General features: G+C 43.3%; 8 protein-coding genes and 1 long non-coding RNA gene across 15 annotated transcripts; 3 read left to right on the top strand and 6 right to left on the bottom strand.

The window, feature by feature from the left end:
* Nucleotides 1-2,561: 2,561 nt before the first annotated feature.
* On the bottom strand, nucleotides 2,562-9,403 carry pde6gb (phosphodiesterase 6G, cGMP-specific, rod, gamma, paralog b). Its single transcript, XM_019268971.2, has 5 exons — nucleotides 9,353-9,403; nucleotides 5,731-6,356; nucleotides 4,321-4,530; nucleotides 4,202-4,242; nucleotides 2,562-4,107 (listed from the first exon to the last, which is right to left on the bottom strand). Exons 3-5 carry the CDS (start codon nucleotides 4,461-4,463, stop codon nucleotides 4,031-4,033), a joined length of 261 nt encoding a protein of 86 aa, XP_019124516.1. The 5' UTR covers nucleotides 4,464-4,530; nucleotides 5,731-6,356; nucleotides 9,353-9,403; the 3' UTR covers nucleotides 2,562-4,030.
* oxld1 (oxidoreductase-like domain containing 1) lies at nucleotides 8,691-11,767 on the bottom strand. The gene is made up of 2 exons (XM_027277155.1): nucleotides 11,567-11,767; nucleotides 8,691-9,854 (listed from the first exon to the last, which is right to left on the bottom strand). Exons 1-2 carry the CDS (start codon nucleotides 11,606-11,608, stop codon nucleotides 9,459-9,461), a joined length of 438 nt encoding a protein of 145 aa, XP_027132956.1. The 5' UTR covers nucleotides 11,609-11,767; the 3' UTR covers nucleotides 8,691-9,458.
* Nucleotides 11,768-16,062: 4,295 nt separating this feature from the next.
* Nucleotides 16,063-18,896, top strand: LOC109140858 (uncharacterized). Its single transcript, XR_002042577.2, has 3 exons — nucleotides 16,063-16,174; nucleotides 18,405-18,591; nucleotides 18,693-18,896. It is a non-coding gene; the product is annotated as an uncharacterized LOC109140858 (long non-coding RNA).
* A 2,101-nt stretch (nucleotides 18,897-20,997) lies between these two features.
* Nucleotides 20,998-29,210, bottom strand: gprc5c (G protein-coupled receptor, class C, group 5, member C). Of its 3 annotated transcripts, XM_010742380.3 has the most exons (5): nucleotides 28,955-29,210; nucleotides 26,039-27,077; nucleotides 24,140-24,240; nucleotides 23,641-23,772; nucleotides 20,998-22,494 (listed from the first exon to the last, which is right to left on the bottom strand). In XM_010742380.3, exons 2-5 carry the CDS (start codon nucleotides 27,024-27,026, stop codon nucleotides 22,462-22,464), a joined length of 1,254 nt encoding a protein of 417 aa, XP_010740682.2. In that variant the 5' UTR covers nucleotides 27,027-27,077; nucleotides 28,955-29,210; the 3' UTR covers nucleotides 20,998-22,461. The 3 variants fall into 3 exon arrangements, with proteins under 3 accessions (XP_010740682.2, XP_027132957.1, XP_019124518.1); XM_027277156.1 differs by lacking the exon at nucleotides 28,955-29,210 and having other exon boundaries at nucleotides 26,039-27,239; XM_019268973.2 differs by lacking the exons at nucleotides 23,641-23,772; nucleotides 28,955-29,210 and having other exon boundaries at nucleotides 26,039-27,240.
* A 2,958-nt stretch (nucleotides 29,211-32,168) lies between these two features.
* On the bottom strand, nucleotides 32,169-41,241 carry gpr142 (G protein-coupled receptor 142). 2 transcript variants are annotated; one of them, XM_019269016.2, is made up of 3 exons: nucleotides 41,027-41,241; nucleotides 36,937-37,091; nucleotides 32,169-35,675 (listed from the first exon to the last, which is right to left on the bottom strand). In XM_019269016.2, exons 2-3 carry the CDS (start codon nucleotides 37,073-37,075, stop codon nucleotides 34,717-34,719), a joined length of 1,098 nt encoding a protein of 365 aa, XP_019124561.1. In that variant the 5' UTR covers nucleotides 37,076-37,091; nucleotides 41,027-41,241; the 3' UTR covers nucleotides 32,169-34,716. The 2 variants fall into 2 exon arrangements, with proteins under 2 accessions (XP_019124561.1, XP_027132887.1); XM_027277086.1 differs by having other exon boundaries at nucleotides 36,937-37,104.
* A 5,405-nt stretch (nucleotides 41,242-46,646) lies between these two features.
* btbd17a (BTB (POZ) domain containing 17a) lies at nucleotides 46,647-50,940 on the top strand. The gene is made up of 3 exons (XM_010742389.3): nucleotides 46,647-46,982; nucleotides 48,241-48,538; nucleotides 49,288-50,940. Exons 1-3 carry the CDS (start codon nucleotides 46,820-46,822, stop codon nucleotides 50,360-50,362), a joined length of 1,536 nt encoding a protein of 511 aa, XP_010740691.2. The 5' UTR covers nucleotides 46,647-46,819; the 3' UTR covers nucleotides 50,363-50,940.
* Nucleotides 50,941-51,507: 567 nt separating this feature from the next.
* On the top strand, nucleotides 51,508-75,959 carry map2k6 (mitogen-activated protein kinase kinase 6). 4 transcript variants are annotated; one of them, XM_019269020.2, is made up of 12 exons: nucleotides 51,508-51,612; nucleotides 61,019-61,082; nucleotides 61,905-61,953; nucleotides 62,427-62,540; nucleotides 62,792-62,911; nucleotides 63,324-63,440; nucleotides 63,568-63,619; nucleotides 64,062-64,189; nucleotides 64,522-64,599; nucleotides 66,733-66,872; nucleotides 68,643-68,688; nucleotides 68,882-75,959. In XM_019269020.2, exons 4-12 carry the CDS (start codon nucleotides 62,502-62,504, stop codon nucleotides 68,957-68,959), a joined length of 798 nt encoding a protein of 265 aa, XP_019124565.1. In that variant the 5' UTR covers nucleotides 51,508-51,612; nucleotides 61,019-61,082; nucleotides 61,905-61,953; nucleotides 62,427-62,501; the 3' UTR covers nucleotides 68,960-75,959. The 4 variants fall into 4 exon arrangements, with proteins under 4 accessions (XP_019124565.1, XP_019124562.1, XP_027132888.1 ...); XM_019269017.2 differs by having other exon boundaries at nucleotides 51,549-51,913; XM_027277087.1 differs by lacking the exon at nucleotides 51,508-51,612 and adding an exon at nucleotides 51,930-52,082.
* Nucleotides 75,960-112,364: 36,405 nt separating this feature from the next.
* Nucleotides 112,365-117,113, bottom strand: kcnj2a (potassium inwardly rectifying channel subfamily J member 2a). The gene is made up of 2 exons (XM_010742377.3): nucleotides 116,918-117,113; nucleotides 112,365-114,942 (listed from the first exon to the last, which is right to left on the bottom strand). The coding sequence occupies exon 2, from the start codon at nucleotides 114,696-114,698 to the stop codon at nucleotides 113,415-113,417; it is 1,284 nt and encodes a 427-aa protein (XP_010740679.1). The 5' UTR covers nucleotides 114,699-114,942; nucleotides 116,918-117,113; the 3' UTR covers nucleotides 112,365-113,414.
* Nucleotides 117,114-120,171: 3,058 nt separating this feature from the next.
* kcnj16a (potassium inwardly rectifying channel subfamily J member 16a) lies at nucleotides 120,172-127,400 on the bottom strand. The gene is made up of 2 exons (XM_010742376.3): nucleotides 127,283-127,400; nucleotides 120,172-122,066 (listed from the first exon to the last, which is right to left on the bottom strand). The coding sequence occupies exon 2, from the start codon at nucleotides 122,054-122,056 to the stop codon at nucleotides 120,785-120,787; it is 1,272 nt and encodes a 423-aa protein (XP_010740678.2). The 5' UTR covers nucleotides 122,057-122,066; nucleotides 127,283-127,400; the 3' UTR covers nucleotides 120,172-120,784.
* Between the last annotated feature and the right edge of the window lie 15,202 nt (nucleotides 127,401-142,602).

Here is a 142,602-nt window from a genome sequence, read left to right on the forward strand (position 1 = left end):
GAACAACCGCGTGGATGCTAGTCTGAAGAAGATTCGGGAGTGCTGGAACTTCCAGAGCTCCCAGAGGACATCGTGACACCTGTGGAATCAGCCGCACCTTCCTCCCCTGCTGACGTCAGGTGTCATTGTGATGACAGACTTCTCTACCACACCTGTAACTGAGTTACCACACCATCCATAAACCGATGCATGTTCCATTGTCCCCGGATCGTATGAGAAGAAGATGAAAACTATCACCCAGTTGAGTCCGCCAACACCACCGAGTCACTGATGAGCCAGCTCTCAGTGACAGAAGTGAGCCAACTGAACCTGCAGAACTGTTCTATGTGAAGATCGCGGCGGCGGTGGTAGACCAGTGCCTGAAGAAGGCACCGGTTTCAGTGTCTTATGATGAAAAGAAGAAGATCATTTTAACTCTGAACGACATGGCTGTGCACAAGGCGTGTAGACTTTAATCTATCCGCCAGCAGACACCAGGTAGAGAAGACAGCCAGAGCCGTGCACAAGGATCTGTGTGCAGCCATGAAATCCAGCAAAAGCGGGGTGGCACTCTGCCTGCTGTCAGAGGACTCACGTGTTTACGAGTGTGTTATCGGATCTGCAAAGACAGCTGGTAAAGCCCAAAAAGACCGGCATTAAGAGGTTCTTCACCTCACTTTTCAACACAGTGACCAAGCCATTCAAACACTAAAAAAACAGTTGCAAGTCCGCCTTTGTGTTCAACACTTTGGCTCCTGTAACTGTAAGGTCACAGTGTTGCTGTGGTTTTCTCCGAGTGCTTCGGTTTCTCCACTAAAAAAAAACCCCATCAAACCTCCATCTAACCCTAACCCTAACCCTAACCCATCAAAATAACGTGACATCATGATGTTGCTGTGGTTTTCTCCGAGTGCTTCGGTTTCTCCACTAAAAAAAAAAACCATCAAAGTAACATCAAAACAACCAACCTGGACATGACTCACAACAACAGGCCCCAAAGATCTGCAGACTCTTTAGTGTTCACTGTGCCTTCCCAGCGATGAGGTCAGGGTTCAGTTCTGGACCTTGTCCTCTTTGCTGTGAAGAGTTACGCGTTCACGTGTGTTGCTTTGGTTTTCCTCCGAGTGGCTTCGGTTTCCACTTTTGAATTCTACATTCAAAGAAAAAAAGAGGGCACCACCAAAACAAGTTGAGCCACACTGTACTACCTGCCTCACGTAGTGAGTGAGTGTTCAACCCAGCATATGATGCAGTCTACGGGTCCCATTAGGTCTGCACAGGTTAGGTTATAAATCCTAAAAAAAATAAACAAACAAACAAAAAAATACATTTCTGTTATAAAATCTTTTTTCGTAGTATTTGCAGCACAGAAGTAGGTGACTCCAAATAGGGCAGTAACCACCGATGGTATGAAAGAGACAGAGGTGATCTCTGATCTCTCGCTCAGTTGGTAGAGCATCGCCCCATGTACGAAGGCTCAGTCCTTGCCGCAGCAGCCCAGGGTTTGAATCCGACCCGCGGCCCTTTGCTGCATGTCATTCCCGTCTCTCTCTCTCCCCCCTCTATCTCACTCATCTCAGCTGCACTCTCATCTAGCTCATAGCGACTACATCAAACATCATATGTTTTAGACAGTGTGGCCTTAGTTAAATGACAGCAGTGAAGATCTTTGTGACTCGTAGTGCGAGCAGTATGGAGGAAGATGGACCAGCCGCAGACATTCATCCCAAACATCATCTGCAAGTTCACATTGGAAATCATTCTCCCATAGTGTCTAACAGTACGAAGTGAGCTGGGTTTCTCACATTTTAAAGATTAAACATAAAGTAAGTGATAATCAACAGTGAAAATAAAGTTTTGTTTGTTTTGTTTGCAAAATGAAATTTCAAAACACTAAACAGTGAACTCTTCAGTTATCACTGAAAATATGTTGACCTTAAAAATCTCAATATGCCGACAGCATGAAATGACAGCATAATAAATAACTGGGTCGTTCATTCCACTCACAGAAAACACTGCTGTGACTTTATCTCTTCATAAAAAGTGGCAATAAAGGAGGGTATTGATATTTTATTTTCAGAACAAATGATTGAAAGGAGACAATCAATAATGGTACACAGTGAAAGAATGTAGGCTAAAGTCTAATATGCAGTCGTACATACTCCTCCTGCCTGGTCTTTATGATTTGATTTGGGTGAATGAATCGCCTCAGCCTCTCAGCTGTAATCAGGTTCAGTTCCAAGTCTTGACCCTGCTGCTGTGAGGACGACACATGTGAGTCTGAGTGTGTTGGTTTTCTTCAGCTCTCTCTCAATAAATAAAAAAACAAAAGCAAAAAAAACAAAACATTTCTGCAGGTGCACTGTAACCATCATAATAAAGGTTCTACCTGTCTTGTAATCAGAGGGACAGTTACAAATAACAGCCAGTAGGTGTCGCACTGTGTCACCCCCCTGGCTTCATCAGGCCGTGACTGTCAGCACAGGAGCTCATCTTTATTTCTGGTGTGATGCTGTGATATATTTAAACAGTGTGTATATATTGTATATGCAGTTTCCATTTATTTGACTTCAAGACTGAAAAAAGATGGAAAGAATTTAATGAAATGTCACTGATAGATATCAAACCACAGACTCACAATCAAAGGAGCATTATGGATGAGCATAAACAATTCTCCGTTTGTATTTTCCTCTTTTTATGTTTTATTTTTTCAAAGCTCCATCCATTACACATCTCTTCAGATCTGGGTGTGTGTGTCCCGCTCATCCTCTGCCATCCCTTCCATCATTGTAAACAAGAAAAACCCACCAACTCTTCCATCTCCAGTTTTTATATCATCAGGGAAATGTTATCAACTCATTTGTTATTATCTTGTTGATTAGAATAATAAAGTCAAGATTACACACAAGACATGACAGGCTAAATGCATCTACGGGTGCACATGCATTGATCCCAGGTAGACTTTACTGTCTAGACATGAACACAGTGACAAATCAGTGATGACGACGACGGACGATGAGGAACAACGTCCTAATCTACAAGATAACAACAAAAGAGAGCTAAAAAACAGATAGAAACACACAGGTCGTGTGAAAGTGTGAGAAATAAACAAACATAAAATACAAATTTCCATATAAATTCATATCATACAAGGGAGATGTACACACGAGAAGAGATATGACACTAATGTGAACAGAGCTGTAGCTCTTCGGCTAAGATGAGTTGTCAGCTTGGGCAAACGATGAACTATGAACACTAACACTGCCAAATCACACACTGCAAGGAAGGAATCTGCTTTCCTGGACGTTTTTTTTTTTCTCTGCTGAGTTGGTTTTCTTTCCTGACAACACTTCCCAACATGCATCAGGCTTCCACATGTTATGACTGTAGGAAATTTGGGTGCAGTTAAAGGTTGGTTCAAACAGAGGGAAAAGAGGGACGTCTGATGACAACTGATTAAATGTTATCCAACTGAAAGGTTACGCTCAGCAATGGCAAGCTGCTGTCCTGTCTCTACAGAATTCAGGTTTTGTGTTTTATGTTTGGCCGTTGATGGAAAAGCCTGCGTGATGGCGAAAGAGGCGCCGATGCACGTGAAGCCGCTTCACGGGTTTGTCACTTAAACTCAATTTGAGGCTGCCTTGCTTGCGTAAGTTTCAGGTTTTTGTCCGTGAGAAGAAAAGAAGAGGAAAGGAGGAAAGAAAAAGTAGGACAGCAAGAGAAGAGTAACTTATATATAATATATATATGTAACGTATATGTAATAACAGTGCAGAGCTAGTGAAGATGTGAGACTCCTAAACACAGCAGCTGTTTGTGTGACCTGCAGACTCAGAAGAAGAAGTCCAGTGAAAGAGGGCAGAAAGTTTTGTTTTGTTTTTTTTTTTGTAGATTTTTTTCTGTTTCCATTTTTTTTTTTTGTTACAGGTTGTTCTGGTTTGTTTGGAATAGTTCCATTTAAAGCTAGGACATGGAGCCTGAGGCAGATGGTTTGAAGTGCATGGACGGGTCCTGTAATCCTCAGAGGATTGCAGGAAGATGCATGGAAGGCTCAGATGATGCCGTACTGGGCCAGCTCGTGCAGCTCCAGGTGATTGAAGGCCTCCCAGGGGCAAATGACAGTGATGTCTGCAACAGAAACGCAGCAGTGTGAGGTTATCCAGGCTGACGCAGACGATAGAAACTGATTGGAAACCTGTTTTAAACTTTAAGGTGTACTCACCTGTGCCTAAGCCCTCCATACCAGGGATGTCATCACCAAAGCTGCAAAGAAAAAGAAATTACAAACCAGAATCTGGCATCATTTCTAAACCTCTGACGATGTTCGTCAGTCATGCATACCCCTGGATTCCCTTCTTCGGGGGCTTGCTCTTGAACTGACGGGTCTGCCTCTGCTTGAACTTGGGTGGTCCCTTGCGTGGGGTGGCGGGGCCTCCGCTTACGCGGGTGGCCGACTTGATCTCAGCTTTGGGCTCAAGATTCATTTTGAGCAGTTAGTGTACCTTTCGGCTTTCGAGACACCTCTGTGACGTGGAGTCGACGTGATGAAACCTTAGAAAGGAGAATAATAGAGGGAATGAGCAACTTTCACCTGTCTGGTCTGTGCAGATCTGTTTCAAACAAGACGCTCCATTTCATGTCACCTCTGTCTGACATTACAGGCTTTAATCCTCTTATCGATCTGCCTGGATTTACACTCATATTTCCAAGCAACTGAATGTCTGAGATGTGAGTGTGTTCTGTGAGGATGACCCAATTTTCCCATAATCCCTGGCTCAAGTTAATAAGCCCCCCCTCACACCCTCCCGTCTCTATTCCGTCCACATGTAATCTCGTTAGAGCAAGGACAACACAGCAGACATGCTGAGCACGCACTGAGGGTCTAAATGATCAATCCGCTCACTGTGTCCTGACGACAATGACACTGAGCAAGTCTTTAATGTGGTTATGGTGCTTTAATAATAACTGAGACAACACAGACTGGATTCATGCGAAGGATAACGTACGTTTACTCTGTACACTCGACATATAATGAGAAAATGTCGTCTGCAAACACGTATTCACACTGAGAACATCTTTTAAGGTCCAGTGTGTCAAAGTTATCTACAGAATATATTTCTCTAGTGTATAATCACCCAGTGAACTTTTTATATGTACAGACACGTCAGGACTTCTTTGACAGAGGTGACTGCTCCTGTGAAGCTCAGGAATATATTTCTCTATATTAAAAATTCAAAGTGCAAAGAACCAATCCTTAATGTTTTTCAGTTAAATATGAAAAGCTGACATCAAATTTGTAAATCTTTAAATCAAATATTTGAACCCAGGAACGTTTTCATACAGCTGCTCGTGTTTAGAGAACACAATATTAACAACAATAATAATTCCTATTTGTGGATTTTTGCTTCCTTTGTTACATAAAAAAACAACACCTCAAAATCTCAGCGTAAAGGAATAAGAAAGAAATATTATTTTGATCTCATAAACTCATGAACACTTCAAACGGCTCTAATCCTTTAGAAAGCTGGAGTTAATATAAAAAAAGTTAGTACGTGTCTTCACTGTGCCATAGTTTGAAGCCCAAACTATTTAAATCATCAGATCATTTAAGCTCAAAAAATAAAATCCACTGACTTCCAAGCAGCTCCAGAAGAGTTAATCACCTTTCACATTGTTTGCTATATAAAAAATCAATCATTCCAGTGAAAGCATTGTTTATGGTGGTGTGGTGATGATGGTGTGTCTACTCACCGGCTGTTTAGGTGAAGGACAGCCAGACGAGCGGGTGTGAGTGTCGCCCCGGTCTGTCTAACGGATGAGTGGACTTCTATGCTGGGCTTGCTGTGAGGGCCAGTCGGGGCTTAGGGCCCCTCTTATATGCCCTCCAGAAGATTACCAACGCCCCGCCTCCCTGTCAGCGGCACATCAACAAAACATATGATGCACTCATGTTGACGTGATGTCATTATGTAGTTTTACATTTGTAGTTTTCAGCATCAATTCTGGATCAACAGGTCAACAGATGACACATTTCCTCCAACAGGACAGTTCAAAGTTCTTTGTGTTATGCATTAAAAACAACAAAAGAAGATAACTGTGACCTTGTTTGCTTGATCTCGGCCTGCTGTGATGTTTGTCTGCAGGAAATTCAGAAAACACGAAGCAGTGCACGAGATAATACAGTCATTTAATACAGTTACTTAATATGTTGATGCAGATTATTGATGCAGCAGGAAGCTTCGATAAGGCCTAGCAGCTCCTTCTTTGTTATGCAATCGTCTCACCATCTGCCTCGGGCAAAAGCTTCAATCCTCCATCCTGTAAGAGAGAGAGCGACGAGCCTCAACACCTAAACATCAACCACCACACTGCTACGCCTGTAAAGAGACAGAATACAAAAAACATGTTCAATGTTACTGCAAACAGAGAAACTAAATCTGCTGTAAGTCCTACATTTCCCATAATGCAGAGCAGAGACACTGGGACAATGATAATCATAATGGATAAGCAACCTCCATGACCCTGAAGTGAAGCCTACACAGGAAGTGCCACAACCTGCAGTTCCTCTAACGTCCACCTGAGGCTGGCTCCAGAAGTGAGTCAGTCTCCATAAGTCCCCATGTTCAAATGTCCAACAGCAGAAATAAACATGTTTACAGCCTGGTACAGCACCATTCAGCTTCAGGTCATGAACCAGAGCCACCACACTGAGCTCTTCATCATGGATACGCCGTCCATAATTTATATTGTCAGTGAGTGAAACTAATTGGACGGATCATTTCTATAGGAAAATAAAATAAAAGAATAAAAAATAAATAAATAAATTGTTGATGTTATTGTACTGACCTTTAATTCACTCAAATTAAACCTTTTTATTAGATTTTTCCCCAATTATTGTTCATAGATTGATAAATATTGTGTGATGGGGGCACAAACCTTCGTGCTCCTCATGTGACCTTTAAGTGTGATCTCAGTAGAGCGCCACCCAAATAACTTTGACATTTCAGTGCATGTTAGAGTGAAGGCTGTAACTTACTAAGAACGTTAAACACTCAGTATGAATAATAAAATATAAAGTGGTCCCAGTTGCTCGTGCAGTGGGAGGAGCTAATGGTTTGACGTCACAGCCCCTAACTCTCAGCAGGAGGGCGCACGTGCCGGCTCTTCGTCCACTATTAATGATGACAAAGGTTTCAAATCTGTGGCTGAGCTATGTGATATCTGCATCATCTAAAAGTACAACATTAACCATTAAACACACCATGAACTAATTAGTATGCAGACTGCCAATTAAATAAAACATCATTAAGTCTAATCTGACTTCAGGTATGAATTCTACCTTATATCTCCATCAAACTTCCCCAGTTGGTTATTTACTGTACATTAAGACAATTACTCTTTGTACTGCTGAATTTCTGAAATGTAAATATGCAAATGAGGGACTGTCTAAGTAAAAATAACAGAAATGTGAACTTTGGATAAATCCAGGGAATAAAAAATTATTTTCTCCATGTTTTTATGAATCAAATGTTTTATAAATGAGATTCTGAATGACGCTCTCTGTACAAACCTTCAGAATATAATATAATATAATAAAATAAAAACTGACAGATATCAAAGTTTACAGTTTAAATATGTAAATTTAAATATATATTTTGATGAACTCTGCAAACACAAACAGACAAAGTGAAGAATTCTGTTTCTCACGTCAGTTACCTGAGCAGGTGACCCTGTCTGTGATTGACTCGTCATGTGATCAGATATAGTTTGCCATGAAACACTGCCAGGATCCAAAGTGGCACATTGCAGCGATGGCACCGGCACTAATCTGTCTGCAGTTTTTTCCACCACGTCAGAGTCAGTGTGTTCAGGTTATGATCAGTTTGTAATCCTCTGAATAACCCAGGTCAAAGAATAACTGCAGCCTGCAGCTCGCTGCCATCGCTGTAATCAGACTATAGTGCTGACTCAGTCAGGGAGATCAGGGTCAGCGTCACTTCAGAGAGTGGCCGGCCTGTACGTCAGCTGACTGACAGACGTCACTCTCACATCTGAAGATGCTCGGCTTCTTTTCCTGACATGATGCATCAGGTCATTAGCTCTGGTCCTCAAGGAGCCTCCAAAAACTCGTTAAAGTCGACTGAGCTTCAGTTTGATGAATTAGAAACGTTTATATGCTGAACTTGTTTACACACATTACTCTGGTTAGAAGTTACATTACTATTCGAGGTAACCGGTCCTTGAATTTACTGAACTATGATGTTTTCTTTTAAATGTATGGACTGACAGTCACACACAGACACACACACTCCTGTGTGTTTACAGTCACACAGACACACACACTCCTGTGTGTTTACAGTCACACACAGACACACACACTCCTGTGTGTTTACAGTCACACAGTCACACACACTCCTGTGTGTTTACAGTCACACACAGACACACACACGCCTGTCTGAACACTGAGTGCTGGATAAATCCACACAGTGATGAAATGAACAAGTTAAGAGGATCAGTCAAAATATTTTATCCTTATCACAGCACACACAGACACACACACACACACACACACACACACACACACATACTTGTATGTCTATCTAGCGCCCTCTAGCGTTCTGTCCTCGTACCGAAGAAAAAACTGTTTGTCTTACAAAGATCATTTATTTAACAAACAAGCCTTAAAAACAAGTTTTAAATACATAATTTAAATAAATCCTTAAATATCACGAAGAGTAAAAATATATTTTTAAACACTTCAAACTGATAAATGTGCAAAAATGCTTCACGACTCAAAGAAAAGTGACAATAAACTGATGAATTATATGAATTAATTATTCATGAATTACTGAATCAGGTGGTAAAAAAAAAAAAAAAAAAATCAAGAAAATAAAAGTGCTATTAAATCATATGGATCTGTGACGACGTTTCAAGTTAAAACTTAAAGAGAAAGTTCAGGGTAAGAATTAAAATGTGTGCTACAGCTCACATCTTCCCGTCAGACAGGAAACTGATGCGTGTATGTCGACCTGTGCTCTCTCCACAGAGCGGCTGCAGATCACGGCCAGAAACTCTGAGGTGAAATGATTAAGTCTGGAATCACAGGTCGATATAAATGCTTCAGTTTCACGTCATGTTGTCACACGGCAAAGTGAAGCAGTGGTCTGACATCCACAGTACATCACTTAGCTCCATGCTGGTTCTCCTGTCTGCTTCTCTAACCATGGAGACTTCAAATAACCTGAACTATCCCTTTAAATAACACTAACTGACGTGTGATTCCTCCAGTATTTGACATATTATGTTATGAAAGTTTGGGAACGTCAGACATGAACAGTGAGAACAACAGGTGGACTCCTACAGCTCGCTTTACCTTTCTTCAGTTTTCTGAAACGTCCTGCAGGAGGAGGATGCCTCAGTGAGTGCAGCGTGTTCAGTGCTCACACTCTGAGGTTGAAGTTACAGGCCGTGAGAATCAGTCACGTCTTTTTCAGGAGTCGGATCTCCATCTTCAGGTAGGTCTTCAGGTTCTCGTCCAGGACGTTCTCCTCGATGGCGGCGAGCGCCCGGTCGCCTCCGTCGTGGTAGTACGCCAGCAGCTGCTCGGCGTGTTCGATCCACACGCAGTTATGACAGCCGCTCATGCAGCAGTGGGTGGGAGCAGATGGTGGACCCTGGTCAGGAGACCAGGCGGAGGTTCTGTGGCTGGGTTCTGGTTCAGTGCACTCAGAGGGGTCCGTTAGCGCGGCAGGGGGAGGCGAGTCTGGTCCTGTGGCGAGGCAGCGAGCAGAGCCGACGTGTGGACGTCTGCACCACGACTGCAGAGGGACGTGACGGAGCGGATGTCTCGTGTGGAGCAGGGAGAGGACGCACAGCTGGAACAGAAAAAGAAACATGATCAATAATCAAACTTTTTATCAAGTGACTGTTCTGGAGTTTCCTCTCCTGAGGTTAACGAGGTCCCGTGTGGGTCTTGAGGTCCCGTGTGGGCCTCGAGGTCCCGTGTGGGCCTTGAGGTCCTCAGCAGTATTAGTTGTTTGTCTTTGGTTGGGAACAGTAGGTGCCAGTCTATCTCAACACTGTGGTGTCCAGGGTCACAGAGACCTGTTGCTGCCTTCATAGACATAATAGATAGCTTGTTGTTGACGGTCCAATCTGCGTAAACAGACATCTGTGTCTCCAGACTAGAACATGCTGACAATAACACCTCCACGGGTTTGACTAATTCTGGGCGTGTAGTATTTGTGGTGTTATCTTCAAGGATTCAAGGAGTTTTATTGTCATTACAGCACATGTAAAAACATGGGATGAAACGAAATTGGTTTCCCCTGGTCCTGGAGCAGCCCGATATCAAATATAAGATATAAAAAAAAATATATATATATAGAATATAAAATATAAAAAGTAAAGGCAAATTTAAATTTAAAAAAAGTATATACAATAAATAGAAAAACAACAACAGTATAACACCATGGTGAGGTAGTGAGATGTGCAAGTGTCCAGGTTGTGCAAACAACTGCATTGTGCAAGTAATTGCAGTGCAAAGTATTTTTGTATTATTGTCTGTGCATCTGTGGTGGGGGGTCCAGATGGGGGATGGGGGGTGGGGGTGGAGGTGGGGTTGGGGATGGGGGGCAGGGGCTACAGGGGTCCTCCAGAGTTCAACAGTCTCACAGCTTCTGGGAAGAAGCTGTTCCTCAGTCTGGTGGTCCTGCTCTTAATGCTCCGCAGCCTCCTGCCCGAGGGTAGAGGGGCAAACAGAGCGTGTGCGGGGTGAGCGGGGTCCTTCATGATGCAGGAGGACCCTGTTCCTGCATCTGGGGGTGTAAATGTCCGTGGTGGTGGGTAGGCTGCGTCCCACAGTCCTCTGTGCAGCTTTAACCACCCTCTGCAGAGCCTTCTTCTCCGCCACACGGTGATGCAGGAGCACATGACGCTTTCCACCACACATCTGTAGAAGGAGGTCCGGACTGAGCTCCCCAGTCCAATCTTGGGGTTTAAAGTCGATCCACCAGGATGTGAGACCGACTCAGGCACTTCTGATGAACTTTGAGAGTGTCTCTAATTCTCCTTGGCCAAGCGTCAATAAATAATACAGCATCAGACATCAGAGGCTCCTGAACACTCTCTGAACTCCTGACCTCACCTTTGACCTTTGACCTCAGCAACTGGAAACACTGCAGAGCTTCAACATGAGACGAGTCACTTCCTAAAACCTCCCCAGCTCATTTATCATTTTATATTAATTTATCTGACCTGTTTTATTCTTTCTCATGTGAATCAGTTTGTTTGACGCTCTTTAAATTAAATTATCATAAACTTTAAAGTAAATAAAATAATTTATGGTTATTATTAAACGTGTTTCATAAGTCAACACGTGTGTGTGTGCGTGTGTGTGTGTGTGTGTGTGTGTGTGTGTGTGTGTGTGTCCTGACCTTCAGCTGCTGTCAAACAGTGACCACAGCACGGTGTGTGTCTGTGAGTGAGACAGGTTGTGTCAGTCACACCTGTCACACCTGTCTCACCTGCTCAGGTGTAAAATCACTTAGCTTAGCTTAGCTTAGCTTAGCTTAGCTTAGCCACCAACCTTCGGTGCAGCCCGCGCCGCGTTCACAGCCAAACCCAGCATGGTGCGAGCAGAGCCGGGCTGTGTTCACGCGTCTGCCCGCTTCATCTCTCGGGTGTAGTTTAAAGAAAGAGTCTCCTTCCTCAGCTCCACCTGTCTCACAGCTCCACCTGTCTCACAGCTCCACCTGTCTCACAGCTCAACGTCTTCCTCAACTTCGACCTTCCGAGCGTGGTTGTAAACAAAAACGTTGATTGGCCCCGACAAACCGCAAAGTGACCAATCACAACAGCGCCCCTCTAAAGTTTGGACCAATAGAAAGCGGGGAATGGTTTCTGGGCGGGCTCTCAAAAAAAAAAGAGGGGGGCTGCAATTCCGAAGTGTGTCCAGCAGGTGTCGGTGTTTCACCTGGATACAAACCTCAGAGAGTAAAACTAAATAAATAAACATCTCTGTCAGAATATTCACACATAAACAATGTATTATCTGTCAATTTAAAATGATGCATCGTTTTTATTGGACTCCCTCCAGATAATTTAGATTAGGACTATTATCCACATCTGCAAGAATCTATATGAAGCAAAGTGTATAGTGGAGAGTGGAAAGTTTTCAGTTAATTGTGTAAAAATATATAGCTGTGCTTCTTCTTGTTTTTGTGTGTATTTTATTTTGTGATTGTTACTTTAATCTTTCTATCTGTTAACAGAATATTGCATTAATGCAGGGCTTGTTTTATTTATTTCTCGTATTGACTTTCCCTCGAATCATTTTCTGTGTCCATTTTTTGTTTTGGTTATCTTACATCATGTCTTCATCATTGTACTTAGGGTAGCTGTAAAAAGTTGTACATGAAGGAGCACAGGGGTGGATGTTGGTAACCAGAAAAGGATCAGCACAGTTGGTGGTGTTTTTTTTTTTTTATTGTTGAATAATGAAAATGAAAATAAAAACTGTTCATCTCAAAAAAGAATGTATTATCTGTCAGGAGTCAGCAGAGGTCACTGTAACTGAGGGTTCATGTTTATTTCGTGTTGTTGCCATGCAGCACTCTGCAGCTAATTACACCGAGGTGAAAGACTGTGCAGGGCCGTGTCATCAGATGCTGTCACCGAGCAACACAGTTTCCCTTTCAGATGCACAGATCAGCAGCGTGATGCTGAATTTTCATTAAAATTAATTGTTACAACTTTTAAGATTTGCATCTGTTGGTGATGCCATGTCTCAGGACAGAGGCGTGGACCTGAATCTGATGAATTCAGACTTCAGACAGAATCCAAAAAGATTTGTAACTTGGTTCTGACTTGAACACCAATGACTCCCCCTGACTTCATTTGGACTTTGGCCACTCGTTGCAGCAGCCAGACGCACTTTGTAAGCAAGCAAGAGGTGAAAGTGTGTTTGGCACTGTCGAGCAGCAGACAGACAAGAGACGATCCAGCGGATGATCACATTTGATACAGGCTCTGCTGTGGTCAACAAAAAGCTAAATATTCAACTTAGAAATGACAAAATACTGTATATACTCTTGGTGTATGATGACTTGTTTAGGACTCTAAACACAAAGCTTAGGACTTGGCCTTGAGAAGATTTGATTTCTCCTCTGGCAGGAGAACTTATGTTTCATACACCTGTATTTAAGCTGGAGTCATATTTTCAGTCAGTTACTTAATGTAAGCAGAAACCATTATTATAGACTCTCCTTAAGGCACTTCCGCGACCTATTTTTGAGAAGTCACGTGTCATTGCACTGAATTCTGAAGGAGCATTACGTCGATGAAGCAGATTTGGTGAGTGACACGGCTCCTTCGTGCTCATGAGTGAAATTAAAGCCTCTTTTGATGTCGTTTTTCTTTGTGTGAGGGTGGTTCAATGATTCTGTACCATGCCCTGCCAATTTCTTAACTATCTGACCCATTCACTGATGCGTGAGGAGGTGTGTGTGTGTGTGTGCGTGTGTTTAGTCTATAGAAGAGAAGGAGTCTGAGGTCCCCACAGACTTCAGTGTTTGCAAGCCACATCCATGGTAACGCGGCGTGGAAACACAGCAGCTGCTCGGCCTGGCATGAGATACCAGGTGTGTGGTGGGGCATGTTATCTCACCAGGGGCCCTGATCACAATGACACACTTTATTCCAAGGAGAGGCTCTCTGCCTCGGTCACAGTCATGCTTCATAAAAAAAACTCAGGCCTTTATTCAAACACACACTTGAAAGGCAGATTCTGTCATTCCAAAAGAAGAGACGGATCGCAAACAGCCCATAGACGGTAGCTGTGTACACAGACAGCAGAATGGACACAAGCTGGAGTATTAATAGCCTCAATGATCCCGTCTTTGTCTCATGACAATGAACTTATGATTATCATAATAGAGGTTTCTGTTGTCATGAGGCGTGTCTCATGGCTCATATTTCAATCCAAATGCAGAACAGAACAGATCTGACGTTGTTCACCATAATGTGGATATAATAAAGCTGCATGGGTGGATCAGTCTCATCAAACTGAACCTAACCAGCTGATGTTGTAATAGAGTGCACAGTGGTGTCGTCGTGTCATCTGAAGTGAGCAGAAAAAGATGCAAAGTCATATTTTCATTCTTCAGTTTGATGCTGTGAACGATCAAGCTGAATCAAAGCATGAAAACTGAGGCTATGCAACCAAAACGACGAGCTCAAAGAGGCTAAAACGCCCTGAAGAGCTGAGGGGAGCTGCAGAGGAGTTGAGGGATAATTCTCTCACATGTAGCCACTGTTATAACAATAAATAAGTATTTTTACACTGCGGTATTCCTGCGTTCACTTATTGTAAGTTCCATGACTGACTGCACGTCGACTTATTATCTTATGATGAGGATACACAAACACAATCACAGCCAACAATACGACATAAAATGTTTATTTCACAAAGAGGTTGCATTCATCTGTGACGTGATATTATATAGGTCATGGTTAAGAGCGTTTGGTGTCAGCTTGTGTAAGTCAGCTCAGAGAATTTCTTAAGTATGTCAGGTATGTGAGCACCCAGGAGGCTGAGGGGTCCGTTTTCTCTGAGACTGCCACTAGGATTTCCTCACAAACAGTCCCCTCGCCGCCTCGCTGCAGATTAAGTTTCTCTCAACACCTTTTCTCTTGGAAATCCTGGAGCCCTGCTTTACCTCCGGCAGGCATTTCCTGAGGTGCCCTGTGCTTGCAAAGATAGATTAAGTCAAACACATGACAAATACATAGAACAAAGAAGCTTGAGGGAAAGAGGCGGTTTCTGTTGATACAATTTGAAACTTTCTGAACATTTCACATGACCCATTGGTTCCCAAAGTACAGCCCGAAGACTCCCATGTTTTTTAAAAGAATTCCCAGAGGACTTGTAAGGATGAGATCATCATATCAGCATTGTTTTACAATGTGAAAGTTGGCACAAAGAGAGCATAAAGATGCCAAGTTTAACTGTAATTTTATGGCATACTGTGTGCAGTTGTGCAGCATTTCATGAAGTCAGAAACAAAGGTACTTTCCTAAATTTTACTGCTCCAAAAATCTCAAACTTCAGCTCAATGTTACATCTCTCATTAACAACAAGACGTCTGTCATGTGTGGCTCTGGGACCGATCCACACTGAAATGTTTGGAGGGAATCTTAATATTAAGAAGAAGCTCATATCAACTTAAACAACACACAGATCTGCTGTCGCTGCAGGCCTGAGGATTAGCGTCATCACTTATAAACTTTGTGCGCTCAAAAAGGCCTGGAAGTATTTCTAACAACTTGTTGCACATTCTACAGCACCGTGTTGTCCCACTATATATGGGAAAGATTTCCCAGGAATGCAACACATGGAAAAAAGTATTTTAGAAATGCGTTGAACTGGTTTGTGACCTCGAATCAGAAACAAAAGGTCAGATGTGGCCCCCCTGGAAGCTGCAGCTGAGGGTTGCTCAGAGTTTAGGTTATCTGGGTTCATGTGATGTACCTCTGATACAGTAGTGGTCCCTATGAAGAAGCATTTTCCAGCTTCAGCTGTGTCAACACTCTGGGCAAACAGCTTCAAGTCCTTCGAAACAGGGAGAAGTGGTAACAAGGTCTTTCTGTTCCACTGCTGAAAAGCGGCTCTGATAACCAAGTATCTTTTCTATTTGTGGATGTGCAAGGATGAGCTCAAAATCTGACAGCCTGTGTTAAAAAGGTAGCAGGGAGGTGTTTTGGTGCTCAGGTGTCCTTCTTCAAGGTCCTTCTGGCTGACTCACAGCACCAGCTTTGTCCTGAGCGCACAAAGACCACACTGTTCATTTACCCGAAGTGGACAGCAGCCGCTACAGCCACTGCCCCAAAATGACAAGTCAATGACACACCTCTGATGGTGACCTGTCACAGTTGGCAGAAACATGTTTGTGTCTGCGTGAAGAGGCTGAAACAGGAAGACTGCACGACAAAGCTCAGCTGGAAATTCTCGTTTGTTTTTCTGCCTTTTGGGTTCATCACACTCAGAACAGCGTTTACATCATTATTTACACTGGGGCTTTTATTGGTGTTAATACCTCAGTGGGAACTGAAACTAGTTGCTTCACTCTTTTAAAGTGTGATCAGCAGATGCCTTTGCAGTCCAGACACCTGTCCTATGAACATCAGTTTGCTGCAGGTGAGTGTAATGTAGCAATCCCACCATTATTCCATGTCATGCTTTAAAACACAGAGTTCTGTTTGGACCTGGTCTCTCTCTTTGGATCTGACGTGGTCATCTGTGATGCCACAGCTTTCTGTGTCTCTGCTTGTGTTTGTGAGGTCTGGCTCTCTTCTCTTTGCACACCTGTCTGCTATCAAGTCATCACACCTGTCTACAAAAGCTGTGGACAAACTGCCCAGCCCTCCGGGATCATCATCGTGTTCAGGCGTGTTCATGTTAGTGAACATGAACTGGACGGATCTCGCCTAAAGACTTTCCATTGCATTATTCTGCCTCAGACGTCTGAGACTGTATAAAACAGATCCACTCCCTCAAAGCTCTCTCCACCAGACAGCCTCAGACTTTCTCTCCTTTCTCCGTCACCTGGCTGCCACTCCTTCTCTGCTCACCTGTCTGCATATTTGTTTAAATTTGAATAAACTGTGAATTCACGCCACACAGGTTAGATTTATTCTCAGTCTTAGACCTTCATAATAAAACAAAGCCTTTTCCCTCAGAGGACGTGCCGGTAACGAGGCAAACAAGGGAGTCATTAGAGGAAGAGTCTAATTAAGCTGTTCCAGGTAAAAGGACTGCAGCTGTGGGGGAGCGGTGCTCTTGAATCCGCTCAACGAGCGGTTTGAAAATACACACTGTCACCAGAAAGTGCCACAGCGAAATGAATTTGTATTTGATTTGACTGATGATGCTGGACATTTGGTTACACGGTGCAGATTTGCATTACACGATGCAACAAAACAGACTTCATGAGCACTCCACACGGAAAACTACTAGTGTTAACCTATAACTCATCCCTGTGCCTATGATATAAGAGTTGAGGCTCTGCTGACCCCTCTAGTCTTTGAACCAAACTGCTCAGTGAATCCACTCTTTGTTTACTGGAGTATAGTTCAGGTCACGCTGGTAAATCATTCTTTAGTTTTCTGGTGAGGTCACATGAAGGTCTGCGATGGTTGGGTAACTGCGGATCAAGGGGCTTGAATGCATATCTGTGCTGTAAGTAAAGGTGCGCTGACCAATCAGTGGCCCCGGATATTAACACCTCAGTCACTAAACACCTTCACTGCTCGAACCTGTGGCTCCGTGCAGCAGTAGCAGGACAGCTAACGAACAACAGATGTAGTTTACTCTCTGGAATCATAAACATGTTTTTAACGTGCATCATAAGATGGGCAAAGAGAGGCAGAAAAGAAAGTGCAGGCTGTAAATGCGTACCTTGGCTCCTGATGTGAACTCACTGATGGCTGCAGTTTGTTGAGGCGTGCTGACCGGAGGAGGGGTGGCGGGTGTTATTCTGGAGAGACAGAGGTGCTTTGACTCGGCCTGTTAAGTGCCAGAGCTCTGGGCTCGGGTTTGGCTGCCAACTATGCCGGGCTGAGTTTATCAGTCAGGGACTTAGTGAGGTAAACAAAAGGCAAAGCAAAATGCAGTCATGGAAAATAACAAGGCAAAGTGCTCTAATTCAGTACAAGGTTTGACGTAGCTGTACTTTATCTGAGTATTTCCATTTTAAAGCTGCACGTTATATTATAGCTAGAAGATATATGTTTATATTAAAGGTCCAGTGTGCCACATTTAGTGTTTGGCAGCCTCCAAAGTTTCTACTTCAGTGTGAGGACAGAGTCAGGCGAGGGACGCAACTTTATAGATTAAATCAGTGGTTTCAAAACTTTGCAACTTTAGCAGCTTGTAAATGTCCACACGCCGTCATCGCTGACGAGATTACATAAGTCTGCATGATCTACATCTGTGTGACAGCTAAGCCTGAGGAAGAGCACACACTGCTGCTGAAAGCTCCAGAAATAAGGGATTTATCTTAAGTCTGGACCCGCAGGATGAAAACCACCACACTGTATTCTCATCAATAACAACTCACATATATACGTGCAGTACATTTTTTATAATCAGTAGTTTTATTTCTTTTACTTCACATTTCAGATGACACTAATGCATGTTCACTAAAAGCTGATTTAACACAGGTCTGGAATACATGAAAACATCTTCCACTGTACATGCATCCAAACAAACTGGACATCATGTCCTCTGTGTCAATTAAGAATATCAAAGCTTCTCTTGTCATCAGGTTCAGATAGTTCACCCTCGTGTATTCACAAGCTTGATCGTACACTTTGTGTGTGTGTGTGTGTGTTGTTGCTGTGATTGGACGATCCTCTCTGTGTCTCAGATACCGGTGATATCAGCAGGATGCAGGCGCCGGCTTCTAGCACCAATTAGCTCACAGTAAGATGTGCGACGCACTCCTGACGCGGCTGTTCCAGGAAGCCGCCGTGCTTTCCATATTCCCCTGGACACGCAACCTCATCGTCCATGAATGTATGAAGCACAGTGCTAAAGGTTCTGCAAACATAAAGGTGTCTTAAATGTTTTCACAAAGCATTTCTCTCTTATTATCGATGTATTATCCTTAGATAAGCAGTTATTGCAGCTTTTCATAAATGTTTCCTTGTAAAAGGATGTGTGTGCGTGGAAGATCCAGTGATGCTGCAGGCTGATGGAGGACAGCCAGGAATGAATCACATCACCCTCATAAGTGCAACCTTTCTCTGAATATTGCCAATAAATAGCAATAATCAGTACTGATTGACACCTTTATATATTCAAGTTTAATAAATACACATCAGAACATTAAAAATTGTCCAAATGTTTTCCACAGGTGAGCTGACAATCCAACAAAAATGAAAATAATTCCTTTTATGGTGCAAAAAACATCCAGCGTGACAAAAGTTTGGTATATTTAAACTTTCAGTGCTGTCATAGAGTCATCCACACAGAATCTATGGCTCTATAAAACAATATGGAATCAATAGTGATCTGAAGCAGGTCTGAAATAAAGAGCTGCACGTCCTGTTTCGACCCTGAAAACCTTCCGTCATATGTTAGTCCTGGTCCTGCACCCTCTGTATAATAAACCGAGGTCGGAGCTTTTGTAAATAGGCATTATCACAGACATCAGAGGTGAAAAAGACAAAGCATATTGTTGCATATTCTCTTTATTTTCCCACGTGTCTTATCTGGCCTGCTGCAGAATCATCCCGCAGAATTTATGCCGCTCCTTCTATCATGTGTAAGTGAGAGAACCACTGATACATGTGATAGCAGGGCCCGCCGAGCCTAAAATAGAGCTGGGACGTGGCCTTGTGTCACCTCCTCAGGAGACTTGGAGGTTATCAGGCCACAACAGTTGGATGGCTTATAAATCACAGCCCAGCCTCTTAGCCACAGTGTCACCACAGCAGCAAGCAGCCTGAGCCAGCTCAGTAACGACACATGAAATATGAGCACAGGGGAGTGTGTGTGTGTGTGTGTGTGTGTGTGTGTGTGTGTGTGTGTCAGAAGATTACATAAGGTCTTGAGGCACCTGATGTTGTAACAGCAGGGAATCGTGCTAACTTTGAAAAATGATGCTTCTGACTGGGTCAAATAATATGAAATAAAACATTTCACAAATTATGACTTTAAAAAAAAGAATGTCATCTGGTGCAGGCTGTGCTCCGTCCAGGTCTTTGTGGCTCTGAGGAGGTTTCTCATCCTCTCTGACCTGCATCCTAAACACATTGAAGCTTGGGCTGAAACTCTTACAACACTTTATTACTTATGCACACCAACAATCTAACGGCACCGTCACGTACACAGAAGCAGCTGTTGACTTATGAGCATACGTCATAAATGTTCATTTAAAGTCTGATGGCTCCTGTGGTGTGTGACATACACCGACTATTGCTCTCTTCCAAAGGGTTAAATAAAAACGAGCTCTCTCCAACACAGGTTGACTCTATATCACAGCAGACTTTAGTTTCTTCCGTCCGTACACAGAGTTCAGAGTTATGTGCTGGAACTATTCCTCACCAAACAACAGTTGGACAGTCAATGTGGCAACAAGAGAATTACAGCACGCGATCTCAACATGATTTAGTGAGCGCTATAGATGTGGGAAGGTGTTTTTTATTTATTTTGTCTTTATGCTGAGATAAAAACCTCCTGGATCCAGCTCTAAACTCAGACATGAGAAGGGTTTAAAGAATGAGATCAAAGTGCATTTTCCAAAATGTTGAACCACAAAAAAACACCGAAATGGAGGTCATGTAATGTTTTTATCACATGAGAACACGTCTCTGGTGTTTTCATGTGAACACACAGCTGCTGTCTGTCAGCGTCTGCCTCTGAGCGGCTGTGAGTTACAGCCCTGGACTCCACGAGCTGACGCTTCGATAGCTGAGATGACACTGATGGCGGAGTCCGCAGAGTAAACAGACACTTTGTGAGAAGGTTTGATGGTGAGAACCTGGACACGTGTTTCTCCTGAGTGTAGACGGGGCCCTGCATCAATCATCATCAGGATGTTCAGTGATTTAAATATAGCATGCTGCAGTGTTTTCCTCTATCCAGAGATACTGAAGATGATTCCACATTGCTGGGAAGAGATAATTGAAACCGTGATCAATTATTTCCGTCTCCTCTGACGACCTTGGTGAATTCAGCCATTGGCCGGATCAATAAATCTGTTGATGAACCCATGATTGAATTTGTGTGCCTGCACAGGACGTCGAAGTTTGAATCAGACAGCAGCGCGTCCTGCAAGAACTCCAGCCACGTGTGTGTGTGTGTGTGTGTGTGTGTGTGTGTGTGTGTGTGTGTGTGTGTGTGTGTGTCTGTGTGTGTGTGTGTGTGTGTGTGTGTGTGGAATAAATCATTTGCATCTTTCACTAAACTCCACCTCACATGAATGTCATATTCTGATTAGAAAAAAAAAACATTCATCACGTCGCAAGTGAATATTTATTTGCTGTTAAGACAAATCACACATTCCACTGTGATCTGAGAAATCCACATGTCAATACATTAAAATAATGATGAACAGCTGAAGTCTGTGTGAGAGACAGACAACATATCTTCTCTTGAAGGGTTTCGTTCATTTGTCTTTCGAAAAGTTGAAACGTTTTGTCAAAGGTTATAAAGATTGTTCACGTGTTCAGATGTTACTCAGATTTAGAGTTGAAGGTTAATCAAGAAATACTGCCAAACATTCTTATCTTTGGTTTGGACTGCGGTGTCGGCACTGTCGCCTCACGGCAAGAAGGTTCTGAGTTTCCTCCCACAGTCCAAAGACATGCAGGTTATCTTAAACTGCCCATAGGTGTGAATGTGTCTGTCTCTATGTGTCATGTGACTGACTGAACAGAGTTTCCTCCTGTGCCTTCATGGATGGAAGATTTGGACTGACAGAACAAGCGAGCTTTGAAAACTCTGAGAGTTTACAGACCTGATGAATCAGATCAATCTACAGTTAGATGCAGCCACATTCAGGTTCCTATAGATTTATTATTTATGATGCAGTGCAGGATCATTTGAGAGCCATAGATCAATGTCACTATACATTCAGACAACACATTATAAACACAGCATTTGATTATTTTGTTAACATTCAACAACTACAACTCCCATGAGGCTTTGCTGTTATTCAGAGAGAAGTCGCCTCGCGTCCTGTTTTTGTTTCAGAAAGAACGATGAAAGAAACCTTTCAGCAGAAATCCATGAAGCAGTGAAAGGAGATAATCACAGGCGTGTGTCGCCTCTATGATAATGATTCATGATTGTTTGATGCGTAATTAGATAAAATAATTAAATAGCACACAGGAGTGCTAATAGTATTAAATATACACAGTCATACTTCCATGCAGTGCAGATTGGTTGACACATTAACAACATATTTACATGAATTCATCACCAGTAGCTCGTGGTTATTAACAATATTCACAATCCAGGCACAAAAATATATATTGTCTATAATTACTATAATTAAACTCGCCTTCATACCAAACTGAGTCATGTTCCATTAAGGTTTGTTTATGGTTTGTGTGGGGATGGGTTCCATACTAGGCCAAAGATGTTTTGTTTCGTTTAGTTTTTCCGTGTCAGCAGCGTCGCTCTTCATCGTTTGGGTCCACAGTCCACGCTCAGTGAATGGCAACCCAAAAAGTCTTTGTTCTGCAGCAAAGCCGCGGCTTCATCCCCTCGCTTTGACTTCCAAATGAAGCTCTATGCTGTCTGAAACCCGGCGGCACGTGGGGAATCAATCAAAAGAAGGTTTAGCTGTTTTCCATCAGCTGTCACAGCTGAAGGTTCCTCTTAGAACCAGCTTCAGGAACCGCAGACAACAGCAAACAGTCAGCAAGTGCAAATGAAAAGACATGAACTGAAGTTATAGTGACTGAGGGTTGTGTTCACCACTGGGACGTCCTGTGCAGACCGTTCCCCTGCAGAAGAAGACATGGTAGAGATGTTCATCAAGCAGAAAGTTAACGAGACTTTAAATGAAACTGAAAACCGGCCTGAAAAGTGGCTCTGAGAAGTTTTCGTGGAGGACAGCAGCTGTGTGCAGCTTTGCATCGCAGCTTTACTCTGCATTTTATTTGAGTTTCTGAATTATCAGAGCAAATTTACTTAGACATTTCCCTAATGGAACAAAAAAAGGTCTTTAGTATCTATCCTATTTTTGCATAAAAATATCTTACAGCAATTATTTGCATTTGCCTCTTACCTTTGGCCAGTATGATGCTTCAAAATGTCTAAAATCTTTTACTATAAATGAATTAAATGTAATTTATATGGCGCCAAATCATAACAGGAGTTACACCTTCCATACAGAGCAGGTGTAGATCATACTCTTCATCATATTTAGAGAGAGAAAAAGGATATTTACTTTGCATTTTATTTGAGTTTCTGAATTCTCGGAGCAAAGTTTGCAGAAATGTAAAGTCTATAATATTTATCATAATTTTTGTTTAAAGATCCACCACTGTAAATATTAGTCTTTAAAGGACGTGACACTGACACGTCAGGCGGCTGCACGATGACTCAAATGTCTGATATTAAACTTACAGCTCATTAAAAAGCAAATTAGTCTAGTTGGAGTTTACTGTAACTGCTGTGAATCTAAACTGAGCTGCCATCTTCACTGAGTTAAGAGAGCTGTAAAACTTTCCAAAGCCACTTTTAGAGTTTAACACTCAGAGATAAAGTTCTAGAAGATACATTTTCAGTACAGCAAAAGAAATGTAGAAAAAGACGATAAGGCCAAAAGGAGTCAGAACAAATCAAATCAGTACGTTATTTTTTGCACCTCAGTCAGAGAAAGAATGCACTGAGTCCAGCCGGCATATTGAACAGACAAAGTGAAAGACACGAGGCCTTGAAAGAGTGAGCTCCACAAGGTAAGAAAAAAAACTCCAGACAAAGAAGTGATTCATAGTCAACCTGTAGAAGAAGTTGCTATGGATACAGCAGGCGCTGAGAGGTGGACATGCACAGAATAGAAAAGCATCTGGAGGTAAGCGAGTGACAGGAGGACACGGGTGGAGCGAAGGAGGAAGGAGGCGTCGGGGGTTCAGGGTGCGACCTACGCTATTTCCGTTTGTCTGTGTGTAAGGAGTGTTCCCGATCCGCGGGTGTGTCGACGGGGTGCTGCTCTCGCTGCTGGCTGCAGAGTTGGCGGACGCTCTGGGAATGACCATGTCACAGGCGTCCAGATGGGGCTGCGTGAAGTCACAACACGGGCCATGACAAAAACATCCGGGTCAGGGTCAGGGTCAGGGTCAGGGTCGGGGTCGGGGTCAGGGTCAGGGTCGGGGTCGGGGTCAGGGTCAGGGTCAGGGTCAGGCAGAGTCACTGTCCTAAAAATAAAGTCTGATTGATGGATGTATGTAACAGGTCATAATATTAATCTGGTCCATTTTTCAGACTTCAAAGATTCTTCATTTCAACAGTAATTTGCCTGTCACAGGTTATACTACTATCTGTGTGTGTGTGTGTGTGTGTGAAAGTATGTTCTTTATTTGCTTCAACCATTTATGCCATATTCAGATCTGTGTTCAAGTAAACATCGTGTGTGTCTATACTCACGTTTCCCACAGCTTTGGTGATGAGAGCCAGCTCGGTGGGCTGGTAGACTGAACTACGCAGCTGCCCGGTGTAGCCGCTGTACGGAGACACCGGTTTGGATGCTATAATGGACAGACAGAGACAGCAAATGTAATTATTTTGTCTGCGTGATATCTCCAGGCCTTTTAAGTGCTATCAGCAACCATCTCTTAAGTCTTTATACTGCCAATCACTCGCAGATACAAGACCATCAGGCTATCTGTCCTTCATCCTGTCCGAGATGGACGTCAGAGATGACTTTGTCACTCTTTGTGACACAACAAATATTTTCCCCCGGATGAGACTGTCGCCACACCTCAGTTGCCATGGAGACAGTGCAAACAGGCATGATGTGGCGGGAATCAAGACTCAGCGTGGGAGTGATTACGTGCGATACAGTGGTTAGAGATGCAGTTGGATGCTAGACACTCATTAACAGGAATGAGTCAGAGGACGTGTTACCTCTGAATACCTGAGTGCTACTCTGGGAACGAGTGCATACGTTCTGGTCCTGACAATTATTGACCTTTTTAGTCAGAGCTAACATTTCACGAAAAGGAGTTAGCTCACGTGGGCGTTAACCGGGGAGTTACTGATTAGGGATGAAGTCAAAAGTTGCCGCTCTGTGTCATGAATCACACAACAGCTGTGCAGACACTGTTTAACATTTATCAAGGTTTGAAAAATAGACTAATCTTTCTGAAATTAAAAAAGAGTTGAAGAGTTTAAGGAAGAAAACAAGCAGTGCTTGTGGGATGTACTGAGCTGTCCTTATTTAAAGTGTGGCCAGTGAAGAGGGAGCGTATTAGTTTCAGTCAGGTGTGAAAAACAAACATATCGTAGCTCAAACTTTAGGAAGTTCTTTTGTTTTTCAGGTGAGGAGGAAGGAGAAAGAGGAAAGTCTCATTTGATACTAAAACTCTTTAGATAACGGACAGCTGTATTTATGTCAAATGAGTTGTAGAGAAAACGGTTCTGACCCAGCCACACACCTTTTATTAGTTATCGATATCAATCATCCCTGATGATAAGCAGGGAGCTGTGAGGCGACTTTGGGACTTACTGTTCTGATCTTGGTTGCTCTCTCTTTTTTTTTTTTACTGCAACATCAGATCCTGTTCAGCTCGGGATTTAAACAGCAGCATATCAAATTCTGTGGGATCATCACGCAAATGCACAACAACCTTTTTGAGGACATTTTAGCAGGGTAATCAGTCTGTCCTGATGTTTTTGTGGACTCGAAAGCTTCATCCCTCCAAGGTCATTCTGTATATTCTGATGATACAAACAGTCAGTGATGGGACAGAATGTACGATTCAGTGTTCCCAGCCATTCACTCCACAAACTGTGGGTCAGTAAAATATGATGCAAGCCCCGGCAGACATTGTAATGAATTTCTGGTTTGACTGTGTTTGATATGTACAGGGAGGTTACTGTGTGACTAATGCAAAGTGTGTGTACTGTGTACTTAAGTGCTTAAACTCACCTTACCTCACAAATGTACTGAAACTAACCAAATATGTCAGTTAGGCAAATATTTGACTTAGATGGAAGAGGAGGGAGTGAAACAGTTTCTTGCTCAGGTTCAGTCGTGTAACACTTTAAAAAATGGAAAACATGTTGGTGTGCTTGGTGCGAACTTTAAAAATCAAATGCAGCCCAAAATGCTTTTTCAGAGATACAGTTGTAATGATCGTTAAATTCGGACGATGGATTTGGGTTTTATTGACAGACCGCAGTGAAATACACTCAAAGATATATCAAAGTCAACAGAAAAGTTATGTATCCAACTTGAGAGTTTTAGGTTAATATAAAATAAATAAACAACATTTGATATCGACAGTTCTCGGAGAAGCTCTGGGATTTCAACCGGCTATATACCTTGGTTTGCCTCGTCCATAGAGAAAGCCTTATTTTCCATGAACATGTTCTGGGTGGTGTGCTCCTTCAGGATCGTCTCGTAGCCGACTCCTCGGTTCGGGTACAGTTCTTCCCCGAAGACTTCCTGGCTTTCTTCGTCACCGGTCAAACAGCAGGTTTGGGGAATGATGTAGAGGATGACGAATGCCCACGCATTCGCCACCAAGGCAATGGCCAGGGTGGGGTCATCCCACGTGGGACCTCCGGTCCTCGGATTCCCGTAGACGTACATGACGATCCACGCCACCCAAATACACACAGAGAGAAAGCTGGTTACGAGGACACAGGCGCCGTCCTTCTTCCACTCGTTGTATTTGCCCGCCATGATAGCCAGACTTGCCACAAACACGGCCAGGATCAAGGTCATCACATAGATCAGCGCCATGACGAAGTCCTTATTGGCGATGTTGCAGGGTACAGCCGTGGCTCTGCCAGTTGCAGTTGTGTTACTAAGTGGCCCGAGTGGGTAGCGTGCCACTGTGATGATCAGCCACTCTGTGTTGATGACCACCTCCACCAGCCATAGTCCAAGTGCCCCCAGACATATGACCCAAGCCTGGGGACTGCTGTTCTGCCTGGCAAGGATGTTCAGCCTCACGCACTGCATCAGAAGGCAAGCGAAGCAGCCACCAAAGAACACCCCGAAGAGGAACCTCCGCGAAGCACAAGTGGAGAAGTCCTTTCCAACGATGAAGGCAAAGGTCAGGCAAAAGAGGCCGGCTGTGAAGATCAGGAAGAAGGTGTTGACCGCCACGGCACTCTTGCGGTTCTTGCTCCGCATGAAGGGCAAGCTGGCCAGCAGTGAGATGAAAAGCACAATGGAGAAGACGATTCCAGCTGCTGCGAAGGCCTCCAGCACAATGCCCCACACGGCATTCATGTCACACAGATTGTAATAGAGCGAGTCCACGTTAGGGCCGCAACCCCGAGGGGTGAAGTTGGTAGCCATGGCTACTGAGAGAGAGAGTTCAGTTTGGATGAGTTTCTCCGGGATTCTGATCTGTTCAGGGAGGAAAACAGGGAGTCTGAGAAAAGTGGGATGTGGACAGATCTTAACAAAGACTCAAACACGTCACCAAAACTGGAGTGGAAAACTGTAGTCTCCACCCAATCAAGCAAATACAGCATTAGCATGAGTCAATATACACACAGCAACACATGGGATTCTAAACAAAAGCTGTGTAATGATGTTTACACGGAGAACACGTGACATAACTGTCAGAAAGCTGAATCCAAGACCACAACAGTCACAGAGGAATGTCGACGTTAATCATTAACGGTATCTGTCGACAAATATTGTTTCTGTACATTTTCACCTGAATCAATAAGGTGAAAGTTCTGTGAGCAGAACTGTAGCTTCAACATTTCCAATCTGAATAAAACAGAGTCACCAGTCAGTGTTTTATACTGAACAGCATGAAATGTGTGAATCAACATCTCCACGGCCTCAGTCTTGTCTTTCTGCTGTGTCTGGCTGGTTCTTTTTGTCCCCATCAGATCCGGTTACACTGAACCGAGGACAGACTCTGAGGCTCACCGGTAGGAGTGTGGTGGCGGACATTCAGTCTTTCTAACTCCTGTGACTCAATCACAACAAAGATCTCTCCGCAACAAAGAAATCAGCCTCCTCTGTCTTTATTTACTCAGTACTGTCAGTCACTTCCCTCACATGACGGTGCAACCTCTGATCAAACACGCAGTCTTCAAGGTGTTACAGTGTTTCAGGGCCTGGCAAATTAAGAACCTCTCACTCTTCAAACATCAATGTCATTTTCATCTCAGCTCAAGGACCAGCTGTGAAACACACGGCTAGTTTTCATTCCAAATGAAGGAACAAGGCTTTTCACAAATATCTCACATACTCGAGCACTCAGCACGCACACGTTAGACCTCAAACTGAAGACTTACTTTGATTCCTTCAAACAAAACGATAAAATAACAATGAAACTCTCAATTCTGCAGCAGGAGACCTGAGACTACTCTGCCAGGTTCCTTCTTGACCTTGGAAGCAGTTTAACACGTCCATTTAGTAACTTATCTGGACATTTTAATCATATCACATGCTCTTCATCAGCAGGATAGTGATTCTCTTCACATGTAATTGTAAAAAAACCTTTCCGGCCGTTTGAATCTTTTGAGTTTTGACACTTTACATTAATAAAGATAAAACAGGACCAGTTCAAGAGAACAGCTCAGAGTGAGTCTGGGCTGAGTCCTCAGCTCGACTCGAGTCACTCGTCGATGCTCTTGTTGGAGACAATCGTGTCTATGTTTGGAGTGACTGCACCGCCGTGGCAGGATCAGGCGTGTGGATGCTTTCACCAGCTAAAAGATTTGTTTGTTCACAGAGCTCTGACAAAAACTGAACAAATACTCAACACCATGACAACTGTGTAGATCTCCATCTGCTGATGAAGAGCATGTGATGTGATCAGCGATCAAACAGACTTTCTGATGAGCTTCAGTGACAGAAATCAGCTGTTTTGGGGGGGGGACAGAATCATCATGTCCCCTAGATTAATATGTATTAACATGTATTTAATCAATCTACTCCAAACTAACACAGGTAAAACATGATGAGTCTTCCATGTGAGCACAACATGACATATATCATGTATGTCAAATCATCAACTCATCTATAATCTGTGTTTTATGATTAAACAAAGCAGATGTAGACTGCAGCTGGGGATGCTTTTATTTTGAAATAAAGCTGCATGTTCAGAGTCCTGATTATCCCCAAGAAGAGTCTCAGTTAGCTCTGCTGCTTTAAAGCACAACATGTAGTCTGTACACACTGACACACATTACAGTGAAATGAAATGTTACAACATGTTAAAGCTGCTGATCACCTCCAGGCTGTAAAGACTGTGAACCTACCTGGATGCTGTCTGTAGACTCTTCTTCACCTGCTTCAACAAACAAACAAACAAACGGCAGATTGTCGGTGAAAATCCTCCGAAAGTGAAAAAAAAGAGAAGTCACGAAAATAAAAAATAAAAAAAGTTTCTACTCTACGTCCAGATCTGACAGAAACTCCTCAGACTGATCTCAGACCAGCTCACCGCAGATTTACTGTAGAAACGAAAGTTTGAGACACGACCCGACTGCGACTGATGCTCCCTCTCTCTCTCTCTCTCTCTCACACACACACACACACACACACACACACACACACACACACACACGCACACACACACACATTTACACACGTGAATATATACACAGTGTATTTTATATCTTAATATTAGTTTTAATCTAAATAATTGTTTGTACTTTTTTTTTATCTTTGTTTACATTTATGATAAACAGACTGTGTGTGTGTGTGTGTGTGTGTGTGTGTGTGTGTGTGTGGGGACATCTGCTGGTGGTTCAGCCACATGAAGGTGGCAGTACTCTGAATACTCTGTGTTGTACTTCAGTGTACTTGAGTATCCTCTTTATACTTCTTCACTACAAGTATCAAATGTTTACTTCAGTTACTGCAGTGATCCTTTATTTTAATAAAAGTACCACACTGTGAAAAACACTCCTGGTCAGAACACACTCGTGTTTCTTTGGACATGAATGTACACACATGTTTATGAAGGTACCACCCTGAACACATCAACACGTCCATCTGCAGACAGAAGGGGGCGCTGCTTCTTCAGCAGAGCAGCTTGATGTTAATGATAGTTTGTTTACAGCAACAACATTTATATGATATTTTCTATTTATTTAGTCTTTCTATCACAGTAAACATTAATAATCTCCTCATGTTGTGGATCTGACAATGTCACTTTAAACTTTGGGAAACATTTGGAGCAAACAGACTAAAAAATTGATCAGCACATAAATGTAACATACCTGACATGAACAGGAGAGGGGATCATCAGCACTGTGTTGTTATTGAATACACAAAAAGATCAATATTTCAGAGTATGCTGCAGTTCACTTTAATGTCATCCTTTTACAGACTCAAAAATACTTGAAAAGCAAATTTGCACTGTGTACACCTGTTTAAATATGTCATTTTTATAGACCTGTTCATACTGTAAATTCTGTCAATTAAAAATTCTACCATACTGCTTTATTTATATTTATATTTATATCATACTGCCATACTTATATTTATATTGATAATTCTGCTTATACGGTTTATACTATTTATATCTCCAGACTTTTCTATTCTCTGATGTCTTTTAGCTTGTATATATTATATATATTTTTTTATTTTATTTTATTTTATTTTATTTTATTTTATTTTATTTTATTTTATTTCATATTTTTATTTTATATATATTTTTACATCTTCACTTATATTTTGTATTTTATATTTCATGTTTAGTGCTGTTTGGACAGAGAGAAACGCAATTTCAATTCTCTGTATGTCTTGTACATATTGCAGTATTGATATTTGAACTTGAACTTGAAACCTGGAGTTCTGCACCTGAAGTGGCTTTTATCATGCTCTGTGATGTAAACTTTTTATCATACTTTATTTATTATATTAACAGTCACCTGTGACCTCTTCTTCTTTTCAGGGTCTGTCACAGAACCTGCATAATACAAAATACTGACTTCAGGTCTGTCATCGTAACGTGGACTTGTCTGTCTGTCTGTCTATGTTTCTATGTGCTGACAGTGTTTTGTCTCAAGGCAGATTAGAGCCTTTATTTTGAAGAGTTCAGAGAAGACATGATTGATGGAGCACACCTGACAATCACATGAGCGAGGGGGCGCTGAAGAGCACGTCCATCAGTGAAATCAGTAAGAAGTCTGCCTGCCTCGGCTGCTGCAGAACATTTTTCATCCTGTAACTCTGCAGAGCAGAAACAGTTTTCATGCTTTGGGATCATCTGACTGACTGACCTCTGTTTTCCACCTGACACACAGTGTCTCCCAGGCTGTTCTTCTCTGTGATCACACAGTAAAATAAACTGCACCAGTCCCGTCTTAAACATTTATTTCCTCTCCGTATAAAATTCTCTTCAGCACCTCAGACATCATTCTGCATTTCAATTCTACCAACAGAAAACTGAGAAATATTGTAAACGATGCACATGAACACTTGAACAGCAGCAGGCCAGCATGCGGGAGGCCATGCCCTTCAACGTTTACGACGTCACTGAAGCAGTGAAACATCACCGACCGTGCATGCAAAGTGACAGCAGCGGATTCCTGTCAGGCTGTTCACTATCAAAGTCAAACACAGAGTTAGTGCACAGACACATTTTTGCATTTTTCTTTACACAATAACAAAAGTGCAAACAGCTACTGCAGAAAATAGCAAAATCAAAAATGCACGGGTTGTTCAGAACAATCATCAGAGCTTTCTTTAATATACACGCTCCATGTGAAATGTTTCTGTTCTCTGAGCACAGTTTGAACCTCCATCACCTCCTCTCACTGAACAGATCCACAATCTTTCTCTAACATGAAGCATATCGAAACATCTAACCACACGTAGGACATGAACTCTGCTCTCTGGTGTCAAAGTTGTGTAATATATGTACTGTGTGTGATTCTGAGAAACAGCAGAGGTCAAAACTTTTCCAAAGTCTTCCTCAGCAGGTAAAGTTGCTCAATCATAGATGTTTGAGCGTCCTGATTTCTACAAGCTCCAGAAAGTTCAGGCGAAGAAAAGAAGCAATCAGACGCTGTCAGAGATTTATAATGAACGGTCATGAGCTTATTTTAATGTTACTGAAAAGGTATTTTAAACACGGCTGAGTCAATACTGACGTATTACCTTCATCTTCATCTGTGGCTCCATATTATTGTTTATAATATTGCACAGTGTTTTTTACAAAATTGATTGTTTATGTTCGGTCTGAGCTGCCAAGCTGAAGAACGTGGTGCCTCTTCCTGTTCTGCTGCTGACTGGAAACATAAGCAAAGCAAATATATATGGAAATAGAAACATCTGAGCCAACGACTGATGGAAAGATGATTTTCAGTTTCATGTTTTAAGTTCTTCCTTTTCTATTAGACAGTTGTGTCTGAGCGTCAGCAGAGTGTTAGTGTTTGTACCAATGAGAAGAAGAGGAGGTTTTAAGGCATGGGGCTAGTGACAGGAAGCAGAGCCAGTGTTGTGCCAGAACTGGAGCTGGGTAAGTGGGCAGTGTACCCGGGCTCAGCAGCCTCTATGGATATAAGGGCAGAGGAGAAGAGGCCAAAGACGTTGATGAAGAAAATCAAGAGACAAGAGAGACAAGGCTGGTTCTGACTTTTAGTCGTTGGCGAGAGCTTGGTGAAGGACAGACCGCGATGTTTGAAGTGCTTCCTTTGCTTTAGACAGTTGCCTCTGATGGGAGACACGTGTCACTGTCTGTGGAGCTTTGTCTTTTCAGTTGATGCCTTCTGGCAGGGCTGAATAGGAGCAGTGTCGGGGGACAGAACCAGGTGTTTGAACAGGCACAGAGGACAGGTGGCAGGCTCGTGGGGTTTACGAGCTCCTCACCCCCTCCAGCTCCCACGTCCTCACCCTTCTCCTCCCTAACAGCTCCGATAGAGGCATTCAACTTTAATCAAAGCATGCTCGGACATTTAAGCATCATATTACTGTCCTAACTGTTGATTCAGTCATCTCCTCGACCCCCACTGTCTTAACCAGTGTAAGGTCGTCGCCTCTACACGCTCCCTCGCTCTCCCCTGTGTTCCTGTCAGGCAGCAGGAGGCTTCTTCAAAGAACTGGTTGGTATCTACATCTGCGTACGGACTCTCAGAACTCAGTGTGGGACGACCGCGGGGCGACGTGAGCCGGCTGACACGGGGACACCCAGGGGAACTAACACTGTGTCTCTTACTGTTACAGTAAACACAATGAGGACTGTGGAGGGATGAGAGCGGGCAGGTGGTGTGCGTCGGAAACTTTAGACCTAGATGGGTGGTCAGAGGAGTAAACAGAAGACTGAGCTCAACTTTGTATATGCTGTACTTAAAACTAAAAAGATTTATGACTGAAGAAGTTACAAAGAGTTGTTTGCATGACTTTCATTGCAGATATTAAAGCTACATGAATCTTGTTTTACCATTGTGGGCAGAGGAAGCAGAAAACAAGATCATGCAAAGACAGAAATGACGTTTGACCAGCTTAAAGGACAGTGAAGTAAACTGCTGCCAACCAGAACCTGACGTCGAGCTGCTCGGTGAAATAAAAGGCTGAAAGACAGACGCCGAGCTGGGCTGACTGCTGCTGGTTGATGTTTTACAGTTTAACGTTGCTTCAGTGAAACTAATAAAACTTTAATGTAAAGCTTGAATGTTTCCACAGCTACGGAGCCTGGGATGCACATTTTCATGTTTCTGTAGAATCAGACCAGGGGTGTCACGATACACTGATTAACTGTGAGAGTTTAAAAAATCAAATATTGATTCTGACTTCTTCCCACCTCCAAGTGTAATTCATTTGCCAAAAGCTGAAAAACACACAATGAAAGTCAAGAATGAATTTGACTGATTGCATTTTTTATTCATTTATCATAAATTCTTTTGGCCATGATAATCGTGCAGTGAAAATCTGATATCGTGACACCCCCGTAAATCAGATCATTCTTGTTTCAGAGACTCTGTGACTCCAAAAAAAAACAAAAAAACACAAACTGACAAATCCAGTAATTTACAACAGCTGTTCATACCTCACTGTGATATACATATCCATATACATAAATACAGTCTGTATACTTGTTAGACATCACCATCCTTACGCTGGATTTAAAAGTGCCTGCCGAGGCATTTCGCTCAAAACTTCAAATCACAGATTCAAAAATGATCTTTTAGAAGTTTAAGCGCAGACACTGACAGTGGATGGAAATGTACTAGCTGACATGACTGATCTGTGTGTGTGTGTGTGTGTGTGCGAGTGTTCGCACATGCATGAGAGTGTGTGTGAGCGTGTTTGTGCAGACCATCAGGCTAATCTGTGGTTTGTTTAGCCAGAGCTGAGGCCATGTTAGTGAGGGGCTGTTTGAAGAGCAGGGTCTTCACTCCTTAAACAGCGAGCTTTCATTTCAGGCTCCATCCAGTTGCGTTTCATGAAAAATAAACACTCGCCTTAGCAGCTGTGGGTTTTGTACCTGCAGAGACGGAGTACCATTTCTTTGCTCAGCGGGGCGGATTGTGTTTTGGATGTTCAGCATCTTTACACAATCGCAGAAATAGCAACTAATTCATATTAAAACTCATTTCTTCTTCTTTGCTGCCTCCAGAGTGGATGTCATAGGAGGGTGATTAAACCAGACTGAAGCAGACTGAATGCCACTTGACGTGATAGTCTGGACTGTGAATCTGACTACAGGAAACAAACTTTACTTCTCTTCCTCTTTTCTTTTAATATAAAAAAATATTTTGCCACTTTACGACCATGTATGGAAAAGAAAAAACTTTTTTAAAAAACCTACTTTTATTTTTTCGAATTCCTCTGAAGAAAAATAAATAGACGCTTATCTGATTTACAGGGGCAAACAACACCCGGTGACTTATTCTAATACATAAAAACATACTTCTTCTTGTGAGTTCATTTCAGGCCCTTTGAGAAAGCTCCAGGGCTGACTGGCAGCTGTCCACGGTCGTAGCTGGAACGCAGTGCGCGTCCCTGGGGTCGGGAGTGTTCGGGACCGTGGGATGATGGGTGTTTTGGATTAAGAGGAAGGGGCACGGGGTCATGAGGGCTTTTTGGCCCTGTGAGGTGTCAGGGGGGTGGAGTCGCGCTGTGAGCGCTTGTTGTTCCCACTGTACAGAGAAGAGATGGAGGCGTTGGTTGGGGCCTGCTGTTGCGGCAGAGCGCGTCGAGGATACAGCGCCCCGCCCCTGAGCAGCACGACGTCCCGCACGGCGTTGCGGAAAGGCTTACTGACGAAGCAGTAAAGGAAGAAGTTCACGGCCGTGTTGAGCATGGCCAGCATGTTGGACAGGTCGTAGGCCAGGTGGACGCGCCAGTCTCTGTGAACTGAGGACACATACAGGTGGTAGATGACCACGATAGTCCTGGGAGCCCACAGCACCGAGAACACGGAGGTGATGGCCAGCAGCATGGCCGTGGTTTTCCCAAGGCGGCGTGGAGGCGCAGACTTGGGCCCGCTCTCCTCTTCGCATTGCTGCTGCCTCTGCCTCACCCTCAGCGTGTGGATTATCAAAGAGTTCAGCACTAAGAAGATGCTGCAGGGCAAGAAATAGATGATAGTTACATGAGTCCATATGAGGACGGTGTCCAACGACGTGGGCGGGTCGCTGTTCCTCCACATGTCGGACCACCAGAAGAACGGGACGCCCGATGCAAAGGATAGCGACAGGACCACCATGATGATCTTCCTGGCCCGAGCCGGGTAGCTGATCTGTCGGTGGAGCAGGGGGTGGCACAGCGCCACATAGCGGTCCACGGTGAGAGGCACGGTGGACCAGATGGAGGCGTGGTTGGCGGCGAACTCGGCAGCGCTGACGGAGCTCAGAAGGAGCACAGGGACGTCACGGTGAAAGACTGCCGTCTCCAACAGGAAGCCGACAAAGATGATGAAGAGCTGGGAGAGAATATCGGAACCCGTCACTGCTAATAAGTAGTAGTACAGAGCTTTTTTGGTGCGGGATGCCAATCTGGACAAAGCCACGGCAGTGAGGATGTTCACTGACAGGAAGAAAAAGAAGAGGAACGTTAGATCTGCTGTTCAAGAACAAGACAATAGTATAATAAACCAATCATTAAAATATATGTTACACATCATGTTGAAGAGAAATCAGAGGGGCAAAACAAATCCTGAAAAGTCGGATCGAGGTGGTTGTGTGAACATCTTAAAGATTGTGGTTCAGCTTCAGGGTTCCTTTCTGCATCTCCCGTACAGTATCTGCGATCTGTTTCTGTTTTAACATCTTGTTTTAACAGCAGGATATTTTCACTGTAGTTATTTGGATAACCAGTCTTAAGACCCCGCCATGCACTCAGCTGTTGACTTTGGCTCACTGGTCTTTATATTTACGTCCCTTTGGGGACAATTACATGAAGCATCTGGATGCTGTGGTGACACGTCCGCTTGTTTTGAACAGGATCAATGCCGGAATGACCGCTATCGACTTGTAGACGAAGCACAGTAATGAAAACAATACCGAGGTGTCCATCAAAGTGACATCCGGCTGACGGATCGACAGATGCATAAAGACTCAGACAGATAATGGAATTATTTTAACCTGTGAAAAGAGCCATCAGTGCTCAGTCATGTGCTAAAACAATGCGCTGTCTTTAAGACAGTGGCTCTCAACCTTTTGGCTGCCTCGAATACGCGACCCAAAGGCCTCAGTGACCCCCCTCGAGTCTGCTCAGAGATTACTGTAATATAACACAAACTGTTAGAGAGAGACTGCTGCTTTGCTCACAGACAGAACGACGACTACTTGACTTACATCCTTATGGTCTGTAATGTTTGGAGTCCCCTGAGTTAGCTGCTTCCTGTCACACAATGTTTTATTTGAATTTGGCGACTCCAGGAAATGATCTTGTGTTCCCCTCGGGGGTCCAAACCCCTCAGGTTGAGAAACACTGCCTTAGACCTCGAATGCTGTAATGTACCTCAAACCCACCGCTGCATTGATTTCTCTGTCCTGTTCTTTTTTCTGTTATAAATAGATATCAAAGGCTGCGCTCAGTTTACACGCTGACCGTGATTGAGTGCAGATGCGACTAATAAAATCACGTAGAGCATCAGTTAATATTCTGCCGGTTCACCCACAGTACAGTATATATTCTGCACGATGAAATTCAGTCTGTTGTCTGTGGATCAGGCTGACGTTCTCGTTTTAGAAATCTCAAAACTTTGGCATGTAAAACCAAAAACTACCCCGGTGAGCTGATACCCTGCACACAGTTCTCACTACACGGCATCATGACGGTGTACCTGGTACTCCCACACAGAGCAGAATGCTGTAGTAGATGACAGGGATGAAGCCCAGGACACATTTGGACCTTTGCAGCTCCTCCGGTTTCAGGCCCAGCTCCCGGTGGCCGGACGCTGTCACATTGGGCCAGTCGATCATGACCTTGGCGCTTCCCCTGGAAAATAAAACTGAGATGGAGAAATGTTTCTTGGACTTTCTTTCCTCTTGTTTGAGAAAAACTAGAGTTTCAAGAAATGATTAGCGCCACCTAGCAGTGAGAGTGGGACCTCGCCTCGAGCAGGCACAAAGAAGAAAATTCAAATTATAGATGTGCAAGTGGAAATCTGTTAAAATAACAATTTCCTGTATAAACTTGTTATGTAAGCTGTTTTTTCTCTCTTCAAACATTTTTCTGTTATTCTGTCTTGTGGTTCCCTCCCTCTCCTTACTGGAACAGGTTGACCTTACACTACGATAACGTCCAAACCTGTGTAAACCGGTGCTTCTCCTGGACACTGATGCATGGTAGTTTCTGATAAATAGTCTGTTCACGTGTAAACGTTTGTCTTTTCACTCTGCAGACCGCTGACTGTCTTTGCAAAGAATAAAAGCAGAAGAAATAAAACTGTTCAAAGGCAGAAACATCTCAAGTCAGCATGACTTTCAGTTTCACACAGGACACAAACAGCAGTTTGGATTAAAATCCTGCGTTTATTTCAGCCGATCGCTCTTTACACTACGTCACCTGACTTCAACGACACATCAGAACATAACATTGAACGAGCACGTCCAGAAGAGACACTAGAGCCGTACCGAGTCGACCGACCAAGCTTCAACACGGCTCAACATGATTATACACTCATCACAACACATGACCTTTAAAATGAGGTTTCATTCATATAAATAAAATATTTTTAGAATACTTTGGTTTACATAGCCGTGTTCAGGAAGTAATTCACTATCATATTAGTGATTTTATCAATCAATCAATCAATCAATCAATTATCAAAAACTCACTATTATACGGACGATGAGCTGATTTATGTTTCTGCATCTTGAATTTTTACACTGAGCGAGGTAAGGTCCGGCCTGTTTGCTGTTTTTCAGAGATAAACAGTGGAAACAAAAAGTCAGTTAATGAGTTTGGACTCATTAAAGTGCAGGTCCACAACAACAGATGGGCTGAAAGCGATGACCCCGTCACCCTCCACCCTCCACCCTCCCCTGAGTCATTACCATCCCGTCTCCCCATCTAACCTTTTCACCTGGGAGTCATCCATCCTGTTTTTCTCCGTCTGTCTCTCTTCTGCCTGCTCTCCTAATTTACTTCACTCATCCATGAAGCCATATTTGGACTGCGTTATCTCTCAGGCTTTCAGTGACAAACCATTTGTGGACGCTCAACCAACATAAACATCATCATGAAGCCACGATCACCCACTCGGTGAAACTAGCCTCATGATGTGAGTTACTTAGTTTAGTTGCTGCCATTGTAAAGGCTATTTAAGTGCCAAAACCCTGCGTGTGCATTATACGAGTGGCACATTTTATGGCCTGTAGCAGGATTGCAATCATAAAATTGACTGGCATGAAATATGTTGCTGCTTTAATTCACCTCTATATGCATTTTAAACTAGCAGGAAAGCAAGGATTGAAAAACAATAATCGAGATCATGTTTAGGCGAGGGTCAGTGTGTAGAAACTGTCTCAAGCTGGAATGAAATTTTCCAGCATTTGATGAGCAGACAGCTGCATGAAAACTGTAATTTGTGTTTTGTAATGACGAGGAAGTTACGTGAGATGAGTAAGACGATGCATCGTGGCCGACAGACTGTGATATTTGTCACTGGAGACGACCACGTGTGACCCACAACGTCTAAAATTGGCTCCCTGGTTGACGACACCAGTCAAAGGCACCTGAAGGTCTTCACGTGTTCTGTCACCAGGTGAGATATCAGAAACTTTGCAGCCATGTCGGATCACCGTGTCCGTTCAAACACGAAGGTAAAATGTGAAAAAAAAAAAGCTCAGCAGCGTGTAGAAGAGATTATCAAGTGCTGTCTATCTGTGTGAAAGGAAGGAGGTGTGTGCTGGCATTAACATTTAACCTCACATGAGGTCAGGACAGAACGATGCTGTTATAAGTGTCGCGTCCCTGAATTAATGTGTAGAGCTGATGAGACGTGTCGTGATAAGAAGTCTAACGTTACATGCTCCCAGACACAAAGACTCAAATCCATAAATTAAACGACACTCCCAGACTTCTGCAATAAATGTGAGTCCAAAGTTTGCAGCATGACGGGATTTACTCTGTTTATTAAAGAAACCTTCTTATGTTTCACGCTTTGTTTTGTAACAGCATCCCACGTGCAGAGATAGGATGTCCTATCCAGTATTAATAGGCACTCAACTCCCATAGGAGGCGCAGATATACGTTCATCTGAACAGTGACCTCAGAGAAGAACACACCTCCTTACCTCTGCCTGAATGATGACATATAACGGCATGTTAGACTGTCAGAAATGTCTCAAAAACATGAAGACTTCAAACTGATTCTTTTGTCTGAAGAAAGTCGAAAACTAGCAAATATTTACAAGTCTGAAACTGACTTCAACAATTAACTGATGATCAAAAATGACCCTGATCTTCTTTTATTTTCTACCACGTTACGTTAACAGCTTGTACAAGAACCGCTGCAGCAATGAACTGATCTTTGCAACATGAGAAATGCATTAAAAACTGAAGCCAGCAAACATTTCCTTCAAACACCAGCACTGCATCCACTCACTCTAAAAACAGACTAAAATCACCTGTGACACGACAGCCTCGCTCAGACACCTGATCCGTGTCCCTGCGAGCGCCGTCCCAGGACCAGCAGTGAGAAAGATGATCGTTATGAATGAGAAGGTTGTGAGGGAGCCAGCAAGACACGGCACGAGGGAACAGTTAATTATACTGACCAATCGATATCCCTGCAGCCACTTCTTCTTTTACGCCGGCCGAGGTCCTCTTTAATCCTGAAAGCTGCAAATGAAATCGTCTCCTCTATTTGCTCCTCATCACAAATTTCCTGTGCGGACTAATCACCACACTCCCTCGGGTGCTACAGATTCTTGGTGGGAATGGAGACGTTCTCATTTCAGAGGTGTTTTATTAAATCCACTCTCAGGCTCTTACTGGCTCCCTACACAAGGGAAATGACGAACACTGACGACAGAAAAGGCCGATCATACTGCTCCTGTCAAGTGTCAACACAAGAGTCCCCTCTGAAATAACATCGACGTTAACCAGGACGGATCACCGACTAGTCAGTGAAGATCAGAGGCGAGGCATGTTTCTGATTAAGACTCTATTTTGGATGGACCCGGGGTCGAGATGCAGCTGAGGCTGTAGGATGTGGCTCTGCAGGGGGGGCTCAGTGCCCAGGAAGCTGAACTGAACTTTATCTGTGCTCCACTGAGTCCTCTTAATTATTCATCAAGAGATGGAGCACCTGAAACAACAGCGCTGGGAAATAAAGGGACCTGCCTGCATAAGAGTACAGCAAACATATCACTGTTTCACATGAGGGCAGCGAGGATGCATTTCATGAGAAAAGTGAGAGCCATCTCAGGTTTTATCCCAGACGCAGGAGATGCTTGATCTATCTATTCGATGGCTGACAGGCCAACACAAGAATCTGGCTTGAAATAAACGTCCTCGTCATGAAGATCGTGAGCTGCTGCTGTTCAAAGTTCATCCATGAGGCTGAGCTGACCTGTGGTCAGTGCTGTTAGGAAGACAGAATCCAGAAGTCCAGCACTGATTCCATGTTACCATGACGAATGTCTTTTTCTCAGAAGATTTATGGGATGAAATAACAAGAAGACACTTGGAGTGAATTCTGTTCATATGAAAGTTCAAGACAATGTAAATTATGAAACAACTGAACTGAGACAATCCAGACTCGCTGCTTCCCGAAATAACTTTCATAATAAGACTGTACCTTGCACCATCTGAGGTCAGTGATGTATAACAGTGCTGATTGCACAAGAAACAGAAACATTTCATCCTTTAAACAGTGGAGAGAGTTTTCTTTGGCATGCTCAGTCTCACTGTCTGCAGTCTTACCTTCACATCAGTGACTCTTCACCTGGTTACAACCAGCCGCCCCCCGCGGAGGATCCTACAGAATCCCCGACATCGCCGCTGGACACCCGCTGAGGAGACGTGGAGGAGGACGGATAAGAAGAGAAGAAGGAGGAGAAGGAGGAGGAAGAGGAGGAGAAGTAGAGTTCAGGCAGCCGGTACATCACTGCGACGAGCGAGCAGAGGGAGAGAGGAGAAATGAGGCAGAGGGGAGTGAAAATGTGGGAAGGGTGAGGGAGGGGAGAGAGGAGGGAGGGATGGATCTGAGGATAGAAAGAGGTGGATGAGGGAGGAAACAGATGAAAATAAACACAAAGAGATGGGAAAAGAGAGAAAAACAGGAAGTACTGATGGAAAACTACAACAAGTCTGACAGGAAAGAAAAAGACTGTGACAATAAAAAGAGACAATACGTCAAAATTAATACTGTGAAATCAACAAATGTGAAGTAAACTGCTGGGGAGTGTCAGTGTTTGTACCACAGGTGTTTTGGACCACCAAGAGGAAGGAGAAGAAGAAGAAGAAGACGCGGGGGAATGCTGATGGTTAGTGGAGCTGGTGTCGTGCCAGAACCGGAGCTGGGCGAGCGGGCAAGGCAACCCGGCTCAGCAGCCTCTACGGACACAATGGCAGAGGAGAAGAGACCGAAGAGGACGCTGACAGAGGAAGCTAAGAAGAGAAAAGTCAATTTTTACGACATATGCAGCAGCCCAGCTCATTTTACAGCTCCCGTTTGTCTTTAGTTTGTCCTTCATGCTCAGACTGTGAGACGAGGTGGATGTAATCAGTAACTAATGGCAGTAATTCAGTCTGCAAAAAAGTGCTGCCCATCCCGAGAGCCATGCCGCTAAAAGTCTACTGTAAAAAGTCTGTGTGCAGACTAAAAACTGAATAAATAAATGATGTGAATGCACAGAGAAAACGTGATAACAACACAAAGGAGACAAATCAGACTGAAGATCCAGTTACAGACGGAAAAGAAAAGAAAACTTCAGAATCAGAAATACTTTAATAATCCCAGGAGGAAACTATTTAATAATACACTGAGTAAAATTTCTTGATGCACAAACCAAGATAGAAAATACAACAACTAGCAGATTATATACATGTGTAACACATTTCAAAATAAAGTTACCTTGGTGGGACCAACTTTCAGTCCCCAGAGAAACACACAGTGAAAACAGGCCTAACGGCACCCAGCAGCAGCAGCAGCTTCATAATTTCATGTATGAATTCTTAACTGTGCTTGAAACTAACTCAATTACAAGCGAGGAAATAAGATCAGTGCATCTGGGAGCAGAGTTGTTTTGTTCGAGATAAATGTGCCCTTGATTTAGCTAAACCCTTCAGAGCACGTCTCATGCCTGCACACTGTTGACGATAGCAGAGCTCCAAAGCAAACAGCATGAAAGCAGCAGATCTGAAGAACGAATTCATCCGTCAGTTCAGTCTGTTGACAAACCGTTTGCAAACCTGAAGCCTACGTGAGGTTGCTCCGACTCCGTTTGGCTTCCTCCACCGTGCAGCTGCATATCATTTGATGTGTTTATTTGACATGCAGCATTATGCCTCTGACATTACACTGCTACAGGGGTCACTCAAGCAGATAATGAACCTCTGCAGTCAGCCATCGTGCACGTACATGACTTGTTCCTGATCAGAGCTGTTAGACCGGAGGCAGAGGAGGTTCAAGCTGGATCTGAGGGGCTAAGCTCGATGTTTTCTGTGATCACCACGGTCAACAGAAATCAAATCTGCCTTTTATTGACACAAATCACCTTCGAACACTGATGCAGTAACTTTGCTTTAAGTCAGTTTTTAACAGCTCTGTCCTGCAGCACTGAATCAATCAGCTTTGGCATCACTTTTCTTTAACTACTTAGCACTGACATGCACGTCAGCCGGAAACATTAAAAAACGGAGTCAGGCGATGAATTTTCAGCCAAGTCACAGAATTGATTTTGTTAGTGTTAGCGAGCCGCAGCTAATAGATTCTGCCAGAAACAACTGTTATTCCAGCCGCTGAAATCAGGAGTCATTAAATAAAAATGAGAAGACTGCTTTCATCTGCTTCTGTACAACGTCAAGAGCCTCTGTTTGAAAGATGACTGCACTGATGCACAGGTGAGCCCTCACAACGTGGACATGAAACTTTCAAACAGAGAAGGCAGAAACACACTCACACACCAACGATTTCAGGATTTTGGTGAAACTGGATCAGATTTTATGGAGAAAACGTTTTCTGGTTTTCCGTCTGAGGCCTCGAACTCTCTGTTTGATGACGGACAGAAAGCTTTACTTGTGCAAAGTGTAGCAAAGGAGCTTTGGACCGCCAGAAAGATCCGGGTGAGGAGCAGCCAGCGTGTCGTCCAGAACCAGAGCTGGGCTCAGCAGTGTCTGTGGACATGGTGGAGGCGAAGAGACCCAAGAGGACGACGGAAGAAACGAAAGAAGAGAAAAAAAAGTTGTCAACATGTAAAAATCTTTTACCTGAAATGATTTATGAGTTTCTCGAATGGTGAATGGAAGTTGCAGCCATCAGATAGATAAAGTGGAAATGGAAAAAACATTTTGTTTCTATACTTGACTAGATCCACTCAGCTGCTTCACGCCTCTCGTTACATAACTGTGGATTTACATCCAGAGGTTTTATTCAAATATATAGAGAGCATCTCTGGAGAAGATGAATTAATCATGGATCCAATTTCACGCCTGCACAATCTATTGGCAACTCAGACTTATAGTCAATTTCTCTCTGCCTATACTCGGCTCATCTACCGGTGAATAACAAATCTTCCTGTGCAGCTCGAGTCGAGCCGGATGAGGGGAAAAATGAAGAGTTAATGGAGCTGCAGTGAGATAAAGTGATGCTGAGGCAGGTCACCTCAGCCTGGACGCCTGCCACGACCTCAGCTCTCAAAACTGTCGCTCTGCAGCTTTGAAGCAATCAGAGTCTGAGGCTGTAACACGAGCAGCTCTCCAGACAAACATCTTATCTGCTGAGACACACGCTCGTCATGACTTCATGCTCGCTCTGCATGTGTTTGATTAATACTTCACTCTGATGCTTGTTTGTATTTTCTGTATTCTTTGGCCAGAGTTGAAGCTTTTTATTGCACTGATTCTGATGCACACGGCAATTAACTTCAAATTTAATCAAACACACTGATCAGCTGCTGCTCTCACGGTAACTCTGCGTGACCATGAAATATCTGGAGGTTATCTCGTTGACTGATATCACATTTCTTCGTTATTTGTTCAGATCATACCAAAGCGGTGACTCTATCCTGGATCATTCACTTCAATTAAGACCTGTCTTTGCCTTTTTTTAGTAAAACAAACACAAACGCTTGTGTAATCGTGCTCTACTAAAGAACGAATGCTTCATGTGATTATGGAGCGTTTAAACACAATCAGGACACATTAACAAGACGACTGAGTGCAAACTACAGGAGGAGACGTGAACGCACAAAACAGGATTTGTGTAATTATGGCGGGTCTCTAAAATATTGAGAATATACTATTTGCTGATGGAGGAGCCGGTGTCGTGCCAGAACAGGAGCTGGGCAAGCGGACAATGTAAGTGGTGGCAGTTGTGTAACACTGTGTGTAACTGGGGGTGCTAAATCTCAGACTTTTTCTTCTTTGCAACAGTTCGGTTCACACACTGATTCAGGTTTAAGTTCATGGTTGATGAAATACAAAAACAGGCTGTGTGTGTTTCCTCTTCGACATAAAGAGCTTGTTTGTGGAAAAAAGAAGTGAAGGTGTAGAAAGTGTTGATGTTCTTTTCAGAAATCAGATGAATGAATAACTAAAAATCACAAAAACGTGGAACAGCTTGGCACATTTCAAACATTTTGAACATTTCTCTGAGAGGGTTTTTCGATCGTACTGAAGCTTGTTTTTCTAAATACACAGTGACTCCGTGTCAGCAGGATGCTGCAGACTTTATTCATTACAGCTGACAGCTTCAGAGTCCAGCATCATTTCTCTCCACCTGAAAGAAACAACAGTTGTTTCATTTTATTTACAAAGCCAATAAACTACCATTTTATTTATCATCGCTTTTAAGACGTAGAAATGTGGGATGATGACCTGGACATCACTTTGGAGGATGGAGGAACTGATTTTTTGATGTTTTAGATGTGTTATATAAAGAATCTTTCTTATTATCTCTCTTATTATAGAAGTGATCTTGATTATATATTTGCATTGCATCACTGTGAATGAGAACTTTGGATTTGAATTTTGAAACTCTATTTTTTGTAGCATTACTCTGCTTTCATGTCTTTTAGTTACATATTCCTGTGCACAAAATGCAGTTTGTCTGCTCTCTAGTGGACACAGCATGTAAATACAGTTTGTGGTATCTTCTGCACTCGATGGTCGATGGAGAACACGGTGACTTTGACTGCAGCCTGTCTCTGTAGCTCATGGCCTGGTTTGCCTAGGGCAAAGACTTGAGATGGTTAAACACACACAGGTATGAACACATCCAATAAAAACCACATGTCAGAATATTAAAGGGGAGTTCACCAGAATTACAAAAATATGTTTTCTAACCTTGATTTAATGGTAAAATAATAAAAACATAAAAATTATATGACACACATTGAGACTGCTGCAGCACAGGGCGTCCAGCTCATCAGGGTTGCCAAATTTTAAGTTTTCCGTTTGCAGCCGTGGAGGGAGTGTTTGAAATTCTCTGATTTCATAAAGGATAAAGCTTCCTTTATCCACTGGGTACGGGGCAAGGGTGGAGGGGGGTTCTTCCAGTGCACCAGGACGACGTGCCTCGCTGGCAATGTGTGGAAAGACGCCAGTTTGGTGAAGTGGGATGGCAGTGAGTGGGCGGTGGGCAGGACACCAAACCGGGAGGATTCTGGCAGATGTGACGGGTCAAATACAGACTTCTTCCAGAACTGAGTCCAGAACACGCGAGTGAGGTTAGGTTAGCGGGTCACTCGTGACACTAGGTGTGTGTCCATGTTTTGAGAGCCTAACACACCATAAACACCTTTTACAGGCATTTTCCTCTGGAGAAAGTAGTTCCAATGCACATAAAATTAAAGCTTTTTTGATTTAATACTCAAGGAGAAAATCGGGGTGAATCGACCAACTCATGCTGCCCCAAAGTAAATTTGAAGCCATGGTTTTGTGACCTGCTGGTAAACACCTTCAGACTGGAAGAACTCGTCCTGACTCTGACACATGTGATCACAGGCCGGGGTCAACAACACTGACACCGTGAACATGACGCAGGTCGGTGTGGAGTCATTCTCATGACTGTCCTCGTGAACAGAGCTTTAATTTGGGTTTGTGGTTTCAGTCCAAATGATTGAACGAGAATTATCGATCCCATAACTCTCCCACCCTGATGAAGCGTGCTGTGGCCTGAAGCTGTGGATAAACTGCTCGTGTTGCTGTGTCACGCACACGCTGTGAACTGGGTGAACACACTGACACACTTAAACTAAATTCTTAATATTGGTGGTTCATTACTGAGCTTCAGTCAAAAAGTTACAATGAAGACTCACCTGCAGATCAAATGACAGCATCCAACTCTGAACACAGCAGCTGTTCCTCAGTCTGCCACTCCACAGCTGTCTGAGAGTCCCGCGGCCTCCCCGATCGAATCAATGTCGTGCACAAAGCGTTGACAGCCAAGGACAGGAAAGTCAGAATCAAAGTGGTAGTCATGGAAACAACCCAGGTCTGTTTCCACCCACAAATCGATGAGGTTCTGTGTGTGTGTGTGTGTGTGTGGGCCGGATGTGGCGAGGAGAACCCCTGTCCCACATTCAGACACGGACGCCCCCGCTCGCCCTCCACAGACGCGGTGAGGACAGACGGAGGAAGATGGTGAAACGAGTCCAGATCCAGGCTGGGATGCTGTTTTTGGCTCTGGGTGTGCACCTGGGGGCAGCTGCCGCAGGTGAGTTCAGTAAGTTCAGCTGCAGGCTGATGGATGTTGTTGTTGTTGTGTTGAATAATGTGTAGTCTGATCTGGTTATAATCTCTGCTTTGTTTGCTCGCTGTGTAAGCCGGAGGCAAGACTGTAAATGAGTGTTTGTTGTGGGTTTAAATGAATAATAGTAATTACGGCTCATTCAGGAGTGAATTTAAAGGGTTCAAATTACAAAAACATAACACACTGCTGTGTAGAGCTTTCACTGGAAAAACTCTGATAAAGAAATCAGAATAAGGGGCCGTATGAAAGAGACGTATAAAGAGAAAAAGGAGAAAAAAGTTGTGATATTTCGGGTCTGTTGTAGATGATGTGAAGTTCCAGCTATAAGCAACTTATTAAGGACTGTACACAAATTATTAGGGAGGCAGAAAAGTATTTTTCTTTTGCATGAAGAGAGAGAGGGGAGTGAAGTGTCTCAATTACGCCTCCACTTGCAGTTTAGCTGATATTAAATCATCCAGGTGTAGTTTGACATACGCAGAGGACTCCTCCTTATGCCGATGGCGCCCGGGGCTACATTGCAATAATATAATGGTTTAATTTCGGGTGCAGATATGACTTGTGCTGGTGAATTATAACGATGGGGAGAGGACAAACATTCAGCCCCCCCTCCCCTCACAAATCATTTTCAGACAGTCCCTAATAAAGTGCTTTTTGGTGAAATTGAAAAAACTACAACTTCATCCTCCACGTGCAACAACTTTTTCCTCTTTATTTGTCGAGTGAACCGACTTTTATCACCTTCCTTCCTTCCTCTGTGATTTAGATGAAAACAAACGAGCTCTCTGACTGATTCATTACTGCTCACTACTCTGACAGTTTTTCTGTCTTTAGTCCAGACTGTGATTTAAAGGGAACATCGGAGCTTGTGTTCTGTTTTTATCAGGGGAGAGGAAGGAAGTACCAACTACTTATCATGAATCAGAAAGAGGAACCACTCTGTGCTAATATGAATCCAGGCTCAGTAGCGTAAGTCTGCAGGGGATAGGAGGGTGGAGGAGGGGTGGTGTGCTACAACCGCCTCAGCTGAGACAAAGCTTTAATTAAACGTGACCCACTATCCCTCATCATCCAGACAGTGAGTGCAGCTGGGTTGATCAATGGCATGGATTGGGATGATACTGCCCCACTATCTGCCCCAATGCATGACCACGTCTGTCAGGAAGCCGACCTTTGGCCTTCCTTTGTATTGCTTCCTAATCTGACAACTCTACTCCACCAGGCATGCTCAGAGTTGACGGGGCCCAGGATGGAGGTGGTAGTGGTGGTGCGGACACCATCAGCCACTCCCTGACCCTGGTGCAGCGCCTGGAGGCCCTGCTGGTTCAGGGTAACGGCAGTGACGTGTCGCTCAGGGTGGAGACGCCCAACGCTGATGAGGTGAAGGTGATCCAGGCTCACTCTCTGGTGCTCTCCCTGCAGAGCCCCGTGTTCGAGGAGGCGCTGCTGAACCGCAACGGCAGCACGTTGGTCCTGAAGGAGAGCTCCGACTGTGCTGCCGCGTTTGACAAGTTCATCAGGTGAGACCGGAGAAGACTCTGCTTCCACCTCAGTGTGAGGCAGATCCCGTCACGCCCTCTAGAGGGATGAATTCTGCAACTGCAGCCCTCGGATCTGAGACAAACAATCAATGATGAGTTGAACATAAAACAAACTGATCAATTAGTGAACTGCTGGGTTGCTCATTTGCAGCTCCTGTGGTGCAGCAGCGAGACTCTGCGGAGCCTACGCTGCAGCAGAGATCAATGACAAAATCTATTTTCATCTCAGATGTAAATGAGGTTGATCAAAACCTGAAACACAGACGAATGTAAACTGACCTCACAGAGACAGTGACGACTCTTTAAAGCTGCACTAATCAGGATTTTCACATTAACAATGAGTGGAATCTAAAGAAGTCCTTACAAACTCACAGAGGATCATCGTCCAACTCTACAAACTTTTCTTTTTGCCTCTTTGAGTTCGTAATAAACACACGTACACGACCTGTGACCTGCACGACACTAAGCTTGGACAAAGTTAGCGACTAGCTGCTGAACATAGTGAAGTATTTATCAGATGGTTCCCTCAGGAGTTGGTGGAGACTAAAACAGAGCAAAGACTTCATGTTAGCCCGTAACCTTACTGTGATGTTCTTTTGCCCCCAAGTGTTGGAAAATAAGTTAAAATATTAAAATATAAAATATGTCTTGATGTGAAAAACATTTATGGGCAGTAGAGAGAAGGTCCATGCTGTGCTTTCAAACTTCTGCTTCCTCTCTCTGAGCAGGTATCTGTACTGTGGAGAGATTTCTCTGCGTCTGGACCAGGCCACACCTTTACACAAGCTGGCCACTAAATATCAAGTGACGGTTCTCCAGCAGGGCATCACCCGGTACATGACCCAGAATCTGGCCCGGGACTCCTCCTCGGGCCACGTGGCGGGCTGGTACGAGTACGCCCTGCAGGCCGGGGACGTGACCCTGAGGGACAGCTGTCTGCAGTACATGGCCTGGAACCTGTCGTCGGTGCTGCAGAGCGGAGAGTGGGCGACCATCAGCAGCCAGCTGCTCATGGCGCTGCTGCAGCGCTCAGACCTCATCCTGCAGAGCGAGATGGAGCTCTTCGCAGCGCTGGAGGCCTGGATTATTCAGAACGAGCCGGACGGTCTGACAGCAGAGAACGCTTTGAGAGCTGTGCGTTATGCCATGATGCCACCGCGGGAGCTCTTCCGCCTGCAGACCCAGTCGTCAGTCCTGGCTCAGTATCAGGAGTCAGTGCGTGACCTGCTGTACATGTCCTACCAGTTCCACGCTGCACCGCCGCTGCAAATGGCCAAATACTTTGACGTCAACTGCAGCCTCTTCGTGCCCAGGAACTACCTGTCACCATTGTGGGGGTCGCCCTGGATCATCAGCAACCCATCACGAGACGACCGCAGCACCAGCTTCCAGACCCAGCTGGGGCCCAGCGGCCATGACGCCAGCAAGCGGGTGACTTGGAACGCTCTGTTCTCTCCACGGTGGTTACCCCTCAGCATGAGGTCCATGTACACGGAGTCGGGCGCCATGCAGCCAACACGTGTAGAAGGAGGGCGCCCTCGGATCATCATCACGCCGGCCACGTCCAGCACTGATTTCGCCGGGGTGAACTTCCAGAAGACGGTGCTTGTGATGGCTCAGCGGCAGGGGAAGGTGGTGGTGAAACACGTCTACAACTTCCATCAGAGCACGGAGGAAAACGGGGATTTCTTGGTCGAAGCAGATTTATACCGCCGGACGTCTGAGTACCTCACTGACAGCTCCCTCTTCCTCCATATTGTGGTGAAGCCGCTGTACCAAACCCTCATAACCACCAAGAACTGATCCTGTCACGTCACGTCACCACAAAGTCCAGCCCACTGAAGCGACATCACGAGGATGTGGATCTGAACTCTGAAACATCCCATGAAAATGTGGATTAATCCGCAGCTTAAAATAGTCCCCAACAGATGCACAAACAAATGTTTCCTTTTGTTTGAGTAACGTCTGATAAAAAATAACTGAACTTATTTTAAATAATAAAACTATGTATTTGTATTCGTGAAGTTTAAAGATTTACACCGACTGAAACACATTTCTGTTTTTCTGTTGTCTTGTCCTTTGTATGTTTGATGTTCTGTTCCTGAAACATTTTTCTTTGTGTTGTTTTTAGATTTTGGTATTAAAGCTCATTTACACTTCAGACTTCGTCTATGTTACATGTAACTGTTGTTTCAGCAGCTTTTTAACGACGTGTTGTTAAATGAAATATAGATTAAAATGTTGAAATGTCTCCAACCTTCAGACATTTTTGACCTTCTGACCTTCCCGGACACTAAATGTTTTACTTTTACTTTAGTCGTCATGTAACAATATATAACAAACTCTTCACGCTGCAGTAGATGTCATTAGTTTATTAATGATTGAAGTCATTACCTGTTGCACTAATTAATGTTTTCTCATAATAAAGATTTTTTACTAAAGTTGATTGTTTGTTTTGTAGAAAAAATATAATTTATGAATAATTTAGTGTTTTTTTTCTGCACATAAATGTAAAAAAAACGTCAATTTGTCATTAATAAATTAATGTAAAACTGTATAACTAATATAAACTATATAACTATAAGCTCTGTTTAACTTTAGTTTCAGTTTCTTTTAGATTTAACATAAAAAACACATGATGCATAATTAAGATTAAAATATCAGCATATAAAGTAATTAAAGTTTACACATGAATCAGTTATAATATTCTAATAATATATTAAATCCTTTGATATTTAAAGCATCTTTAGCTCATGAAACGGTTTTACTTTTAATTAATGAAATGTGTGTAATCTGCGATAATGAGCTTTGTTTATATTGTTTTTAATTTGCATAAATATTGCATAATAAATGAGCAGTGTAAAGTACCGTATTCCCTCTGAAAGCGTGAAGTGACATGTATTAAAGTACCTCAAACTTGCGTAATACTCGAGTACTGAGACGTGACTACACCTCCCAGGATCCTCTGCGCTCCAAGCAGGAAGAACGTTCTCTCGCAGGGGCTCACACTGATCCAAGTTAGGAGCTTTCAGCTGCCAGCCTTGGCCCATCATGTAAGTGCTGCGGAGAATTCTTTGCAGTGCATTTTGCAGAAATTCGCTCTTTTCCCGACGCCTGCGGGATTCGTGCAATCACACCGCGGCGGTTTGCGCGGACACGCACGCACCGGACGCAAAAAGGCTCCAAGTGCATGAAGATCGAGGCTCGTATTTTTTGCATCTTTTGTTGCAAAGCGAGCCGCTCGAAGCTCCTGAGAGAGGGCGATGGAGGGAGGGAGTGAGAGAGAAGGCAAAGTCTTTTGTGCTTCCCCTCCCCCTCATCAAAGCAAAGGGGAAATGTCTCAGCCAAAGGGAGGTAAGAATATCACCGATCCGTGCACAACCACCGACGTGCAATCACTGCTGCACGCCGTGCAACATGCACGGCTGCAGCCTGAGCACGGCCGGTGCATTTTAAAGTTGGATGGTTATGAAGGGTCAGTTGCATTTCCTGTTTGAAGATCTTCCCCTTTGCACAGTTCCTGGTAAGACGGCGCGTTATGCACTCACTCATATTGACGCTATTAGCGGCGCAGGCGCCTTTAACAGTCACGAGATAGACGAGGACGCTGCAACTCTGTACAATAAAGTCTGCACGGCGCGTGCACGGCGCGTGCACGGTGCTCTCAAAGGTAAATAATGAAAGCCATGTCGCGTGCGCGGCTCCCCATATTATTTTTTTAATTTGAAGGTGTAACCTGCAGCTGTCAGGGTTATTGGAAAGCAGAGTTCTGCTCATGAGCTAAGAATAGATTTTTAGTTGTGAGCATTTAAGTGGTGGTGAGTTCAGGAACAGGCTCCTGAACGTCTCATTCTGTCAGCTGCTGCTGGACATGTGTCAAACCCCTGGGTGACTGTGTGCACTGATGTTCAGCTGTTTTTTTCCTCAGCATGCATTTAAAAGCTACATGTCACACTTTGACCCCGACTTGAAGCAGCAGCACCAACACCACCTCCTCCTCCACCCGTCCTGCAGGCTCTTTAAGTTCATCTGCAGCTTTGCAGAGGAAAAAACTAAACAGCTGCAGTGAAAGCAGCTTTTTTTTTTTTCTTCCTCCCCTTACTGTGTTTTCCAAGAAGTCCAAAGTGAGGCTGGATCATTGCACAACATGCACACACACACACACACACACACACACACACACACACACTCATTTTCATCATTTGGACATGAATGAGTGTTTGGGACTTTCCTGACGTCTCTTTCTGTTTCATTCATCGACGTCGTGCGTCAGGAAGTGACCCACACACACACACACACACACACTCATAGTGCTCAGAGGAGCCATCGATTAATCGATCGGTCGATTACTCACTCCGAGTTTTTCCTCTAAACTTTTTGTAGTTTTAACAAACGAGAACAAAATGGCAGCCGGCTCCAGGCCGCAGAGTGACTCTGCTGTGAAAACACGATGCTGGAGCACGCAGCATTGATCGATCGATGATCTGCAACTGATCGAAGCGTCGATGAAGTCAAACGCTCTCTGTGTTCCAGCTTGCTGCTCGTGTTGATTGTTAATTAGATCGTTTTCTTTTTAAGACCGTTGGTCGAACAACAGTCGAACAGTCGTCAGGTTTTCGCAGCCGTGCGATGAATCGATGAGGTGAAAACAGTTTGGAAGTCATTTAAGTAAAACAGCAGAATCAGGTTTGTTACTGCAGCTTGTGCCGTGTGCCGACGTGCTGCTGCTTTCAGTTTTATGTCATGCATCGTAAATCAGTGTTTCAGTTTTGTGATGGACGTTTTTTCTTTGTTGTCTGACTGAAATATTTTGAACACAGTTAGAATTATTGGCTTGGTTAGCTCGAGCTGTGATTCAGGCTGATAACAGTCGATTGTGATTTGTTGTCGACTCGACCACGTTGATGTTCTTGAGGTTCTCTCGTGGTGCCTTCACTGCTCTGCGGAGCGTTTTAGTGTCTTTCAGCTCATAGTTTTTGTTTCAGCGTCCTCGGCTGACACAGTTAGCGACCAGCCGGAGCAGAAAGTGAAACAGTGAACAGCTAAAGAGACAGATATGTTTCTCAGGAGTTGCTGCTGCTGCTCAGCGTCTGTTTAACACATAATATGTCAGTGCTGTTCCTACAGCGTGCTGCACTGCCCCCAAGTGACGAAAAAAACAACAGCAAAGATACATTTAAAGAAAGTATCTGTGCAAAACAAATGAAAATGTAAATGTGTTCTGACCTCTTTAATATTCCATTCTGTGTAAACACAAGCAGCTAAAAAGAGTTTGGCCTCAATAAAATAATCTGTAATGAAATCTGATCGAAGAATAATTAAACATCGTTAGAAACCCGACTCGTCATTCGACACCAACTCACTCGACAGTTTTTGATATCACATTTTGTTTGGTACCAAATAAAACCAGGCAGACTGTTTGTGTGAACTGTTTGCAACACAACACGGTTTGTGACTGACGACTACTGAAGGAGAAGAAATGTGCAGATGAAATGAGCATCACGTCCCGGTTTTATTTAAATCACACCAGGCTGAGCCACTGCTTTCCTTCTGTCCTCATATCATTTTACACAGATGCATGTGTGTCATCATTGTGCTACGTGCTGCGCTCGGTGTTGTAGCGTGCTCGGCCGATGGCACTTTGACAGCAGCCCTCCGAGCTCGGGCCCCCCCCCCTGCAGCCTCGGCCCCTGCACAGACGTCCTGTTTGTCATGCAAATGGAGGCTGCGTTTTTCAGCTGCACAGATACTAAATTTGCTGTTTCGACGGGCCAATTGTTGGTCCGGTTCCAGGCCTATAGTGTCTCTTTTTTTTTTTTGCTGCAATAACAGTAGAATTGTTCACGGCATTGTTCAGATGATCCACTAACTGTACTTCTCTTTTCAGAGGGTGGAGGGTGGGGGGGTTGACTGAGTAAGCATGCATGCATTCTGACTGCAACAACTTCTCTGATGGCAAGAATTAGCAACAATATTTAGGACATTTGAAATAATTCCTGTTCCTGTGTGCAGGCAGCATAGTATCCTGATGCTAATAATAAAATAATAAGTCACTTATTTGAGGTCGATCTAAAGATTGAAGCTCACTGTGCAGGGAAACATCGTTCATCATTCACTGACACACATTGCTCGTCATTGCCAAACATTTGGCTCCATGCTCGGGTGGTGCTTTAGGAAAGTGGCTGCACTGGCAGCTCTTCTCTCTGGATTCCATTTTTCAAACTGTTCTAAATTTCATGGCAGCAATCAGAAGCGGCTCCTCGCGCTGACATTACACAACAGTCAGCAGTTTTTACACCTGTTTGCTTTTTTTTTTTTTTTTTCTGCTCGTGTTGAATAAAACAACTCATCACCGGCTCCAATTAGCGCCTCAGCAGTGATTGGAAAGAAAAAGAATTTCAGCAAATTGGTATCTGATGTTTGGTAATGGGTGTGTGGAAGATTTTAGGTCCTGTATGTGACAGAGCTGCAACTAAAGAAGATTTGCATAACTGATGAACGTCTTGGCACATTTTTGATTAATTATTTAAATTGCAAAAAGTCAGAAAATGAAGAAAAGACCCCAAAGTTGAGTTTGATTTGTCCAATCAGCTGTCAGAAACATTGATAAACATTATTAAATCAAATCAGAAACATAACTGTGGTTTGTCTGCACGACATGCACGGAGCCTCGTGGTCTCATATGTGAGTTTACGTCTGTTCTCAGATCAGTTACAGGCTGTCAGTGACTCAGTGTTTTGCAGTTGGAGGCCTCTCTTTGGAGGATCCTGTAATAAATGAACCTTGTGCATTACAGCCTGTCTGTTCATGCTGTGGTATTCAGGCTGGAGCCGCGTTGAAAGGCTTTTGTGAATGTTTACTACGTCTGATAGAGTCGGTCGGTTGGATGTTGCAACTTTTGCAGAGAAGTGACAGAAAATGTTGCCTGGTCGTAAACGATAGTTTGCCTCTTCTTGATTTTCATGTTTTTGTTGGCAGACACGCTTTAAACTTCACATTAACGTGTTTCCATCAGCGGAAACAAAATGTTTTTCTGCTTTCTTGAGTTTTTTTTTTTTAACTTGTAACTTTTTTCTGAATAAGTTGTGACGTAGCTAACCCTGATCAGCTGGCTTTTAATGACGTCATCTTGTCGGGAGAATTGGCGCCACCTACAGTTTACCTCATGAAACAAGTCCTAATAATCACGTAATGTTGGTCGGTTTTATTTATGTAGTACCAAATTCTAACTGAAGTTATCCCGTGACACTGAACTGTTTAGAATATTATGTCTCAGCGATTCCAACCATGAGCAAGGACTTGGCGATGCTGGCAGGAAACCCTGGGTTAACATTTGGATCGTGTGTGTTCGGGTTGTTTTAGATTTTCGCTGGCACGTCTTTGGTCTGCTGCTTCGACTCAACCCGTCAGAGTACGGCACGAAATGACCTGGACTAAACTGACCGATGCAAGAAGAGCCTGTAAAGATCTGTTATCTTGTTCTGAGGCGACCTGAGGCCGACGTTCTCCGCTTTCTGCGAGTATCACTCCATTTGAGTTCACAGGAAGTGTAGCGTGAGCCGGTGATGACATGCTTCCCAAAGGAGCTTCCAACAGCTGTAACCTAAAGGAGCTGCCGTCTTTGGAAGTGTAGAGTATCTCACAACCTGCCAGAGCGGTCGGAGGGGGCCAAGCAGCCCGAGGAGTCCGGCTGGAGTTATTTTCAAATCTCTCTCTGCTTCCAGCCCTCGTCTCCTCCTCTCCTCTCCTCTCCTCTCCTCTCCTCTCCTCTCTCTCCCGTCCTTCCTTGTGACACATGTTTGTGGTTCGCTGCCTCCCACCGTCTGTGATTGATCTGTCTTCCTCTGGCTCTGTGGAATTCCATTGAGGAACTCTTGGGATTGTTGGAATTCCAGTCAGAGTGCATGTGTGGGTGAGCAGCAGCTCGCCGCCTATCCCCGTGATCAGGGGGCTCATTCCCACGCCGGCCGGCCGTCACCTGCCCTCCCACGCCGAGGCTTCCTGCATGCACGCTGTCTCCGTCTCCACCCTGCAAACCTTCCTGTCAGCATTTTTTTTTTTCCCCTTTCGCTGCTCACGAACGGACGGACACGCGTGCATGACGAGGCTGATCGCATGCTCCTGTCGGGTGTGGCAGAAACTGGGAGCACAGACACCCATCTCCTGTGGCCTCACTCTGGCATCTCGCTGCATACTTGAGCTCATGTGCTGCAAATCACCGGGAATGATATGTACTGCTGCTTTTAATTAACCCACACTGCCCGCCACAGTATGCAGGCTGGATGCTGAGCTCAGCAAGAATAAAGGAAGGAATTGTGTATTTGAGTTATGCAACATGCGCCACATCAGACTGCTCACCATGTTTCCTGGTCAGCTTGGTGGAAGGTAACTAAGTACTTACTGAAAGTACAGCACGAGTACTCGAGTACTTCTGATGCTCACATGAAGATGATGCACAGCTCACACCATGACAGACTGAATCTGCACTTCTCTTCATAAGATTTCCAAACCTGTTTATCATTTCGTCTCGTAACTCATCGTGGATGTTTGCACATGCTGCGTGCAGGCTGATATTGAAACAAAATCCGTTAAATATAATTATATCATCTGTTATTTTGTAGTATTTTAATAGTGAATGTTTATGTGCCACAGTTTATCTGAGAAGCAGTGAGCTCCAACATTTAACAGTCTGCAGGATTTAGTGCCACCAAGTGGGGCAGTTCCTGCTTTCCAAGCTGAAAGCAGGAACTACAGTGGCCGTGGAAAGTGTGACACAGTCTTCAGTCTTCAGTCTTCAGCCGGTGTTTAATTCTGAGCTGCTGTAGAAACATGCTGCTGGTTTCTACAGAAGCAGATGGTCGCCCTCCATGATCCGGTTCTGCTCGAGGTTTCTGCGTCCTAAGAGGAAGTCGCCACATGTTTGCTCATGGTGGGAACTGTCGAGTCTTTCATATTATTCTAAAGAGCATAGACCTGTGACACAACATATGCCGTAATAATTCATATTATCAGCTGTTTATACAGTAATGAAAGTAGAAACTTTTCATACTAATTCATTTTGGATCGTTTCGTTCTAATTGAGCATTGTTTATTAGTTTTCTTGTTACTGCTGAGCTGCAGCTAACGATCATTTTCATTATGAACGGCTCCAAATCCTGAACACGTTCAGTTTACTGTCAGACTTAGTTGTTATTAATAATAATAATAATAATGATCTAATGAAGCTTGAACTGATGAATCGATGATGAAAATCACAGCTGCTGAATATTTTCCCATCGTTGCTTTTGTATCACGACACAAAGCACAGCACATGCTTCTTCCTGCCAGCCTCTGTGGATTACATAATCCAGCGGCCCTCCGACCCCCCTCCACCTCCTCTTCCACCTCCTCCTCCTCCTCCTCCTCCTCCTCCTCCTCCTCCTTCTTTCTTACACCTCTCTTTACTCCTCTCGTCTCTCCTCGGTCAGCAGCAGCAGCAGCAGCAGGTTTTGGAGCGGTGCAGACACTGTTGGTTCAGACGTGTCATGCAGCGCTGGGCGACATGTCACTTTGATTTGCATGCGTGGCTCCTGGATGGCGTGCACCACCTCACCGTGCACGACACCAGCACCTTATGACTTACTGCACTTTACATGCACAGTGTTCCTGACGATGTGTCGTCTGTGTGTATTAAGTAAAATGCTTTGTGCATGAGGAGCTCGCTGCGTCTCATGGTGTCTCCTGATCAGTGAAGGAGAATGGATGCTGTCGCTTCATTGTCATCTCACAGTGAAGCTTTTGTTCTGATGTGGTTTGAGGTCAATCATCTGACAGAGTTCTGGTTAATGCACATGAAAGTATTTATTGATCCTTTGTCCTCAGATGGAACCTCGTACGTACTTCTGCTGAAGAGTTTTGTGGCTTTTTTCAATCGTGCAGTTTGGATTGTGGATTGTGGATCACATTTTATGCTGGTTGATGCCACACTGACCTGTGATCAGGTGAACCGTGTCTCTGTCATTCGTGGAAAACCTCCTCCTCCCTGCAGCCGAACATCAACACGTCAGCTAACAGACTGAGCTAACATGAGCTAACAGCAGCTACAGCTGTCAGCAGTTTACTTCACTGTCCATCATAAACTCTGTAAATCACAGAGAGTTGAGGCGGAGCAGCCGGAGGACATCAGAGGGAAAACCAGAAAACATTTCCTCCATAAAATATGATCCAGTTTCACCAGAATCAGTGAAATAGTTGCTGCTGTGTGACTTAGTGCCGTGAAGCGTTACGTACTTCTCCCGACCCGGAGCCCAAAGTTACATAGAGTGAGAACAGACGTACGAATGACAGAGACACCGTTCAGCTGATCACAGGTCAGTGTGGATCAGCAGGAGGTCACAGAGAAAGAGACTAAATGTTGCTTTAACTTTGTGGCATATTTAACATTTGCAGATGCATTTAAAAGTCTCCATCAGCCAATCAGCTTCTCTGTCACAGAAACTCTGTCTCGTGTTAAGGTAGCGCGCTGTGCAGACGTGCTGCAGGTGTTCTCTAGTTTTCAGTGTGTGTTGTTATGGACCTGCTCGCAGAGTGCTGGTTTCCAGTTACTATTGTTGTCTGTGTAAATGCATGTAGGAGGGGCTCGCACTGACATTTTAGTGCAACAAAGCTGCTTTGGAAAGCCGAGACCAGGAGGCAGGCAGCAAGAGGCCCGCCGGTGGAGGGCCGCATAGCACAGCAGTGTCACACCCTGCACTGTTTGAACAAACCAGGACACACTGGACTGTGTGTGTGTGTGTGTGTGTGTGTGTGTATGTGTGTTTGAGTCATGTGCCTTCAGGACAGTTTTTCGATCTTTTACACGGCTCCATGTGTTTGTGTTTTCTCACGAGGAAGCGATGTGAGAAATTCCAGTTATTCCTCTGGCGCCGCTCCACGTCTGAAGAGACACACCTTCAGTTCTGCTTTTAATAGCATGTCGTGACGTCACAGGGCATGTGCAGTGGGGTGACTTTAAATATTACCTTTTAAACGTCACACACACACACACACACACACACACACACACACACACACCATGCAGAGGAAAAATAAACAATGCATCAGAGGCAGATCCAACATGGCTGCTTCTCCTACCAGCGTCCAGGTTTACTTGCACAACCTGTGACCAGATTGAGCTGGTCTGAGGAGGTCTGAGCCTGATCCCACCCTCAGAGACCCGTGACGCCTCGTTAACAAGGCACCACATTCAGTGCTGCACCTCCAGATGGAGCGAGCACACCTGGGCTGCCAGACCTCCTCCTCCTCCTCTTCCTCCTCTTCCTCTTCCTCTTCTTCTTCTTGCTCTCGGCGCCTGTTTCATTCAGTTAGGATCTGGAGTCACTTACTGCATCCAACCGTAAGTGTCAAATCTCAGATGGAGCTGCTGCTGCTGCTGCTGCTGCTGCGGTTGCTATATCAACAGGAAATGTAAAAAGCAGCTGTAGACTGGATGTGATACATTTGAAGGACTCTGTAGTCGCTCTTTGTTTAGACTGATGGCCGCAGGAAGTTTGAGTCATTTTGCATCAGTGGGAGTGTTGAAGTGCCCCGCGGCTGTTCTCTGGTCAGTGTTTGGGAGAAACACAGCTGAATGTTGGTGCTCAGGTTTACAGACTGCACACTGCTGCTGAATGGAGAGACGGTAAAAGGATGAAGTCTGAGCAGCTGAGTCACACTGAGGGTTAAAGCAGAGCTGAGATTATTCATCTGCAACACGCTGGAGGAAGTTTTTCATGTTCCAGCCGTGCAGTCGAGCTGGTTTGATGGTTTAGAGGATCCACGTGTCGTAAATCTCAGACCCTGACCCTGATCAGTTTTAGAGCTGCAGTAAATGAATCGATTAGCCAACAGAAAACAAACTAGTCACAATTTGAATTATAAAAATAATCTGCTACTGTAATCATTCTATCATTGTACAATATGTTTGTGTTGATTTGTTCTGTACACGTGACATCCATTGCACGTCTGTCCGTCCTGGGAGAGGGATCCCTCCTCTGTGGCTCTTCCTGAGGTTTCTTCCACCTTTTTTCCCTGTTTTTGGTTTTTGTGGGCAAGTTTTTCCTCACTGGAACCGAGGGTCTAAGGACAGAGGGTGTCACTCCCTGTACAGATTGTAAAGCCTCAGAGGAAAATGGACTTTGTGACTTTGGGCTGTACAAATAAAATCTGATCTGATTTGATTTGAATCTGAATTTCAGTTTGGTTTGAAGAGACTCTGGAGACGTGATGAGCATTTTTCTCTCCCTGTGATGAAACGATGAATCAATGACAAAGAAAATCTGAAAAAGTTTTTTTTTTTTCACCACATTCATGCAAATATGAACAAATCTGATTCCAAACTTGACCAGAGACGTTAAAACAGCTGACTCCTATATTTAAACGACGTTCAGCCTCGGAGGTTTTCCCTCCGTGCTCATGATGTTCTGTGTTCTGTGTTTCCAGGTAAGAAGAAGCCGGTGCTCAAGCTCTCCAAGGAGGTGTTTGAGCAGCCTCCTCCCGCCGCAGTGTAAGTTCACCATCACAAAGGTTTCTGATTGATCGTCACATCCGTCTTTTTATTTCAAACCAAGTCAATGATGCTGATGTCAACATTCAGATGTAGAGCACAGTCATGTTTCATGTTTCATGTTTCATGTTTGTGGGATGGAGAATTCAGCTCGTGTTCAACTTGAATGTGAGTCTGTTACTTGCAGCTTCAAACTAAAAGAATAATCTGTGTGTTCGGTTCTCGACTGTGAAACTGCAGCAGAGAAACTAAATGTTCTTAAAGTGAATCATCTTCATTGACAAACCTGCAGCAGCAGCAGAAGAGGCGTTTTGGTTTGAGGCCAACGTCAGACTTTAAACTATCACACACACACACACACACACACACACACACACACACACACACACTGTAAATCTGTCTTTGCTTGTATTCACCATTATGCTTTAATTTAGATTTTTTTACTTTTTTTATTTTTTTACTTGGTCATTTTGTTTTTTTTTCACATTTTAACGATTGTTTATTTAATTTATTTTCTTGATTTTATTTCTTTTGAAATCACTTTGTAACTTGGACTCGAGGTCCGCTGACGATGCTCATAAAGAGGAGCTGCTGATGAAGGCCATGAGATGTGCTCGAAAGCTCCAGAAAATACTAGAAAGACCTTTAGAGTCTATCTGAAGGTCTTTCTAGTATTTTCTGTATTTTTATTTATTTGTATTTAATATAAACATGAAACAAGTTTAAATAGATAAAATGAAGTTGTAATGTTTGTATTTATTTTCTGTGTGTGTGTGTGTGTGTGTGTGTGTGTGTGTGTGTGTGTGTGTGTGTGTGTGTCAGACCCCCCAGAGATTTGGATTCGAAAGCTTGTGTAACCATCGGAGAAAAGGTAATTTTCTTCCTCATGTTTACTTTCATCTTTCCTCGAATCCCATTCAAGCTTTCTGTTTCTTCTTCTCTCACTTCGGACTCTTACGTAACTCCTCGCTCTCCTCGCTGTGTATTTTTGGTCGAGTTCAGTCCTCGCTCTCTCTCAGCACAGAGGCCGGCTTCATAAAGAACGCCCCGCTGAACATTACAGCCGAATTGAACACTTCTGATTGTGGGGAGACTGGAATGCTTTTTATTGCCCATCAGGCAGGAAAAATATTTATTTTAAACTCATCAAATAAGTGGAATTTTCCGTTGGCAGAGGTTTCTGATTTTTCTCTGCTCGAGTTGGCCCAAAGTCAAAGTGAAGATTTTTATTTATTTTTGCTTGAATCCTGCAGAAAAGTTTTCTGTCCGTGACGTGGTGTTTCCGTGTTCTGTAGTCGAGTCCTCACAGCTCCGTCCATGTTTGACCTCATCTCGTTTTTTCAGAATTTCGAGGTGAAGGCCGATGACCTGGAGCAGATCTGCGAGCTCGGCCGAGGAGCGTACGGCGTGGTGGACAAGATGAGGCACGTGCCCAGCGGCCTGATCATGGCTGTGAAGGTGAGTGCACGGCATCGTCTCCAAGCACGCAGATCATTTTGAAAATTAATATTTTGGCGTCTCGTCGACACTAAAGCTGACACGTCTGAAAACTGTTCATCACGTTGAGTTATGACCACCAGAGAAGAAAAAGCTCACTGCACATGCTCACACTCTTCTCTGCGTTATTGCGATATTTTGTAAAACTAAGTTTGTGTCGAAAAACTTCCTGAAGATGATCACATGTTCTCTTTCCCGCCGTGCTCCCTCAGCGGATTCGTGCCACAGTGAACACTCAGGAGCAGAAGAGGCTGCTCATGGACCTGGACATCTCCATGAGGACGGTGGACTGTTTCTACACCGTCACCTTCTACGGAGCGTTGTTCAGAGAGGTAACACGCTGATGTGCAGACGCGATGCAATGATAGTTCTCTAAAGTGTGTCAGATTCAGGAGGCTGTTTGCAGAGTATGACAGAAAATCTAATATTAAAAACTCTGTTTTCATTGGTGTGTCTAAATAAGTTTTATTTTTCCTGCACTGCAGTTAGTTTTTCATATCTGTCAGTATTAATGCTGCTTCTCAGCTGATGTCTGACAGCGTTTCATCATTATTGACATTAAAGTCAGACAGCTCTGAAGATTTTCGGATGCAGATCACTTCCTGCAGATTTCAGGATTTCCTCGCCGTGACTAAGCGCGCTGGCTTCCCGTCCGTCTGGAACGCGTCCTGGTGCTTTTTTTTTTCGTTTGTTTGTTGCCATTTCTTCCTGATCTCTTTCCAAACTCCACTTGTCTGTTGCCAGGGCGACGTCTGGATCTGCATGGAGCTGATGGACACCTCCCTCGACAAGTTCTACAAGCAGGTGATCGAGAAAGGCATGAGCATCCCCGAGGACATCCTGGGAAAGATCGCCGTCTCAGTGGGTTCACACACAGAAACACTTGATGTGAACGATTAAAAATGACAGACTTCCTGTGATGTTGGCTTAACGACAGATCTCTGTTATGTAACTCTCATTTGCTTATTAATGGGCTTTGTTATTACAGATAGTAAAAGCTTTGGAGCATCTGCACAGCAATCTGCAAGTCATACACAGAGGTAAGAGCCCATTAAACCTCTCAGAGACAGTGTCAATATCCACTTCTGTGATGCATCATCACTCGGCTGCTCGGAGCTGCTCCTTCCTCCATTCTTCCTCTTTCTTTCATCCTCCTCCTCCATCCAGCTCCACTTAAAGGAGCACGCCACTGTTTGAGCTCATTAACTTGGAGTCACAAACGCTGCCGTGTTTCATAAATCTGAATGTCCGAGCGCTCAGACGGCCACGGGTCTGTGTGGCGTGAGTCATAATCTGTGACGTCAAGTCTGCGTCTATTTCTGTCAAAGTGACGTTTTCAGGTGTTTTATCACTGTGTTTGTGTTCACGGGTGACTAACAGCAGAGTGTTGCATCAGTGGAGACAGAATAACATATATGAGAATCCTCTTATATTTGGTCTCTGACCTTAAGAGTCTGCCGTGTCGTCTCTGTCCCGCCGTAGATGTGAAGCCCTCCAACGTGCTGATCAACACTCAGGGCCAGGTCAAGATGTGCGACTTTGGCATCAGCGGCTACCTGGTCGACTCTGTGGCTAAGACCATGGACGCCGGCTGCAAACCTTACATGGCGGTGAGTGTGTGTGGCGTTATTGTTGTTTGTGTGTGAGGTGTGAAACGCCGTCACGGATCTACAACCAGAGACGATCTGTTTCACTTCATAAAGATGTTTGCTCTGAATAATCAGTCTCAGCTCGGAGCAGCAGTCCGATTCACACATCATCTTCTAAACAGTACTTTTTATGACGCGGCCTCGGCTCGTCAGTGTTTGGGTGAGCAGGGTCGTCTCTTGTTATCATCCACACTGGCTTTTAGGGTGTGTGTGTGTGTGTGTGTGTGTGTACAAGAAGTTTAGGATGACCGATGACCGCCATTAGTGACATCATGTGACCTTCTGTCCCGCAGCCGGAGAGGATCAACCCCGAGACGAACCAGAAAGGCTACAACGTGAAATCTGACATCTGGAGTTTAGGAATCACGATGGTAAATGAATCTCTTCATCTCACTTTTCATTGTTCATCACTGCAGAGAAACAAACGTATGAAGGTTGGGAATGATTCATCATGAAAAAAGGAACCTGGGGCGCTCTCAGAGCAGTGTCTAGACGTCTCATTATGAGTTGTTCATAGCTTTCTGATTTCCAGCTCAGTCCAGAGAATATTTTGGCTTCAGGGATTCAGAAATCTACGACAGTCTCCCGTCACCTGAACCCGGCTCGTCCTTTGACCTCAGACGAGTCTAATCTGGATGCTAATCAGAGCGCTGAACGTTCAGCGTGTAGAAGAGAGGGGCTTTGAAAGACAGAGGTTAAAGAAGAGTTCAGCTTCTTCTGAGAAACTGTTTTATTATAAATTCTGAGTGGAGAGACGGCGCCTCTTTAAAACTGGACGAGCAATCAGTGAGCTGAGAGCTGAACATCCGCTCAGAGCCGCTGACACAATGAGTACTGAGATAAAGTCTGAGAACGTGTGAATAATTAGTGAGTGGGTTTACATGCCGACTCGTTACTCTGGTTATGAGCAGGTTTACTGTGTATACATGTAAATATATACACAGTATTACAGTCCTTATAGAACAGCTTTAGGCTGTGCTCTTTGTAATGAGTAAGCACCTGTTGGAGAAACCTCAGGCAGAATGGTGGACGGACATCTGCATATTAATGAAAACTATAAATGTTAATGAAAACATAACAAAGTTAGTAACTGCTGGATTTGCTTCAGTCACGAGCCAAAGAACAACAGTGATCCTCAGATTCACGAGACATTCACTGGTTGCACGCTGGCTTTGATTGAAGTCGAATGCCCGGTCATGTAACGAACAGCGAGCCGGTCGTTACTGAGAAATAAAACCCAACCTCGCTTCACCTTCACCACGACTGAATTTATTACAGTGTCCAACTCATTACACAGCTGATCATTATTTTGTGACAAGTTATTGATTTAAAAATGATTTTATTGTGTCTGAGTCTATATGAAGAACTGCATCCATAGCAACGGTCTGTTATCGTCCGGTCTGTTATCGTCTGGTCTGTTATCGTCAGGTCTGTTATCGTCAGGTCTGTTGTTGTCAGGTCTGTTGTTGTCTGGTCTGTTATTGTCTGGTCTGTTATTGTCTGGTCTGTTATTGTCTGGTCTGTTATTGTCTGGTCTGTTATTGTCTGGTCTGTTATTGTCTGGTCTGTTGTTGTCCGGTCTGTTGTCGTCCGGTCTGTTGTTGTCCGGTCTGTTGTTGTCCGGTCTGTTGTTGTCCGGTCTGTTGTTGTCCGGTCTGTTATTGTCCGGTCTGTTGTTGTCCGGTCTGTTGTTGTCCGGTCTGTTATTGTCCGGTCTGTTATTGTCCGGTCTGTTATTGTCAGGTCTGTTATTGTCAGGTCTGTTATCGTCCGGTCTGTTATCGTCCGGTCTGTTATTGTCCGGTCTGTTATCGTCCGGTCTGTTATTGTCCGGTCTGTTGTTGTCCGGTCTGTTGTTGTCCGGTCTGTTGTTGTCCGGTCTGTTATTGTCCGGTCTGTTATTGTCCGGTCTGTTATTGTCCGGTCTGTTATTGTCCGGTCTGTTATTGTCCGGTCTGTTATTGTCAGGTCTGTTATCGTCTGGTCTGTTATCGTCCGGTCTGTTGTTGTCCGGTCTGTTGTTGTCCGGTCTGTTATTGTCAGGTCTGTTGTTGTCCGGTCTGTTGTTGTCAGGTCTGTTATTGTCCGGTCTGTTATCGTCCGGTCTGTTATCGTCCGGTCTGTTATCGTCAGGTCTGTTATTGTCTGGTCTGTTGTTGTCTGGTCTGTTATCGTCCGGTCTGTTATTGTCTGGTCTGTTGTTGTCTGGTCTGTTGTTGTCCGGTCTGTTATTGTCTGGTCTGTTACACAGAAATAACAGACAGAAAACAATAATTCATTCATGTATTTTAAACAGTCAGTTCAGCATTGACTGTTTTCAGTCCTCAGCAGTCAGTCTGTGGTGATCGGATGGAGAAACTAGATCCAGAGTTCATGCAGCCCTGAAGCACAGCGGGTTGTAAGTCTGCACAGAAGTGATGAAGAAGCAGACGCCCTCTGCTCGTACACTTCATATTCTCAGCGAGTGACCTCCTTTTTTTTTTTCCCCTCTCCCCGTGGGTCAGATCGAGCTCGCCATCCTGCGCTTCCCGTACGACTCGTGGGGCACGCCCTTCCAGCAGCTGAAGCAGGTGGTGGAAGAACCTTCGCCCCAGCTTCCTGCGGACCAGTTCTCCCCTGAGTTTGTGGACTTCACCTCTCTGTGGTACGTTTGTGTCCCGGTTCTTTTACTCCACGCGGTGACCCACTGAAGGCTGATCTGTTCGGGCCTTCAGTGGGTCAGCAGAGTCGCTGTACGCTTGGACAAGTTTAAATCCACTTCTTAGATAACTGTAAATAACTTTGTGAATATCATTTATGTGAAACGAAAGTGACTTTAAGTTGAAAATTAAGTTAGAATAAACTGTATTTAGGAAATAATAGCATCTCTAAGTACTACAGTCAAATACACTTCATTGTGTTTTAGTACATGTGTAGTAGCCCTTATGATATTAGTACATCATTGTACTTTTTGTGGCCTAATTGTAGCGATTAAAGGTCCAGTGTGTCAGATTTTAATATTAATAACTATGTTTTCATTTCTGTTTAATAATCTGACAATAAGAATCTTTATGTTTTTGTTACTTTAGAATGAGACTTTTATATTTACAGACATCAACTAAACTGTCAGATGCTGCAGACTGCTCCTTTTTAAATGTCTGTCGATCAAATCATAATCTGTCTTATTCCTTCAGCTCAGCTCGCAGTACGTGACCTCGTTCACACTCACACTGGATCAGATCGCTGTGTGACGTCTGTCCAAGAATCATTTGAGACACAAAGCATCTTTCCTGTGATAAAGGCCGCTCAGATTTCACTCAGATCCTCATAAAGTGTCAGGAAGACGGCAGCTCTCAGCACGCACAGACATACAGGAGATGTAACGTGCTCACTGTTATCGTCCTAAGTGAACAGTTGATCGCTCGTCGTCTGTTGGTGTGTTTTGATCCAGATTCCTGAGACTGAGAGTTCCTTTGTATCAGATTTCATTTCCTGGTGCTGCTTTTTGTTTTCCACTGACCTGACATTCACTTCCACACATTCAGTCTTCGTCTCGTGGTAGATTTAACGTCCCGTCAGCTCGGTTAAATAAATGTTGGTCGACATTGTTGTGAGCTACACGTCACATCGACATATCTGATCACATCTGGAGGACAGAAGAGTCCATATATCTGTATCAGCCGATATGATGTTAAAGAATATTTCACTTCATTATTATTTAATAAAGTTTGTTTAAAAAAGTCCCAATATACAATATGACAGCACAATATAAGACTCAGAATCAGTGAGTGAATCTGTGTCTGTCTAAAGATCGTGTAATGTTGGAGTACTCGAGGTCCATGTTGGTCTCACGTGTTTTGACGGTCTCGTACTCAGTCATGTCTGTCTCAGACACAGAGGACGAACCGGCCCGTGCGTTGTCTGATGTATATGTTGACATCGTTACTGTGACTGCGTTCACCTGGCTGAGGTCTGGACTCAAGGTCAAAGCCTCAAAGAAACATTACGAAGCATGACCAATGTGATAGCTGGATATTTACTATCAGGAGTGGCATTTGTGCGTAGAGTGTCAAATTTCTGGAACTTCAGCTTGTGTTCTGCAGAAAAATGTTTCAGCATTTTACTGGAAATGATTATTGTTAGTTTTCCAGCCGCGTCATTATTCTGCAGTGTGAGGATTAAACAGGTTCTTGGTTTCCGTCCCTGGTGGTTTCATTTGTAAGAAAAATGATTTATTAGATCTGCTGAGAACAAAAATGAGTAACTGCACAGATTGGACGGTAGATAAACACACACACACACACACACACACACACACACACACACACACACATATGATGTGAATGTTTTATTCACATGAATGCTTCTCTGACTCACATTCATGTCTGGCTGTTCTGTGGGATCACTCACACTTTGTTGCTTTTTGCTTCTGCAGCTTAAAGAAAGTTTCCAAAGAGCGGCCGACTTACACTGAACTCATGGTGAGTGTCGCATTTCTTCAAATCTTCCTCTTGTTGTTAGAACAAAACCTGCCTGTGCCTTGTAATGCTCTCAGTGAGACACTGGGGGGCGTACTAAGACCGTTGTTTGAACGTCCTGTGATGCTTCAGCTGTCATATTCCACATTATGTTCTCACTGCACTCTGACTAAACGAATGTCGTTCTCCTCCTCAGCAACATCCCTTCTTCACCTCCCATGAGGCCAAAGAAACCGACGTGGCTAGCTTCGTGAAGGTCATCCTGGGGGACTGAGTCGCCGCACAGGAGGGAGGGAAGCTCTGTTAAAAAAAAAGAAAAGAAAAGAAAAAAAAGAAATACAACAAACAAACAAACAAAAAAAGCACCAATCGCAGCCCCTCATCCCTGCAGGACTCCCCCCTGCCTCGCCGTACTCTCACCCTGCCTCCAGAGTCCAGAGGAGAAGCTGAGAGGCGGAACCGGACCTGCATGTCCTCTGTACGTTACCGGACATGTGAGAGGTGCTGGTGGTGGTCTGGGGGTGCGCCTCACACATAATCTGGAATAATTTAAGATGTCGTGTATGCAAAAAACAAAAACAAACAAAAAAAAAAAACCTCCCTTTGGTTGGACCTGTGCACCGCCTACTTCTCAAACATTAGTCAGCAGGTCGAGCGCGTGTGCAGCCGAAGCGTCATAATGGTGAATTTTTTTTTTTTCTCTTTTTGCTGAAAGAAGTGAGAAGAGGTTCAGATTATATAAAAAAAAGATGAATGCTATAATGCTATCCATGTATAATCTAAATGTTTGTATACTCAAAGCAAGTGTTGCATCGGTTTATTCATTGACTGCATGTACAGAATATATCTCTGGACGTGACGAGTCTGATAGTTGAAGACCTGCAGATGTACACTTCAAGGCCTAACCCTCCTAGAGGTCAGAAATAGGTACTGCACTTCAACTGCTTTCCCTTGATTACAGCAGAGGTCTACTACATGTGTGTGTTTTGTTTTTTTGGGCTCTGGCTGCCTGTGAGTGTGTTAAGTGTGTTTGTATGTGTGTGAGCTGATGCATGATATGTGTGTGTGTGTGTGTGTGTGTGTTTGTAGGGCTGCACAATTTTGGATGAATTTTTGCGCTCAGAGTTTTGTCGCGATTCTTGTGAGTGAAATGTTTCCTCTGCAGCCTCGTCGTGCCTGCGAGAGCTCGTCCGTTATAGTGATGAATTATTTATGTCTTCTGTGGCCAGGCGGCGGCGGCGTTTTCGGGGCCTTGGTAGCGTTTTATTTTCTCGATGCAGTATGTATTTCGTCCAAACACTGCTTGCACAGCACATGCATGTTTTCATTGTGTTTCAACCTGAATCAGTTCCTGTCTAAAGAACTTGTGGCTTCTTTTTCAAATGTTTGTGAAGTTTCATTTCCTCGGGGCTGACTTCTTATTTATTTGCTTCTGTTTGTCCGTGGTTGTTTCTCTCGCTGTGTTGCGGCCCGATCAGACGGTTCAGGAGCAGAACTTTTCATCGGAATCACAACAACGCCTCTCGGTGGTTTGTGGCTTTTCCGTTAATTTTTGTTTCAGATAGTAAACTTTGGTTAGATGAATTAATTCCTCTGTTCTAACAATAATAAAGACGTGTCTGTCAGGAGCTTTGTTTTATGTGAACCATGTTCACAGAGGCCAAGTCTTCAACCGTGGCAGCTCGGTGCCCCTGTAGCATCATTTCTCATGCATGTTTGAAGTCAGGTGACGCAGTGTAAGGAGCGAGGAAGTCCACATATGAAGGAAGACTGGTCAGACAAACCCACTTTCACTCTGGAGACCACTGTTTGTATCTTGTTGGCTTCTTTGTAGCTTAGATTACTTTAACCCAAATCCACGACCTTTGCATAAACCTAACCAAGTGGGTTTGTGTCTACAGCTCACCAAACTGCGAGTTTAACTTTATTCAGTTCCATCTTTACGAGCTCTGCACGTGCTGAACTGATGCTAGCGGGGTCAAAGACGCCATATTTGTTGACTTGGGAGTGACGTGTTGTCAGACGAGGGAACGATTGAAACAGTTCGTACGACATGTCAACCATCGACGTCTGAAAGCAAAGCGGCCGCACATCCGCAAATTTCAATCTGATCAAACATGCAGCCCTACTCGACACACACACACACACACACACACACACACACACACACACACATTAAGTGAGTGTGTGTTGACATTGTGGTCAGTTGTGGGAGAAGATTGCCCATATTCTCCTTGTTGTCTGTACTGAGCCAATCACAACCCTCTCCACTCCATGTTCACCATGAAAAGAACTGGATATTATTATTTCTATTATTATTGATAATATTATATGAATTATGTTATTATTTAGATCCAGGTTTTGTTCCCCAGACATATTTACTGCAGTTTTTTCTTATTTATTCTAACTGCTGTTTTCCCTCTGAAGACTTGACCGACCGACTCGAGACCTTTCTTGTGTTTGTTTCTGTCGCGTTCTCCTGCTTTTGAACGGTGACTTGCAGCCTTCTATGTGCCTCTCTATAGCAAGGAAAATATTGTGTTGTACTAAGGATGAAGCAGGGATCTCTGCCTCTCCCGTCAGATCAGCTTCCTCCCTCTTCACACTCGTTTGTTTCTCGTGGTGGATGGAGCTGCAGACTGTCAGTGTTTGTATTCTACATCTTTGTTCTCGCCTTCTTGGCTTTTTTTCCCTCACGGTGATTTCTGATTGGCAGAGAGTGTCCGGCCGCCTACGCCGAGCTCAGCTGACGTCTTTTAGTTGTTATGCAAGTACTACTCTAATGACAAAATGGGAAACTTGAAATACTGCATGTGGCAGGATGGCAGGGTGTCGTCACGGTTGGAGAACATTTGCATCATCTTCTCGCCTGTAGATGTTTGGTTGCTGCTCACTTGATGTTTTTTGTGTTTTGTCTTCAGTCCGTTCTCGTTGCGTTCTCGTCGCTTTAGCTGTGCAGAAGTTGTTTGATTGTTGCTTAAAGGCTCAATCTGTGATATCGAAGAATCTGCTGAAGCTCCTGAATGACTCCTATTTAACTTTTTACCGCCCACTGGACGCTACCACTATGTAGAACTTTGACAGCACTAATAATTGAGAATGAGATGAATATGAGCATGTAAAATAAGCTGTCTGTATGAATAGATGAGCTGAAACATGGTGTAACAAATCCTTTATGTTCAGATTCATCACAATGGTTTGTGTCGTTTTATCACGGCAGCCTAAAGTTGCATTAAAAACACTAAAGAGCAGCAACATTTGCAGCTGCGTTAACCGATTTTTAGGTTTGTTTTGGCCACATGGGGGCAGCAGAACACGCTCTGAACACGTCACCGACATATTATGAAGTGTCGTGTTTGCCTGTTTACACGTGCAGAGCGTGAGCGTTGATTCTGGATCATGTTTCGATGAGTATGAATCCAATATTTACCAGTTTTTCATCAGTTCGGTGCTGAGCAGGTCATGCACAGTTGGTATATCAGGCAAATAGACCCAGGCTTCCCATCAGGAGACTTTCAAAGATACTATATCCAAATAAAAATGCTGCACATAGTGAATGGTTGTAGGTTATCGTAGACAGAGGGGCTCTCCATCAGTCAGTCAGAGCTGAACGAGCCTCTTGGAAGAAAGGCGAGACTTAAAGAAACTAAGCAAGTCCAGTTGCCCACGATAACCTTCAATGGGAACTATGACCTGCATGAGAATGTTCACAGTAAACAGAGTTAAACATAAACTGTTCACAGATTGGGCCTTTAACAAACTGCAGGCTGTACTCTCCAAGGTTCAGGACACTCATTAACATTTGTTTTTCTTAAAGTCCAGTACAGACTGCTCTGTCCTTTAATCGCATTCACTGGGGAGTTTCCTGACTGGCAACTTTCCTGTCACCCTTCACACCATAATCTTCTCCCTGCTGGGCTCAGGTCCCACAGCCTTCAGCTTTGCTGTCTCTCAAGTGTTCCTAACAGACACGGGTCGGACTCATGAAGCTTCACCTCTCGTTATCTGCAGCACTAAACTGTCACCTCCGTTAGTTCGTCCCATCACGGTCACTGAAGATGACGCGCATGTTTACCCGCTCCGCTCATCTCTTTTAGCCTTTTGTGCAACTCTTCCTTTGTGAGGTGAGGAAAAAAACTGTTTGCCTGACACCATAATGACAGTAAGGGCTCATTCATTAGTACATTTTTGTGCTGGAGAGACAGAATGGATGGAGATTTATTCTTGAGAAACTCTAATTGCCCTTAGTGTTTAATTGCATGATGAAATTAGACAAATTCAAGTCACACTTTTCCTCAGCAGAGTGAAAAGGCTGTTTGGTGCAGCGTGGCCTGTCTCAGGTCCGTCCCGACCCGTCGTGTTGGGTTTCTTTTTTCTGGAAAAGAGCCTGATGAGTCCCCGAGTGTCTCATGATGAGTGTCAGCACGTCAGAGTCCTCTTTGTTCGTCACATAATCAACATCTTTTTGACAAATTTAGCGAATGTGACCAAAGAGCCGGAAAGGCGAGGGCTCACATGGAGCCAGGCTCGAGAAGGGGGACAGATCGCAGCCCTCCTGCTGCTCGTCCATACGCTCTGTGGGAAATAATGGGACGCTCCCCTTTCATTCATCCTCACGTGCATGATCAGTGTGTGTAGTATTCGTTGGTCTTTTAAGTGCCTGATGATGCATTTGTGTGGTGAACACGTAAACACTGTTTTTGTCCTTCAGGTCCTCTCGGGGACACACTGCATGTTGCTGTGATGTTTTGCACTGTTACTGAGGAGCCATAGCACATAGTCACATTGTCGGTGTGTTACTGTAAGAAAACCCATTTTTACCATGAGCGGTTGCGGTCTACGTGGACACTGTTTCAGCTGCAGCGAGGTGTTTCTGGCTTCTTTGGGAGAGCTTGGAATTATGGGGTTCTGAGTTGTTTTTAAATGAAATCTCAACACTGTAAATTCTCAGATAGTAGCTAAAAATATTTTTATTTGTTATTTTAAAGATATTTAAATTCTTTTGTTTAGCCTCTTAGCTTCTCACTTCAGCTTTTATTGTGAAACATTTGCTGGAAGTTCTGCCTCATAGGATTTGCATACATTTATGTCCAGCAGCTCTCCGTCTTCTTGCTGGCACGTTTCTCGGCCTCTCGGCATGTCAGCGCCACCAACTGCTGCTCAGTGAAATATTGTGAAACCTTCGGGGTCTGTTGTGTCGCCCTGTTTTTACGCACACGTGTACTCATGCATGTACACAAGATACAAACAGAACATGAACCCAGTTTGTAAAAAAATACTGCTCGACAGTGCCACAAGTGGACAAAAAGTCAACAGGATACCTTTAACCTGAAAGTGTTGATTCATTTCTGAACACTACACAAAAAGATGATAGAAAACATTTTTTAAAGATATTATTTTGGGCTTTATTTGACAGAGACAGGAATGTGGGATTGAGGCGGGGAATGACATGCGGGTCGGATTCGAACCCTGGGCCGACTGAGCTAAACGACACACCTATAAAACATTTTTTAAAATAATATTTTTGCTTTGATATTTAATTTACTCTCTTTAATTTAATATGCAGCCTTTTGAAGTACATTCATTTACTAATCAGAATAATTCAGTTAATTTACTAACTCCTGGTTTGGCAATGCAACCTTTTTGTAGAAACTCAAGTGATTAAAATTAATTAATCTTAATTTTGAGTGCAGTTTGCTGGACAGTATTCTCCCGCAATGCAATACACAGAGGAGATAAAGAAAAATGAAAAGCAGCTTCAAAAGAACAAAGAAATAAAATATGAACTGTATGAACCTTTGGAGAAGTGCATTATTATTATTATTATTATTATTATTATTATTATTATTATTATCTATTTATCTATAAGAACTGCAGACAAGTATATGACCAAAACATGCATGTAGATTATATTTTTATGGTAGTCTGTACAACCTGACACATGACTGCTGCGCTCTGGCTATTATTTGAGAATTTACAGTATCCACCTATTAAAAATGATCTTATGTTTGTGTTCAGTCTAAATCTTTGATTTAAATCTGCTCAGAACCTTCGAACTCCTCGCTGCTCCTCAGCAGACAGCACTTACACTTGTGCTCACTCATTTTTCAATAGGCTGTAATAAGAAAAGAGTCGAGTCCAATCACTCATCACATGGTATTTTCCCGTGTGTGTGTGTGTGTGTGTGTGTGTGTGTGTGTGTGTGTGTGTGTGTGTGATCCCGCTTGTCTGGAGTCACATCGCTCGCGCAGAAAAAGCGGTCATCATCCTGCATCGAGTTTTCTTTTTGTCTCCTACATGTCAGGCTTTGTGTTTTCTGTGTGAGCGCTCATAACGTCTGCCTGCGGGATGTGGGAATTCCCGTCCGAGTTTATTTCTGGCTCGTGTTCACCTGCTGAGTAAACCTCTGTCTGTGGGGGTTAACATGGGCAGGACGTCCGAATGGAAACTGTCCTTAGCGGACGATTATTGTCACATCCCATCACGAGTCCCCTCTTAACCTCTGAGTTTATTTGAGCACCCAACAACAGGCACGTATTTCTGGATGATGCGTCTGTAACATCCAGTAGGCGAGCGGCGCTTACTGGAACAAGACGCTTCTTTTATTTTTGTGTTGGAAGCTCGTACACAGATTTGAATCAGAGGAAATTTCCTCACCTTCTTCCTCATCCTTAAAAAATGTGTCAGCAGATGAATCAAAACCATCAAACAGCCCGTGCATAACGCTTCCGGCCCTTTACAGATTGTATCAAGTGTAAATCTGTTTGTGGGTGAGCCGTGCTGAGGTTTCTTGAACGCTTCGTTTTTTTTTCACCATCCATCGCACAACACTTCTTCTTCTGCCTCGAGCGTTCTCGAGGCCGAATACTACGACATGACTTGTGAACCGTGGAGCTTTGTGTCTCTCTGTTGCAGGTGGTAAACTGCTGGTACACACAGCTGTATGTGGTGTTGTGTTCTTTTATTCGGGGTCGGGGTTTGTGTCAGGGCAGCGCCGGGCTGTTTCTTTTCAGTAGAATACCCAGAGATGCTACTGTACGTGGACGAGGGTCTTTCGTTGCTGTTGGGTGGGTTCGGGGAGGGTTACGACGGCTACATCTCCTTGCCCCATGGGAAGTGAAGTTCTCAGTATATTTACACATCTCTAAAGCCTCTGCTAAAGACTGATGACTGTTCATTTAGAGCTCAATGAATTTCTATAAATATTTTAGATTGCTCAAACTGATTATGTGCAATTGTAATGATGGAAATTCAATAAAAAAGAGGTATTTTTACACAATAAGCTCAGTGTCTGCTCTGTTCTGAAGGCTTCAGTGCGTTAAACCAACTGAGACGATAGGTGACGGGTACGGAGATGAGTCGATGATGACACAAAGACAAAAGGTCACCGAGGTCCTCAGGACACGTGTTCCAGATATTTCACTCAACAAGTGAAACTTTTGATGACCAGAGTCCTTCAGGTTCATTCTGCGGAGACCTTGAATATTTTACAAATGTTATCACCGTCCAAACCAATTGGGACAGTCGCCGAGATATTTCTGTCTTGAAGTGATTGATCTGACTAACCGAATCTTTACTTCACATTCAGATGGTTGTATTTTAATCTAAAGCAGGTCCTAGTAACACGCCACTGAAGGTCTCTTGAAATGAGTCACCCAAAACAAATTTCTGTGATAAATTAAATTTAGTTTGAAGCTCGTCGTCTTTTGATCTGCAGATCACCGAGCCACTACTTCCTTTCTAAGCACTGATTTAGGTCGACAGAGGTCGAAATATCAAAGTTCAAGTCGGAATAAATTTAGCTGAAAATGTGAAACAAGCGTTGTAACATCTAAAAAAAAAAAAAAAAACCCCAACAATTTATCAATTTAACCTAATTTTAACTTCGACATGATTTAGAAACGCATATCGCCAAATCAGCCGCTCGGCTCTTTCTTTTTCTTTGTGTTTGTGTTTTTATCGCCCTCGTGGCCTCAGTCAAAGCGGTGTGCCTCAGGGCTGGGAACTGGACCCGTTGAACTTCCACACGCGTACAGTACGAGGATATGCATGTGTGTAAAAAAAAAAAAAAAAAAAAAAAAGCCAAAGAAAATCAAAACACAGAATCTCCTGCACACAAAGCAAGATGAGAGAGCGAGCGGCTAAGAGGGAAACAAAGCCGTGATTGGACGAGCGAGCGAGGAGGCCCACGACAAAACAAACTCCAGCTCCTGGTTTCTCACCACCTGCTCAGATACAGTGTTTTGACGCACGTCCCCCGACTGAAGTCAAGACTCAGACTGGGGGATATTTTTAGCTCAATTCTGTACCACACAATGTCTTCCTTCCTTTCCCGACCATCTCTCAGACCGCACAGAGCAAAGTTCATCCTACAGTTTGGAAAAGCCCCCGTCCTGCTTTCTTAGAAAGTGGAATAAAGTCCTGCAGCGTGACACATTTCTGTTTATTATTTATGAGGACTGCAGGATTATCGACCGGCCTGCTTCACACCCCGTGAAACCTCAGGCCACGTTCTGTAAATCATGCCACCTCTCAAGGCTGAGGTCAGGGTCCGGGAGATGCCCGACACTATCCGGTGTCACTGGAATGTTGTTCTGTTTATTTTTAACAACACTACGACGGCTTTGCTTTTTCATGCTCCTTTTCTCCCCGATCCTCCAACGTCATCCGAGTTTCCTCTTTCACCGTCAGAGCCGGGACACAACAACACTTTGATTCATGTATTAAAGTTCACAGATAAAACTGAAGTCGTCTCTGAAACATAAACGCTCCATGAACCAAACTTACAGCTGATTATTGTTCTTGAATCATCAGTGAAGTTTGCATGATGTGAAATGATGACATATAAATATAATATAAATAAATAAAAATTATAAATTGATGTTGGTGGCAGCGAATTAGCAATTTAACAACCAAACAAATAAAAATCTCATTAAATCTAATTAAATATGCAAATGCACATTTTAAGAAAATGCAGAAAACAGTTTTCTATCAAAATAAATGATATATCAGCAGGTTTGCCATTTTAAGAACATCATGTGATTTTTGCTCCACACTAATCACATTTAGCCGTCCTCTAAGAACAAAGGTTTAATTCTATTTGTCAACATTAAAGGGTTTTTTCTTTATTAAATAAATCCGATTACATCGTCACATAACAGATGGACACCATAAATATAAATATAATCGTAGGTTGTCAGGAAACAGACAGAGTCAAAGCGTATTAAAGGCCAAATTGAATTTGATATGTTTTTTAAAGGTCTTGATGAAAAATGAATTTCCAGGCATTAAAAAATTATTTAAGTAAAAAACTTTCAATCACAGATGAAACAAAAAAGACATTTACAGATATTTTATTTATTATTATCTTTAATCTTTAAGTTAAAGTGTCCTGATCTGTCCTCTACTCCACTAATAAACATGAATTAACATCAGAGAATATTTGATCTGCGTTCGTTACGTTGTTGTTATGAAGACTCAGGTTCATATTTGATGACTTTGATTTTCATTCCTCTGTTTCTGATGTTTGGATCACAGGTCGGGCTTTCATGAACAAACAGCAGCCACACCAGTAAATATTTACTGTGGGATGTGTGGCTTTCCTGCTGCTGTGACTTCCTTTTTAAGCTTCACCCTGGAGGTGAAAACACACTCGGACTGTTCACGTTCACACACGGCGTCCATGTCACAGCGAGCGAGCCCAGCGGGAGATCCCCCGCTGCACGCCTGCCATGTTGCTGCTGCGTGCCCTGGTTTGAATTTCAGAATATAAGCGACTGGCTTCGCGTACTGACAGCTGATGATCTCATGGAAACTCTTCTGAGCGGCGCACTTAAAAACTGGAGAATGATTTATAATGAATTGCAGCCCTTAGTTTTTTTTTTTTTTCATGGTGGGATGTGAGGTTTGGGTTCTGCGCTGGACTCGGGGCACTCTGTTCATTTATAACCAGAAGCAGCCTGTTCCATCCTGCCATGTCCAGCAGGAGAGTTTCTTTTTATGCTGGGGAAAGAGCCTGCAGACATGTGGGGCCTTAATGCATATTTAACCTCACAGCTTCGAACTGTACATATCATCCAACAAAGCCTCACTTGACCCGCTCTTTCTTCTCTGAGAGTGCAGCAGAAGAAAAGCCTCTCTGGCTTTGAAACTGAGTGATACGACGGACAAGTGGATATTTTCATCCTGTTAAAAGACAAAAAACTCTGCACGAAAGTCTCTGATCCCTCCGTCCTCTTTAATCCCCTCAGACTGCTAATACATCAGCAAAGCCAAAAAGTCCACACAACAATAAAAGGCTTTGTGAGGAGGAGAGTTGCTACCAAAAAAAAGGGGGGGAAGAGCTGTACTTATTTGGGCAAAAGAGGGGAGGGGACTGGGCCGGCGTGGTGGTGGTGGTGGTGGTGGTGGTGGTGGTTGCTTGTGCACCTGCGTTAGAGTAGCTCCTTGGGAAAAGGGAAGAAAACAGGATCTGAAACTCAAACAACATCCTGTGAACCTCCCCCTCGTCCTCCCCTCCTCCCCCATCCCAGAAGTGTTTATGCTGTTTTCCTGCTCCTCTCTGTAGAAAGTGGGAAAGAGATGAATCAGTCCGACTGAGGCTGGAGTAAGGATGGAGTCTGAGGCGAGGAGGAGGGTGGGGGTGCTTCCTTCTCGCTGGCTCTTGCTATCATCTACAGACAAGTCATCAGCGGCTGACACACACTGATTTCCCATTCATTCATCTGTTTGAATTCAGATAGGCGCCCTGGGAACAAAGGCTTGATCAGATCCTGTTTGGATGAATGAAAACACGTCTTCTCTCTTCTTTAATCTTAAACACGACTGCTGACTGTGACTAATGTCCTCGCAGTTGTAATGATCCCTTTTGGGAAGTTTTGAAAGAGAGGGAGTTCCCTTGAATAAAACGTGGTGTTGAAACCGGCTACAGTAGCGTACATGTTTCCTGGTACTGTTTCTGCCTTTATTCCTTCCTCTGTGGATTATTTCAGCACACACGGGGAGAGCACACCTAAAAGCTTATCACCTAAAGCTTATCGCTTATAGAATATCATTTTTATTAACTTTTCTTACATCATTAGACCATAATGCAACTCATCAACCAGTGAGAACAGATAACAGAACAAATAATATAAATAAAATAAATGAAGCACACCTTTAAAAATAGGGCTGATCATGATCGTTGAAATATTTCATCTTTATACACGTTAAAAAATGAGACCACATTTTATTCACTAATAATTATTTGTCTAACAATTAGAGACTGTATGGAAGTTATTGTGGTGGAGAGACATGAAGCAGAGGTGCTGTGAATGTAACTGTATGAAGAAAATATCTTTTTATTTTACTTTATGAATATTGATGCTCCTTCACTCTCATGCACTGTTCACGTTGCTCAACCACGTCTCTCTCTCTCTCTCTCTCTCCGATCATCGGACACAAACCAAATAAAACTTCTCAGTGTTTCTGTTTCACACTGAGACGGTGAGTCAGACACAGACGTACGGAGGCTCTGAATAACTCAGGTAACATATTTTCACTTCCATTCGCCGAGCCGCCCCATGGAGCCTCCACATCCCAGAACTCAACGTCTGACGTTATCGATTCTGCTCCAGCTGCTCTCTGTTTTTGAACTAACTGAACTTTCTTATATTCTGTGACGCTCGTATCTGTTCTTATTATCGTCCCTGAGTATGTGGATGAGGGACAGGTGGCAGCTGTAAAACCTGTTGGGTTCTGCTAAACATGCAGAGATTTAACTTTACTGTAGGTAATTGTTTAGAATTTGAATGTGACTGTTGGATTCAATCGTCAGTCCGTCTTAATATATCTGTCTTCATGATCCATTTTGTTTTACAGTAAGAAAATCAGGGAAATGAAATAACCCGTCTTTGCTCCAGCAGCTCTCTCTCTACATAATAATTTTCATACAGTCCCTTAATTTCAAGCTGTGTCTGACTCTCCAAACAAAGATGATTTGCACATCCAGAAATCTCATAACTGCTGATTTAGATTTAGACAATCTACAATATTTTTGGGGAAAAAAGACAAAAACAGCAAAGTTGTAAAATAAGTTGCTCGTCCCCGGGGAGGCAGCTTGCATAAGATGTTGTACTGCTGTAGTCTGACCGCACGCATTGGAGTGAACGTGGAGCATTGCTGACCACAAAGGAAGTGGCTGCCAAAGAGGAAGTGAACATGTCCCGTTTGTGTGTGTGCAGCCAAGGGGAAGAAGAAGTGTTAAAGTTATTATCCGTGTGGGAGCGGTGCGTTCAGGGGGCATCCTGTGCACAACAAATGCTTCCTGCTCCTGCCTCCAACGACACAAAACAACCACAGAGGGAGGGCAGGGAGAGTGGAGAGGGGCATGGAGGGAAACTCTGCAACCTCCTGACATGTGAACCTGCCCACAACCAAACACAGGTGGAAACTATGCAGCGTCCTCGGGAAAGTACAGTTACTCCCCGAAACGCTGCCTCTCCATCTATACTGTGAGCTCCTATAGAGGTCCTCGAACTGCACAGTGGAAAATTCATGTTTCTGATTTTAGCAGCCACATTCCTGCACACACACACACACACACACACACACACACACACACACACGCAATGGGGCCCCTCCTGACATGCAGCGTGGATAGCTTATTAAACTCACGAGAACATCAGATTACTGCACATTATGAAATTATTGAATAAAATCTGTGATGCAACAGGGCAGCCGGACTTTCAAAGCCTGATCCTGGCTCATCGCCTGTCGTACCTGAGCCTCCACGTCCCGACACTGATCTGATGAGGTTTATCAAAATCGAAATAATAAGTGCAGCTTGTGGACGAACAAACCTCTGTGCACCTCTCCAGTTCCTACCTCAGGACTTTGTGCTTATCAAGATTTTGAAACCCGTGTGTGAGAATATGTCTGAATATTTAAATGTCAGTTTCATTAGATTGAGTCTGCCATGTTTCTACAGTAGCCCAGAACAGACAAACCAAATGTTGGTTCTCAATGTTGCTTTTTGCATTTTTACACACTTGGACGGAGCGAGAGAGCGAACCATGCCACCGAGTCTACACACTGCACCTTTAACAGTCATAAATTAAAGAAATGCATCAGAACTGCAATAAAATCTATTAAAATAGAAAACATTTGTTACATTTGTTAAATGTCACTTGATGTGTTCACTGTGTGGCAGTAGAGATGATCCGACACCGTGAAACGATGATGTCATGCTGGACTTACTTCCTGTTGCGAAACCTGTGCAGTTTTGGGAAGATTGGACAGAATTACAAAAACTTCCTGTTCCTCTGCAAAACCTCTCGGCCACGCCACGGACACGAAAGGTCAGGATGAGAACGAGGCGTCATCCGGAGGTCCACCTCATAATTTAGGAGGAATTGCCAAAAACGACGACTAAACTAAGACTCAGATCCTGGCCACCACTGACGTGAGCTGCTCTTCACAAGCTTTCTCTTTAAAAACACGATTTATTTTGACGACTAATTTGGTTGGCGTTGGTCGCTGCTGGCGCTCTGATCAAATGAAAACAGACAAAAATAAATGAGGTAGTGAGATGTCCCACATTCAGTGAAGTAATCTTCAATCAAAGGCGCCGACGAGCAGCAGGAATTTAATTTGTATCTGAAGAGTTCTGCTCCAGTTTTATTCTCATGAAAAACGTTGTTTCCATTTTCTGGAACAGGAAGTAGTTTAAGCACCATTACGGATAACAAGGGGGATTCAAAGAAGAAATGTTTGTTCATCATGAAATCCAACCAGAACTCACAGGAAAGCAGCAGCTGACAAGACAAAACCTTTTCTGTGTAACAAGGAAATAACCTTTAAAACTGCCGAGCACCTCAGTGAATGAAGAATTATCCAGAAAATGTGTTAATGCGACTCTTTCCTGCTTTCCTGTCATCACCAGGTACCGAATTCATGTAATAAAACAATGAAGGAAACGCTGACTCACAGGATGGAGAGACAGTAGCAGTTAAATATTTCTGGATGTTAAATATTGTTTCACAGTTTGCTCTCCCTCCTGGGTCGAAGTAGATTCTTGTAGAACCCAACGACTAAAACCTGGACGTCTCCGAGACGTCGCCTGCAGGTTTCTGCAGAGCCGCTGTGAAGATCAGTGAGGCGGGCTGAACGACCACCTGTCAGTCAAAGCGTCCACGCTCTTAATCCTGCATAACTTTAAGCCTTAATATAACCTGAACAGGTGAGTTGTATATAAATTCACCCTCAGTACAGTTGTCATGAACGGGGAAATTAGCTACAGAGACCAAAACTGTTTTTTGTACCAGGCTGTAAACATGTTTATTTCTGCTGTGAAACATGGGGACTTATGGAGACTGACTCACTTCTGGAGCCAGCCTCAAGTGGACGTTAGAGGAACTGCAGTTTGTGGCTTCACTTCGTTGCCATGGACGTCGTCTTTATCTGCCACATCAGTCTTTCTCCGGCTCCTCAGGGTCCACAGGACACATTATAAAACCGTTTACATAGTCTGAGTAATGAGTCAATGAATCTTTGAGCAGCATCATAACTTCCAGTACAAATTTCTCTGGTAAAAGTTTGAAGAGTGGCCCGGGTTTGTGCCACCACAGCTATTTGATTCATAAACCCGTCTAAGCTGCTCTAATCCGGGGTGTCTGCTCAGACGTGCGCAGGCCTGCCTGTCCGGTCCAAAGTGTACATAGGTGCCCCTGCTGTGCCTACGTGATGTGCCCCGGTGCCAAACATGTGCCCCACCCCCACCAGAGACCCCATCCCTTGACACCACCCTCTTCTGTCTTTTGTTTAGGGCGAGTGGCACTGACAGGTTCAGCTGTTATTAAGCATCTCACCTCTGGCACAGCCCACATGGCATGCCCTAAACAGAGAGAGAGGGGAGGGCACACACAGCACATACCAGGCTGACCCTCTGTTATTCCCTCCTCCTCGCTGTCATCAATCATTTGTTGTCGTGCGATAAATAGCATCCAGTTTGTAGCTGGATGCTGCAGCTGTCTGAAATCGCGGAGGGGGCAACGTGAACTCTGGGTACACATGCACTTCACTTTCCTCTCACTGGTTCCTGATAAATAAAGAATCCTGATACTGGACCATTGTACGTTTCAGAAAATATTTTGGTTCTCTGCATTGACAGTATCTCATGCACTCACTCAGATATCACTGCAGAGAGAGAGGACGTATCTGTGCACAGTGAACATACATGTGTGCAGCCTGCAGCATCTGGACGATCAAAGAGTTTAATGTTCACATTTTATTTTTAGTGCTCGCTCTGTTATCGTTTCCTGAGGCTGCTCAGATATGAATAAAAACTAATAATATATTTACTCCATAATTATTTCAGATTTTCTATCTCAGATCTGTATGGCGACAGTTAGATTCAGTGAAATCATTTCAGCACTTTTACAAACAAAAATCACTTTTTTTCTGGTTCCAGCTTCTCCATGTTTCTACATTTATTGCTTCAGTTATGATAGTCAGTTGTATATTATTAGATTTTAAGTATTTTGTCACATTTATAGCTTAAAAAAATAAAAAATCAGAGTGTCTGAGAAAATTACTGGCAGATTGTAACAATCTGTACAAAGTGCCTGAGTAAAGCTAAGCTCCACCACTCTCCTGCTGTATTCCCCGTAACATAAAACAAACGCACCCCTAAACCTGGAGACAGGTTAGCCGTTAGCATTGTGATCTGCATGGAGGATCTGATCAGGTTTGGATATTCTGTGTGTGTGTGTGTGTGTGTGTGTGCTTTCACACTTTTTAATTGTGCCGTTGTTAATTGACTTGTTGATGATTGACACTTTGATTCTGATCTGTGCTGCAGTGTTTGCTTGTCTTGATGTGGTCACATTGTTCATGGTGTGTCTGTCTGCAGTTTATGATCTGTTCATAATGACAGAAGCTGATGATGCTTCCAATAATATTTCTTACAGACTGAAAACAGTCACATGTCGGCTGTCAGGAGTTTTCAGTGACACTGTTTGTCTTTAGTCTGACGTGTGAGCTCGTTTTCTAATGGTTATGTTTCACAAAGTCTGATTCATATTGTGAATAGCACGCTGATAATAGAAGCAGCCCGAGCTGAGAGTGATGAACGTCAGCTCTGCACATACGTTCCACGCGTGTTTCCCGCCTGTACTGTCTGTGAATATCACAGATATGTTAATGCTGCTTTAATACTGTATAGCTGGTAAACAGTCTCCACCAATGTCGACCTTCACACACTCCATTCAAGTGTGACCAACCTGATACTGACGTGCAAAGAAGCCGCCGTGCTGAGCGTTTGAAGGTTCAGGGCCGCTGCTGCAGGAACTAAGGATTAACTTCAAGTATTCAGCACGATGCTGCCCGGCCTTGTTTTGGACAAGAAACTCTACCCGGTAACAACAAGGCGCTCAAAGTGACCCTGTGGAGGTCACACTGACTGACTTGGGGCGTGAAGTGGGTCAACGGCCTCAAGGAAGCTCCTCAGGCTTTAAAGTGTAAACGGCATATGGACCTTAAAGAGCGGTCGCGTGCCCACAACCCCGACACGTTTCTGTACAGGCTGCTGCTTCATATAGAAGCATGACGGCACCCGGCCAACTTTAGTTTGTTTCATCATAACAGATATAGTGTGCATGCCGAGAAAAGGAAGAAAAGGTTTAGATAGAAAAATAAAAATTAGTATTAATATAAAATTTCAAAATAATATTTTGTCTGATAGTAATTTCTTTCCTGAATCCATAAAACGTCTGCAGCTCTCCTCGCTCAGTGTTACTCACCACAAAGCATCATCTGTGTCCTTCAGGTCATAGACCTTAAATTAAAGAAATGGATGCAGTCTCCATGACGTCACCTGCAGGTTTCTGTCCTGCCATGCCGCCTCCCGGCTAATTTAAAACTGGAGCGTGGGTGGAGCTGAGTGACACCTGTAACACCACCCACCTGTCAATCAAAGCATCCACCCTCTTAATTCTGCAGAACTTTAAGCCTTAATATAATCTGAACAGGTGACTGGAGCCAGCCTCAGGTGGACATTTGAGGAACTGCAGTTTGTTGTCCATGTTTACTAGCTTCGGTCTTCTTCGTGGCCGTTGTTGGGTGGAATACATAAAACTGGAAGAGCTTCTTGTGCGTGCACGACACTGACCAAACAGGAACTTGTTGCTCATCAGTGCTTCTGTTGCTCCAAACCTCTGTGTGAATGTACTGAGAACATGTTTTTACATTATTCTGAATGTCAGAAATTTGAACATTGTAAACCTTAAAGTGAAACACTGTCCGTGTGTTCATCTCATACCTGTTTTGAAATTTAAAGTCTAATTGACCTTCCAGTCAGGCGGCTGAGGAGTGCTTCAGTTTACTGTGAAGTGATCCGAACGGGAATGTTTTGAGTGGACGAGGAGGGGACAGCGGAGCGGAGACGTTTGTCCCCTCGTGGTTGCATTGTATTGTATCGTGTGTCTCCTGCCCTCCTTTCTTTCCACTCACTCTTCCTCTGTGTAACTCGAGATCACACAACACGAGTGACAGCGGCTCGGAGTAAAACTGAAACATCACAGAAGTATTTCTTTTTTTTTTTTTTTACTCCCTGAGTTTTTCCCTCTGTGAGTCCGGCCCGATCATGTTCCTTCATTTCAGTCAGTTTCCCCTTGTTAAACAGAAAATAGAAGCGCAGGGGTTAAATTTAGATTTACTGAATATCTACTTGGAGACCATGCCCTCCTGCATCTGCTCGGGTCAGTGCATCTGTCCTTTCTGTATTTGTGTCCCTGCAACAGCAGCAGGGAGGGATGAGTTGATCTTGATTGATGGATTAAATCCACCATTAAAGACCGCTGCTTTAAACCGCGGTGTCATCGCACCGTGACGTTCAAATAACTGCAAACATCGGCAGAGGATTAAAGACGTGGTCGTCAGTAGATGAAGGAAAAGCTGTCGATGAGACGTGGAGTCATAAATATGAAACAGAAAGGTGCTGAACATTCATAAAGTTTCACAATCCTGCGGAGCAACAGGCTTCTGTTGACATCTGAAGGCAAAGTGTCATCACTGATTCCAAGAATCATTCAAAGTTATTTCAAGAAAAAAAATGCAGAATATTTCTGAAGATTTTTTGCTGTTTTATATGTTTAAATGAAACATCAGCACCATGTAACATCTGAACTTCTCCAGTCACATGAAACCTGTATTTGGTCCTTTAGATCTACACTCGGCTCTAGTTTAACTTCTTACTTCTTCAGTGTTTGCAGCTGCAGATGCTGCAACCATCTGCCACTGATGTGGTTTGTCTGTTTGACTGGCCATGCTGGTGATCAGTGAGTTTCCTGAATGTCGTGTACTGCTAATGAGGAAGACAGAAGAAAAATTAGTGAGTTGCTGTCAGAGCTTAACAGATTTTGCCAACACGGATGTGAAACTCTGATTAAAGACAGCAGTCTGATCCTGAGCCGTCTCTCGTCTCTGCCACAGTGGGACTCCTGTGTGATCCTGACACAGCAGTGACTCAGCATCCTTTTGTTCGAGCCTGGATACAGCGCACAGTTTAAGCTGCTGGTCATAATCACTTCTGTGACTGACATGACATTTACTGCCCACTGATCAATCTGACCTTCCCCTAATAATCACCAACGGCAGAGTGAGAGTGGAAAAATATGATCCCTGCTGATTCATCATCATCATCATAAGTTATTACAGACATGGAAAACTGCAACCAGAGGTGCAAATACTCGATTATTCCCCTCTGGGATTTATAATGGCCATCAGAGCTTTTAATAGGTGAAGTGGGAAACACAAAACAGAGTAACCCAAGCCCGAGTATCCGCGGCACGCGCTGTTTACTCGGAGCTCAAGACGGGAGAGTTTTTAAAGAAACTATATTTGAATCGACCCGTGGACAGGACGCTGACATCCAATATTTACCTGTCACAAAGCGGGGACAGCTGCCCGTCCTCAAACTGTGAGCAGAGGTCAGGACGGAGTGTCTGCGCTTAGAGGCTGCAGAGAACCGACACTGTCTGCTGTCGCAACCGTGGGTTCATTTGGTTAAACCGAGATTGAGTAAGAAAACGGTTTCAACAGAGTTTACTGCAACTCGTGTTTGAGGGAAAATTACCATAGAGGAAGACGATCGTGTCTCCTGAAGAGTCCAACACAGGCACCAGCCGAGACCTGCTGGGAAATGAAACACTGACACTGACAAAGAAGAAGATAGAAATAATTATGAAAATGATCAAACTGACGACTAGAACAATAAATAAAATAATTAACAGTAAACTGCAGTTTGTCCTGTTTTGTACTGTGCATAGCTGGCAGACATAATTAGACATCTTCTTAAAGAGTTCAAGAACACGAACAACAACAAGTCCAGGTCGATACAAAATTATGGGAGTCCATTTCTAAGCAACCAGAACTGTAGAAATGTTAAAATAGGACGACAGGTTGCAATGATAAGTTCAAAAATTAAAATGAATTACATTTTTCACGTTAAAATTTCTTTGTCTAACCTTTTAAAGGAGAATTTAAGAACTTATTTCCAGTAAAGAAGGAGGCCTCTGTGTGCAACGAGAGACAAAGGAGTCAGTTAACGAGCAGTCGATTACTGAAGAGTGATATATCTGCACCCTGAACGTCCGACCTTGTTAATTTTATGCGCTCGTCAACTATTAAATTAACTGCATGTCTGACAATCAGTTATTTTGAGTCAAATGTCAGAATTATTGTTCATTTTCTCTTTTGACAGTAACATGAATCTCTACAGAACAAGACTAGTTTTGGTTTCTGTTCCATTTCATCAAAACAGTATAAGAAAAAACAGAAAACACGTTAAAACAAACCAAATCTTTTTTAATATATGAATATATATGAGGGGACTGTGCGTCAACATGAAACAAAACTGACCTGAGTTCAGACCAACTCAGTGAACTCTGAGCCGAGTCTCAGGCCTAGACACAAAATCCACAGCTTATATGTTTCTGTCCTATCCATCAACCCGACGCCGTCGATGAACTTCATTGCACTCGGCGTGTCATATGGAGACCTTGTGATGCAGCTCTGCATGGCCGCACTGTGATAAACTGTGAGAGAGCTGACGTAGGCCGGTGTCCGGCCTGAGCCGAGCAGCCAAACAGCTCCTCCACCAAGTCACACCGACTCCCACAGCAGCTGGTTCCACCTATTGTTCCTCACTCCCGGAGAAAGCGTCACAAGGCGCACAGCGACACCTCTCAAGGGTGTCCCCAGAGCGACCCAGCGCACCTCTTTCACACAATTCATCTCAATCTGTCACGAAAATGGATGCCGAGCGCGTAATGGAGAGGTCAAAGCCGAGAGGCCCCGAGAAACGGAGCTCTTTGAGCTGAAAGCTGGAGGAAAAGTTAGTTTGATTTAATGGTTCGTTTCCAGTCACACCGTCCGATCAGCAGAAAATAAAAGGATCATGAATGCACAGCATTGTTCAGACACTGTCGTCCTGCAAAGTTAAAAATGGAGTCAGCACAAATCCCTGAAACTTTTTTAATCCGTGGACATGTTGCATTCATTTACTTTGTTCATACCAGGTGAAAAACATGAGGACTCGTAACCCGGGAACAAAAGTTTAGAAGGATTTAAAAGTTTTAGTGTTTGTTCAAATGTTATCATGCAGATAGTTGAATCATCCGCTCATGAAGTTAGTTTTTTTAATAAATCGTATGACGATAGTTGTTGTGAGGCGTACATGAGAAAAGACGTATTTGTAATTAATCCAGAACCTTTTTAAAAACATTTCTTCTGTTCTAGGTGTGTGGTTCCCACTCAGAGTAATTGTTGCATCTCTCTTGTATTTTGAGATTAATGTATTATAAACGTGCAATAAAAGTTAAAGATTAATAAAATTTTTGATATCGTTGTCATAATTTTAAAAAGAAATCTGACTTCAGATGAGACTGGAAAAATCATTTCTTTCTTATTTACATAACTTAGATAACTTATTTATATTTCATTCCGTTGCATGTCCTCATTTATTTAGTTTCCTCCGTCACGTCACGTATTTCCTTGATAACATCACACTTACAAACATTTATAGCAAATAACACACACACACACAACAGATGCACGCTGGCAGTATCTGTTTCCTTCCTCTGACATATTTAAGCCAGCAGATATTTTTGTGCCTCCGTGTCTTTACCTTGAAAATGTGACGACACGGCTCAAACTGTTGCAGCATCAGGACTTGAAAAATGATTCTTTTTAAAAATGAGAGAATATTTCTGTTTTTTAGACATGAATGAGTTCACACACTTTCCACTGAGTGGATTTTCTCGTAATATTTCTCCGACATTTACCCTCTAATATAAAGTCTGACTCTTTTATTTACGTTTGCAGCCACAGCCGACAGTATTGGACTACATGCCCTTTAAACAGGAACTCTGAAATCATTGGAGGTCCAGCTTGTATAACATCCGCACCGCAGATCTGGACTACTGTTGACGGACACATTCAGATGAATATATTTATCCCTAAGCCACAGCACAGGGGTGTGTCAGACCAGCACCAGCAGTGGTGAAATGTGTGTGTGTGTGTGTGTGTGTGTGTGTGCTGTCGTGTCAACTGTGAGTGCAGGAATGTGAGTTGGACAGGTGTAGAGAGCCTTTACTACTGCAAGGCAAGACAGAGGATCACGAGTTGGTCTGAAGGCTGCGAGCTGATTAACAATCAGGAGAAAAACAGTGACCTGGAGCTGCCCTGTTCGACCTCGGCAGTCTGGATGTTGCCACTGTTTTTACTGTGTGTTTTTCTTGGGGGACGCTATTACAGGAAATTTGCGGGAGGATCTGAATTCGGCCCTTCCTTCTATCTTTTTCCTGAAGTTAGGAAGTCCCTTTGTATATTTAGATCACAGCTGTCCACCATGGAAACATTCAAGGCCCCTGAATGGCTCATGGAAGTTGGGAGCGACCAAAGTAAAATAAATTCAGGCAGAAGCAAACATTGTTTTTGGAGAGGCGGTGATTCTCAGGCCGACACTGATGATGCAAATAAGAGAGAACACAAAAAGAAAATGAAAGTCTGATTAGTTTTACTTGCTAAATGAAACTGATATGAAAGGTTTCGATGCTTTCTGAAAAGTGTTGAAGTTTTCTTGTAAATCTTTCTGCAGGAAATGAAAAGTTCTGTCGGTGGTTTGGATACAAATACCTGACACGACAATGTAATGAGTTTCTTTGGGATTGTTGATTGGACAAGACGAATGTAGGCCCATTGCTTTCAGCTCTAAGAACTTCTAACACTGACCATTAATCCAGAAGTAATCAGTAGTTGCGGGTTGCATGGGATCCCTCTCCAACATCAGAGAAGCGTGAACTTAACCAAAGACATTCCCCAGATTTCATCTCTTCTAGTGACTGGTGTCTAAAATGTGTTGATGGTGAATTAATGATAATGTGATATACATAATTGTGATATTATTAATGTCCGCTCCAAGTTTTTGTTTGTGGTTCCCATCTCAGTTGTAATGAGATCTGCACCCTGTGTTTTTTTTATTATGATCACAGGCTCCATAAACATACAAAATAAACCTTGTGGTGAGATTGTTCTGTTCTGCTGTTTCCAAGGGCAGGAATGATTTTCTTAACATGCATGTTCATCGAGCTGTAAAAACGAGTTAAGTGTGTAGTTTACAATAGAGAAAATCATTAATAATGGTGAGAAACAACAATATAAGTTTATTCATAGCAGTTCTAACAGAGTTCTATGAACAGATGAATCAAAGCAACAATGAGACACTGAACAAATGCAGGAAGATAATAACTGTAGAAACCATAAATTCAGTTTAGTGGCTGTGATGCAAATGTCGGGTATACTTTGACAAAAAAAGAAACAGAAAGAAAAAGTGAACGATCATTAATAATAATTACTTTTTAATCTCTGATGGACCATCAACTCCTCCTGGTCACTTCCAGAGCCTCCCGTCCTGGGATTTCCCACACTTCTTCCACACTACCCTGACCTCGGTAACGCGCACGTTCCCCGAAACCAGCTGTCATGTTCCTCGTGTAAAAAACAGCTGTGTGTGTATGTGTGTGTGTGTGTATGTGTGTGTGTGTGTGTGTGTGTGTTGGAGGGGAAAAAGGGTGTGACGGACAAGACACAATGACTTTTGGAGGGCTGACGTCCGTTTTTAGACTCCACTGACCCGTTTCCAGTGTCATCCAAAGATTCCAGAGAAGTGTTGTGACCGCTGCCGCTGTAGGAAGGGCAAGCCAACTGCACTGCAACTTGAAACTCCATCAAAGTGCCTCTCGAAATAAAGTTTTCCTCCCGTAATAGAGGTGTTTTTATGTAAAGGTTAGTGAGGATAGATGCCCCCCTGTTTTCCTGTAATTGTCCCAGTCATGCTCCTGTTACCATGACTGAGCAGAAATCCAGACTGTGATGTGATTTACAGCACACAGCTGACCCGTGCTTATAGTGATGATCCTGCAGAGTATTTTCATTTGTACAAATCCCCCTAAAGAAACTTCATGAGCCCCTGCAGGAGCGGTGCTCGGACCACAGTTTAAATTCCAAGTTACCCAATATGTTCTGGCCCAGAAAGACTCTTACCATCATTACAAGCATTCAAATGTTATTAAATATCCAGTATTTGTATAAAAGGCACCATGAAAAGTATTATTTTTGCAACCCAATCACCAGGCAAGATTGTCAGTATTGGACAATTCTGCAAAACCCCAAACTCTGTGCATGCCATACCAGAGTATAACTAAGAAAAGATCTTGTTAATAGTAAATAAAGTGTGGTTTAAATATGCTTGAGGTTATGCGACTCAAACATGGTCAAGGTTGGGTAAAGATCATGAACATGGTCAACAGTACTTGCAGGTCTGTGACTGGAAGACGTCCAGACCTCCCCACATGCCGACCCTTTAACTTGACACTACATCTGGCATTGAACGTGAATGAAAAAAATCATATCACGATCTCGTAATCACAATCTAAGATGTGATCTTTTTTTCCTCAGTTTTGAAATGCCATGACTAAACTGGTCTAACTACATCACTCTACTGGTTTGTTAATGTAGCACAGATCAATGAGATGTTCGGAGACAGAAGTAATCTATGATTTGCCTGAACAGCGACGCCATTCATGACAAAGTCTCAGTATGAACATGAAGTGTTCATGACTGTGCAGAATCGTCTGATATGGACCTGATGAATCCTGTGCTTTTTGTGTCACCGTGGAAGAAAAACACATCTGCTGCAGACCCAAACAAATGCCGAATCCTGAAGAACCTTTTAGGCATGTGTACCCTGTGAGCAAACTTTATTAAATGAGTGCATGCCATCTGGGAACACTGTATCCTGTTCTCACAACACATCTTTGTGTTCTTTTTAAATCAACGGAAAGTTGTATGGCACCACTGCCCCGGGTTCTCGTCTGTCTCCCAACAGTCAGTCTTGATTTCTTTTAACCGTGTAGCCTAAACCCAACCAGACATTGATCACGGGGGCGATCAGGAAACACTTGTTGCTCAGGAATGAGGACTTGTTGGACATTTCTCCATGCAAATATGGACCACTGGACAGTAGCAATCCTTCTCGACAGTGCTGAGCTCTGAGGAAACCAAGAGAACCAAAGAGAAAGGTCATATTAGTCGTCAAACCAATGGTATACAGCTTCTCTGCTGGGATATAAACTGCTCCACAAAACATGTGAAATAGGAGTCGATAGCAGAAATATCCATCGATTAACTTGTCTTATTATCCAGCTGGAGACCAAGAAGGAGCTTCCAACACTGCCTATTTTACGGAGGAAGTGTGGCCACTTTGTTAGAAAGCTGATTTTGTGCCGCAGCTTGAGGAAATAACAAGTTTGTATTGTCATGAAGATCCAAAGCAGCGCATTGAGAACCATCCTGATGGTTGGCGGTGCAGACAAAGCTCGTCTTTGACTTCGTTTGGGACGCTCACGATCACAGAAAACATCCCAGATCAGATCGGGGAGGTCGAAACAGATGAAGCGTCACAGGGTCAAAGGTCAGCTGTGCAAGTTCAATACCTCCGTTTGTTTGTTTGACGAGACTTTCTGCTCAAGTCCTCTCAGCAGGATCCCTGTATCTGCTTACACTGCAGGTCTAGCTGGTCCCCAGCTCCTCTCCATCCTTCACCTGATCGTAGGAAAACCACTGAAGCGTTTGACAGAGCGAGCTGGTTTACATATAATCCACTTTAGTGTAACAGAATAGCAACCGCAGAACCACAAAGCACGGCACTTTGTAGATGGATAACCTACGTCGACAAAGTAATGCTGAGTTTGTAAAAAAGGATTTCAGTGTGTCAGAGCTGCATGTTGTTTATTATCCAGAGCAGAAATTATTAATGGGATATTTTCATTCAGCATATTTGTCTTTTTATTTCAACATCTCAGGAGTTAAATTACTTTGCTGTAGTTGGACTGCTTCGTGTTCCCACATGGTAATTACTGATGTTCCTGTGGTCAGCACAATAATCCAAACTAAACTAGTTAAAGTTAAATGCATCAATTAACAGCTGAAGACAATCCCCAACACACAATGTAGAAAAACAATTCAAGAAACTAAAGTCAGTTAAAGTGAAGTGCTGAAAGTACGTTTGCATTTTGAAGCGCCACCTTCTAATCAGGTCCCCCTCATGAAACGGTTGTAACAGACTTTATTAGTCTTTAATAAACAGAGTCTGGACTAAAATCCATTTATTAATCACTTTTATTAATTAGGAATTGTTATTATGCTGTAAATAACACCTTTAGAGCTGCAATGATTAGTCAAATTATCGATAAGTTGTAAACTATTAAATGAATCATTTTCTTTCCAAGTTCAGCTTCTAAATCTTGAATATTTTCTGGTCGTCGTGACAGTAAACTGAATATCTTTGGGTTGTGGACAAAAGATATTTAAACATGTCACAATGGGTTTTGGCAAACGATGAACTTTCATTTTCTGACGTCTTATAGACAAACAAGAAAAAGACAAAAAGAAAAAATAACATTAGTCGATAATGTTACCTGCATAAAAAGTCCATTATAAATGAGGATATAATAAGAAATGGGCTTCCTGAAGTTTAACGTCATCATTGCACATTTATATGCACATTTTAAATCTTCCAGTTCACCAAAGCTGCGTATCCCATATTGTGCCAGCTTGCACTTGTCACTCTGGCTGTGCCTCGAGGCAGTGTCAGTGTCAATGAAGAACTCTCACGTTTCAGATAAGTACAGGCCAGAGAAGCAGTTGTGAGGTAGGATTTCCCATCAAAAAAAAAAAGAAGGAAAGGGAAGATGGGAGCCTTTTAGGCTGAAAGCTTGACCCTGCTTCCGATGTCAGCGCTGCGGATCACATGTGGACACGCTTCGGAAGGTTTGTGGGACACTCGACGGAGCTGATGGACACGGGTGACGAGTCAAACCACGAGACTGCCAGCGGAAGAATAAATGAACGCAGTGAAGTTAATGCACTTTCAGTTTAATGTCTCTTTAACTTTCACTGAAGTGACACTTTGTGATAGAGCGCTCCTTTTCAGAGATATTCAGGTTATAAGTGCCTCCACAGATACTGCCACATTATCCAGGCTGAGCAGCTATATTATGTAGGAACTGTGTTTATTTATGAATAAATATCAGATAACAGCTGGTATTAGGAGATACTTGATCCTCTATTAGTGCAAAGTACTTTGATTTCCATGTTTCTTCTTCTCCATTGTACTCTTACAGTGATAACTTGCCAGTCAAGCAACTCTTCCGCTTTTGAGTGACTCAGCAACATGTAAATTGATCCACAGCTACAGAACTCTTGCTGAACAGGGTGGTTGTTTTGGGCCGTCATCCAGCCCCTCGTGGGGTATTTCCTCTTTTAGTTCATTACAGATTTGTGTCAGCACATGACGAGCCGCGCTGCCGAGTGCAGGAGGTCCCAGAAAAAAGAAAAAAGAAAATAGATTTCGCATCAGTGTTGTGTTTAAAGATCCACAACTTAAGCAGAGCATGTGGTTCTGAAGTATGTATCCCAGGTCACCCACTGATCTCAGGAACGAGTGGAAAAGTACAACCGGCTCAGGTCAAACTGGCTGACGGAGGCCTGCTGGTTGATTTCCATAAACATGCTGAAATAGCTGCCTGACACCAGAGGAACAATGACAGATCTCCAAAATAGTTTCTCCCATGTGGCACACAGTGACCAAGGAAAAGTATTTCCATAAAAATATCTATCACGTATCTCAGAAGAGAAACCACTTTCAGTGAAATCTGTCCGAGATCAAGCTTCCCACCACAAACATCTCTTCTGTGTAAATGGTTGGCATATGTTTTACAATGTTAGGTGCATGAGTTAGTCAGGGAACACTGGTTGTAGAAAACATCATGAATCGAGCTATGAAATGTGACGTATTCATGCAAAATCATATTAACATTTACGATGTGGTTAGTGTCCTGTGGAGAGTTTTGTTTGTATCATTTGTGAAACTTTTTTTAATGCTGATTCAATAAAGATGAAACCTGAATTACTGACACCGTCTTGTGATGTAGCTCCTTTACTTTTTTTTAAAGGTTCAGTCAGTATGGGAGGGACCGCTGGCCGAGGGACGGCCTGCAGCGTGATGAAGGAAAAGTGGAACTTTATGTATCGACACATCAGGAAACTTGTGCAGACTGAACGTGCAAGTGATATTTTCATCTGAGGTAAAGATTTAATGTCAGTCAGTCTACCTCTTTATTATTTTATTCAGACATTCATGGTTCCCAGAGGACGCATCCAAATATCGTTTGTGATCCCTGACTTGTCTAGCAGTTGAAGTTTTGAATACATTATCTTAAGAGTATTAAATTTGGTACAGACATTTGTGTTCCCTGTAGGACGGATTGTAATTCTGGTGATCCTTTAATGTTCCATCAGTGTTTCCAACACGTAAAACTAATGCTGCGCTTCGTGCTATGTTAATGTTGGCATGGTAACTCCTCGTCTGATCGTGTGCTGATGTAAAGCTCCTTTGTCCTGCGGTGTAGCTCTGGTATAGTTTTCACAATGAGGAAACACGTTTGCATTGTCAGACGCCTGTTTCACAACATTTCACCAACACGACGCCAGGCTGCTCATTGTTCGCTGTTTCACAGATTATGTAATCCGCGGGCGTACATAGCATCGACTGTCTCGGATCATGTGTCGCTCAGAGTGTGTGAAAGACACTTGGGAGGAGACTGAGCTGAAGAAACAAACGGCTCTATTGATGACAGAAGAAGAGGAGCTCTTTCCTCTCCTGCTAATCTCAGGATGCATCTCAGGCGTCTCCTAATACCTGCCATCCTGATTAGATGTGGAAAAAAAGATCTGTGCCATCCTTCCTCTTCTAATTGCATCATCTGGATTGATCGTTTTCAGATTAAATTAGATACTTTTTAAATAGATACTCGGACTTCAACTGTCAGTGAAATTCAAGAAAGCTGAGGCAGAAAATTGTGATTTAAAGTGTAAGAAAGTCTGCTACCATAGCACACTGATGTCAACATGAACAACCTGATGTGCCTCCCACTCACATACAGAGTTAAGAGCAGGGTGTTTACTATAGTTCAGCCCTCCGGGACTTGGATGGGCCTCCTACTCTAAAGGCCCCAAGGCCTTCAAAGGATTCCCTAGTTCCTCATGTTGGAGAAGACCTGCATGTGACTACAGGGACCACTCTGCACGCTGGGAGTTGACATTTAATCAAGAATCCTCACTGATGTGACTCAATCACATCCAAACCAAGACGACTGAAAACAATCCCGCCGTGCAGTTTGTGCAAATACTGTACGAAACAAGTGAAAACCTCAAAACGAGCGAGAAACGCCCTTCAACAGGAACCTGAACGTCACTTCTACACCAAAAAAACATACCTGTAAGTGGGTACACTGCATTCTGATTGGTGCACTTTTAGATACCTACCAATCAAAGCAGAGGTAATGTGGTTAAAATCTAACCGTCGGTAAATGAACTCAACATCACACTCAAGAATGTCTAAAATGTGTTTACCTGACTCCACACACCTCTGGTCGCTATGGCGAGGCCAGAGCCTCGAAGCGACGAGTCGGTGACTAAGGACCGAGGCAGCAGCGACAGCAGGAGCACACTGCACCATTAGCATCCATAAAAAGCCGGGGCTTGTCAGCATTAATCACCCCAGGCCTGTTATTGTGAACTCTTTAGCGGAGGCGTACATGGACATCTAACAGCATCATCCTGTGTGCACAGCTCATGTGATCCAGGGGACAGCAGGACGATCTGAAACCCTGTCCTCCACCAGGAAATAATCCGTTTCTAGTTTTTACTGCCCCAAAACTGTTAAACTTGAATCTCGTGCGACACTACAGTTTATTTAGCATCGGTATGTAGTCAAGAGCATCCCAAACATGCTCGATGCTCAACAGCAGGGTCCAGTTCCTGCCACTATCCAGTAAATGAGGGTCAAACCAGATCCTGATTTTACTGAGGCTTTGATGCAAAGTGACTTACAAAAAGGGAAACTACTCACATAGAATCAAGGTCCAGTTGTAGAGGAGGTCCTCTCTGCAGAGCTGGAGGTCTTCAGGAGGTCTGTGAAGGTAGAGAGGGACGCCCCTGATCTGTAGGAACTGGTAGGACGTTCCACCAACGGGGAACAACAGACAGAAAAGTTTGGACTGTCCTGAGAGGACAGGTGGCAGAGCCAGGAGGAGGTAACATCTGTCTGTGTGAGGACGATCAAGGACCGGAGACTGCTTTGTAGTCAACGTTAGAGATCTGAGTTTAACGTGGCTGCTACAGGTCGACAGGGGAGCTCAATCAGGGTAACATGTCCAGTTGTACCATAATCAACTCTGTGAAATCCAAAGTTCAGTGCCCTTTTGCTGTTTGATCAGCATCTTGATGCCAAATCTGTCAGGTGGATGGATCATCTCGTCTCACTAACAGATTCTTGTGTGATAGAAAACTTGTCTTTGAGTTCAGTGGGTCAGTGGGGTTGTTTTTTTCAGTTGTTTTCGTGGCCTAGTTTCCCGCAAACTTTATTTCTTTATGTTTCAAAGAAGATAATAAATAATTATCCTCTATACTCTGTCCTAATTCCTGCAGTAATTTGAGCGTTCTACAGTAAAATGCCTCTTTGGCCTGTGAAGCAGATTCCTCTTTAGCAGCAGGCTCGGTGAATGAGTCCTCTTCATTGGTTGCCGTGGTGTCAGGATTAAATTAAGCCTCTGATTGAAGAGTGTGTCTCTTCCATCAGCTCGAGACTGGTGCTCCACTCCACTCCTGCACACTTTGGTTATTAATAAGACTAATGAAGGTGCCGTGGCCCCGAGCAGCACAGAGAGCCCTCCAAACAGCCCAGTTTAAACGAGCAGGCAGCTGTCTGATCTGGAAAGATGTCATGTTGAATGGAAGGATTACTTTTACAACTCACCACAAAGTCCAGGTTTGTTAGTGAGTGAAGTAAGTGAGAAGTTAAACTCACTTAAGAGTGTCTTTAATTAGGACATAAACCTTTGAGCGGCCATCATTAACCAGAACGGCAGCTAACATTTCTTCTTGATGTTCACGGATTGTCAGAAAATGGTGAAAAATGCCAAAAGGTGACGTCTCCATGTCCAAATCCCCCAAATATTCAATCTCTAATGATGGAATTGGCGACCTAATTAATGAGTGGTTTCATCCTTAAACACAACAACCGGTTTGTGCCAGGATGAGTTGATTTGGTTTATGTTGTGTTTATATCTGTTCAGTTGTTCAGTTTTATTGTGTTTTTTGGAGAAAATAAAATCAAATAAAAACCAGAAAGTCATAAAGTGTAAGCCGTTTGGTGAAAATAATGAGGAGATCTTTTGATCTGCAGCATTTATCAGTGGAAATTCGATGGTTTTCAGATATAATTGCGATGACATAATCTGTTTTTGGCGGTGAGCCAGTGTTGGCACAGCAGTGAAGCCAAATCTACCAAGTCCTGGAGGAGATTTCTTTTTCTCAAGGCTTTTAACTGGAACAACACATCTCCAATGCTTTTCTTTCAGTGTGAACAAACTGAACCTTTTCTGTCCACAGGGTCAGAGTCGACCTGCAGCCTTTAAACAGCCACGCTCATTTACATGAACCAATTCAAGTTTGCCTGGATCACGAGCCGGCCAGGTATTTTTGGCAGATTCATTCTTTTATGTTCCCTTTTAACTTGTGTACTTACACTGCTCCTTCATCTGGCTCTCTCGGGGGAGTGTGGACTCAGAGCTGACGTGGTTGGTTGTCAGCGTCCTCCCACTCCAGGCTGTGTGCCCATAGCAACAACTGGGCACAGTGGGGTGAGGAGGGGAGGAGGGTGGGTATCTCATCTCTGGTGTATGCAGTGATAAAGATGAATGCATGATATTCTCCTGTGCAGGTACAGTGCAGTGCGACAACACAAGAAAACTTTTAATTCCTGTTTCCACGTTTGAATAATGTGAATATTGTCTCAGTTTGTCCTGAAACATCCAAACGATCTCTCTTAAAACCCAGAGATCTAAACAGAGATGTGCCAAGATGTTGAGATGATTACTTTAATCGTTATGAACACTGAATAACGAGTCTGTCCATTAACAATGTCGGGGTTAGTGCTCACATCAGAAAGTGGCACAGCAAAATTCACGCTGCCATCCTTGCAGAATAGACCGAGCTTCACAAACCTGTGACTATGTCCAGGTTCTGTACAGACCTTTGTGGTGGCGAGCAAACCGCTGTTCTTCAAGTTAAGGGAACGCACTTGTTTTATCCTTTCCTACCTCATAACTAAATGCAGACCATGTTCTTCACTCCAGTTAATACACCAGCAGAACAGTCCTATAAAACAGGAAGGTGTGATACAGTTCAGTGGAAAGCAGAAAAGTCCAAAGTGATGACTAGTGCTGATTTTCACTACACGCTTGTCAAAGACAAAATAACTTACAATAAGAATATTATCTATTATTTATTTATCCACAGCTTTTATGTATAGTGTCGGGACGTGGAGAGAAAGTCTTACAATGTGTGTGAACCACAAAAAAACTGCAGAGCTGCTGGATTATTTCTAACATTTAATTCTTTAATATGACTGTTATCATCAGTAAAGGTATACTGTGACAGTGACAGAATAACTGGACCCGTCGCATCAGTGTTGAGTTGAGTCCAGGTGAAACATAAAAGTATATTTCTGGGTGAAGTGACTCTTTAAAGCACTCGTAGTTTGTCCTAACCGACGTGTTTTGAGGTCAGGCAGGAGTTGCTGTAATGTATCCAGGATGCGGCTGCTCTCAGAGAAGGTGAGAGAAGTGAAGTGCCTGCCAGACTTCTGCCAGCGTAAGACTCTCTCTCTGAAACAATCCCATCCTGTCCACAGCTGTTGTTTTCTCTCCTCGCTGCCTCAGTCCTCCAATTAAGCGCCGCGCTGACCGGCCTCGTCACTCCTCCCTCACTCTGAAGAGTTAATCCCGCTCTCTGTTTGTCTGTTCATATCTGGCACACACAGCAATGTGGCCTTATCCCCAGCTTCTGTGGTGTCCATTTAATCATTGACAATGTCTTTTGTATATCTTGCATCCTGTGCGATAAAATCACCATGCTAACAAAGCCACGAGCCCTCTTGACAAAATGTAAATGAATGGCAGTGTACATGGAGCCCTGCAGGTACCGGTTTCAATGCTAATTGTTGACTTTGTGAACTCCGAACACGTCATGCACGATGTGTTCTTACAGTAAAGCTTGTTTTTAATTCATCTGCTAACCTGTTCTGTTCCCGGCATGATCTTCACGACTGTTATTTTATTTTGTGCAGTTCGAGCCCAGCACAAGAAAACCCAAAAAGATTCAATTCATAGTGATAGAAAACAAAGAAAATCTTTTATATTTGAGAAGCTGAAGATATAATTTTCTACATTTTTACTTCTCAGGACTTAAATAAATGATGCACAATTCAATCTTTCTTTGCACCGCTTCCTGTTTTCGACACTGACAGTGTCAGTAAACTGGAGAGGTGACTTCACAGACTGCCACTGAACCAAAACAGCATTTTATTTTTGACCACAGGCTGGTCGCTGCATACATGCAGCATCCGTCAGCAAACCTCATGTCACTGTCAGTCTTTGACAACAAAAAGCTCGTTTTTCTTGTCACATTTATGAAAGATGATTATTTTTAGAAGTGCAGCTCTGGTGAATGAACCCTGCAGAGTGATCACGTGTTCGTGTAAAGTCAGAGAAGCTCTCTGAAAAGCTCTGGGATGAAGAGATCCGGACCTAATAGCATTTTGTTCCCGTAATAGCGTGCAGGACTGACCTGCTTTTTTTAAAGGAGTAAACCTCTAAGAAGTAGGTGGGCCGACATCATAACCCACATCTTTAAAAAACATATTTTTAGCTCACCAAAGGATTGAATTGAATTAGTCACTGTGACATTAACAAGAGGCCGAGAAGCACAAGCAGACGCTGCTGGTCGTAATGAAAGCACACGTCAGCTGTAAGATTGTGTGAGGATCTCACACTGATCCCTCTTCATACTGACGCCTCCGTGTGCAGGAGGATGTGGTGTCAAAGTGTCAAACAACATGGCGATCCATGCACGGGCCAGCACATTTCTCAGTAATTAAGTTTAATAATGAAAATGTGACATGAAGCTTCATTAAAGTAAACGAGCAAAATTCTTGTTTTTGGGTTGGTCCGACAGTCAAACAACTTCTTCTGCTTTGCCGTCGTCTCTCCAACAGACGAGTAAACGATATTCGAGCAGCTTTGTCCAACTGTAATAGCAACATTTACTCATTTACTAATCACTAATGGAACAATTTTTAAAAATATATATATATAGATTTAGGGGAAGTTGGTTGCCACTAATGAAAACTGAAGGCCAAGAGATTGGTGGACATTTCCTCTCAAGCCCAGTAAAGCAGATTAATCAACATATTTAAATCATTGAGTCTTGTTTTTTATTGATGCACATTTTAGTGATGATGCACTCACTAAGTTAATTGCTGATATGATGAAGACTTTGCTAAAAACGGGTCTAATGAGGCAACAAACAGGAGCGGCCTGTCGTAAACGAGCGGTTCAAACAGAAAGTGTTCGAGTTTTAATGCTCGACTTCCTTCTGGCTGAGCCGACGTCTTGTCAGATCTGTTCTCGTTCTCGTTCTCTGTTGGACCTCGTCTTCTCACAAACGTTTCTCAGCGGTTCATTCGAGTACGCTGTCGTATCAGAGAGAGCCGACGACAAGAAGCACAAAAATAAAAGCTCACTTGTTTGTCGGTCACTCGCGTCTCATTCATTCTCAGTGAGATCAAAGCCTGTGGATTTCTCTTTATCAACACTCACGGCAGCAGATGATCTCCGCTGACAGCAGGGAGTCGGGCTGAAACCTTCACGGCCGAGGCAGCAGGTTGTTGTTTGCTGTCGCTTGTGTTTGTGCCAAGGCCTCTCCTCAGCCCCTTCAGTAGATCTGCAGCCATCAAACATTACACAATATGATTTAGCTGCCCGGCAGCTGCCGCATGCGATCCGCCGTCTGTGTCCAAATTTAGGAGGAGCAAAGACGACGAGCGCTCGTTTCCACGCGAGGCCTCCAGAACATCGAGCGCTGACCTTACTTCATGACGCAGTCACTCATAAGTCCTCGTTAATGTGGTCGTCATGAGCTCTGTGTCTTCCTGCTGCTAAATTGGTTGTGCCCTGATTTGCCATTTTGTTTCACTTCTTTCACAACATTCATTCATTCAGGTTATTTTGCCACAACCAATCATCAGTGAGTGTCGTATCCATCATCTCTTTGCTGCTGTTGTGGTTGCTGTGAAACGAGTTTTTAAGAGTTTTGATTTCCGGAAATCGACTCGCTTGTTGACATTCTTGCGGTCATTTTTCTGCTGTTGTGTTTCTGGAGGAAGACTTCCCCATTCATTAACATGACACCAGACGTATTAGATGGCTGAAAAAACACCAGTTGTTGTTCGGTTGCACAGTTCAGGACCTTCCCCCTCCTCATGCCTCATGCTTTGTTTTGCATGGATGTTTTTGTGCCGTGGCTGTGAGATGTGAGAAGCGTCAAAAACTGCAGTTCCTCTAACGTCCACCTGAGGTGAGTGAGTCAGTCTCCATAAGTCCCCATGTCCAAATGTCCAACTTCACAGCAGAAATAAACATGTTTACAGCCTGGTACAAAAAACAGTTTTGGTCTCTGTAGCTAATTTCCCCGTTCATGACAACTGTACTGAGGGTGAATTTATATACAACTCACCTGTTCACATTATATTAAGGCTTAAAGTTATGCAGGATTAAGAGCGTGGACGCTTTGACTGACAGGTGGCTTGTTTAAGCGACCAGGCTTCAGGTTCACTGATGATCCACGACCGTGTGCATGAATCCAATGCAGCGACTGCGTCACCAACAATGAAAGCGGCTATTAATTACAGAATGTAAATATGAATAATAATGAATGGTCATGACTGGAAATGTTATTTAAAGAGGAGCAGGCGCACACACACACACACACACACACACACACACACACACACACATACACACACACACAAAGGTTTCTCTCGGTCAATGTTAGCACCCTCTCTTCCCCAGACACACCGAGTCACACACACACACACACACACACACACACACACACACACACACATACAGACATCCCTAATTATTAGTCTTAATTAGCCCGGACCTTCATAAGGAACAGTGCTTTCTCCTGCTGCTGACACGCTGATTGGATTGCGGCTCAGTGCGTTCATGTTCATCATGGAGCTGCACATGATGGCGGTGGTCTGCAGACCTGTGAGAGCGTCTCTGATTCGATTTGTCCGACGTGTCATGCTCTATAAAAAGAACAAGTGAAGCCAGATCGAATTGACAAAATGATTCGGCCGTGTAATGATGATGTTGATGGGAACGCTTCCTAATTGGTTGTTACACTGTGTGTGTGTGTGTGTGTGTGTGTGTGTGTGTTATCAGTGGGATGAGGCAGCAGAGATCTGTGTTCGTAGCACAAGGTGCATTAAGCCGTACTTGTCACCCTCTCTGAAGCTTTGTCACGCTGTTGTGGTCCGCTACAAAAGGCAGAATCACTCCGCTGTTACGCAACGACATGAAGCCGCCCCTCACATCGCTCACATTCTTTGGCTTTTTTGCCAACCTGACATTCTGGTGGGCGTTTTATAGGCGGATAATAGGAGGATCACAACTGGAATTTGTTGAACAAACTGTGGTGCTTTGACACGGAAACCTTTTATTGCGGGTTCACAGAGTCCGTAACGCTGCATTCTTCACCCAGGTGAACGGGGCCGGCCCGAGGCATTTAGTGGCCCTGAGCAAGGTTTCGTTTATGGCCCCCGAAAACTCCTAGTGTGGTCACACACCGCTCTCTCAACCATGACTGGGTTGCACCTGGTATTTTACTTATCCACCTTGTTTATTACGGGCCGCTCTAACAGGTGAATTTCCCGTGTGGGATCAATAAAGTCGATCTCCTCTTATCTTAGACTTTGAACATGAACATGAAGCAGCATTGTTAGGATGTTACAGATTCAGATTTTGACCTACAAACCACCGAGTCGTTGCTCTCTGGATCATGTGTCTGGATCCGGTTTAGCCCCGGGTGTCCATATCTCCCCTCCTGCTTGTTGTCTTATGGGACTCGTCACAAATCACCGCTGACTGGCAGCTTTGTATCCCGACATGTTTCTTATATTCTCCTCGTCTGTCAGCGTGCATGAAGAGGCTAATCTCTCCCGCGCAAGGCTCAGAGCTAAATATGAGGACACTCCATCTGTCAGACAGTAAAGCCAGGCTCAGGTTGCTGCGAGCAGGCTGCACCTAACGTGACCCCCCTCCACCCTCCAGAGCCCCCAGTGTCCCGTTAACCTCAACAACCACCACTGGGAAGGTCAAGGTGAGACTGCATGTGCCGAGGGCAGATGTAGGTCTAATCCTGGAAAAAGCCAAAATTACCAAACCAAAATTATCCCCAGACTATGTTTGGCATGCGTCCAGTTATATTTGACATTAAGAAGGTTTATTGGCTGATCCACAGAGGGTTAGGAGACTTTTTTATGACCCTGAAAATGATGTTCATGAAAAAGCTGTAGATCGTTTCATTAGTAATTGTTTCATTTCGGTCTTTCAATCCAAAAAGGTGTCAAAAGGTGACATGAGCTGCATCTATATTTATGCGAGTGTGAGGATCCTAAGTGAGACATCAGAAAGTGAAGAGCAGTTCAAACAGAGGCGTCTTTTTCTTGGTGTGCTCTCTGACACCAGAGAAGAGAAATAAACACATCGGGTCCAGGAAAATCCTTCAACAATGTTGGTCCTGACCAAAGAAACCGTATTCAGACGTTTTTCTGCTCTCACTCTGTAAAGTGTGAAACTTCTCGGGTTGTTTGTGGAGTAGCTGCCAGCGAGCAGATGCAGGAAATGGAGACTCCTCTTTTGGGGATGTGATTCATCTGTTGAGCGGCATGGCAGATCTAATTCTGCACACAAGGAAGAAAAGTATGAATTATTCAGGATGTGACATAATGGCAGCTCTCTGTTAAACCTGTTTAAAAGCTGCACATTGCCACACATGCTGCAGCCTGCTGTTGGAGCTTCCTTTGACATTGGCTGTGACCTGTTTGTTGACAACACAAACCAGAGATGTAACAAAGCGCCCATCTGTCAGCCCCACTGCTCTGGATTCTGCCAAATGATGCCACTAATGCACGAAGACCTCTGCAGTATGCCGGATGGCCAAGACTCATGCGGGGCGATCTGAGCGAGAGCTCGGCCCGGGTTTGCTCCTAAAAAATCTCAGCAATGAGAAAAAGGTTTTGACGAATGCAAAAGACGTTACGGTTCAGGAGAAAACGATTATGTGCCGTCTGATGACAGGGGTTCGTGTCCGTCGGTGACAGTGTTTGGCGTCACATCAGAGACGGGTCAGCAGCAGTTGGCAGAGCTTCAGAGTGCAGCTCCAGCGAGAGCCAGCGAGGCGTTTCAGGTCCACTGGACGGTCAGCTCCTCGGAAAATTCCACCGTCTCTCAGCAGGCCTGCGTAGCTCGGATGCCCAGTTACCTACTCCGTTATTATTATTATTGTTGAAATGAAAGTGTGGCTTGTTCTGAGAATTGCTGCCAGATATTTGTGGTATTTATAACATTAGTTATTGGAAATGATCAGACATATTTTGAAATGATCAGAAATCTTTAATCTGCGTCATAATCTTGCTAAAACGATTAGTGACAGTCGAGTAAGTCAGAAATTTCTCAACCGAAAACACCGAGCACTTGTTCCAGCTCCTCGATTGTTTTTCTCTTTTGTTTTATCATAAATTGTCTTTGAGTTTTGGACTGTTTGTTGGACACGAGGAATCTCTGACGACATCACCTTCAGTTCTGGGAAGTTTTTTTTAGAGACTACGCTGTTACTTGATTAAGTGAAAAACTTTATTTAACCAGGAAGGGGCCCATTGAGATAAAAAATAAATAATTTTTTAAGGGAGCCAGCCAAGACGGGAAGAACAAAAACATTCATACAGACACAAAGCCAAACAGACAGATTACAATTCATGACAGAAGAAAAGCTCAGTACAAGGTGTGAATCCAACAACGTCACTTTGAGTATCGACACACCGACACTAATATGTGATAACCCAAATAAACAAACAGCATATGAAAGTCTGACGTCAGAGAAGACTGCTGAGTCATGGTTATCTGTGTAAGCAGCGACACGCATCGTCATGATGATGAGGTAAAAACACGGCAAGTTCAATTTGTCACTTTAAGGCTAATCGATGTAAATAAAAGCTGCGACCTGTGAAATACAGAGTGATGCTCACCTCTGGAAAACATGTTCCAGGTTATTTTCATTCAAGTCAGTTCATAAATTCATGAGAAATAATAAAAACTCCATTCTTCTTCTTGTGATGTTTAAAAATAGAAACAAAAATCCTGGATCTCCATCAACTTCTTTCTTGGTCCATGACGCCACTTTTGTTATTATCAAAACCAGTCGTGTTTTTTATTATTTGCAGTTCTTGACTTGGAATGAAATATGTTATGTCTTTGAAGGCACTAATAAGTACTTTGTTATATGAAATTCAACTCATAATTCGTGTGCACAAGCGATCAAAATGTGCCTTTTTTTAATGGACTGATGGTTTTGGAGCAGAAACCTACGACACGGTGGGAGGATCAGGATCAGGATCCGGATCACGAACTGAGACAGTGATATTTTGTTGTTTTCTACAGAGGAGGACACCAGAGACAAACCTGTCGTGTCCAATTAAGACTACCGAAGTATCTCAGATGAAGTATTTTGGTCAGGTCATCAGGTACAGGGTAGTCTGCAGTAACTTGTTTTATATTTGATTTGATTCACTGTCCGTGTCTTCAGCTGCTGGATGCTGTGCCACGTTCCCCGGCTGCTCTCTGGCTGTGTCTGTCTGCTGTTTTAGAGTTGAGCAGGTAGTGTTCAGAGGTTTTCCAGCCTTTGTCTCTGAAAGCAGCTGCCTGCTGCAGCCAAAAACGACACAGTGAAAGCGCTGAGAGGGAACCACAACAGTGAAGCTGAACAATGAGCTGAAAACTCTCTTTAAAGCCTCATAAAGCCGAAGGCAGCTGCAGATCCAGCTGATAATTCTCAGTTCAGGCTCTGGCACTCCTTGGCTTTCTAATCGTCCTTTACAGGTGCAGGAGGGATTAACGCCTCTCTTCTCTCTCCAGCTCTTCACATACATCGTGCTCATCCGTCTCTCATCCTGTCTTCAGTTGTCTCTCTGGTCTTTATTATGTCCACTGAAAGTGAGTCACGTCTAAACAGAAAGCAGCTGTGAGATGAAGCCACGAGGAGAAGTGCCAAAACCTGCAGTTCCTCTTGTCGTCCACTTGAGTCTGGCTCCAGAAGTGAGTCAGTCTCCATGAGTCCCCATGTCATTTCATACAACTCACCTGTTCACATTATATTAAGGCTTAAAGTTATGCAGGATTAAGAGCGTGGACGCTTTGATTGACAGGTGGGTGCTGTTACAGGTGGTTTGTTTGAGCAACCAGGCGTCATTCGGCTACTTCAGGTCCATTTTTAGAAGAGTCAGGAGGCGGTGTAGGTCATGAGATGAACTCAGTTATAAGGCCTGACCCTCACAATAACTGCACCATGAGTACTTGTATAGTAAGTAAGTATAGCAGGTACTTGAAGCTCTGGTTCGTGCTCTTTGGCTTTCTTTGTACCCGGACCACCTGATAATATCTGTGTTCCCGTTATTATGCTCCTATTGTTGTGGAAAGTATTACGTACACGAGAGGAGAGTGATTTTTCAAACTGACCGTATGAAGGACTGAAAATGTCGTCATGACTGTTATGATATTGCAGTTGGAAGTCAGAATTTCCACCCGGTCCAAATGAGTAATAAGCCTTTGTAAGCTCGTTTGAGATTGTATTCATTACAGCCTCGGAGCGTCTGAGCGGCTTCGAGCCGTGCGTCCACCTTCTGCGGCGATGGTTTTGTCTGGCTAAGCAGGGGTCCGTGTGAAGCAGGAAGACTTGGCTTCAGCTAGAGACAAAACACAGAGGATCACAGGTCTGGACCAGAGCTGGGTCTGTTTGAACGTCAGGTTCCCAGAAGCTTCAATAAAAGCCAGGAGGATCCGGTTATAGTTCAGGAGCACGGATTGTGTTTGTGTTGCAGGTCCAAGCTTTTTTACTCTGACATTGTTGTTTCCAGATTCTGGTTGTAGCTCTGAGAGTCTGAACAAGGCTCAGTCAGCTGTGCAGCGTGATGTAGAAAAGACAAATAAATAGTGAAAAGTGTAAAAAGTAAACTGTTTGGATACTCGATATCTCAGGGGTTTACACAGGAATAATGGAAGTTGGCCTAACATTTACCTTTGGATGTTTACCGGCTGATATAAAGTGTTATTGTTTTCATAAACAGGGAGTGAGCGGAGCTGCACAATAGAAACAGACGTTCACCTACAGCAGCGAGAGCTGCCACACTGTTCACTGCCACTATTCTTCCTCTCTGCCAGGAAGTAACCTCAATGTGCCTTTCCTGGTCACAACTTTAAATTAATAATTCAATAAATAAATGCAATATTAAATGGTGTGACCGGAAAGTGACTCCTTAGTTTCCCACCAGCGTCGGACAAACCGGTGCCACCGAGAAAAACTTTAGTTTACGCCGAGAAATAAACAGACGAGGTGAATTTCTTCTTATTGTGTTTGTGTTTTTTTTTCAAGATGCTTCACTTATGTCATCCCGTACTCGTCGACTGTTGTGGTTCATGAAAGCATGAAAAACATTTTTTTTAAATGATGTCTCATGCAGGAAATATGAAACACAGATCCTGATTGTAACAACTCTGACTCATTTTCTCTCTCTTCCTCTTTCAAAACGATCGAAATGAATCGGATACCGTAACTGCTTTATGTCAGATGAATGGAACACACACACACACACACACACACACACACACACACACACAGAAGCATTACGTTCGAAGCTCGAACTCTGACTGGAGTTCTGACTCCAGAAGTTGACATTAGTGTCAGTCTTCCTTAATGGTAAACCGAGGAATTTTCCATTGAGTTGGGTTCACGTCCAGCTTTTTTTTTTTTTACTTCTTCTTGTCTGTCTGTGCAGTTGAAGAGGAGAAGGTAGAGCTGTGGAAGACAAAATGTTTCCTCTTCGCTCTGATAACTCAACACAAATAACATCACACTGTTTATCAGGACGGAAAGCACCGTTCAAACATTTAGACACGTCTACCTGCGTCAGTCAGAGACATTTTGAGACTGGATTATTATTTTTCCCTCAGTGCTCTGAGCTCACAGTCTGTGCAGCCTGGCTAACAAACTGAGCTAACATTAGCTGACAGCAGCTACAGTAGGTGGCAGTTTACCATGTGCACCATCTTTAGCTTTAAATGACAGACAGAGACATTTAAATAAACAAATGTCAACCTCACGGTGGCGCTGGAGAGAAAGTCAGAGGATCACGAAAGTCAACAGGAGACAATACTTATATCAATATTTTATATTTTCAACCTTCAAAAGTGACGACAGAGCAGAGAGCCGTGGCTGAGAACGAGCTAAAGCAGGTTGTTTGAGCTGTGAGACATTCACTGGACGTTATAAAGACCAGAGACAAATAGAGAGAGGACGGAAGACAGGATGAGCGATGAATGATCGTGATGTGTGTTCAGAGCTAGAGAGAGAAAAGAAGGTGTTAATCCCTCGTGCGCCACGAAAGGACGCAGGACGAGGCTGCTGGTGAGTGTCAGTGTAACTCACTACATTACTGACATACCAGTACAGTCTGAGGATATAGATGGAAATATTCTATAATATTGCACCTTTTACTCATACATATATTTGATTATTGGAGTTAAGTTACTTTTTCACAGGTTTGACACTTTTTAGATTTACAGTGTCATGTGTGAAGTACAACTTTCACAGTTTGTACTTTTACTTTAAATACTCGTCAGTACATTTTCCTGCCAGTTCCTGCAACAAAAAATAAACTGGTCACAGATTGTGCAGTGTTGCTTTGCTCACTGATCAAGTTGAGTGTTGGAGGAAGTACTGAGATCTTTTTCTTTGGTAAAAGTAGCAACACCACGCCATCAAATAGAAATAGTACAGAGTATGTATGAGCAGCGAAATATGGAAGTATAAAAAAAGTTTGCATTAGGTGTCAGAGTGTTTATTATATAACTGATTTATTATTGATGCATTAACATGTGAGCAGCAGGTTAATGTTGCTGTAGCTGGTCAAGGCTAATTTGCATACTTCATCTATAATATCATTTTACTTGTTTATTATTATTATTATTATTATTATATTATTACTGTCTGTGAAATTTTGACTGAAGTAACTCAAAGTCGTAAAAAGTTGTAATACATACTGGAAAGGTACTCAAGTACCGCAGAACTGTACTAAAGCACATAATATTATTAAAAATCAACTCATCCGACCCATAACTTAATTTTTCCATCTTCTTTATGTGAATAAAAATCGACTGTTCTGTTGTTATGACGAGCCACACAGCATGATTCTGATTGTCCACTGACATTTTATTGAAAAAAGAACAATATAATATCATGTACAATAATAATAATAATAATAATAACAATAATAATAATATTAATAATATTAATATTAATACAAAAATCTGTACATTCCGTGGTTTTGCAGTACATTTGGAAGACAAACAGATACAAAATAACTGCAACAGGGAGGGAGGTATTTACACATGTCGGATCGATCGATGGAGCCCAGAGAGGCTGTCCGTCACAAAAAAAAAAAAAGATACAGGATATAAATTTGTATTGATGCAAACTCTTGTGCAGTACGCCTTCATATGCCGGGCTTACAGTACATTTGGCTTTGAACGTCAACAGAGAATGAAAACTCAAGTAGTGTTGATGAAGGAGGAGGCTGATCTGAAGTCTGCATACAGCAAAGGAGGAAAACGAGTTTCTCCAATCATAACACTGTATCAGATTCAGAAGTTCTTTCATCACAGACTTCATATTTTAAACCTTTGAAGCAGGTTTGGCTTAAAAATGAAAACTCTTTTTTTGGTTCAAGCCTCACACACTAACTGAATTATTGTTTTAGTTCGGCAAACACTACAGAACTTGTGATTCTTGTTTACTGTCCTCTACAGTAATGCCTTTGTCACCTTTTGGTTTGATTTATACATCTTCACTTTCCTCCTTTTTCAACTTTCCAGATTAAGGCTTGATGAAGTGGCTCAAGATGAAGGATGATCGGAAAAAAAAAAAAAAAAAAAAAAAAAAAAAAAAAAAAAAAAAAAAAGATAAAACTGTACACACATTCTTGAAAAACAAACCTTATTAAAACTTCCTAAACGTTCTACTTCTCTGTACCAAATCTAACCAGGTGTTGTTTTTAAGAAACATATCTATGATAGTAATACTCTTTGGCATTTTTTATCAACCGTAAAAAAAAACAAAAGAAAAAAAAAGAAGCAACATCATAGCAGCACTTTTAAGAACATTCAGATTCTCATATTACCCCGGTCTCTGTTTAAATTAATGATTTTTCTGTCAGTTTGATGCCGTTAATACTACCCTGCTCTATCTCTTGACGTGAGCAGGCATGTTTCTATCAGTCTGACCAGCAATGAACAGTCTCTCAGGTCAATAACTGCAGAGGGTGAAGCAGAAGATCAGAAAATCAGTGCTGTCAAGTCCAGAGGAAAACCCTAAACTGACTGTGACGTCTGCTATGAGACCAGCTCGTGAACAAATACTCTACTTGTACCTTTGTTCCAGACATCTACCTTTAGTGTCCTCTTTGGTTCTATGAGAAAGCACAAAGTTTAACCTCCACTATTTTCTAGCAGCACTTGAGAACATATTCTAAGTATAAAACATCTTTCTGAAAGCGCCTTGTTCATGCCGGCCAGAGAAACTGAGACATGCCTGCGATTTTCAAGTCATCTCAACAACCTCTCTGTCATCTTGCAGTCACCAAAGCACACATTCATGGGGACTTCATGGAGAATTCTTCCTGCAATATGCACATGGTTCATAGTGCTGTGTTTTGTCATACTGTATGTAGTCAAAGTTCAGACTCCTACATACAAAGTCCTAAACTTTGTCGCTTCCCACAGCAGTACCGTTCGGCTTGTCCTCTACCCAAGGCCCAGCTCGGCTCGATGCGCCTTTTGGAGCAGAGAGGTGATTTTAGAAAATCTCTCGCGTGAGGTCTGAGGTCTGAACAGTCATATTTCTGATTCTCGTCTCAGAGGCCGGGGCTCGAGCGGCACCGTGGCTTGGCTGTGTTCAGTCTCTGAGATGTTGTCCGTCTGGGTGCCGTCGGGCCCAACGCTGCCCCCGTTTCCCTCGTCTGTGTCCTCTTTGTTCTCCAGCGCCATCTCGTTTTCGTAGCAGAAGGAGTTGGAGTTTGAGAGAATGTATTTTTTCTCTGCGAGGTCCCTGGCACTGCAAAGCGGGGTGCTCGGCACCTCGTATGTCTTATGGAAGCGAGAATAGTCCACCTTGTAGTAGTTCTTCTCCTCGAAGAGAACGGGCTCGAACCGGTGGCCCCAGAGGATCTCGCCGGCGACGTAGGAGCTGCGGCATTGCGTGGTCATGGCAGTCGCCTCGACCATGCCCTCCAGGATGACCACGATTTCAAATTCTGAGTTCTCCAGGTCTTGTTTGCTCATATCGTAGAAGGGGCTGTCCTCGTCGATCTCGTGGACAATGGTTATGGGGGAGACCAGGAAGATGCGGTCGACTCCGCTGTCGAAGCCCACGTCTATGTCCATCTGATCGAGGGGGATGTACTCCCCCTCTGCTGTCGTCCGGGATTTCAAAAGTTGCGCCCGCACATGCGCCTCGACCAGGTGGCTCTTTCTTAAGTTGCCCACACGCCACATCAGGCAGAGCTTGTTATCCCTCATGGCCACCGTGGCATTGTGGCTAAAAACCAAAGTTTCATTCCTCTTCTTGGGCTTTGCCATCTTTGCCATGACGGCGCCAATGATAAAGGCGTCAATAATGCAGCCTACGATGCTTTGGAAAACCACCATGAAGACAGCGACAGGGCACTCATCTGTCACATATCTGTAGCCGTAGCCAATAGTAGTTTGAGTCTCAATGGAGAACAGGAAGGCAGCGGTGAAGCTGCTCACATTGGAGACGCACTTCTGGCCGCCGGTTTCTAAATCCCCGTGGAAGATGGCCACCAGCCAGAAGACGCAGCCGAAGAACAGCCAGGACAGGAGAAAGGCGAGGCAGAAGATGATGAACATCCATCTCCAGCGGATGTCCACGCATGTCGTGAAGATGTCAGCCAAGTACCGCTGACCTTTCTCGCTCACATTGATGAACTGCACGTTGCAGTGACCGTCTTTCTTTACAAATCTGCTTTGCGGCTGGTGCCTCGTGTGCACCTTGCCTTTACTGTTCCCGTAGCCGTTGGGTACTGCCATAGTGGCAAGCTTCATGCCGTCCTCCTCTGATGACACAATGCTGTAGCGGCTGGCTCGCACGCTTCCCATCACCTCAGTCTGGGAGGGCTGTGCTGCTTCTGCTTTGGAAAACAGTCTAAGTTTCTGGAAAAAGCGTTGGAGAAACAGTTTTGAAACACTTCTGGGGGACCAACTCAGAGATGAAATGGTGGCAAAATGAGGCGGGCTGAAGGCAGTCTTCAGCCTCACTGGCCCCTAGATGGAGTGCAACAAGAGGAGGGTGAAGTGGTCACTCCTCTTTCATCAGCTGACTGGACCTCATCAAGTTCATCGGCTGCAAGAAAACAGAGACAGAAGAGGTCTGTTAGTCAAAGCAGTTCCACATAGATCGGAAAAACATTTATAAAATCACGTGCAGAGCGTTGTCAAAAAGAAAATGTAATGCTTCAACGTTTTTAGTGATTACTTGTTGAACATGACATGTCTGATAACGTGCAGCCTGAGAAAAAACTTTATACCCAGCGTCAGCAAAGCTCGCCTGCCTGTGCCAACAATATTTCATCCAGTTATGACAAACAACAACAGTGATGTTTAACCCTAACATTTCAACTTCACTGAGAGAGGCCACCCTGTAATTGCACTCCCGTCCCATTATTGGTCAATGACAAAGTCGACTTGTTTTTCTTGGCTGCCCCGCGCTGACTTGATCATTTCTAGCTGGATTGTGGGTTACAGTGTTTCTACGGGATCCCATGAACCGATGGATCGAGTTTAAAAAGTTAAACTGAGAAAGCTTAAATGTGCAGATCATTTTTCTTCCTGTCATCTTCTGAATAATACACTGCAAGAAGCTGAAAATGTGCCACAAGCTATGCAGACTGAACCAAAGCAACGTCCAGTCTGGATTTGCAGCCGGACTTCTGTTTTTAGTGCTCAGCGCTGCATTTTTTATTCAATTTCTTCTGCAAAACCAGAAAAAAACTGGACAGTGTTTTGCACATGCACCTTCTTTAAACCTGACGATTTAAATAATCATCGCAGTTGCACTTGTAGTTTTTTTATGAAGCATTTTAGTAAATAATCTGCAAGAGGACAAACTTGAAACTTTGCACGACAGGTTTATAAATGACGTCATGTCAGTGCCACAGGTTCAGTGTCTGTTATTTCAAAGTAGCTTTCAAGAAAACGTGAGCCGTGCAGAGGAGATGCACAGCTTGTTGACTCTCACAGAGTCCTCTGGGATTTCTTCTCTCTGCTGCAATAATGGCTGTCCTGAGAGGATTCTCCCCGGCACAACTAAAACACCACTCATTAGTTTGGCTGTCCTAGCAACAAAGTCTAAATCGACCTGCTGCAGTCACTCTGGTCTCTTTTCTCTCTGAAAACTCGACTTCTTCAGGCCTGCAGGGGCACACAGCATCACGTACACACATTTAAACAACTGCGACCACCGCTGCGACTCACTGAGTCATACTGTAGTTTCATACCTGCAAGGAGAGCAAGTAAAACCGGCTGATGCAATTTGTCTGCCAGATTTTCTCACAGAAAACCACAACAGATGCACGTTTGTGTTAAGTTACAACTACACAGGCATATCTCCGAATCTAATGTAAATGCACCATTGGTCCTAATTACAGAGGAGGCTTAATTACTCAGCAATGTGTAATCTTTCCTCAGAGGATGGCTGTTATGTAATATTTCAATCCACAAACCAAACAGCTGCAGACACATCGAAACTTTCTGTTTCACAGTGAGACAGAAATCCAAATAAATAACTCTGTAATAACAAACATATTTGTTATGATTCTATCTTTATCATGACACTCATGCAGCCCTGTGTTCAAACAGTGTCTGACTGTTGGGAGACAGACTGACAGAGCTGCTCTCAGAATGCACCAAATGCCAGCGACAAATGTTAACAGGTGCGGGGGGAAAAAGGGATCTGACTTCTGATGCAATCATCCACACACACATCCACACACACGCACGCACACGCACACACACACACACACACACACACACACACACACACACACACACACATTTCATCTTCATCAGCACATAAGAGAGACCGAATCTGAGCGGATGAAGTGGAAGTTTTTTTTTTTTTTTTGGCGCGTCATCTGACAGTTTCAACACCAAGCCGTGCGTAAAAGCCAGGAAGTCCGCAGCGCGTCATGGAGAATAAAGCATCAGAAGTTCATGTACGCCAAAAGAAAGCGCTCTGCCGCGCGTAACGCACTTGTTAGCAGCATCACATGTCACATTAAAGCACAAAAGGACGTTTTAATCAAAGGTGTTTGCTCTACCTGCTGCTCATTAGTGGACCGGATGGATTCAGCTTGCTGAAATATAATCCAGACGTGTTTATGTTCAGTTTTAGTTTTAGTTTCCTCTGCGTCCTCTGCGTTATTTATTTTTGGCCGAACCACGAATCAAGTGTTGAAACTTCCCCTCACATCTCTGGAGGACCGGTCTCGATAATGTGCCTCGCGCTCAGTTCCCCCAAAGCGTTTTAAACGGCACGCACCGGCACGGCCCCGCCCCCGGAGCTGCGCGCCCGGCCAATGGAGAGGAGGAGGGGAGGTGGGGAGCGCGCACCGTGAAACAGGCGCAATTATACCGTGTTTTTGTGTAACTCCGTTTGATCAACACGGCTGATGTAAGCAGAACACAACATGGAAGCGACGTGCAGAGCAATTTGACGCTAATTGAGCGACGACACGTAAAATGTGTAAATAAAGAAACGAGAGGAGCTGAAACATGAAGAGAAATATCAGAAAACATCGATTCATGTGAGGACTCAAATCTGATTCATATTTCTACCGATACAACTTCAATAAAGTTTCAATTTCAGCTCTGCAGAAAAAAGTTTAAAAAAGTTTAAAGTGTGTGTGTGTGTGTGTGTGTGTGTGTGTGTGTGTGTGTGACCTCCCTCCTTGTTACCACCTGCTGCCCCTCACACTCCTTTCTGTGATATCTGTTGTTTTTATAGATCAGATTTTTTAATGTGGGTATGGAAAATGTGTTCTGTTGGAAAGAATGACTCACTCAATAAAGGCCTACATGCCTGTATTATGATATGACTGTCTTTCTCCACTGAGCTATCAAGTTGCTTCGGATGTTTAGACTATGCATCTGTTGCCCTGTAATTTTAGGTCAGGCTGTAGCCGTGTTGTCTTAAAGCCATTGACTAAATCATTCTTCCTGCTCACTAATTCATGATAAACATTAACCCGCAGCTACATGTTTTTTTGTTTTTTAGAAAAGGCTTTTGAAGTGCCTGTTTCCCCCCAGAGTCTTATTTTTAGTCGGGTTATTTATAGCAGCACGTATATTTAGCCCAAACCACCTGTGTCAGTGAACTGTGCACCTTGTGTGTGTTTGCTTTCCATGCCCAATTTCCAGCAATAAAGAGAACGATGCATGCAGGAGCCAGTGCTGCGTGTGGACCACAAGGTGGAGAGCAGGAGCCTGGAATTAACCAGTGATTGCCTCCCACACACACACACACACACACACACACACACACACACACACACACACACTAACAAACACACACACTGCTCTGTAATATGAACAGGAGGAGGAGGACATTGGATCTGAACTTTTCATGCAGCTTATGTCACTGCAGCATCCAGAGACAGAGACTATTGATGTTAATGACAGTGAAGATTTATTTTTACATTTTATTAGAATAATGAATGAAACCACCAATCATGTTGTTTGCCAGCGCCCTCTGAAAAGATCCATCCATACAAGCTTGAAGATCTTCCTTCAAAGGCCGGTATGGACAGTGGATCACTTACAGCCCAGGAAGTGAACCCTGGACCCACCGGGCACGGCTCTGTGATGTTTTGGTCCGTTAGTCCACACGTCTTCACACCCCACCAGGAGAATTTCAGACTTGCTCAGACTGGAGAACGTCGTTCAATTCTTTCCCTTTTGTCTGTTTTTACGATCTGAGTCTGCACAAGGTGTTTTATTTTGAAAATTGTTGAATTGTCATTTTTACACATGCGTGTTTGATCCGGCCTATCTGCTAAGCTAATGAGCTGTAGCTTTATATTTAACTTCCAAACATGTTGCAGCCGTGACCCAACGCTGGTCAGTGCTGATGGACTTTCCAACATCACATGGACTTCAGAACTGTTCTACGGGGGTCCGGCCTCTCGTCCTGTCTCTAACATGAAACATTTAATTTAGTTGATTTGCTGATGTGGAAGCTTCTTCGGACTGTTTTGTTTGGCTCCGGCTGTATCCTCTTACATTTCTCTAAACATATTTCTTTCTGGTCTGACCAGAAGAACAATAATAATAATAATAATCGACATCCGCTTTGTATTGTATTTGTCTGATGACTCATATTTAAGTGGTAGACTGCTCTTTTAAAGAAGTCTGATTCAGCCCAATAACTCGTTATTGGAGTGGAACTTTTAGTTTATGGTTATCCTGTTTTTGTGCTTCCGTCCTTCATTTCTATCTGTATATTAACATTGTACTGGGAGATGCAGCAGCATCACGATCAGACTGTGAACATAGATTATATTCCATAACCATGCATTAAGATTTCTCGTAATGACTCTGACTTAGCAGCTTGGCAGACCGGGTCAACTGTGTTTGTGTGCTGGGTCTCTAACAGGATCAGAAGCAGCGTGGACCTCAAACTTGAGATGGTTCATTGACTGATAGAAATTAGTTCATCACAGTCAATCAGCACTGTCAGGATGTCGCGTCCTTCTGGTGTCTGAATAACATCACAAGCTTTGGATTGGACGAAAAGAAGAATCCATGTTTTTAATGAGATTACATGTGAATCAAAGCAACACGGCAGAACTTTAGTCTGTGTGACCTCCTGCTCAGACAAGAACCATGAGCCATCTCAAACATACAAGATCATTAGAGGAAGTGGAGACACAAACCAGATGCTTAAACATCACTTTATTGAAACAGTTGACACTATTATTATCATATAATATAATATCTGGTGGTAGTATATCAATAAAATTATAAATACATTTGGTCCGATCTTCATGTTCATGAAATCTAAGAGTAATTACTAAACAAATGAGATTCCACCACCACAAACAGAAAACTTCTACATGTGTTTCGTATACGGTAACTTCACTCTTTAATAAAGGACATATCTGTAGTTTCTGTTTATTTACAACCAGTCGTGATGAGACTTTAAACTTCAGCGAGTCAAAGTCGAGTAACGTGATGTAGAAAATGTCGAGACCTTTTTACACGAGTAAAATTCACACTCTAAAGTTTTTTTTTCTTTTTACACAAAATACAAAAACAGTTAACGAAACAATCTCTGAGTCCATTTAGTAGCTGCTCTGGAGCTTTCCATTGTATGACTTGATCTTCCTCAGCAGATTGTTGTCATGGAATCGGAGATGTTCACATTTCTTTTCCATCCAGGCTGACTTAAAGGTTGAGATTGAAAGTTCATTCTTGACCTTGGAAACATCAGCTGATAAAACAATCTCACCACAAGGTCCATATAAAGTATAAAAACTATTTTTACCAACTTAAATGTACATTTTGTCTTTTACTGTTTAGTCTAAATTAACTGGACTCTGAATGTTGCAATGACTTCATAAGGACCTAAAACTTATATATATTTTAAATAACTGACCTCTGGACAAATAACATATTACTTTTAAATGTTCAAAGTGACACTAAGTATTTATATTTTGTGTATCAATCCTGATCACCTGTAGGCTTCAGTTCAATATTCCTAAATGTATTCAACACTCCGACTTCCTGTTGTAGTTTAAAGTTTGGGTCTTTGTTTATCGAGGGAGTAACCATTGAGCGACACGCCGAAGTCTTCTAGACCAACGAAAGAGTCGTTAGAATGCTAACATGCTAAACTGAGATGGCGAACATAGTAAACATTATACATGCAATACTTTACAATATTAGCAACGTCATTAGGACCATGTTAGCATCCTAACATCAGCATTAACCCTGAACAGCTAAGCATCGCTCCATATAGTCTACAAGGTGTATTATTGGAATGGGCGCCATCTTTCAGGCCTAGAAGGGTTGAGGCTTTGATACTCAAAAGACAGACGTTGGAGTGTCACATGCTAAAAAACAGATTCTGACAGTGAATGAGATTCAGTAGCATCCTTCAGATTCCTCTTAACAGAAATAATCTGCCTTTATATTTCTTGACTCGTGATGTCATTTGGCAGAGTCAAAGTGTCGTGATGTTGATGTGCTTGAGATGTTGAGACAATTGGATCAGGGTGACTATCGTTCACAAGTTCCACAGTTACTGCCGGGGGTTTCAGAAATTGTTCGTGATGACTTTGCCGTTTTGACTTTGGAGAGGGGCATGGAGTAACTCTAGGTGAATGTCGCGGAGAAGACCGAGGTGAATGTCGAGGTGAGTGTCGAGGAGAGGGCCGCAGCATCTTTTTGTGTTCATACTCTTCAGCACTGACTTCGGGAACCAGCACCTTAGCGGTGTGATTGAACAAGGTGTAATCCACCCTGTAGTGCCTCCTGCTGACCCTGATCATCTCCTGAAACAGCTGACCCCAGAGGATTTCAGCTGGAGTGTACGAGGTTCGGGTCTGATGCAGCATACCTGTGGAGTCGTCCGTGTAAGTGAAAGACACCACAAGCTCAAAGTCTGCTTTGCGCAGATCTACCAAACTCATGTTGTGGAGAGGGCTGCCCGGTTCGATCCTGTGGAAAATGGTGGTAGGTGTGACCAGGACAACGTCCCTCTGCTGGATGACCAGATCTTCGTAGGTCACGTCCATTTTCCCCGTTGCGTGTACCGTGGAATGGACAATCTGGGCACGAGCCGTCCCCTCCACCAGGTGGTGTCTACGAAAGTCGCCAACTCTCCAGGAAAGACACAAATGACCATCACGTAGGTTGATGACAGCGCAGTTACTGAAGCCCACCGTCTGCGCCCTCTTTCTGGCCGAGGCCATTTTGGCGACAACAATTCCGATGACGAACGTGTCGATGAAGCAGCTGATGACATCTTGTATAGTGACTACGACGATGGCAATCATGCAGTTCTCGGACATTCCCCTGAAACCGTAGCCAATGGTGGTTTGAGTTTCAAGCGAGAACAGGAAAGCAGCCGTGAAGCTGCGCACTTCGTACACGCAGGGGTCATTTGTGTGATCTTTCATGTCATTGTGAACGAGAGCAATGACCCAGTAGAGGATGCCGAAGAAGAGCCATGACAGGATGTAAGAGAGAGCAAAGATCAGGAACATCACCCTCCATCTGATCTCCACCAAGGTGGTGAAGATGTCGGTCACAAACAGCAGCCACTCCTCAGGAACATGGCGGAACACAACGTTACAGTTGCCTTCTTTGCGTACGTAGCGGTATTTCTTTGGTTGAGGTCCGTTCTCAGTCTTCACGCTGACGTCGGTGGGACTCACTGATGTGTATTGTTTATTCATCTTGCAGAATCTGTTGGGAAGATGGCAAAGAATATTTGACAGTTTTATACATCAGCGTGACTTATACATCAATATTATCAACACATTGACGACATATGAAGAGCAGCACAATTACTAATAGGAACTTTTATTTCAGTGATTTAGGTTTGAAAGGCCAGGCACTGTTTCCTTTCTCCAGACTTCTCTGTCAGGGTCTTTACCTCTGACAAAACCCTGATTCCTGATCAGAGCCTCAAATCTGCAACTGTTTATATTTGTAAATTTGGACTAAGAACTTTGTAGGCTGTTGTTTTGTAGTTCAACTGACCCAAGACATTGAGAGGAGGTCATGACAGCAAGAGCAGACAGACGAAACCACACAGCTACTGAAAGCTGTCTGATGATGTGAAGTCCGCAATCGTTACACAAATCCAAATTTTGTCATACGAGTGAGCTCCTGCATCAATTTGAAGTATTGTACAAATATGCGTGTCACATTGTTTAGTTCTGTATCCGTCTTAAAGCAAAACGAAGTCTAAGTTTGCAGACGCAGTCTCACATATATGTAAAGACACAAATTAAGTCCGTGAATAATTCATGATACACGACTACAGCCAGACTCAGACTCAGACATAGTCGTTGAATGTGTTTTCACACAGGCCTTTAAATTTCTACAAATCTTCTATGAAAACAAAACTCTGTTTAATTACAGAATGTTTTGATGCTGCTCGGATCATCGAGAATCCTCCGGAGGGCTTTCCCCTGGTGCTCTACACAGAAAAAACAGCCATTCACCTAAAACCAGTCTTGCCCATTTTCCGACTTTTTTTTTTCCAGCTGCTTTTGTTGGAGGAAACGATTAACTGCACAGTCTTCCGTTTATCAAAAACATGCTCCGATCACTGGAAATCTCAAACTGTAGCATCTAATACAAATACATAATGAGCGGCACTGTTGACAACAAGAACAGTAAGACGGTGACGAGGGAAAAAAGAGTTGATGTTGTCTTGTTTTTTTTCCGTTCCACATGTTTTCTTTCACATTTTGTCTCCTGTTTAGTTTTTTCATCCTTCGTGCTTTGATTGCTTTGGAGGTCTATTTTTAAGATAGAAATCTGGGAATGTTTACCATGTATGATTTTCTTTTTCCTGCCTCTTTGTACTGAGTCAATACATCTAATCATAATGGGGCGGTTGCCTGGAGATGCAAACCCATTGCAACAGTTGCTTGGGCTGCTGCTTTTTTTTTCTGCTGCTGCTGCTGATGTGCCACTTTATGCCACTGATTATTTCTCTTCTTGTACAATAAATCACGGACACCTAAAGGTGCAGCACATACCTGAACTCCACAGATGTTATATAATATCTCCGCTCTACACTTTTAAAGGAGCAGTGTGTGGCATTTAGTGACATCTAGTGGTGTAGTTGCAGATTGCAATCCCCTCCACTCGCACTCCCGAGGAGAAACTACGGCGGCTATGAAATGTGCAGAAAAATGGTGCTTCAACATGGTGGACTCTGTGGAAGAGTGTTCAACTTGTGCATTAGTTGATTTAAACGGGTACATTTGGGTAAATTCAGGTCCAGAAGATTTCCTTAAATTCTACTTTAAAAGAAAATCTGTTTATTGACGAGTGGTCTGTCGTGCCACAGTAGGATGTCTTTTGCCCCGGTAACATTAAACTCTCTGTAAACATACAATATTGTTTCCATGCAAAGTTTTGCTGTTGTCCAAAGCAATGGCCCTTTTTTTTTCTGGGTGGAGGTCAAAGAACTGTCAGAGGGCCAATAAAGAAAGCGCCACAGGACTGAACTGGTCTAAGTCAGCGGGGGAAAAATGAATGTGGAAACTGGAATAGTGTCATGGTGCGATCACGGGCAGAGGAAGGATCAATCACAGCCAAACCACTGAGAGAGCATCCTCTACGCCCAAAACAAATGGGGTTTGAATCACCGCTATCTGACTGAGTGAACTGGGCTCCAGTCACAGACTCCACTTTCTCCTGGCTACAGCGAACATCCCGACTGCCAGACTGTGCAGCTCACTCCATGAGGTCATAGAAATAACGTCCTATTAGCTTCCCATAATCCCCTCCTAAATACCCTGATATAGACGAAAGGAGAAAAACGCAGCACCCTACTGGAAAACCAAGAGACGCTCAGTGACTGCAGCACTCAGAGGTTATCAGTCTGAAATCAAACCGTTATCTGACATTATATATTTAGTGGGATGAAATGTGCAAAGATATGCAGTTATCTGCACTTACTGAGCAGCATCATGCAGGTGTGCCAAAAAGTTCCTCAGTGAAATACCTCGACAGATTCATAGCCCTCAGAGGATGAATCCTCATGACTGTGGACCTCCATGGCGTTAGTTTGGTATATACGCAAACAAACATCCCTTATTTCGAAGACGCTCACCCCCCTTTGACCTCCACTTTGTCCTGAGCAACTTTAAATGGTACAACACACACTCCTGCGTGTCGCTGCCATGAAGGATTGGTTTTGCGTTCAATGCAACTATTTCTCTAATTGCTTCTGCCCAGTTTTAGCAGCAAAAGTCTCAGAGACTGGCTTCCACCACGAGGTTGACATTTGTGGTTTCTGAGTGAAATATCTCGACAAGTTTTGGACGGACTATCATGAAATTTGGTTCAAACTTCCATCCATTTTCCGTAACTGTCTTTCCTTATCACGGTCCCGGAGGCTGGAGCCAATCCCAGCTGACGTTGGGCGAGAGGCGGGGTACACCCTGGACAGGTCGCCAGTTCATCACAGGACTAAACTTTTATGATCCGATTTGGATGAATTGTAATAACTGTAATCTTTCATTTAGGATCATAACCATGTCAGCATTTTAGCACTGTCACTGTGAGCATCAGCTTTCACTGAGCCACTCAACATGACTGTGGATCCAGTTCTGGCTTCTCAGCTGCTTTTCTTTGTTATATCTGATAATAAACTTAATCGCATTGGGATGTGGACTGTTGTCTGGACAAAACAAGCTATTTAAAGATATGACTTGAGGCTTTAGGGAGCAGTTATTGACTGCAGCTTGACTATTTACGGGTTTCTACATGTAAATATAGTAGAAAATACCTTTCTTTGCTTTAGGAGCTCATTGGAGTGTTAATTGCACTATAATTAGTTATCCATTTTTCTAAAGTATATCATATTTCAGCTACTGTTCACACAGTAGTTCTGCTGCGGGCTCTAATTTTACCTCCCTGCACTGTCGAGTCAAAGTAATGAAGATGAATGCTCAGACGGTCGATGTCGACTTTGTCTCTCTGACAATGAAAGTGAAATAAATAAAGTCTGAACCCGGCCGTGAAACTTTAATTAGTATCCTGCCATCTTGTTTCATGTGGTCGGCTAATAAACTCAGCCTCAAAAAGACACAATTAATCCACTATTAATTCTACATTTTTGAACGTGATGTAACTGTTGTTGGAGTGATTTTGACCATAATAGCATCTGGAGTATCAGGCCATGAAAAGACTTTTTAATCAACACTGAATGTTTTTTAAATGGTTCAAGATACTGAGGAGGAGTTTCCACCACTCGCAGTCGGCTTAATATACTCCTGTAAAATACGGGATTCGTTTTGTTTTTCAAGGAAATTATGGACAATTATCATGCTGAGCATTACAAAGCTCTGCTAATTAAGTAATTTGCATTTTTACTGTATCATGTGGTTTTTCCCACTGAGCTGAGCCCGGATCGTTCCCTGTGTTGTGTTGACCCACTAGGTTGAGCTGTTTTCTCCACATTTTCTGCCCATTTGTGAAGCTTATGACCTGAAACAAGCGTCTCTGTGTACAAAACAAGACATCACACACAGACCAGCCACTTACAACCAAAACACATCCTGACCTTTGCCGTAAAGTTTCCACTGCACTCTCCGTGAACGAAGCTTCGATACTTTATATTTTTGAGGTTTGGGTGGTTGTTTCTTCACAACAACATTTTCTGAGAGTGTCCTTTTGTATTCTGCAGTTAGACTGAAGGTCCGTCATCCACGGCTGACAATAGGAATCGAGGGATGAACTCTGGAAACAACTTAGGCAATTGGCTTGTTTCCTCTCCTGCTCGGGGCACTTACAACTCCATTACATGCTCACTTACTGCAAATGACATTGTGCCACCCATCTGTGGTTCACTGGAACAGAACTGTGTGCACGGGTGGCTGGTCTCAGCTCTGCCCCGGGGCTTTCTGCCACCTCTAATGACCTTCAAAACCTCAGCGCTGCAAAATATTTCCATCTTAACAAGTGGCTCAGCCTCTCGGGCGCTCGTCACCGGTGAGATCGCGCCACTTGTTTCAGGACGTTTTCTAGAAACAAGTGTCAAATGTGTCGACACTGATCTGCCGAGACTCCCCAAGACGTTTTTCCATCAGTCAGGAGCTGTGTCTTTTAGATTCTGGCCGTCTGTTCCTGGAGGTTAATGGTTTATTCGAGCTTCAAAGCGCCATGTGGAGCACAACTCGTGTTTAGTTTGGTTTTGCTTCATCAGAAATAGCTTAATGTTGCTTTTTAAAGCCAGACGCAGGATTTAACCTCTTACTCGAAGATTTGTACGATTGTTCACTTGCCTCTTTGTCTGCAGAATGTTTGACCTGAGAGCTGACTGACTTTGTAATCGAGTCATTTGTTGCTCTCTAACTCTTTAACGAGCGTGTGATTTGTCTCGGAGACCGGCGTGACCTTCAGATTCACCGGCCTCGTGTCAGCAGTGACGCCGCCTCACAGCACTCCTCATCTTTTCTTTATCAAATCATATCCAACACATTCATATACATGATTCTCTGTCGTTTCTAAAACACGGATTACAGCATGAAACTTGATCACAAACTTTACTTTTGTCACCTTGACCACATCTTGTTTGGTTTTTTCAGGCATTGTGTTACTGCTCTTAATACCGCAGCTCAGATTACCGATTGTTCTGCCGTCTGCAACCTGGACTTACTCACAGATTTCTGTCACCTTCAGACAACCAGCAACTTCTGAATTTATGTTTTTTATCATTTAAAGTTTAAGGTCAAATAAACAGTTTAGACAGTTGAATTCTTCGATCACACTGTCCTACATAAATTCTAACATACATGGACACATAACCTCTCTTATATAATCTGATTTCACGTCTTTTTCTCTTCAGATTTGACTTCTAGAGTCTGACACTGTGATTTCTGGCCTGCACAGATGAAACAGAAATAAAAAAACAGATTTCACAGATCATGTCTTACCTTTTCTGTCAGAAGAACAAACACCTGCTGAAGCAGCTGCAGGATCGTCAGTACCGGAATGGAAAAACTCTCCGTACAGTGGCTCAAACAGTCACCTGCTGGAATGAGCCGGCCCAAACTAAAGATTAACACCTCCCTTCAGCATCACATGGTGCAATGCAGACAGGTGAGTGTTTGTGTGTCAGAGTGTGTGTCTGTGCTGGTGAATGTGAATATGCATGAGTGTGTGTGTGTGTGTGTACGCATACACGCAGGTGTTTATTAGGCTTTAGGGCATGATTACACTCAGTACTCTGTGATGACACCTTTTGTTTTAAGCGAGGCAGCGTTCAGGTTTTCACTCGTCTGAATGTTGCTTAAATATCTGACGGTCTTAATAATTAACATATTAAACATTTTCTTAATTTACCATAAAAAAACTAAAGTCTAAAGTAAAGTCTAAATTGTCTCATGTTTGGCAAATGATTTGTTGGTAATTAAAATATACATTTGTTAGTAGAATAGTAGTAAATTATGACATATTTTGCTCCAGAGCTGCAACAATCGATCAATTCATCAGCTTTCAATGTTCACGTCGTCTTTTTTTTGACTTCCCTGATTTCAGCCTCTCAGATATGAATATTTTCAGCTTTCCTTCGTCCTCTGTGACACTAAACTGAACAAGAAGACATCTGTCTGTCACCACATCCAACTAACTTACTGAATTGATTTGGGTTTAGACTCATCACAGTCACAGCTATAGAATCAATATTATCCAGGAGATGAATTTTAAGCTGTTGCTACTATGAAGAAAATACTGGAGATGCGGATCCTGTAGGTCCGGGCCAATACACAGGGGGAGAGTCTCTCCCCGTCTGACCTTTACACTGCAGATCTGACAGCAAAGCGATGGGAAATTGTTGACAGCAGATAAAGATTTTTTAAAAGAATAAAGAGACAGAGCATTGGTGTGTGTTGATACTTGATATCGGTCAGTACACAAAGTTCCTGCCAGAAGGTTTGAAGACAGATCGGATTGTTTCTACCCGACCTAAACCTTCATGCTCGAGCGTCGGTAACCTGTGCATGACAACACATTAAAACGATGATCAAACTTTTGTCTGTGAGAATTTGATCTCCTCGCAGTTTCAGCTCATTCACAACAACAAATTGCTGAACACTCTCCCTCCTTTGTGCCTCTCTTTTCTTGACCATGAATCCCTTATTCCCAGCCTGAAACTCCTTAGAGAGCTTAACTCGAATATCTCTGCCGCTCTCACTTAATAACCGCTTTGCAACTGAGCTCTATTCATTGTCCCGAGCAGAAAGCCTCACTCAGGTTTCAAACATGGAAATCTATTGACTGTCAGCCTGTGCTTGGTGTGGAGAGAAGCAGCTCGCAGCTCTTGCATATTGTGATAATGCCGGGCTATTTTTCCCTCCTACCTACGAAGAGATCTGGGACGATGGAAACGGGAGACTTCCGTCGGGTCAGCGTGACTTTTAAACCCTGGTGGTGTTAATGTTGCATGAATAGTGTGGAGGCGACTGCACGGTGTTGTCTAAGAGTTTTCTATACCTTTAACCTGTCATTTGAGCTGGCCTCAGGTAATAAGATGGTGAATGGATCGATAAAAGCTGGTGACAGGAACAAATTCACAGATTTTTCAAGCAAAAATTGACTCTCCAAAATGGAGATTTCTCACTTTTCTTTTGTTTTACATCATATGAAACTGAATATAAGACACCTGAGAGAAAAGAAATGCCTCATACATCACATTATGTGACATTTTAAATTATTTTCTGACATTACAAGAGAGCAAACTTAAAATTAATTCATAAATCTATAGAATATTCAGCAGATTAATCAGAAAAACACACAAGTTGCATCCCTACATGTCACCAAACAGTTGAAGTTAATGGGAATGTCGTTAGTTTTGCAGTTTTATGTTCATAAACTAAACTACAGGTGGAAGTTTTGATGTGTTGATGTGAAATCAGGGGACCAGCAAAGTTATTAAATTCATCCTGTGAGGACCATGAATGTCTCCAACAGTCCATCCAACTTTTTTATTGGTGAACAAAACATTTAAACCTCTAAAGGAAAAGTCAGGAGATCACTAAAGTCCTTAGGATTCACCCTCTGGGGATCATGAACGTCTGTACAAAATGTCATGGCTATCCATACGGCGGTTATCAAGATATTTTTTACCTAAACCAAGAGAGTTGATCTTCTGATCATCGTCAGCTCGCACTGATTAGCTGAGCTGTTACTTTTCTTGTAAATGATGCAACAGAGAAGCCTCGGGCACGGCTGTAACGCAGCTGGACTGCCGGGGCCGATCGCGGCCATCATAAATATTGCTTGTGATTCCTCCAGAAGTGCTGCGGTGCATTTCAGAAGTGACTCCGCTGCACAGAAACAGACAGCAGAAACAATTTAACTACACAGCCGACACAGAAACACATGAACCGAGAAAAATCTGAGCAAGTTAACAAAGTCTGGTGGGCAAAATCGCTCCTCATCGGGTCTGAAGCCACGTGGAGAACAAACCAGAACTTTCAGCCGTGCAGCAGTTATCAGTTATATTAGAAAACACTTACAGTGAAAAGAATGGACGGCATGTGCATGACGTCACCCTCAGGTTTCTGAAAATGACGCCTGGATGCTCAAACAACTCACGTCACATTAAGCATGTTCGCTGATGGCATCTTGTCATGAAGTGCATGTTGGAGTCATGCAGGTTTAACCTCTTAAATGTCTGAATTAAAATGTTGGACGGCGCATCAGCTGAAATCACCTCCTGTAGTCACAGCGATGCTAGAAAAGATTCCAAAATCAGAGATGTTTGAGAGTTTGTGAGCCGTTCACTCATGAAACTTCTCCTTCCATTGTTTTGCTGTGACAGCATTACATTCTCATTGGCTCCTGCAGCAGGAAAACTAAGTAATGCAAGCTATTTGACACCTTTGTAAAATCTGCAGACTAAGAGGGCAAGGCATATGAAATGACTCAATGGTTTTATTTTTCTGGTTGGAGCACAGTGGGGGGTCCTCACAGTAAATTTCTCTGGGTGTCTAAGAGTATGTCTGTGAAAAGACGCCAGTTTCTATGTTTATGAACCTGACTGCATTTTTTAAAAGTGAACAAATCTGTGTGTGTGTACGTGCGTCCGTGTGTGTCTATGTGCATGCATGTGGTACGTGTGCACACAGTTGGTGGGTTAACGGGGGTCTCAGCAAAAAATGGACCCATAACAAATCACCTCATTTCCAGGAAAAAGAAATAATTTGTTCCCAATAAAAATGATCCACAAAAATACATGAGCACGATGTTGTGCACAGAGCTCTGATCAAACGTTCAAACACAACGCCAAGGCACAAAATTAAAGAGGCCAGAAAGATTTCAGGGTGTGAAATGCAGACACTGGCTGCTTTCTACGCAAAGATTCTTCCAGAAGTTCAAGAAAAAAGGAAGATATTTAAAAAAACAAACAAAACCAAAGCTCGGTTCGGATCTTGGCTCGTACGGGCCTTCAGACGGATAAGTTGCATCACAGGAAAAGGTGAACTGAGGTAGCGACCATTTTCTGTTTCGCTGTATTTTAAAGGGTTAGTTCAGGTTACTGGGAGTGGGGTTATACGAGGTACTGATCCACAGTCAGTGGATGTCTCAGTGAACACTATATTTAGAATATTTTCAACACATTACCGTGACATCAGGCTTTTATATCGATCTATGATCATCTCAAAGCCTCCCCGATGTCGCCACGTACATGTCATACATATAAATGACCTTAAAATAAGTTGAACTAACCCTTTAAGCAAATCTGTGTGTTCAAGCGAGGCGCAGCGTTACAGAAACATGTTTAACACGTGCTCACGTCTGAACACAGATTTATTAAGTTGCGGTTGCAAATCAGACACACACAGTTCGTTAAAGTGAAGACACACCTGTGTACAAGGTAGCTGCTCGTGTCTTAAATTTAGTGTAATAACGACGTGAAATGTTCATTTTTGGGATTTCCCGTGCCGCTCGATGGCTCCACTCTCTCTATATGTTTTTAGACTCGTCTTTCCTTCGGGGCCCACAGTCATGCCGGGCCCCTGGGTGTCCACTCAGGAGGCCCTGGTGGTAAATCCGGCCATGTCTCAATCCCACATTTATTTCCTGTGTGTGCGTGAGCATGCTTGTGTTTGCATGTATCTATCTCTTGGACATCTGTGTAGCGTGTGTGTGTATGTGTGTGTGTGTATGCCTGCACTAGTGTGGTTGGCATGAAACGATACAGAGTGTATCTTCTCCTAAAAGGCAGAACGAGCAAACAAACAGCTTTGCAGTAGGAAGCTCGTCGGCTGTTTAACAGCTGCTGGGTTTGGTAACGACTGAACAGATCAGGGACCTGCTGCACATCCTGCCTCCGCTTCACCTCGTATAGAACGACCTGCCTTTATTCATTACACACTTCAGCCTCTCCTGACCTCCCTCTTCATGCTCAGCACAAAGGTGAACTGAGCTTGTAGAGCTCACCTGAAAGTGTTGCACCTTTATTGGAACGTAGACGTCAGAGGAGGATGGAGGAGGATGGAGCAATTAGGATCCGTGAGCACAAGGCTCAATAAAAAGAATGCCTGATTATCCAGTAAAATGTCTCGTCCGGCTAAATAAATTCAGCAACTAAAAGAGAATTAAACGTTTTTTCTGAGCTGATGGAGGAAGCAGGTAAGGTGAACGCCATCTCACATCCTCCCCGTCTCTGTTGAGAGTTGAATATTGTGGTTGAAGAACTGTAATGTTTTTATCAGGCTAGTAAATAAAGAAGTGAACAGATCTGACGATAGGAGTCGACGAAGAGTTTGAGAGCAAAGTTCAACCGCATGACAAGTTTCTGAAAAACTGTGCTGGAGCGACATAACAGGGGCTGACAGCTGCAGGGCAGCTAAGAGTTATTTAATAACCACTTATAAATAAATATCATACAATGTATATAATATAAATATTTGTTTAGTCCAGTTAAGTGGATTTCTGTCCTTGCATGACCGGATAAGTGGAAAACAAACATGGACGTTGAACCCTGCATGGACCAGTTTTTGTTGTTTCCAACATTTTTTTATTTTTTTTTACAGGTGTGGTATGTTTTTAATATGTTTTCTTTTTTAAATTCATTTCAAAATAAATCTGATTTATGAAAGAGTTTTCGGAGTGTATCTGAGGGCTTCGTGTTTCCAGAGTTACAGCAGCTTATGTATGAACTCATTTGGCAAAAAAAGCCTCATAAACATGAATATAAAGTATGTTCTGCGTTTTACTACAAGACTAAAGATGTAATTTTCCACACACGATAAACTGCGTCTGCTTCATTTGTGGTTCATTGAAACTGTAAATCTGTTCTGGTCAAATAGGCCAAATTATATTATTGACCTGTGTTATTCAATCTCCTGAGTTTATTAGACTTCATTTCAGCACCATGTGCTGTTCTACGAGGGCATATTTATTGGGATTTACATGAGTCTTGTATTTACTGCATCGTTACCTACGACAGCTTTATGAAGAATCATGTAAAGGTTTTGATGCAAACTATAAAAGTGAAAACTTTCATCAGGAGGCCAAATATTTTTTGTTGGACTCACAGGACCTCGTTTGTTTACCGCTCCCCTCGGCCATCAGGACGCCTCGAGATTCAAAGATTTGGTCAAAACTGGGTTTTTATTGTGGCTTCTTCTGTTTTTGGGATCCATTAAACTGACTTGGTTAGATAAAGTTTAGCATTAGAGAATGAAACCTGAAACTAAAGTTTGTCCTCCAATGATGTGGAAGCGAGATCCAAGGTTTTCACCAGGCTGGTCTGTTCGATTGGTTGGTCGATTGTCGCCAACCAAATTTGGCATTTTCAAAATCTTCTTAATCCATTATTCTCAGGGGTGTCATTTGCAGACATGTGATAGTGTTAGAAAAAAACATTGGAACGTTGGTTTAATAGACGATAAGAACTGAGTCAGGACGTCAAAGCTCGTCTGAAGTCGACCTAATGAAGAATACTCGTCCTAACTTAAGTTACTGAACTCAGCTCCGGACTAGCTGACATCAGTGTTGCCATGTTTTATGTTGGTTTAGCCTCCTGAACTTGACTAAGTTGCTCTCCCGGGTTGAGACGATGTTGGACTACTGTTGTAATATTGAAGAAATGTTATTATCATTGAGCCATACGTTAAGTATCTAACGAGAGTAGTAGATTGGATGCAAGTAGTCGATTTTTCTGGAGCTGCAGGGCTTCGTACCGCCTTTTTGTTGTCGTATGGAAAGCCTGTTCAGCTCCACGATTCTCATCAGTATGTAAATTTACTGATGGACAGGCCTTGAAGGTAACGATGTAGAGACATGTGCAAAAAGAAATCTGCAGAATGAATTTACTTGGCAACATTGTCGAACTTTAGCATTCGTTAGTGCACTCACTGTGGCCGTAGAGAAAACAACAGCTTTTACTTTCCCCATTGAAGAGCAGGTGGAACATTTGAAGGTTGACTGCAGCACTAGTCCAGTTCTCTGGGATACTCGAGTACTTTTTGCAGGGCTTGTAATCAAGTGGAGTTACTCAGTTTCTCTGGAAGCAGGCAGTGAGAACACCAGTCAGCAGTATATTTTACTGCTAATAATACTTTTACGTAAATAAGATGCAGAGCACAGGACCTGATGGCTCTTTGAAGAGTTCTTCCTCTGTAGCTATATCGTATCAGAGCCATGTCTGTCTGTCTTTGTTCTTTATTCCATCACCACTTATCTACTCAATAGTTGTTCTCATGCGTTTAGACCTTTTTCATGAAGATTTAGGGTTATTTAGGGTATTTAAGGTTAGCCGTAGTTACACGATCGTATGGGAAACGGCTAACATTTCAAAATGCTGCAGTTTAAATCTTAATGCAACACACACACACACACACACACACACACACACACACACGCACACACACACACACACACACACGCACACACATGTACAGACCAAAAATGCGATAAATCGGTCAGGAGGGAATTTGGGGCTCTCTGCACTGGCCGAGGAGCTGTGATGTTTCAGTAATTTCACTGTGTCTCTTGTTTCATTCAGAAGCAACTGCAACGTGTTGTGAGCATTCTCATGTCACGGCTCATGAGGCTGTGATGTGACGCTAATCTAGCTCAGCACCACCGGGAGAAACAACTGCTCTGTACTGGCTCGCCATCACACCGGACCGTTTGGCGAACTTTGCAGGTTTCCATCTTCACTTGTTATTCTTCTCTCAGTGCTTTTCAGCTCCTTCATGTAGCTATAATTTCTCTTATTTTCAATATTGCTTCCTTATGCAAAAGAAGAATTGAAAGTCGGTTGCCTCGTTAGAATAAAGTGCAGGAACTGAGTTAGCTCAACTAAAGATGAAACCGTCGGCTCTCATCTGGTGAACACATCGCAGCACAACAAAATGTATATTACGAAGAATATAACATCAGTATTTGGATTTAATCACGACCTCCGTCAGTGGCACGTGGGTCATTATCACTGCTAAAACATAACTAAATAGATAATAATAAAAATAATGTCACTTCAATGCGATGATCAGAGTAATTCTTTTCTATGGTGTCACTGAACAAACATGAATGTCTAATATTAATTTCCATATAATCCATTTTGTCTTGCATGTGAGCAGCGACCTGAGAAAAGCACAGACGGACTCAGTCGACCTCCTTCCAGACAATCCTGGCTCAGACGTCGTAATCATCGTCGAATATGCGGCCTAAGCCTCACGATACAGCTATTGTTGCCTTAAGACATTAATTTAATCAAACAGACTCATAAAAGATTAAAATCTCCATTAACCTATTTGGTTTTAATCACAGATTAAATGCTTTATAAACCCTGTTTATGGTGCCATGCTCGGAGTTTGGATCTATAAAATCAAGGTGTCTGAAACTTACCGACAAAAAACAATTTCCTTCGTCTATTTGTGCTGTTTACTGGCGATTATACAGGCAGTGTAAACAGCCTCTTAGGTACCTCAATAAAAAACAGGGTCTGTGTTTGCTCAGCTCATACTATATTTTCAAAGAGGCTACATTTGGAAGCAGGAGCTCCCACTACATCGTGTTATGTCTTCCTGTGTTTCTTTTGCAGCGTATCTGTTCTCTCTCTCTTGCACAATTATGTCATTTCTTTTTAAGTTCAAGAAACACGATCAGTGATCTAACATCCAGCCGCTGATCTGCCAAGCTTCATGTCTTCTGACTGCGCTGGATAAAATGATTCAACCTCTCAGAATCTCTTGGAAATATTTTTGTTTAAACAATCTCATTCCAGCTGCACTAAAAATATCATCGACTTCAAGCGTTGTCTTGCGGTCTCGGGCTACAGGAGTTCGGTTTGAACATCAACTACAAAGTTTCCAATCAGATTGACAGCGCTCTGCAGGGCAAGTGTTCAGATCTTAGCATGAGGTCGAAATTCAATGATCTGACTGCAGCTTGCTTATTTAGTCCCTAATTCATCCACAATCTCCATCAAGAACGTTTTGGCTCGGTTGTACTTTAAACTCTGAGCTGAGGTAAAAATAGTCTTTAACACAGCCAAAGAGTTCACAGTCAGAAAAAAAGCTTATTGAGACCTGAAGCTCATTCACAAACTGATTTGTGTGATTGAGGCTTAGAGAGGAAAAACAGTAAACCACAAATCTATTTTCTTATCTCCTTCAGACACATAGTTGCACGATAATGTGAGATAATCACTTACTTTTCCGACGTGTTCAATCCGATAACTCTGAAATCTGAGTTTGATGCTTTTTTTTTTCAGGGTTTGTCCTCAGATTTTACTACCAAACATTTCATGAAGCTTTGTTCCTCTCTCAGAGTTCATCGTGGCGCTGTGTGTTGTCTTTTTAAACGCATACAGTACGAGCCTGGACACTCATTGCACATTAAACTTCAGACTTTAGAAATGACTGACCTGATGGCATGCAGGGTCAAAGTCCCGTCGGACCACAGAACGCTGAACGAAACGTTTTTTACTGTGCTGTGTGAAATGTTTAAAGGTATATTTGACTTTTATTATGTATATATTTTATATTCAGTTATAATAATGAATAATGTCTTTCAGCCTTTTATTTCACCAAGCTCTCACCAACCACTAAAAATTTACTCTTGTCCGGCGGCTTCTTCTTCTTCTTTTCTCTTCTTAGCTTCCTCTGTCAGCGTCCTCTTCACTCTCTGCTCCTCTGCCATCATGTCCATAGAAGCTGCTGAGCCTGGTTACCTCCTCTTCTTCTTCCTAGTCGTCCATAACGCCTGTTGGTACAAACACTCAGTTCGTCAGCTTGGCGGTGAGCTCAGAGCGACGGGTACCCGTCTCTCTGAGCTCACCGCCAAGCTGACGAACTGAGCTAACAGCAGCTACAGCTGTCAGCAGTTTACTTCACTGTCCATCATAAACTCTGTAAATCACAGAGAGTTGAGGCGGAGCAGCCGGAGGACATCAGAGGGAAAACCAGAAAACATTTCCTCCATAAAATATGATCCAGTTTCACCAGAATCAGTGAAATAGTTGCTGCTGTGTGACTTAGTGCCGTAAAGCGTTACGTACTTCTCCCGACCCGGAGCCCAAAGTTACATAGAGTGAGAACAGACGTACGAATGACAGAGACGCCGTTCACCTGATCACAGATCTGTTCATGGTAGTTACATAATGTTGCTTTAACGGCACAAAGAGCCGGTCCACTCTTTATTTTTTTCCAATGTCGTCCTCAGACTTTTGTCCTGCCGCTCTGCAGCGATCACAGCAGCCTCTGGTGAAATCACAGGGGAGGTTGTACATCATGTGAATGCACATAGCATGAGAAAGACAAATTAAAGGTCAGTGTTTCTCCCCCCCCCCCAATCTCCTCTTTCTCTTTTCACTTCTACACAGCTTTGGAAAATTCTCTGGAGTTTATTTGTAGATTGAAACAGTGGAGGAGAATGGCTTGTAAGTGTTTCCAGCCATTTGGGTTTTTCCACCGTTTCCACTCACTTTTTGGTCTAGTCAGCACCTTTAGGACATCTACCTTTTCTGGTTGTTGACTACAGATCATTCCTATAATGCAGACTCTCATTATTAGATTGTAAAATAATGTCGGCCGCAGCGAAGACGAGTAGAAAGAACCAGGATAAGAAACACATAATGGTTTTTTTGAGCAGCACGACATCAAAAGGATTAAGAACTGGGGAGGAGAGGATGTGACAAGAAGCACAGTAAGATGAGAGCTATTGTGGGATTCAAAGCATTAGTCAGCTGGATAACAAGCAAGAGAAACTCTGTGAACCCAGACTGGAGAGTCCCAGTCAAGTTAAACACAGAAATAATGTGAATATATCTTCCAATTCTGGAACTACTGAAGTGGGTGTTGAGTCATTTGACTGAAGAGAGGATGAGGAAATGTCGAGAAACTGTGCCTGTGTGAATACAACCGTCTCGAGGAAATAGTAATAAAGACTTTGCTGAAAGGTCTCGAGATTTATGGGTCTGATCAGCACCGGGATGCTCAGCTGTAGGAAAGAGGAGAATGAGAAGTGGAAAGTAGCTTGTTGCAGCCACCGTCTCGGTGAATAAAACCGCTGCAGCGCTGTCACTGAATCCTTCGCCAGTGCGCGGTGGTCTGGCAAGAGCCGACGGGACTTGACCCGGGGCAAACCACGATCGGCCACCAGAGAGGGTCACAGCGTTTCGCAGGGCCGCTGTCAGGCCAGTACAGTCCACCACAGTAAAGACGGGCTGTTTTCTGTCGCTTCCTCTTCGTGTCACTCTTGAACTTTGGCTCTTGGCTCTTCACTGTTTTCATGATCGACTTTAAAGCTGCTGCACCAAATGGCAGCGAGCGGTAGCTGCAAGTGTTTAGGCTTTTTTTTTATTTTGTAACTTGACATTTTTTCACAACCGCATTCCTCTTTAACCCTTCACGTCTTCTGGAGAGTGTAAAGAGGGACAGAACAACAAAACACACAGAGAATAACCTGACCACATAAAGAGAGGACACACTAACAGAACTGAAGTTATTAAAAGATTATTCAACTATGTAAGTAATTTGAGGTGGACAAAATACTAGAGACACCTGTGAAAAGCTGTGCTGGGTCTTTAATAATAATGTAGATCATGTTTATGTTTTTGGTTATTTTTTATTATTTCTGACTTTCTTCAGTCAGGAGTCCCTGTACTGTAGTCACATGTAAACATGTCCACTTGATCATGGAGCAGGCCCTCAGGCATGGCCCGGATGGGGCTTCGTTCTGAACACTGCTGGTTCCTCCAGCTGGGCCTACAACCTCAACAGCATCACACACTCTGCCCCACCTGTGACAATAAACAGCTTCATTACCTCCTCCCGTCCACTGACGCCATTTAATGCTTTCACTGGGATCATCCTGGGGACAGATGGGACCAGAAATGTACTCCACTCCCATGCATTCACACTGAACCCCCTGAAGCTGACCTGCTAAAGAGAGTGTCGGACATAACACGTAATTCTCACGTAGCTGTTTGCTCCATTTATTATTTGATTTGTTCATTTGACCTCGTTTGGTGCCATTTTGACTCGAGCTGCAACCCAACTCGGTTTCCTCAACAGACGCTTTGTACGATGCCGATACATCGACGACCGTCTGATCCTGATGGTCTGACACAGATTACGTCCTCTTTAATATCTACTAAACTGTTTTTTTCGCCATTCATATGTATTTTGTTTTACGTCGTGTCAGAGATGAAACTGGTAACTTGGTCAGATACGTAACCACAGAAATGTCCTTCATTGCTCGTACAACTTTTTCGGACCTCTAGGACAAAGACGTGAGGATAAAATTTTCATCCCAGCATTGATAAAAGGAGTTGAAGACATGATTATGATGGATCGGATAATTCGGGAGTAGTTCTCGATTCCCATCCCGAACTTTCAGTGGTAATGCTTCACTTTAAGACTGTTGATAATTCTTGTGTGTGTTGTTGAACCTTCCAACATTTTTTGTTTGTTTTGGGGGCAGCATCCGACCAGGTTCGGTCTCAGGGCTTCATGATATCCTTCCTCTACATACATCAGGTCCTCCATACATACGTGTCTCCTGCACAGTACAGTAGCTCCGAACTACACGTACCTTTTTTAGTTCATTGAGAAGTAAATGAATGGTCAGACAGATTAATTGATCTCAGATGTGTGAATGGTTCCAGTCCTGGTGAGAAAGTTAGTTCTTGCTCTCTCTTTTTTACAACCTCTGGCTTCTTTGTGCATTTATATTATTGTTTTTTTTTTGTGGGACCGTATTCTGCCCAGTCCTCATAACTCTATGACTCTCTTTAAGTCATACAGACTCATTAAAGTGATTGATTGGCTGCTCGGGGCTTGGCTTTTTCCACCAGTTTATTTACCTGTTTTGGAGCGCGTTCCAGTTTGCACTAACGTATGGTAACATGATCTTTCTTTTTCCGTTGAAAAATTTATACGACACATGTCACTGTGTACCGTGAGTCGGACTTCAGTGTTCTGATTGCCCACCGGCTCTTTTCCGGAGGAGTGTAAAAGACGGCTCTGTAGGTTAAGGAGTGTTAAAGAGCCACACACATGGTTTTCCTAAGCTGTAAATTTTATGGATAATTTCTGATGTGGTTACAGATTTATACCCCCCAACTAAGCACAGCAGCTGCAGGTAATTACTCACTCACCCGCCTTACTCTACCTCGACTCCTACACTCTCTGTGTCTCTTCCACTTCGTCTCTCTTTGACTCTGTCCACTGTGGCCTTTGATTCATTCAGACAATACGCTGAGATGAGAAAGTGATGCGCGTTTATGACCGACACGAGACCTTGAAACAGCCGTGAGTCTCCTCTGACTTGTGCTCAGAATAACATAAGAGATACAACAAAAGATTAATACGACTGTTGTTGAAGAATTATGTGTCCTTTAAAATGTCAGTGTCAGAGTTTTAGGTTAAAAAGTCGTCTTTGCAGGTATGAAGGAGAATAAACGATGAGTCAGAGTAACAAACTTCATACATACAAATTACTTTTGTGCACAAAGATCCAAGTCTTCAACTGACTTCCTCGGGCTGATCATCTTCCCATCATATCATATTGACACCTGACTGGTGCATTGGTGCCATCTACTGCTTATCACGATGACACAACTCCTGATATTCACATTACACGCGAGGAAATTAAAATGGGTGCTACATTTGGATGGAATGTTAATGACGTCTAGTGCTAATGTTAGTTGAATATAAACTCAACAGCGCTGCTGGTCCACTCAAATGTTGAATGCTCGAAGAATCTGATGGCAAGGAGCCAAGACTTTGGTACTGGAAACGTTCTGGTTTCTGTTTGTAGCCCAAGTAGCAATGACCAGACTCATCTGAGCGGGCTTTGGTTGCACCAGTCAGAGTGCAAGAGTCAGAATGCAATGGCAGATTAGCAAAAACACATCTTTCTCGTCATTGTCATGCATCAAGTTGCTGATTGGACTACAGAGGAATCCTTGGTTGGGATGTCAGTTAACAGTTTTGGAAATCGCCATCCGATGACTGTCGATGGGTTCTGAGATTAGCGTCTTTGGATCTGTTGTCGCTCCTCTGAGACTGCAGGCATCGACACTGTTGAACTTTAGCTCAGATTTGTTTTCACGAAACCAGAACTCAAATTGCAGTTCCACTTGAAGCAAAGGACACAGATATTTCCTGCAAACTGCTTGTGGTCAGGTCATGATAGCCCCGTCTACGAACCTGTGTCACCGCTGTCAACAGTTACAGGCTGATGAATCAGTCAGTATAGGACCCTTGGCAGCCCGTGGCGTTGGGTGCACTCAGTACACTCTCCCAGGCTGCACTGGGGTGAGGTCCCACCATGCGCTCATGCCCATAACTCAACTGCAGCCAAACCAACTCATTAGTGAAACAATCCTCACCACGCACTGGTGTGTATGTGTGTCTAAATGAGCAAATGAGAGAGTAAAGGGTGAGATTTCATGTTGTTCTGGAAGATTTGTCATCACAAGCTCAGAATGCATTATATTGTTACAATATCTCTTGTATTCCAACTACCTGTAACATTTTCCGATTTGCTAATATTTTCCATGATATTTTCCCACATTCGCTCAATCACTCCAACACATTATCCGCACATTATCCAGTCTTTTGCTTGCACAATATTTATTCATGTTACACAATATTCCAAATGAGTGCCCCTATTTAATGTGCTTATTAACCTTTATAAAAACAGACATGTTATGAAAGTGTGTATATAAGCAACACCTCAAAGCTGACTGTGAAGACTTTAATGAGGAATGTTAGCGGTTCAGTGAGCTCTTTGGCAAACGCCGTTCAGTAATCTATTTATACACACTTTGCCGTTCCGTCAGACCTTGTCGTTAAATCATTAAAACGTGCGGCTGCTACAACGCTAACACTGTGTGACAAAGTGCTCATTAGCATCCACAGAATCATATGGTTTCATGAGCAAAGGCATGAACACACGGAGGTCCACAGACCTTTGTTCTCCACCACATCAGACAATGATGGAAAATTGTTTATTTAGTGCAACCAGAAGGGTTTAAATCTGGTTATACCATCAAAACGTGACACGCAAAGGCAAGGAAAGTTTATTTATAATGGCGGCTTTCAACAGCAAAGACGTACAAAGTGCTTTACACGAGACACACAGGGAACTGACACAAGTAAAGATGCACAAATGTAGAAGAAGCAGGGCCTTCCTGAAAAATAATACTAAGAAGTCATTCACCAAACCTGGTAGATTACTTTGTAATCTGAACATCGTTCTTGTACCTGCCGATCGTCGTGGTAACTTTCCAAAGTTGTTACATCGGTTCAGACAGGACTGACTTCTCTTTAGTAACATGACCCCACAACTGCAGCCCTTTATTTTTTTCATGCAGTTTTCAGTCTCAGTGGATACTGATTAATACCTCAGAACGATACTAGGTCATGGTTCTCATGTGTCCTTGAAATTCTTGGACGTTTGTGAAAGAGAACTCCTTTTTAAGGTTTTTGAAAATATACATTAATAGACACGGCTCATTGAAAGTGCCTGATTTTATATATTTTGTGTAAGAATGGGAACTGAAGTTCTTTCTACTTCACGTTAGTGAATAGACTCACACTGCTATAATTTCTCTGTGATTAACCTCGATCCGCCTCTCAAACTATCACATGCTGAATTCTGACATTTGAGGGAACTGGACTAAATTTGATGTTTAAGTTGAACTTTACGAACTTTAGCCCTTTAGTGCTTAAACACATAAAGACTATTCCTGATAGTATAATGAGGAGTACTCACTTTATTCTTGAAG

Source organism: Larimichthys crocea, unplaced genomic scaffold (genome assembly GCF_000972845.2).
Source record: "Larimichthys crocea isolate SSNF unplaced genomic scaffold, L_crocea_2.0 scaffold83, whole genome shotgun sequence".
Classification (NCBI taxonomy): Eukaryota; Metazoa; Chordata; class Actinopteri; family Sciaenidae; genus Larimichthys; species Larimichthys crocea.

Coding starts and splice junctions, on each gene's coding strand:
- oxld1 (XM_027277155.1), bottom strand. CDS start 11,608: ATGCTGGGTTTGGCTGTGAACGCGGCGCGGGCTGCACCGAAG. Junction 9,855..11,566: donor CGGCGCGGGCTGCACCGAAG/GTTGGTGGCTAA, acceptor TTTCTGTTCCAG/CTGTGCGTCCTCTCCCTGCT.
- pde6gb (XM_019268971.2), bottom strand. CDS start 4,463: ATGAATCTTGAGCCCAAAGCTGAGATCAAGTCGGCCACCCGCGTAAGC. Junction 4,243..4,320: donor CCGAAGAAGGGAATCCAGGG/GTATGCATGACT, acceptor TTTTCTTTGCAG/CTTTGGTGATGACATCCCTG. Junction 4,108..4,201: donor TATGGAGGGCTTAGGCACAG/GTGAGTACACCT, acceptor TTTCTGTTGCAG/ACATCACTGTCATTTGCCCC.
- gprc5c (XM_010742380.3), bottom strand. CDS start 27,026: ATGGCTACCAACTTCACCCCTCGGGGTTGCGGCCCTAACGTGGACTCG. Junction 24,241..26,038: donor TATGGACGAGGCAAACCAAG/GTATATAGCCGG, acceptor TGTCCATTATAG/CATCCAAACCGGTGTCTCCG. Junction 23,773..24,139: donor TCACCAAAGCTGTGGGAAAC/GTGAGTATAGAC, acceptor GACTTCACGCAG/CCCCATCTGGACGCCTGTGA.
- btbd17a (XM_010742389.3), top strand. CDS start 46,820: ATGTGGCGAGGAGAACCCCTGTCCCACATTCAGACACGGACGCCCCCG. Junction 46,983..48,240: donor CCTGGGGGCAGCTGCCGCAG/GTGAGTTCAGTA, acceptor CTACTCCACCAG/GCATGCTCAGAGTTGACGGG. Junction 48,539..49,287: donor GCGTTTGACAAGTTCATCAG/GTGAGACCGGAG, acceptor CTCTCTGAGCAG/GTATCTGTACTGTGGAGAGA.
- kcnj2a (XM_010742377.3), bottom strand. CDS start 114,698: ATGGGAAGCGTGCGAGCCAGCCGCTACAGCATTGTGTCATCAGAGGAG.
- kcnj16a (XM_010742376.3), bottom strand. CDS start 122,056: ATGAATAAACAATACACATCAGTGAGTCCCACCGACGTCAGCGTGAAG.
- gpr142 (XM_019269016.2), bottom strand. CDS start 37,075: ATGATCGACTGGCCCAATGTGACAGCGTCCGGCCACCGGGAGCTGGGC. Junction 35,676..36,936: donor GCTCTGTGTGGGAGTACCAG/GTACACCGTCAT, acceptor TCTTCCTGTCAG/TGAACATCCTCACTGCCGTG.
- map2k6 (XM_019269017.2), top strand. CDS start 51,823: ATGGAGGGAGGGAGTGAGAGAGAAGGCAAAGTCTTTTGTGCTTCCCCT. Junction 66,873..68,642: donor GTGGACTTCACCTCTCTGTG/GTACGTTTGTGT, acceptor TTGCTTCTGCAG/CTTAAAGAAAGTTTCCAAAG. Junction 68,689..68,881: donor CGACTTACACTGAACTCATG/GTGAGTGTCGCA, acceptor TCTCCTCCTCAG/CAACATCCCTTCTTCACCTC.